Genomic DNA, 126,557 nt, shown 5'->3' on the forward strand with positions numbered 1-126,557 from the left:
TGAACTAGATTATTATATATATATATACACATTATAAGTAAATAACAACAACAATATCACGTAAAGGAATATAAATAATGACTTACGAGTATAATAATTTAGTTTCATACATATAGAGGCATTATAAGTAAATAACAACAACAATATCACGTAAAGGAATATAAATAATGACTTACGAGTCTATTAGAGATATACAGCTTAATCCTGGAAACGAAGGCTCCAAACTTCACAGGCAATCGACTGGGGGTTACATACGCCTAGCACTCAGCATCTGTTGGGGGGAAATATTAACGACCCCCTAACACACTGCTTAAAGAAGCAAACATGAAGGCCCAGGCCCACCAAGACGTGATCAAAACTCCGCCTCGCCCGATCAAGACGCCAGGGTCGGAAACGGCCGACCCCCCTCCGCCAGGTCTCCGCCTCGCCCGACTGCGACCCCAGGGTCAGGGGCGCCCGACCCTGTGCCACGAAAGGTCCGCCTCGTCCGACCCCGAGCGAAGGGGTCGGGCACGCTGGGGCCCACGGGGCCAGAACCCCCCTCGGATGCGATCCGCATAAGCGGGACAGTCAAAAACCAGTGGGTCCCCCCGCCGGCCTCGCCTTAAATGCGCCACAGGCCTGGTAGAGGGCAGGGCGACCGTGCCCCTCACGCAACCCGGCGCTAGTACCCGTGCACGACCGCCCTGTGCAGGCTACAGTACCGGCGGCCGGCTCCCATTCGCCGCAGGGTACTCATGACCTGCGGCGACCAGAGCAAAGGAGGGAGCGGCCCGTCCTCGGGTCCCGCACGCCCTCGGGTCCCGCACAAACAGTAGTACAGATGTGAAGCTCCCCCTCTCAACAGCCATCGCCGGAGCAGCAGTATCCACCGTCCTCCCCAACGGACGCTGGGGTAACGACGAAACCGCCTCATCATGATCTGACCTGGTACCTACGAACATCGAAGTAGCTACCTACGGGGAGCAGCAACACTTGGCATTCGGCGACCTCCCCCTCCGGCATGCACGACGGCACGCGTTTAGGGTCGGCAGGACATCGGGCGCCTAGAATCTCTCCCCTCCTTCCGGCCATACTTTTTACCATCTTACTCTTTACTCTTTACTCTTTGCAGATCTTTTTTACCCGATCCCAATTGTAACTCCGGCCGTCCCCTTGCGATATAAAAGGAGGAACCCAGAGCCGGAGAAGGGGGAGGGATCGAATCAATCAGCTTCTTCTCCCGTACACCATAGTACACTACCACTCTTCCTAAGAGCACGAAAACCGAAGAGACTTGGGACCAGTCCCTCTCTCGCCAATCTGTAACCCCCTACTACAGAACCCCCGCGCGGGCAACACGAGCGTTCTCGATACTGGACGTAGGGCTTCCCTTGCCCGAACCAGTCTAATCCGTGTCTCCCGCGCAACCATCTGAGGCTCACGCGCATAAAAGAAATTTACTAGTCTAAGTCTTGATCCGCTGATCTTGACAACGACAGCATCATCTTCAGAAAACTTCACACACTTTCCTCTTCTAAGCAGCAATAAGTAAGGGTGAGTACACTTATGGTTGGTACTCAGCAAGGCCACAAGAAATAACCAGAATAACGATTTAAGTCCATCTTCAAGTTCAATTATCATGTGAGGGTCCAGGCCACTCTTGACCGTGAGTACGACTATTATAACAGTTTTACACTCTGCAAAGATTATACACTTTCACCATAAGTCGCGTAAAAGTTTAAGAGAACTTTAGACCCAACCATGTTGTGCAAAAGTAGGCACTTATCACACTACCGAGGTGTAACTGCATAGGGACGCTACGAGGCCTTTACAAAGATTTTCTAATAAGTGATAACCCGCTAAGGTTTCCTCGTAAGAGGATGAACCCTCCCCCAAGTGGTGCGTACACCCCTTGGCTGGACAAGCTATCGCACAACCTATGAGCCCCTCTTGCCCTTTCGGTAAGACTGTCACAAACTAGAGTCTCTAATTAATTAGCAAAGATCAGAGCATGTTGGTCGTATGGTTGTACTATTTTCCTAGGTGGTCGCTCCATGTTCCAATTAATACATGGTATTCTTGTAAAATAAGCATAGATAGAAGGATGGTCAGGGACACTTACCTTTCTCTAATGAAAAGTCACTCTTACTGCTCTTCAGCTTTTGCTCTCTTGAAACTTTTAATCTTCAAATCTTTCGAATAGCGATCCTTCTACTCGAAGCAATCATCGACACTAACAAACAAGCAAACAAACAAGTACAACTAAGAACAATGCACCAAAACAAAACAAAAGCTTTAAAAGAGTACACTAAAGGATCGGGCTCGATTCTAATATCGTGAGGATGCAAGAAACGCTTAAAACGGAACTAAGGTTGAAAAGGCACAACTATCGAGATATTTGAATTATAAAAGAAAAGGTAAGGGCTACATGCTTCATTTATTTTAGTTGAGAAAAACAATGTAAAGATATTTCAGAGAAATATCGTTATTTGGAATTAATCAAGTTATATTTACCTATGAAAAGATGATGTAAAGCTTAGTCCCATTTTATTTATAAATATTTAAGTACAATTTATGTAAGTTAAACATTTAATTTGAAAATAAAGGATATGTAAACATCTAAGCGCATAGCTTTATGATTCATGTTGAATTAACCAAATTATAATTCAAAAATACATTTATATTTATAGTAGCCAAATTAACAATTAATTATGAAAACTCGAGATATAACCTAGGTAGCTTTTATTTACAAAACAAATTAAATACACATTAATCAAGTTGAGTTTAATTGATGAAAAGCCGAGGTATATCTCTAATTAGCTTTTAACTGGAAAAGTTATTTAAATAAACATTAACCAAATTTACATTAGTTATGAAATCGCAGGGTTGAACTCTAATTATATTTTAATTAGAAAAGCAAGTATATAAGTACTTAATCATATTAATATTTTGAATAAATTTTAAAATAGAGAATATGATTAACATTACTTCTAATGCGTAATTTAAGTTGATACGAATCTAACACAACAAGAACGAGGTTAAACGGTGCTAAAACGTGAAAGATATGGCCTACAAGATAAAGGGCTTAATAGCAAGAAAAACTAAAATTTTAGGGGCCTATCTGCGAAAATTGAGGGCTTAAACGCGTTCAAACTTAAAGATTGGACTGGATCACAGGATTCCAATTTTCTTTAGGGGTTAAAATGCAAAGGGGCTTTCTTCTTCCTATAGCCGGCCCTATCCACTCGGCCGGCCCTATCCACTCGCCGGCAACACCCGGGCTGAGAAGGGAGGGCACTCAGCTGCGGCCCTCGGCGGCGGCAGTGGCGCGCATGACGCAGGGCGGTGCGTGAGGCGGTGCGCAGCAGTGGCTGGCGGCGGCGCGGACCAGGGGCATACGCGGCGGGCGACGGCGCAGGCGTGGCGTCACGGGCAAGGGTACGGGGCATCAGTGGCGGCACGGGCGGTGCGCAAGGGACGCGGGGCGGCGGTGCACTACAGGGGCACAGCCATGACCATGGAGGTTCACCGGAATAAAGGTAGAGAGAAAAGGGGAAATGCCGGGAACAACCTCCAAACTTGCACCAGAGTGGCAAAATGAATGAGGACGACGAGACGAACGTGTTAGTGCGATCACCTTGGGCTGAGGATTGACGGTTTCACCGGGTTTGCTCGCTGGAGTTTAACAGATTGACATGTTTGGCGTCGAACTGCAGGAGTTAGGGTTGTCGAAACGAGGTGGGTTTGCGGCGTTGGTATGAGGATGTCAAGTAGATCACCGGAAAGTATTTATAGGCCGGGTTGGAGTCCGGATTTATTTTCCTCCTTTTTCTAGTTTTGGAAATTAATTTCGTATTCGAAAGCAATTCCAAAAAATCCTGAAATCATAATTAAATCATGAAAAATACTTGAAAATTCCTGGAGATGATTTGGGAAACGAGGAAACCAAATAAAATATTTGGAGCTCCTGGAAAGATTTGTAGAACCATCCAAAAATTGGATTAAGCTCTAGGAACATGAGAATAAATTCTCAAAAAAACCTAAAAGATGCATAAACACATTTTAAAAAAAATTTCACTCATGAAACACCAGAATGCGTCATCATGAATACAACACACACAGAAAAGTTTTATTTAATTCAGAACAAACAACCTTCCTAGACTAAATTTCTTGTCAAGAAAATAAATGTTAGAAAATTTTTAAAATTATGAGAAAATCATTATTTAATTATTCTTTCTAATCACATCCTAAAATCCAAAAATTTTGGGATGTGACAATTTTGAAAACAAAAATGGGAAGAGCTCTTTTACGGTGCATAGGCTATTTTTTGGTGTGGGTAAAATTATAATTAGCAAAAAATATATTATTCAGATGTTCTACTTTTTTCCCCGCACACCACCTCCTGTTGATTTCCTAGCGCTCGGCCACCACCACCGCCGCCTCCAGTTTTTTCAGGCCGCCGCCGCCGACTCCTCCTCCCTTTCCAGTCCGCCTCCGCCTCCTCCTTCTCCCTTTCCAGGATGTCGCAGCCGCCTCATCATCCTCCATTTCTAGTCCGCCGCCGCAGCCTCCTCCTTCATTTCCAGGATGCCGCCGCCTTCTCCTCCTCCTTTTCCAAGCCGCCACCGCCGCCTCCTCATCCCCATTGTGGCCGTGGCCGACCGCCACTCCCTAGGTCGCATCCACGCTGCATCATCCACATTGTCGCCATTACCGTCCATCGCCTCCCATTTCCAGGCCCGCCCGTGCCGCCCTACCACCGCTCTGGGGCTCCCCGTGTAGCCTCTGCATGGCTTAATTTATCAAGAACAGTCAAAATTTCATCTTTGTGCAAGTACATTATCCCATCACAGGTTGTCGTTAAGTTTGAAATTTTGATTGATGTTTCGACAGCACAGTCGCCATGTATATGATTCGTTTCAGAATTTGGTGTCGCAATTGCCTTGCCAAGAGAGATTTTTGTAGTGATTTGATTCGCTGTAAACATGGCAACATAAATTTAGGATAGGAGCATAACACCCTTGCCCTGATTACATGACAATATGGAATTATTAGGTGATTAGTGTCCTACTGTTAGTGATGTTGATTGGACCAAAAAGAAACATTTGCCAAGTGTGATTACTGTGCTAATATAAGTTAGGCAATTACAGATGTGGTAAGCTTTGTTAGTTAGGTTGGGATGAAGAACTTCAGTACTGTCCTATGTTGATACAAAGGTATGCTTTGAAATGGTTGTGATACGTTTATTTTATTTTTCTTGCAGGTTACCATAATGGAGGCAGAAGGGTATGTTAGCCTAGAGGAAATTAAGGAATATAAGAGTGTTGTAGATCATACTTTTATGAGGGAGGAAGATTTATGAGTTTTATAATGATTATGCATACCATAAAGGGTTCAGTATCAGAAAGGACAGAGTTAGGTACAAGACATGCACCAAAGAGGTGATATGGAGGAGATTTATGTGCTCATGTGAAGGATATAGATCAATTAAGTACTTTGAAAGGACAGATCAAAAAAGACAGCCGTGTGCCCTCACTCGTTGTGGATGCACGGCTAGGCTTGATGTGGAGTGGAGTGAAAGTAATGGCATCTGGTATGTGAAGCACTTTGTGAATGTCCATACACATGCTCTTGCAAAACCAGAGCATGCTTTTGTTTTGCGGTCTCATCGAGGGCTTAATGCTCCTCAGAAAGCGGAGGCAATCGAGCTGGGGCTTGGTGGGCTTCGTCCATTTCAGATCATGGACGTAATGGAGACGAGTCATGCTGGTCTAGGAGAGACTGGATTTCTTTCGCAAGACTTGTACAATTTCATTTTAAGGTACAATAAGGGTAAGGTTGAAGAAAGCAACGACATAGAATTTGTGTTGAATCATATACGTCAGATGCAAGACAAAGATCTGGAGTTCTTTTTCACATATAGTATGGATGCATAAGGTTGAAGAACCTATTTGGGTCGGATGCACAGTCGTAGATAGACTATGGTGTTTTTGGAGACGTCGTTGTATTTGACAGCACTTACCACGTGAACCGGTATGATCTTCCGTTTGTCCCTTTTATAGGACTTAACCATTATCAAAGTACAGTTGTCTTTGGCTGCGGTATATTGTCGGATGAAACTATGTTGTCATATGTGTGGCTGCTTGAGGCTTTACTGGAGGCGATGCATCAGAAGTATCCAAAATCCTTAATCACTGATGGGGATGCAGCGATGGTGAGAGCTATTGAGATTGTCATGCCTGATGCAGATCACAGATTGTGCAGTTGGCACATATAGCAGAACATGCTGAAACGATTACGTGGTTCGAAGCTCAAGGATTCCAGAAAGTTCATATAACATGCAATGAAGGAGGGTGAATTTGATAGACTTTGGAGAGAGTTTAGAGCTACCCATAATATCAAAGAAGATAACCTACGGGTAAATAGGATATACGAACTTAGAAGGAAGTGGGCTGCGACGTTCACAAGAGGGAGACATTTCTTAGGCATGCAAAGCAATCAGAGGAGCGAGAGTCTGAACTCAAGGCTTCACAGCCATTTACACTGAAAGATGTCCCTGGTTGATTTAATGGAGTATTACGAGTTCTACCTATAACGCATTCGTCGAAATGAGATTGAGCTTGATGTGAAGGTGTTGGGTTCTATCCCATTCACTAAGATTTTCTGTTGATGTTCTTGAGAAAAGTGTTGCAAAAATCTTCATACCAAATATTTTCCAGAAAGTGAGCTTCCAGATTAAAAATCAAGTAATTGGTCGGTGACAGAGGTGACATTGCAGAATGGGTGTTTGAGGTATGAGGTTTCATTGCAAGGCAAAAGTAAGCATTGTTTTCACATGACTTGTACCTTTAGGTCATCGATGGTTGATGCTTGATGCCATTGTCGGAAGCTGGAGCGGAAAGAAATTCCATGTGCGCATACTTTCTGCGTCATGAAGTATGCTTGTATAGAGAGCAGCCCTCCTTGTTGTGTTTACGTGAGGTGGATTATGAATACCAAGAGTGCTTTCCCAACAGAGATGTGTACCAACACGCATGTTTGGACAGAACAAATGGATCGTTACCATTCCCTTCACAAAAGGGCAATCGTGCTTTATTCAAAATTTCTACGAGCCAAGATGAGACGGAGAGGGTAATGAAATTACTTGATGATATTTTGAAAGAAGACACGCAGGAGCACGGGATGGAAGAAGAGACGTCATTTGGGCCATTGCCGGCTCATTTCTAGTAGCCAACCAGCCTTGTGGCACCGAAGTACTTGATCCGGTGAAGATTGTTTCGAAAGGTGCTCCGAAATCCAACAAGAGGTGGAAGGCAAGCCATGAATTTTGGGGAACTATTTGAAAATTTGCAGGTTAGATAGTTAAAATTTGTATTTATGCACTGCTTGTTTCTAAGATTTTAACTGCATGTGGCTAATGCATTTCATTTGTTTCAGACAGTACCCATATGGAGGATGCTGAAACAAAAATCAGGTATTTCAGACAGTACCTAATTTAGTACCTAGGCTTTATCATTTTTGTTTCCTTTGAAACAGCCCCAGTTTCATACAGTATTTCCATTTGAGTTTATTGTTTCTTCATTTATATTTCTTTGGTTAAAAATGTATAATGACAGAGATCTCCTGTGTGACCGTCTTGCTTCCTTGAACTGTACCAATGGTGTAAGACTTCTGTGGTTGCCCTTGTTGATGATAAGAATTGTATCATTTATTTAAATTTTCCATAGTCCTTGTGAAGTACTGTTTGAAAAATTCAACTCCTTGTAAATGTGAATTTTTTTTATCAAATAAGACAGCAGTAACATAGTAGCAAAACTAGTTCCATTCTGGTGCTAAAAACAACAGTTACCTATCCAGATGCCTGAACACACAATTGTTCTTTTAGCACATACAATAACATTTTTCAGATGAAGTATTTCATTATGAGCAGAAAATTTGCTTTTGTTAATCATGTATAAACTGGCATCTTGTTCTCCAATGCAGCTGCAGAGGCAGCAGATCCAAGGATTTTTCCCCTGTCAGCATTTTAGATCAGTTGGTCTGTCAGCTACCACTACGACTGCTATTTTCTGTGTAATCAATTTAGGAAATGTGAAATTAGTTGGAAGTTGGAGCGACGAATGTAGTGTCCTGTGAGTCAGTTTTTGCTGTTTAGATGTTCACTTACAGCAACATGTTTGCTGTCAGGAGCAAGGGAGAGGTGTTTGCTGTATTTTTTATTCAAACAAGAAACATGTTTGCTGTCTGTCACAAGCAAGGGAGAATATTTGGCGTTGCGTGCAGTTTCTGATGCCTTTGAAGGTTGATGTATTTGACGTTGTCAGGAGCGAGCTATGCAAAGAAACATTTTTAATTCAGGTGTCATGTGTCCAGGAGTTTTGGTATTTGCATGAAGCTTGGATGGTTACGTGAGATACAGCTTTGGCATTTGCATGATGCTTGGATGACGTCATGCTGAAAATAAGACGTGTGTCATATATACGTCAACATGAAGGAAATCAGCAACATATCTAATTTGGTAGGATACGTGTGCACAGTTTATATTTTTTTAGTAACAGAAATCTGAGGACGCAGACGTGCTGGTACATGACTTTTGAAGGTAAGCTTGCATGGTCAACGTAACACTCAAGGAAAAAATATGCACGTAACAGATTTAATTTGGTAGGGGATATCCGTACAATAGACTATGCAATAGTCAACAGAGTTTGAAGAGTCTGCGTGAGTAAAAATCCCTATATAAATAAATAAATAAATAGTCCCTTGAGAGATAGGTACGGCCACCAACAGAAACGCAAACTCATCTCCCTCTTCTCACGCCTCCTCCCTCCTCGACATGGACATGGACGGAGCTAATTCTTTGATGCCACCCATCAATCCTGATGCACAAGCGCTAATTCTTTGATGCCACCCATCAATCCTGATGCACAAGCTCAGGACCATACACCACCTGCGTAACAAAAGGAGCATGCACCACCTGCGCGAATTGATCCAATTAAGTTGAATCTTACCTGCAAGAATAGAGTTTGTGATCAATTTTATTAATACGACATGACATGAAAAAAATTATATTTATCCAAAACTTTTATCAGATTCATTCAGCCCAGGGCAACACTAAGGTAGAGCTCAACATTAATGATCCCTTGGAAGATAACAAAACTGAGGCACCACCAGATACATCAACAGAAGGCAGAACAGAGGCGCCAAGATCTACAAATATTCAAAGCGCATCAACAGACCTGTAAGTCAATTTGACATAGCATCACCGAGCTGAATTTGTAAGGATGTATAATATAGTTGTTTCTGACATGTGTACACCACGTGGTTGTAGCAGCATGGCCCTTCTGCACACAGCAATTTTGAGCAGCCAAGCCAGATCAAGAAGCAACCAATTTCTACAGCCCGTGTAACTCCCTGCTATCAAATCATGGTCTCTACCAAAAATAAAATATAGTTAGAAACCTATCGTGTCAATTACAAAAGATAACAAAAATAACACTTTATTTTCCTTCAGGGTACATGTAAATGCTCACATAAATTACTAGTAGAGATTATGAGCGTATTCAATCAAGAACAGAAGGATGTTGTTGAGAAAGCAGGATCTGATTCTTTACTTAAGCTTAAGGAAGTAGAGATTCGACGCAAGCTATGCAAGGAGATTGCGGACAGTTTCGACTTAGACACAAAAGAATTCAACATTCAAGGTCAAAATATGCATCAAAGATGTTGAGCATATACTAGGCCTTCCATCCCAAGGCGATCCAAAAAAACATATACCTGATTTGTTTGACAAGTACACATGGAAGGATTCTACTAAAATTAATTACTTGGAGTTGAGGGAATATTTCAGCAAGAACAAAATCTATGGTGATGACTTTATTCGCATATTTGTGCTGTACACCATTGGTTTCTACTTGTGCCCAACACTACAGCCATACGTCAAATCAGATTATATTAGGCTCGTTGAAGAAATTGATAATATCAAGAACCTAAACTGGAGCATCCTGGTTCTTAATTTCTTGATCAGAAGCATACGGGAATACAGGGAGGTAAAGGTAGCTAATCTTAAAGGGAATCTAACCCTTTTGCAGGTATGTACATTGCATATACGGAACAAAGATTCATAACACTATGTTTATATTCCTAACAAACACAATTGAATTTTTTTAACTACAGGTCTGGTACTAGGAGAAGTTGTTTATGTCTCATATGTACCCTACATTACAACAGCATGCAGGGGACAAACCACTTATGCAGTATTGGGACGAAAAAAGGAGCCAAAGAACGATGCAAACTAGCACGCAACCATCATTTTGGGAAAAGGAAGGTAAAAGTAGATCGGATATTAGTAATCATCTCATTACTTTATAGATATCCCAGCAGCTACTAACAAAATCCTTCTTTCTATTTTATATCAGATTGTATATGACATTACAAGTCCTAAATATAAGAACTCATGCTCAGTTTCCCAATGCCACACAACAACAGAACAATCTGACTAGGGACAAGCAGATAGCAATTCCAAAAATATGCAGGAACTTTAAGTGTCCATTACCAATCAGTACAGGTTACTATCAAATCAAATTGATGACAGGTTCAATGCACTTAACAAGTGGTTCGATGATGTCATAGAAGAACAACATGTAAGTTTGTTACCATATTATTTGGCATACCTTCATTCATTTCCGAGTTTGACTACCATCATTTGCAGCCCTTCTAACCTTGCAAGAATCAAGGGGAGTGATACAACCTACAAATATCATGCTCGAGACGTCGGACACACATATAGGCAAGCCTGAAATCAAGAAAAAGGAGGATAAGCACAACCAAAGCAGCAAGCTACAGCGAGGAATCCATTGAATCGTCAAAAAAAAACCCCATCCAACAAACAAACGTCGATTATGAGTACAATATTGGCACAAAACATCATCGACCCAACAAGAACAAGGAAAAAGAAGAGATCCCAGATGTTGCGATGCCTTATAACCACTATCAACTGATAGCACGTCAGGTGGTACTACTCTGTGTGAGTTTCTTTACCATTCCATAGATAATATTAGTCATCTAACTATTATCTGTAGAGTATTTGGTCAATGCAGATGACTTGTCCACTATCCAGTAGATCAATTCATCATCACTGGATAAAGTTTTGGTTAATATTGGTATTTACACAGCAACAAGAAAAGATCTAGAGTGCCTTCTCAACAATGAAATGTTCCTGAATGATTCAGTAAGTATATCTCTACATAAAAATGTTCTATTTCAACATTACAATCTAAAGATGTTTAACTTGCAAGTAAAGGTTATGAATGCTTAAATCCGAATACTAAAAGCATAACCTACTATCAAGGAAAGGGAAGATGGATATGCCTACCTAGAGACAACTTACAATGCCAACATGATATGTGGGGATATCATCGCTTCATTACGAAATAAAGATGAAGGCAACTTCCGTTTATATCAGACATTAATTTATCTCAAGCATGATATGGTACAACTTGCATCCTGTTACAGCTATGTAAGGTTGAGTTGACATAGGCAAACATCTAACGAAGCAAGTTTTTTAGGTCTTCTTTCCAATCAACATTAAAACTAGTCATTGGTATTTGGCGGTCATCAATGGTCGTAAGGGTGTCATTCAGGTACTTGACTCCAGGGGGACTGCCACTAGCCGGCCTCAAGTACATCAATTGGTGAGACACTAATAATCTAGTACCGACTACTTAATAACAAATTGTACATGATTATCTCAACCACTGATGATTATATTGAACTCAGTTGCAAGGGTTGCAGAACCGTATGAAACACCTTGCAGACCTTAAATTGATCACAGAACATAGGTGAAAGGACACCCAAGTCAAAGAATGGCCAGTCATTGAATGCGTCAATAAGAAAATCCAGATTGACAAGTACAATGCACATCAACACTTCTCAATATACTCTAGTCCCCATAATTAGTACTTCCTAGCTTGTGTAAATACCAAATAATCTCGCAGCGCATCGTGTGGACTATTCAACGTGAAATTCATGGAGCTTTGGACTGGAAACAGGTTATCTTCCTTATTCACGCAAGTAATTTGAGCAATACAGATTCAGCAACCCAATCTATACCCCATCTTACATTATAGCTAACAAGCACTTGTATTTGTTATGCACCGTATTTGTTATGCACCGAAGGATATGGCTAATTTTAGGCTCAAGCTAGCTGTCACATTGGTTAACTATGCGTGGAACAAAGTGAAAGGACTAGCGATGCCGAGGAGACCTACATGCTGGAAGATAATGAAAAATAGATTAAATTTCATTTTTTTCGTGTTTACTTCCTTATATAGGATGATCGAATATTCCAATCCAATCACGTTCTTTTCATATCTATGATCAACAAACAATGACACAGTTCTAGTTCCTAAATATCAAGGATTATACTTAACTTACTTTATTATGATCAAATAAATGGTACAAAGCTACCAGCGCACTGTGACAGTACGACAAATGGAACTAAAAGAATGGTCTTAGTTCATTCAGCAGCATGTTTTCCTTTCCGCACTCACTATGGAGATGGTAACTACAGAAACTAATCCAACACATTAATGGAATCCCTTGAGCACAAAACAAGCATCTTTTGTGCTTTCTATCATACTAAATGATATAGAGGTATTTAGAAATAATCATGTACCAATCTCCCCGGTAATAGAAAAGAATATGGTACTAATCTTTTTTGACATCATGAAATCAACCTAGGAACTATGGATCAAAATGATAAACGAAAATGAGGAGACATATGAATCTCATTTTTAAACTAACAAATCCTTGCTATGACAAGCAATATCCAACAAGCATACACAATTATAAGTCAAACATCACCGCTATGACAATCGATTCAATGTGAAGGAGCACTTACTCTTGCATCTAAGACCTTGACCGGCGCAGGCCGTTCCGTCAGTGGCTAGGTTTCCCCACCGCGTTGCCTCTATTGCCTTTCCGTCCACGGCCGATGGCACATCTAGCGAATGCATCCGGCCCACCCCGACCCAGGAATCGGACGCTTGCCACCACTTGCTGTCCTCCCTCGCCGCTCGCTGCTGCTCACGCGGACCTGCCACGGCTGGTGCCTTGACCTCGCGCTGGGGCTGCATGCCGATGTTCGCTCGCGCGACGAAGCCCTGCCCCAAACCAGTCGCACCAGCCCGGGCCGCCACCGCCGCCTGTTGCCACCTCTTACCCTGGCGTGGACCCACCCTGCTGGGACCCACCCTGGTGGCCGGTGGCTAATCCTCGCGGGGCCGCGTCGATGCGGGAGGGAGAGACAGGGCGGGGAATCGAGGGCGGCGCTGATGCGGTAGGGAGATAGGGTGGGGCCACTGCCGGCGCCAATGCAAGATGAAGACGGGGCAGGGAGTCGTGGCCAGCGTCGGCGCCGATGCGGGATGAAGACAGGGCGCGGAGTCTCTGGTGGCTCGGATAAGGGACGAGGACAGGGCGGGATCTTGCACTTGCGTCGACGAGACCGCCATCTCCCCCCACCATGGAGTTGCCGCCACCACCAGTGCGAGGGCGAGAGAAAAGATTGAGTAGAAATGAAGAGATGAGGAGTAAAAGGAATGAAGATAGGATAATTAAGTTAAACAATGCCATTTTATCCATGTACTACCTATACTACAGCTTAAGGCATTAGTAGTATACACTTAATCTCAACCGTTGGTTCCTTTCATACGAGTTCTTTTCGAACAGGTAGTATCGCTGAACAGCTTACATGTAACTTGTATGAACAAAAGGGGAGAAAACAAAATACCCTGCTGCAGCTCTCAGTGTGTACTCATCTGGTCAAAGGTCACGTTGCCATCTGATAACGTGATAAGTCATAGTACGTGTCTTCTTCTTCTTCATAAAATACGCGGTAATTTTTGTCTTCTAGAGAGAATAAAAGTCAAGCGTGCCATGGGCCGTCGTCAAGCTTCGTCGTTGAACTTCTTGCAAACCCCAATCTACTTGATGCTGAAAATGACGCCCTGTCTAATCTTACTCCTTGCAGTTTAGCTGGATGAAACGTCGATGAAACGCCGTTGTGGAAAACAGTAGCTGTTTGTTTGATCAGAAGTCTCTGCTTGGTACATCATCGACTTGACCTATCAAGTGTTTTGGTTGCTGTTCTCTGAAAGTTAGGGAGTCACGTACGCTAAAGAATACTCGCGTCAGGCACACGGATCTTGAAAAATCTTTGAGGTTCATCAAGCCCTGGTTCCATATGATTTTGTTTAATTTTCCACTGAATTTGTTTAATTTCTGTGAATATTGTTAATACAACAGTTTTGGATTTTTTTTTCTTTGCCCCGGAATCTCTACCATGCATGCTTCCTACAATAATGGAAATAAAGCTGTGCGCGGTAGTCCTTAAACCCTTTCACTCAACTTTATTGAACATTGATAGCGTGTTCAATATGGTTTTGTTTTATTTTCCACTGATTGTTGTTCCTTTTTTATGTGAACCATTGTCCTTTGATCATAATAAAGCAGACTCAGACTTTTCTTCCCGTGGAATTGCTAGCATATGCTTCCAACTATAATCGGCCTCCCGTGAAAGTGGTCAATTTGCTGACAAAACGCGAAGCTAAACTGAGATTGGACAGGGCGGGCCCACGTAGATTCAATGGTATTCAATTGAATACCCATTATTTTTGCCAAAAAATTTCATATATATATAGTGTATTTTAGGTATATGTATGAAAAAACAAAAATATAGAAGTATCACACCTATTTCTCTCAAAAAGGCCCACCGGAGGTCAATTTCCCTCTCTGGCCCAACTGGCCAACCGGCCCATCCGGCCCATTGCCCCACTTGAGTGCTTCCCCCGGCCCCCCACGCCTGAGCACGCAAGTGACGCAACACAACAGGCACTCAGGCAGCCGCCGCCGCTAGGGATTCACGGGTAGGGATTCACGGCCGGCGGACGGCGGTGGCGGCCAGGCGGCGGCGCGGCGCCCGGCGGCTGGGGGAGGGGGGGCGGAGGCGCGTCGGCGGCAGCCGGCAGGCCGCGGGCGACCGGCGCGGCGCACCTGGCCTGCACGCGCACAGGGCCAGAGCGGCGCTGCGGCGGGCCGGCGGCTCCACGGCGGCCGGCGATGGCGAGCAGGCGGCGGCTGGGGGGCGGAGGGCGGACTGCGGAGTGCGGAGGCGCGTCGGCGGGCGCGGGGCCGCGGGCGGCCGGCGCGGTGCGCGCGGCGCGCTCGGCGCCCGGCGCGGCAGCTGGCAGGTGGCGGCGTGGCGCCTGCGGCCTGCAGGCCCTGCACGCGCGCCCGCCACTGGTCCCCGGAGCGGCGGGCCGGCGGCCGGCGAGCAGGCGGCGGCGGGCCGCGGGCGTGCTATACTGGCCGCCGTCCGATTCAGTACTGCCCCCAAATTTGTGAATCTGTGATTCTATGAGCTGCTGATTTTTCTGATTGTTTGTGAAATTGAGGTAAGCATTTTCAATTGTATGTCAAATTGGAATAGCACATCAACTTGTAAAATGTGGATGCTCATGAATTTAGTTCAATGTGAAATTGTAAATATCTGATAACTTAAAATTGTGTAACTTTTAGGTTTGAACCATGAAGAGGAAGGGTAGTGCCGCTACTGATTTTAGGATTTTCATGACAAGGGCTGCTGCAAAGAAGAGACAACCTGAACCGGAGAAGTTGTCCTATAGCTTGTAAGTTGTAATCTTTGTTACCATTTTATTGTTTTAGCCTCTATTTATTTCACATGTTGCCACTTTGATATGTTGATCATTAGTAGCTGGACAATTTCAATTTCTGATAAATTTTATTAATCAATGATGCTGCTACCACTTAATTATTATGTGTTATAAAACTATAATTTAGTCTGTCATTTTTTTTCTTGCCATCTTCAATTTTGAATACCCATAGTCCAAATCCTGCGCCCGCCACTGAGATTGGACACGGAAATAAGATATGGTTAAATCTGCTTGGAATTTTGGATGCCTTCTCCGTCCTTGTACATGATGATGCCACACAGGCTGTTATGAGTTCTGACGCTCTAGGCATGACGATGATTTGACGGTTTGTCATTCTCCCTTATGCACACACAGCCATGTTTACCCTAGAATAGTCTAGCGAAAAAGTACGTCTGTATATGATTAACTCACCACGAAACCTTTGACTTAATCCAATAAGTGAGGACTCACAACATGAGTCTTGGTTCTATGAGCATCTCCTTTTCTATTTCAGACAACGGAAAACTCGCAGTAGACACTGTGATTGAGTTCTTGAACGTTCATGAGTCGAAAGATGATAGTTTACGAGTAGAATTGGTATGTCTTGGCAGACAGGATGATCTGCCGGAGTGCTCCGATCGGTGACAGGATCATCAGGATCACTCCAAGAACAATGCAGACCTGAAAACATGGAGAAATAGATGATTAAATAATGGCCAGTCAGGGACATTATGTTGCAGAAACAAAGGAAGGGGATTGGTCGATTAGTTCATGTTCCTTACCCAGTTGGTGAACCATGAGAGGCTGAACCTTTTGGGCTTGTAGATTGCAAGCCACATGATGCAGGGAAGCTGGCAGAAACAAGATAGATTTTGTCAGGTTTCAAATCATATTACTAGGACTTGATGGGTTATAGGATTTTGCATACTGCAGCCTCTGTGTTTGGAATAGACAACGCAGTTCACGTTCGATGACATTCTGAAAACAAAAATGGGAAACAGAGATCAATGTGAGCTTACGAAGTAAGTTGTCGGTGCAAAGGCGAATCCACCAAAGAAACCGAGCAATCCACCAAAGAAGGGGATGGTGATGGCTACAAACGTTGTGAATGCTGCAGAAGCCGACACACACAGTTTGATCAGTGGGACACATCTATTTGTTGAGCAGAGCTAGCTTTATAACTTAGACTGAGAAATTCAGCTCAGACTTCAGAGAGCAACATTACCAACATAGGTGGTCCGGGCAATCAAACGGAGCGCAAGGCCGGGAGGGAAACGCAGCTTTTTCACCAGGATCGTCTCCATCATGTCAAACACTGGCATCGCAAAAATCTGCAATAAAAGCATTAGATTAGAGATGGTAAAAGTTTAGTTCCATGTATGAGGTGACATGAGGAACTGATATCTACTGACGAAGAGCTGCAGAGGTGATTTTGAAGCCAATAACTCAACCACCACAATAAAAGTGCTCTACCCATCATATGGATGTCCCTACTCTCTAGTATGTATGTAATACCTGGTAGCTCCCAATGACATGGATAACGACCATCATGTTGGCGAGGGCAATGAGCCACTTTGGCTTGTTGAGGGTGATGAGGATGTTATCATCGACTTGGTTGCCAAAGGCCCAATATCCACTGAACGAGACAGGAAAGTAGCAGATGGCAACTATGATGTAGGCAACCATGACACCCTTCCACATGGGCTTCTTGGACGGATTATCTGGCGTCGATGGGATGGTGGCCTGGATCTCAAGCACCACGTTGTGTCCTGCATATGCAAACGCCACATCGCCCAATGCCCCAAAGAAGTCAAACACCTTCTCCAGTGTCGTCGTCGCCCGAACGTGGTAGTCCACGTTTGGCAATTTCCCCTTATGTACTGTCGCTCCCCAAGCTATTGTTGAATAACTGCCATGAGTACTCGTATCAGTGATCGCTCCAGCTATATGCAGTATTCAGAAAATTGTCTGATGATCTGCTACATTAAAATGGGGTAACTGAAATGGTACCTGAGTGACATGACTGCAGCAGCGAGGGAGATGCCAGAGATGGAGTTGAAGTTGGGGAGCTGAGAGAGGACGAAGTGGCAAGAGGCAAAGATCATGATGAAGTAGGTGAGCTTGATGTCCTTGCATTCGTTGCCGCAGATCACGTCGTGGAACTTCTTCAATGACTTTCCTCCGGTGACCATGAACACAATATCCCCACCCACCTCGACGATGAGCTGCTGCGGCACAACAATCCACAGCCCCAGCTTCTTACCAAACGCGTGCTGCCCAAGCTCATGATACCGGTCGAATCGCTTCCCAGGCACCATCTCGTGCATCTCCACCATCTGCCACATCGTGTACAAGGTGATGATCCACGACAACAGCAGCACCACGGTGCCAGGTCCCCTGCAAATTGTGATGGGAAAATCATAGAAAACATATTAGTCTTTCTGATGAATGTCATTGCAGTACAAGAAGACCGGTTTGATCATCATTTAAGTTATAGTGATTGCCATGGCAGGAAGATGACACACATACCAGCCGAGCTCAGACATGGCGTAAGGAAGGCTCAGCACGCCAGCACCAACCATGGCGGTGACATTGTGGAATGCAGAGTACCACCACTTGGCGTTCCTGGATGAGGTGATTGGGAGCCAGTCGTCGATCGCCTTCTCCCCAGCACTCCTCTCACCCTGCAAGTTTCCGCCATTGTTGTTGTTAGCTGGCATGGCCATTCTAGACAAGTTTTTGATTAATCGCACACAAAACACGAAGGAGCAAACAACACTGGACAAGAACAAGGTGAAGATACCACTAACAACGAGATTGCTGTTTCCCACATATAGAGCAGTAAATTTCAGTAAAATTTTACTTGGGCAGACTAAGCGACAGATGAGTAGCAGGATTAAAGTGCATCTTTGAATTTTAAATGTCAAGTGAGATGAACAAGTGTTGATTTCTTTTCTGTCTCAGAAGTTAAAAGGTTATATTTATAATATGTAAATCAAGAGTGAATTGCCAGAGATTAGAGCATGGAAATGATAATTAAGTCACTGTAAAAAATTATGGCAAGTAATAACAGTAAGGGGAATCAATATCGCATCTCGATCAAGACCAGGGTGGTAACAGCTAGTTCTTTATTCACAAAAAAAAGAGGAAAAATCCCGCAATTAAGGCAAAGTATCCCACCGATCCTATGAATCAGGTGTGTCTTCTCACATTTTACTTTAAACAAAAAAAATAGAGAGATAAAAGAAAAGGAAGATGGAAAGGATCACTTCGCCCCCCCCCCCCCCCCCCCAAAAAAAAAAAAACTTTTTAACAAAGGGTTTTGTTTTGAGAAAAAAGGTTCTAGGAAAAGTTTACCAATGCCCCCCTCCCTCCTTATTGTGGGAATCAACGTTCGACCCAGAGGGAACAACAAAAATTTCAAAAGAGAGAGAGAGAGAGAGAGAAAGAGAGAGAGATGGTACCCCTACCTTGGGACAAAAATTGGTCTCGGGTGCTTGCGTCCCCATGGCCGTCCTTGACGTCACACAATCTTCTGCAATCGGCACTGGAAGGAAGAGAGAGAGAGAGAGAGAGAGAGAGAGAGAGAGAGAGAGAGAGAGAGAGAGGCTGATGGGAGACGAAGAGGTAGAGGCCGCCGGCTCGTCTCCTTTTATAGGGCTGAAATGGAAGGGGAGCCTCGTCCCTGCACTGACAACGCGGGGTGGTTCAATTCACCGTTGACTCCAGCTAGCGCAGCAACGGTTTGTGTGGAGGTGAAATAAACCAGGGGACTGGTGCATTCTGTTGATGGGCTCACTGCATTTGGACTCGTAAGCGTTTTAGGTGAGCATGAACATGGACGTGTTTTAGGCCGGTGTGCATGAACACGGTCAGTTGGCTACTCGTTAATTTGTCTAGCGAGCGAGAATCGGCCGGGCACGTAAAAATGCATGAATTGATACATGATGAGCATTACATACAGAAGAGTGTTTGATGCAAGAGACAGCTCTCAGAACTAATTCGCACTACTCGACTTTAACATGGTGTAGCACACACATAGCAAGCCCGTCCATGCACATCAATCCCAAGTCCCCAACACAAAATATCGTGTAAAGATGCAACCCTCTAATTACGGTAATTTGAATTTCAGGTTGTTTCAGAAATGTATAACTTTTTCATACGGACTCGAAGGAAACAAACTTTATTTGAAAATTGTAGGATTCGATGAGATTTGCAACTTTTGAGTTGATTTTTTTTAGATTTGAAATGGTTTGGATGTCCGAATGGTTAACCAAAAATAAGGACATATTTTGCAGCCCAGTCATGTACAGTACAGCTAAATAAGGCAGCATGATTAATTCATGTTTGTTCTGACGTCTACAAGGCAGCATGGTTAATTCATGTTTGTTCTGACGTCTACAGATGCTGTAAGAAATTAATATTTATAAATTTATCATGGCCATAAAATCGATCACTTGCGCGATGTTATCTGATCGAGGACTCGAAGCAAAAGAAGAAATCAGTTAATTCACATTATCACCATAAAATCAGAAATGGATGTGAACACAAGAACTGAACAGGCGAACCACGCCCCTATCTGATAGCCACTACGTTTTTTCTACCACCGTATGTCTACTCTGATCTCCAGCCACTTATACCAACAAGAAGTTGCATGCAATGTAGCTCCAACTGAACTGTGCATAACTGGCCATGCATGCATGTGACCCTGTTCATGATGCCTTACTACAACAATTCTGCTACAACCTCAAGTGAACTGGACCTCACATGCCGATTATTTCCCCAGCAGCAAACAAAATTTCCTGGAATGTATATAGCTTTATAAAAAGGCAAAGAGATTAAATAAAATATTCATCTTTCGAACAAAACCCCATTGTGTACTGCGTCATTTTTTATTTTTGAACCCACTGATAGTCAAATTTCAAGAGTTTCGTCTAAATCGCCAATTATCCATGACTAGAGGGAAGTAACTAGAGAAGTAGAGATAAACAATGTATCATTGAAATATGGTGTCCGCCTATTTACATTTTATTTGGTGGCTTCCATCCATACTCTACCTCTTCTCTATATAGCTCTGAATACCCAAGAGAAGAATATGCAAACCAAGAGAGAACCACTACCACCATTTTTGACATTACCATCTATATTCTCCAACAGGTGGCGTGTATAGCTCGAATTGAACTGCATAACCAGCCCATACTGGGAACCACCATGTGACCCGCCTGTTCGTTATGTGCTGCTTCAAAAACTCTACTATCTAGAACCTCTAGGGAACTGGTTGCTCCTTAGATGTCAATTTTCCCAGCACCAAATCAAATTTTAAATGTAATTTTATTAGGAACAACAGAAATTATACCAAATTTCTAGCCATCGAACAAGGCCTCATTTTTTCTACAATGTGTCCTTTTTTTGCATTTTCATTGATTTGAGAAGTGTGATATTTTGGTAACGACAAAGCACTTCTAAAGCTATGTGAATGGATGCATTGTCATGCCTATATGCCACCATTTTGAAGCTCTGATGGAATAGTTTTTCGCGATCCTATTTGGAAGCAACCATATAGAATGGGGATGCAGAGACCTTCTGCAAGCTTTGATTTCATAATACACTCTACCACCCAAGATTTCTAACTTAGGTCCGGTTTCGCAGGGTGCACCTTGCTCCACCTCAGATGTGAAGTTTGCAGCATAAAATTGTTGGAAAAATAGCCCATGGAGAGGCCCATTTAATGAATCCCAATGCAAGAGTGCAATAGCATTCAATAGTCCTACTGCTAGTTTGAGTTGGTGGAAACCAACTTAAATAGGAGAGCTCTCTCACTTCTCTGAATACGTAACCGAAGGAGAGAATGAGGCTTGGGTTACACAACGCACGCACGCACGTATTTGCATTCTTTTCGTGTAACCAACCGCGTGAGTTGGTGTAACATCTTGCCATTTGCATGTAATCTTTTGACAACGATCATTATGGGTGTTTAATCACACGCAGAGGAAGTAACTAGAGAAGTAGAGATAAACAATGTATCATTGAAATATGGTGTCGGCCTATTTACATTCTATTTAGTGGCTTCCATCCATACTCTACCTCTTCTCTATATTGCTCTGAATACCCAAGAAAAGAATATGCAAACCAAGAGAGAATGCTACCACCATTTTGTCCATTACCATCTATACTCTCCAACAAGTGGCATGTATAGCTCGAATCGAACTGCATAACCGGCCCATACTATGCATCATCATGTGACCTGTTTGTTATGCGCTACTACAAAAGCTCTACTAGAACCTCTAGGGAACTGGTTGCTCCTTAGATGTCAATTTTCCCAGCCCAGCAGCAAATCAAATTTTAAATGCAATTTTATTAGAAACAACAGAAATTATACAAAATTTCTAGCCATAGAACAAGGCCTCGTTTTCTACAATGTGTCCTTTTTTGCATTTTCATTTATTTGAAGAAGTGTGATATTTTGGTCGCGATAAAACAAAACACTTCCAAAGCTATGTGAATGTGGATCCATTGTCATGCCTATATGCCACCATTTTGAAGCTCTGATGGTATAGCTTTTGCCGATCCTGTTTTGAAGCAACAATAGAGAATGGGGATGGAGAGATCTCCACATTTGAGGGGGGGGGGGGGGGGGAGGGACATTCTGCAAGCTTTGATTTCATAATCCACTCTACCACCCAAGATTTCTAGCTTAGGTCCGGTTTCGCAGGATAAAATAATTTTGTTTAAGTTTTCTTAATCTAAAATAGAGATACAATAGCTTGTCCATACACTTATGGTGTACCCTAGCTCCAGCTCTACGACTTCATGAAGCTAGGGATAAAGTCTTGGGGCTAGAGCTTTGCCAATGCGAACATACAATTAATCATTACTTATTCTTGTTGTATGGATACAATTTTTTGTGTCTATTAATTTTGGCCAAATTATTTTGATAGCATTTTGAAAGGGGAAAGATATGTAGTATACTAATCCCTCCAGTGATAAATATTTGATATTTTCAGGAGAAAAAGGAAGTAACACATGGATTCAACTACTTCATACTAGGAGACATTTATAAAATCCAAAATTCTGTAATATTTTTTTCAAGGCTTATCTACACAAATGGTTTTCATGTTTGTAAGACAATTTTTTAAAAACCAATTTGATAATCAAATTTTAATTGACATTTTCATTTTTTTTGCATACAATTTATATACCAAGGATTAATTTATTATTAGATGCCCTAGCCTATCAAAACAATAATAAAATTCATAATATATTTTTTAACATAAGTTATGATGTCCATTGTCACCTAGCAAAAATTTTATCTTAAACTCTACTTGTGTGTGGACAAACAAAAAAAGACGAACCTTAAAGGGGTCAATTGGACCAATGATATAATTGTGAGAGTAAATTGAACCACAATATAGTTTAGTGAGTTATCCGAACTTTAGCCATACTTGAGGGGTCAATTAGGACTTTCCCCTCATGAATTATGTTAGAAGCATGGATACAGAAAATGACATCCCAAAGAGTATTCATTCCATGGTTTTGGATTCCGAGGGACTATACTGTTTGCTATGAACCTAGCCATCATATCTATTTCCCTCCAAGATACATACACGGTATAATGCAACCATTCTCATTTGTCATTTTATAATGAGTTAAAGACACAGGTGGCCCTTAAACTTGCCCCTCTGTGCCAGTTACCTCCACTGTGTATTTCTGATATCCATAACACCCCGTTTGGATGTCAGTATTGGAGCTCGGAATTGGGAATTAGAATTGATAGCTTCGAACGCCGACTGTTTGGATGTCCTGGAATTCAGAATTGGAAATCAAACTCAATGCCAACCGGTATTCATCTCACCCTCACCCCTTCACCCTCGATACTGACCCAACGCGCTCTGTAATCACTAGAATCATCTTTCCCCCGCCCCTTCATCTCTCTCGCACCAGCTCCCTCCCTCCGATCGTCATCTAGCCACGCGCGCCGCCCTCCCAGCAAGCCACCCCTGCCTCCCCTCCCTCCACCGGCGGGCTGCCCCATCTCCCCCTCTACCGACGAGCCGTGCCGCCACCGCTCCCTCCCTCCACTAGCAGGCCACCCCCGTCTCCCCTCCCTCTGTCGGCAAGCCGCGCCGCCACCGCTCCCTCCCTCCACTAGCGGGCCGCGCCAGTCTCTCCTCACCTCCCTCCGACGGCGGGCCACTCCGGCCTCCCCTCCCTCCACCGACGAGCCGCGCCGGCCTCTCACCTACCTCCGTCGGTGGGGCAGGCCACCCCCTCCCTCCATCGGCAGGCTACGCCGCCTCTCTTCCTCTGCCTCCCTTCCTCCCTCTCTCCGTTAATGGGCCGCGCTAGCTCCCCTCCATCTACCGGCAAGCTGCGCCGCCCTCCACTCCCTCTGCCGGAGGCCCGCGTGTCTAGGTGGAGCAGCAGCCGGCAGCGGATGCCTGCCCGTTCGCTGAGATCCCCCTTCCTGTTTGATGCCTCTCTCTCTCGGACTAGGGTGAAGAGATGAAGAAGAAGATGTAAATTCTCGATTTCATATCATATACATCCAAACATGAATTGGTATTTACCACCCTAATCAATTTCAACTAAGAATTCCATATACACCCAAACAACAGATTTGGTATTGTAACTCATTTCCAATACTACTCTGATTCGGTATTGAACTCAATTCAATACCAATGTCTTCAATATCTACATCCAAACGGACCCTAAATGAAAGGAGCACAATTTATCTCCTCGTTCCTATGATTTACACACCCAGGATTGCTTTCGTCAGCTATTAGTATGTAGTTGTGATTGGAGGCACACTTGATGGGGAGTGTGTCAAAATTAATAGATAGATGTTTCGTGTAATCTCTTGTATAAGAGTCAAACTCTAGTTTATGTGATCATGGTCGATATGCGTTAGATATAGATAGAGATAGAGCTTTGCTTCCTGTACAAGTTGTAGAGCAACCGAGCCTGATACAATCACATCAACTCATGTACATCTTGCGGCATATTGCCCTATATAAACAAGCACCCATGGTGAGCTAAGATAGGCAACCACGTTTCCTCCAAAACTTTACTGAGTGATTGTATGTATATATGTGTGCCATCCTGATAATCAAGAAAGAAGAGTATAATTAGCTTCTTGAGAAAGAAAGAAAGCCAAGGGCGTGGGACTAAGAATGAAAAGCGAACTGTTCAACTTCCAAATATCATACTTTTCAGATTCATAGTTCACCAGGTATCATAGTCTAGCCACTTTCAAAGTCCTAACTACAAATCGCATTAAACCTTCAACATCTAGAACAAACACCAGCATTAATTCCCCCTTATGCGCCACTGCCGCCATAGAGCCGCTGCCGCTCTGATCTCCCAGCTCTGGGCTCCTCCACCTCAACAGGCTATAGATCGGAACTCTCCTCCACACGTGCTCTCCATTCATCCCATCAGCAGCCCCTCAGGGTACGTGTGAAGGGGGAGATCAAGGAGCACCTCACCATTGCCGTCATCAACCGATTCAGCGTCGGATTCAGCTCGCCCCTCTGCTCCCTCTCAAATCCCAGCCCAAAAGCTCCTTCACGATGTGAGCGCAAGTGGTGCCCACCTCCTAGCAGGCTCTCCGGGAGTCTTGCTATGGGAGCCAACAGGAAGTTGCCCATGAGGTTGGTGTTGCCATCTTCATGGCCGCAGCCTCTCTCCTGCACGGCCCCTTGCCGGTGATCCCGCAGGGCAGCAAAAAGAGACGATGAGGGTCACGGAGCGCCGCTGCCGTCATCGACCCTGTAGAAGTTGAGCTGCCCACAGTTTCAGTCAGCCGTCGCCCATTCGTCTGCCTTCATCTCCGATTTCATATTGCTGGCTGCAACCACTGCGTTGTCACCACTCGTCTTGTCCTCTGCCGCAGTTCCACCTCCAGTCGTCACCACCAGTGCGAGCCTCAACCCAGGAGTGAGTCTAGATCACCAACACCACCTGCCTCCAGAGCTTCGGCAGCCTGCACTGCAAGCAATCGTCTCGTCCGTTCACCTCCACCCTGTTTGCGTTGCATCAACCTTCATTTGTTGTGACTCTTCTACTTTGACATCATTGAACCTACAGTCGATGGTTGCACCTCTGGTGGAGTTGTTGTGATTAGAGCTTCAACACATGATTGCAGTTTGTTTGGAGGAAGTAGTGCGCCCACTGAGGGAGGAGGCTTCTACCATCAAACTGTGGCTAGCACGTGTGGCCAACCATTTGGAGTGTGTCGTGACATCCGACATGGCTAAGCTCTTCGGCCCTTGTTCTCCAGTTTATCGCTCTCCGACACCATCAATTCTCACTTCTCTTGCAGCCGTTTGCACTTCTGCTGACTCCTTGGTGTGCGAAGATGCATGTTGCATTTGTGGACATCGCAAACTCCACCATTGATGAGATACTGACAAGGATCTTTGCCATAGGACCCTATCACAAATGAGGTGGCCACGAGGATGTCTGACAGAGAGTTTCACCAAAAGACATATGCAGAGCATGCCATCCAGGTGCCTCTTGGGACTTCCACTACAGAGATGCACCAAGACTCGCCCACAGAACAAACCTTGCTACAAACCATGACATCAGTTGAGGATGTTGTTCTAGTAGAGGATGCATCTAATGATGAGGAAGCTATCTTAGACGCACATGGGACAATTGATGACCCCATCTTTCTCATCACCATCAAAGACAACCCTTCCTATTCTATGGTTGAGGTCAAGGTAGAAGAGGCTCAGATGATAATGGAGGATCCACCGATAGAGGTCATCTCTTCTCCGTCCACCAAAGTTAGGAATGGCGAGGAGCTTGGATGTCCTCCTACGCGCACCCCTTCACCACCGTCCACTATAGCAAGACGTCGATGCAAGTCCTACGATAGATCATCGCTTCGTCGAAGTGCCCGCGTCGCCCAGCGTGATGTGTTAAAGATTCGGGTATTCTTCGGAATGATGGGAAGCTCAACGAGGGTGTAATTCAAGACTATGCAGATCGCCTAAAGAAATTGTTGCCACTGGATGACCTCAAGCCACTTGTGGATTTGAAAGGTCATGCCTTCTTGGAGCTACTGGCAGAGCTTTCCTTGTCTCTGCGTTAGGTGTTGCTTTCGCTAAGGATGTTGTGTTGCCGTGGCTTATATCGTGATTGAGTAAAGTTGTTTGTTGGTGGAGTTTTTATATTCAATCGTAGTTTAGCTGTTGTAAGTTTTATGTTTCTTTTGTTGTCATCCCTACGGGTTGTTGTTTGTCCAGTCTGGATCTTCTTCTTTATTAATATAATTGATAGCTTTCCTGCTTGGTTGGTTTAAAAAAAAATTCCCCCTTATGCACAAACACACACAAGCCACGTTCACCCTGGAATATTCAGAAACAATACGGATGTATAATATAACAAAACCCAACATGTGCCGGAAACATTTTCCTTTATCTAAAAAACTAACCCAACATGTGGAACAACTTCCGGTACTAGGAACTTCCTTGGACCTTTTCTTTTTGGCACGAAAAAAACTCGTAGATGCTGTTTACAAGTCGGAAGACGATGGCTGGTAGTGGTTTACGAGTAGAATTTGTATGTCTTAGAATCCATTATTATTTGCCGAAGCCCTCCAATTGGCGATAGGATCATCAGAAGCACCCCAAGAATAATGCAGATCTGGTGAAAATGGAGAACGGATGTTTATTTATCATAGGATGGAAGGTTAAGCAGAGAGGCACTATATTGCAGAAAGAATGAAGATGTTGGATGAATGGATATTGTTAGTGCTTACCCAATTGGTGAACCATGAGAGACTGAACCTTCTGGGCTTGTAGATTGCGAGCCACATGATGCAGGGAAGCTGGCAGAAATAAGCAAAAGTCTTGTCAGCTCTCATTTTAGATTACTAGGACTACATTAATGTACAGCAGCGTTTGTTTTTGGAACACTGAATGTAGTTGCAAGTTAAGGTGTTGCAATGTGCAAGAACTAAAAGATGGAAATAAAATTGATAGATGGATCAATGGGAGCTTACGAAATATGTTGTCGGCGCGAAGGCAAATCCACCGAAGAAACCGAGCAACCCACCGAAGAAGGGGAAGGTGATGGCTATGAACATTGTGAAAGCTGCACAGGTTGGATTGCGTTAGTCCTTTTTGTTCAGTGTGAGGCACCAGTTTTGGTGAGAGGCGTTGATTTCAGAGAAGGGCATTACCAACATAGATGGTCCGTGCAATCAAACGCAATGTCAGGCCAGGAGGGAAATGCAGCTTCTTCACCAGCACAGTCTCCATCATGTCAAACACCGGCATTGCATAGATCTGCATCAAAAACATCCAGTTTTTGGTTTAGACCATGAGAATTTTACAAAAGTTGTAATGGTGAGATTAATGACAGTTTCGAACTTCCATTATATCCATCTTGATCAATTTTCAACATACTGATTCAAGGTTAGCAACACATTTTGATCCCCATGAATGTTAAAGCATAAGAAAAGGAACAGAGGTGGGGGTATGTACCTGGTAGCTCCCGATGACATGGATCACGACCATCATGTTGGCAAGGGCGATGAGCCACTTTGGATTGTTGAGGGTGATGAGGATGTTGTCATCCACTTTGTTGCCGAAAGCCCAATAGCCGATGAGCGCAACAGGGAAGTAGCAGAGTGCCACCACAATATAGGCGACGATAACTCCCTTCCACATAGGTTTCTTGGATGGCTGCTCTGGTGTCGATGGGATGGTGGCCTGGATCTCTAGAACAACATTGTGCCCAGCGTATGCGAATGCCACGTCGCCCAATGCGCCGAAGAAGCCAAACACCTTCCCCGGCGTCGTTGTTGCGCGCACGTGGTAGTCCACGTCTGGAAGCTTGCCCTTGTCCACCGATGCACCCCAAGCGATTGTGGAGTAACTGCCATGAGTGACCATGTCAGTGATCAATCGGGTTATACATGGGTTTTCAGAAAGTAACTGAATTTTCTACAGTGCAGTGGAGTTCCTGAGGCAACGACAGAGTGAAGTGGTACCTGAGCGACATGACGGCAGCGGCAAGGGAGACACCAGAGATGGAATTAAAGTTGGGGAGCTGGGAGAGCACAAAGTGGACAGAGGCAAATATCATGATGAAGTAGGTGGTCTTGATGTCTTTGCATTTGCCGTCGCAGATCACATCGTGGAATTTCTTCAGTGATTTGCCTCCGGTGACCATGTACACAATGTTGACGCCCACCTCAACGATGAGCTGCTGCGGCACAACAATCCACAGCCCCAGCTTCTCGCCGAATGCATGCTGACCAAGCTCATGGTACCGGTCGAACCGCTTGCCCGGCACCATCTCATGCATCTCCACCATTTGCCAAAGCGTGTACAGAGTAATGACCCATGATATGATCAGCACTGCAATGCCAGGGCCCCTGCAAATTGTCAAGTTGATACATTAAGAGGAGAAGTCTTTTGATTAAATCAAGAAGATTACTGAATTCATCAGCAAATAACTGATTGTGACTGCAATGGCAGCAAGATGGCACACACGTATGACGTACCAGCCAAGCTCAGACATGGCATACGGAAGGCTGAGCACGCCAGCGCCAACCATGGCGGTGACATTGTGAAAGGCAGAGTACCACCACTTGGCGTTCCTTGACGAGGTGATCGGAAGCCAGTCGTCAATCGCCTTCTCCTTTGCACTCCTCTCATCCTGCAAGTTTTTGCAGTTGTTGCTGTTAGCTGACATGGACATTGGAGATTCGACAAGCTGCAGATCTTGGTTGATCACACTCAAATAAAGCAGAAGGAAGAAACGATAGTACACAAGAATAAGGTGACAGGCAAGTAGATAGAACGATATTGCTAACAGAGATTTTTGACTATCCATACAAAGAATTTTCAATTTATTTAATACTTATTGATATATGAATAATCAATAATAGGAGCAATTTATTACATTTTCATTTTGCAGAACAGTAAGAGGTATGGATATTTTATAAGCTCTGTCTGAACAATCTGATGCGCAGGCCGGACCAATATTTCATCTCAGATAAAGCTTCCTCTATTAAAAAATTAAGTCCCCAACAGCAGACTGAGCGACAAATCAGTGCACGAATTTTCAACTCGAATAAAGTGCATCTTTGAAATTTGAACGTTGAGTGAGATCAACTACTACCGATTTTCTTTTCTTCTGAGCAGTTGACTAGTCACATGGCCTAGTTGCCGAAGTCAAGATCATCAGATGCTTATCTGGCCACCTCATGACAAGATTTTAATTTTTTTTCTATCAAGCAAGTTGCTAACTACTCCAGTACATTTGCATACAAAATCAGGTGCAAAAGTATCTTCTGAAGAAGACACGGATCAGGCAGGCTGAGATTACCAGGTTGCGTTTTAAACAAGACACCAAACCAAAGAGCTGCTTAACATCTTGCAAGTAGCACGCAATTTTTATATATAATAAACATCCTACTGACCAACTCCAAACCCGATACTTAACGCAACTTGTTCCTGGAGCTTGTGACCATCATGTAATATATTTGGGGTTATGTAGGTGTCGTGGCCATGACATGAATAATCAACATGCTTGACCCTCTCGGTAATGGCGATCATCTCTCGCCGATGCAGAGCGAGAGAGAGTTTAATACTGTACTCGAATCTGCACCCTATTGGACCCGTTAGAATTCCAAAGGAGGTGAAACACGCATCCCTGCCTCCCGAAGCTGGAATCTGAATGTGTGGTTTCCTATGAAATTCCTGCAAGAACCATACGGTTGCAACTTGCAATAACCAGGGCTGTAAACTGCAGCTTGCTTGAACGGTAAGCCAGAGAAAGGGACATATGAGTGACAAGGGATGGGCCATCTACCGTATTTGCAAACAAACTAGAAGGACAAGATATTTGGTTGGAAATTTCAAGGTGACAGCAATTGCTGGCCTTGGACGGACGCTACAGAAATGTACAGAGAGAAGCAACAGTGTACTGAAATTAGCACAAAGGGATCAAGGCCAGCGTGTGGACCATATGACAAGGACACCCAAACACTGAGACTGAAAGTCTATTGTTTACAGTTCATTCTCCGTTCAGTTTGTAAACTAAAATCGATTTCTGCGGAAACAGATAGCACAAACTGGAAAACAATTAAATTGCTGGAGAAGACACTGCAGATAATTGATACGGAGTAAAATAGGGGAATTAATATTACAGCTCAAGAACAGAGAGGAAACAGCTAGTGATGTTTTTTTATAAAAGGATAAGGAGGAAATTCTGCAATTAAGGCAAAGTATCAGAATTCACGCCCATCCTATGAATCTGGTATTTAATAGATACTCCATGCGTGTTCTTTCTCCCGTCCTTTGTTTCTTTTTACAAAAGGGAAGAAGTGAAAAGAGGATGGAAAAAAAAAGGGCAATTTCACATGCATCAGCTGAGCAAGCATGGGCAGATGCTGTTCACTAGTGGAGCTATGTGATGTGGGGGCCTTCAATTGATGCCAGCGGAGGGGATCCTCCATGCGAAAGGCGTCCAAAAAAACACTTTTTCCTCGCGTGAACTGCTGCAAAGGTATCTGAATCTAATCTGAGTGTCGCTGCCCCCCTTGATATGGCTCTTTTCCCATTTCATGGCATCCCAAACTCCCATGCTCCTCGCAACTCGACAGCTCTCGACCCTTTTTTTTTTCCTCTTTTTCTCTTTCTTGCTTCTCCGATCAAATTCAGAGACAACTCTAAAGTTTGAAAATGAAACTCCAAAAATATGAAATAAAGGTTCTACGCATAGCAAAAGGCTTCTAAGAAATGCTGTAAATTCAGGTCGTTGTTGTTATTTCGACAGATAAAGAAGGGTCGACGGAAATGAAAGTGAAACGCCATGACCGGCATGGCGAGGTCAGGTTCACTGGTTCAGGAAACGAAGAGAGAGATATTTAGGGAGGGAGAGACGGTGCCGGCTGGTGGGAGTGGATGCAGGGTACCTTTGCAGGGGAGTAGCTCTCCGGCGCGTCCTTCGCCATGGCAGGCGTCAGGGCTGCCTCCTCGCCGTCAACAATGGAGGAATTCAGAGAGGTCGATAGGAGACCAGCAGAGGTGCAGGGGTCAGGGGAGACGAAACTGCCGGCCGGCTCGGCCTCCTTTATATCGCTGCGCCTCCAAAACTGTGAACGCCCCCGTGGGGGATGACCGTTGACTCCAGCGAGGCAACAGGTGTGGCCTGTGGGTGTGGGGAGCCGGGCGTTTGGGTGCGCCGCAACTGGTTGGGGATTTCCAGGAAACTCTATTTGACAACGTCCGATCACGATCGGATGGTAAGGATGGGCCCCGGTCGGCGAGTCAACGTTAGGAGGAGCTAGTTTGGCCAGCTCAAAAAAAAAAAGAAAACCTTGGAAAACGGGGTACGGACAGCGTTAATGATTGAGAAATGTACTGGGGCTTGCACTCCATAAAAGCATCACGTAGAATTCAAGAACCGTTTCCAATAAAACAGGTTGTACTACGTTTATTCTGATTCTCCATGGAGTAGAATTCAAGAGCTCTGAAAGTGACGCCTTGTACTTTTAGTCCTATACCCAGCCTAGCTTGCCGCGTCGTCCTCGACTGATGAGTATATGGCCGGCCGCTTCGATGGAGAGAACTGAGATATGGACAGATGGTTTCTTAGAAAAAGAAACATTGGGCAGCTGGATTTGTTCCCAGGCCTGCTTGCCCGGCCGGTCGTGTGCACAACTAAGGACAGAATTAGTCGCTGATGAGATGGCAAATATAACACGATTAATTTGTGCCCAACGACAGCAAGTGCTGCAGGAAACATTAGGAAATTGGGCAATGATGTTTATTGACGGGGAATTCGGGGTAGATTCCGGTGGTTGAATGTCCAGCATTTCCCAGGCTTGTCCTAATCAATTCAGGCAAAATTGTACAATGGGATCTTGGTTCATTTTTACCCGTTCTTGTGCAAATTCAAGTCTGCTTTTTGTCAATTAATTTACGCTAAATTCTGACAATGCTTAGAAAGGTAAGTAGGAAAGACTAATTAGTGAAAAATCAGTTCTTATCTTTCTTTTTCAGAACAAAATAAAAAAAAATGGGTAGTAGCCCTTATAGATTCCATCCATACTCTGCCTCTCCTGTGTCTAGATGTGACATGTGACCACAAGGAAAGAACATTTCAAGCCACATGTTTTATCTGATAGCTGTAGTTTACCATCACGTTCCAACACTATATATGCAAACCATTTCTCAGCGGCTTGCACAAAAATGCAAAGGACAAAAATGTACTACCGTTAGTAGTTACTAGACAGCGATCTTGGGCTAGCGAAGTGAGAACGTTGAGAACCTCTTTATTTCAGCATGTCGAACCTTGAAGATGGCAGCCTTACGTTTCTTTGAACTAGTTCAAATAGATGGTCTTTTAGTTTACAATTGGTTTTTGAGTCGTTTTTGTGTCTTTTTTTCTCAAACTTGTGGGTGTAGCAACATGCTACTACTTATTATAATAGTGGACCGATCCTCTTCTTTGAGGAGGTTGAAGCCGGAATATTATCCATTATCTTAAAAAATAGATATTAGACACATGTGGCCATGTTCACTGAATCATCCTACTACAATAATTGTGTTAGAGCCTCGAATTGATAAGTGTCAGAGAACATTTACCATGTGATCTAACTACAAAGGGTGCGACCGGTTACATATCCCAATGTACATGTCCCTTCGCGGCGCCCCTTCACCATGTATATATATGTACAGACAGACAATCATTCACTCTTGTCATTTGTCTCTACTTTGCAATAATAAGTAACTGATCATACGACCGGAATCTTCCAATAGCGAAATCCAATTATATATGGTAATATAGGGATTTTACAAGAAAAAATATTACAGGAGATACAAGTAGCTGAGGATCTAACTTTTTGCAAACAGAACTTCCAATGCTATGGGAATGCATGCCAGTCATCTAACTTTTTGAATTGATAGGGTAGCCTTGGCCATTGTGCTTGACTGGATGCATCCATTACATGCACAAAAGAGGCCTAGGGAAGCTGAGATTCTTAGTGGGGTGATGTAGAGATCCGCTCTGATGGTGGAGCACTGGAGCCCATTTGCTGGCTATATGATTCCCCATCATGATCTAAGCAACTACGAGAACTGAAAAGGTGATCGAGTGGATCTATTAGGCGTTCTGCATTCCGTACGTGTGAAAGTAATAATTAGAAGCCTTAGTCCTTTTTTGTCTCTTTTTTTTGTGAATCCTTTTGTTTTTGTTTGGTCTTTATAGACTTTGATTATTATTTCTAACAAAATATATCACTTATAGCGACAAAATTTTGAAATATAAATATAGCTGTGTGATATTTATACACTAATTGTACTCATATATAATTTTGCTAGCTACCGATCAAACTATATAAAGTTTGTCTTTATATTTAGATAAAATATGCCTTGCTTTTGCTAACGGATGAAGTAGTACATGCTTAGCATGTAGATGAATCTTCTTGGAAACAATTAGCCATTTTCATTTAGGCTTTTATATTGAATACTGGAGATAGATCTGGTGCACGTGACAACTTTATATGTTCCATGCATGTCCTATATTATGCTTTATGATTACTGACTGTGTCAGGATAGATTTTGGCTCACAACTTTTCTACAGCCACAAATGATAAACATGTCAGGTACTTGACAATCCATAACCACTATAATGTTACAGGAAAGTACCATTTAATTTGTCTAATTAACCAGCCAAAGGATCCACAGCTCATTCATCCAAATTATTATGACTAGTTATCCTCCAAAAGAAGAGAAATTTTAGAATGATTGCAAAAAAAATGAGAGCCATCCATCCCGAGAAATCTAACGGTGGAAACAAAGGAAGTAGTTTGAAGAACCTAAAGAGAAGTACCAAAAATAGTAGGATCAAGTACCAAAAATATTCCATAAATTTAATTTTTTTAATTATTTTTTCCGATCAGACGGTGGAAACAAACAAAGGAAGTACCTTGAAGTACCAACAATTACCGATGGGTACTTTTAAACCACTATAAAAGAGCCCAGGAAAGAAAAGGACGATTCCTTAAAGATCTCTTTTTTGGGCGACTTTTTATGTGCACTTAGTATACATGCATTAGGAGCATCGACAGCTAAGAAGAAGAAAAATGAAAATAGATTGAGGAGCATTGGAATAATGGCATGTGGTGATCATGGAGGCTATGCATAGAGAAAGAAAGTTGAATTTAGTTAGAAATTTCGTGTGAAAGCTATGGCAATATACACTACTACCAAACAAAAAAATTGGGGCACGCTAGTTTTTTTAGGCGTGGATGAGGAGTTCCCCAGGCTCCAAAAAGATAGCGACACACTAAAGCAGCCAGTCTGGTATAACATCCTTATCTAATAGCTATAGTTTACCATTACCATTTCAACACTACATACGCAACCTTTTGGCAGCAAGGTTGCCCTGAAATGCAGAGAGAAAAAAAGTACTATCGTTACTAGACACTAGACAGCATGTGGCCATGTTCACTGAATCATCCTACTACAATAATGCGCTGTTAGATCCTCCAATTGATAAGTAACTGATCATGCAACCGGAACCTTCCAGCGGAGAAGTCCAATTATGGAACTATATGGATCGTAGGAATTTTACAAGAAACAAATATATTACAAGAGTTATAAGTAGTATAGGATCTTGTTACACAGGTCTCCGAGTACGAGGCCAAGTCTAAAACCTATGTTCAATGTGAACGACAGAATTCCATGGTTTGTCCTCCTCTGCTTTTTGGGTGAATCGGAGACTTGGGAGTAGTTTGATTTAGATGGTCACTTCATCAGTAGTGGCAAACAAAACTTCCAAGGCTATGGGAATACATGCCAGTCATCTACCTTTTTTGTGTTGATGGAGTAGCTTTTGGCCATTGTGCTTGACCGTATGCATCCATTCCTTGCACAAAAGAGGCCTAGTCAAGCTGAGATGAGATTCCTAGTGGGGTAATGCAGAGATCCCTTCTGATGGTGGAGCCCATCTGCTGGCTCTCAGCCTGTTCGCTTCAGCTTATTCAGCCGGCTTATCAGCCACCAAACAGTGTTTTCCTCTCACAACAAATCAGCCGTTTCAGCTTTTCAGCCGGCTTATAAGCTGAAGCGAACAGGCCCTCTGATTCCATCTTCCATCCATGATCCACTCAACTACCAGAACTGAAAAGGTGAGTGAATCTATTAGACATTCTGTATCCCGTGTGAAAGGAATAATTAGAAGCCATAGTCCCATTCTTTCTGTTTCTTTTTCTATTTTGAGAATCCTTTTTGGTTTTCTCACTTTCTTGGCATGTTGCGCTGCTGTTTACGTCACTCAAACATCATGGGTTAATCATCATATCCAGTAGACCATTACATGGATACATGCTTAGCACGTCGATGGAATTTCTTGGAAATTTGCCATTATCATTTAAGGTCATTTATTCATTGCGGAAGACGGATCATGGGTGCAGCAAAAAATTTGTTTAGGCTAATCTGCTGGTGCGTGCTATGATCTATCATAATGTGTTGATCATCACGTATAGTACTCTCTCCATTCAAAAATGCTTTAAAACAAAATATATCATTTATAGCCATAAATTTTGTAAAATTTAGCTGTGTCATTTTTATACACTAGTTGTACTTATAATTTGGCTAATTACTGATCAGAATATATGAAGTTTGACTTTTCTTCACATAAAATACGTCATGCTTTTTCTAATAGATGAAATGGTATATGCTTAGAGCAACTCCATCAATGACCCTCAAATTAAAGCCCCAAAGGTTAAATGGGGTTCTCTCTATGTTTTAAGATTATAAAAATATCTCTAATAACTCCAGCAATAGTCCCCATGACTAGAAGGCTCCCTAGAGACCCCCTAGAAATGGAGGCTAGAGGGGGTAATTTGGAGGCCTCCTAAAATGGGGAGACTAATAGAGGGCTTGTTGGAGTACGTTTTTTTAACTTGACTCTCTAAACTTGAGGTAACGGGCTGTTAGTATCTTAGTACGAAGATGAAACTTGTTGGAAATAATTAGCCATTTTACTTTAGATTTTTATATTGAGTCGTGGAGATAGATTTGGTTAACAACTGTTCTAGAGCCACAAAAGATATACATTGCCGTATCATCTGGCTTCGAAAATTCTAAGACTTCTAGACTTGCCATCAAATTCAAACAAAAGCGGATAAATCATTGCCAGCTAGTAATTGAAAATGCATAATTATTATAATGTCATAGCAAAGTACCATTTAATTTGTCTAACTATCTAGCCAAAGGATCCACAGCTCATTCCTCCAAATTATTATGACTAGCCATATCCTCTAAAAAAAGAGGATTCCTTAAAGATCTTATATTTGGACGACTTTTCATGTGCACTTAATATACATGCATTAGGAGCATTGACAGCCCTAGGAAGGAAAAAAATTGCAATAGATTGAGGAGCATTGGAAGAGAGAAATTTTGTGTGAAAGCTATGGCAAATATATGTGGCAACTGGCAGGCCCCACTATCCCCACTACTAAAGAACTCACTTTCCATCCAACGTTTTTTATCCCTGTAATCTTGGTTGTAATGGGAAGTGGTACAAGGGGGCTTTTTATCCTGGTTGGTGATTCCTCCTCGGGGTCTTTAGTCTCCTTCCTTCCTCTCTCCACCTTATCTCCTCCTCTCCCCTCCCTTGTCTTCTCTCCTCCTCTCCCCTCCTTATCTCGTGCAGGGCCCTGAGTCGCACATCCTCCAGCAACGGGTGGTGGCCAGACGGGCAGATGGAGGGCCAGCAGCACAGGCGGGCGGCCAGGCGGTGCGGGTGAGCGGCTGGTGCGGACGAAGCGGCGCCGCCGCTACACTAGCGTTTTTTTTATTTTTTTTAACTTTTTAATCTCGGTGGATAATACCAACCGAGACTAAATGGGAGCTTTAGTCCAAGATGAATGACTCGGGACTAAAGAGGGGGACCTTTTATCCCAAATGATTAGTCCCGGTTGATCTTTGGAGACATATGTGGCTTACCAACCGGGACTAATGGTGGGATTTCTAGTAGTGCCATGTTCAGAATGTTTACTAGCAACTGGGCCATTTGGTCCATTGATATATGATCATGCAGGCGACTAACGGATGCAGTACAAGAACACTTTGTTGGATACTGTTATTTCTAAAGACTGTAGAAATAACCCTTGAAATATGGACTTGTGGTCAACCGCAGAACACCCAAAGTCAAGCAGGAGATGGAACAGAATTGTCTGCAAACAGATGCCTGATTGCAATAGGTGCAGCCACTTTTTTGACCTTGAAGACGTCCCTATATCTATGCAAGATGAAGAAAATCCGTCTCAAGGACCCCTTCGTATATAACATTCAGTGCCTTGGATTTTTGCGCAGTAACTCGGCAGAAGTTCCAAATCCATGAACAAGCACGTCGTTGTTTCACGAATTTCTTTTTCAGCATGCAGGGGGGGGGGGGGGGGGGTCTGCAATTTGTGTTCCCTGAGCTGGAGTAGATAACAAGCTCCAAATTTGCGTCCATGTCACTGTTTCACAAATTCCATCGAATTTTCAGCGCACAACATAAAAAAAGAAAGAACAACTTGTGTTCACTGAGCTGGAGTAAATAGTAAACTGAAATGGGAACGAGGAAATAAATTTTTGGTCGCTTTCAGAGCCAGCAAGTTGACTGACTGACTGAGATTGAGAGCTGCATGCAACTTGACTGGCTATGAATCCCCCCAGATCGCGCGTGGCACACAGTTGCTGACTTTTCAGGGATGCATGAATCCCTCGCTAGCTCTGACCGATTCAGCATGCGCATTCTTCCCTCGTGCGCACTGAAACTGCAGCTTTCTCCTTGCTCAGCCTCTGATGATTGATGAACGCTCCTGCTTGCGTGAAATGGGAAAAGACGTTTCAAAATAAAAGAAAAATTAGGATTGAGAATGTTTTTAAGAATTAAAAATAGAAAACTAGGCAAAGGATGTAGATAGGAGTGTTGCCAAGCTTCTCGCGGTGAATCGGTTAGAATGTTGAACTCCGGGAGTTGTTGAAACTCCTGTTCCGACCCGGGTTCGAAACACAGCACCTTCTTGGACTAAAACTCGGTGGGTCTTCTCCCGTGGTCTGGTTTTTTTTTTAAAGTAGAGAGGAGGGTTGCATAAGCTTTTGCAGTTTGCATGATTGCATAATATGCTGAACAATGGCATTGCTGGTAAATGTGCAGAGGGGTATGTGCTTTAGGTTCATGCATCTGAGAGCATGCATTTCCACCGGCTAAAATAAGGAATCACTTTGATTTCCTGGAATGTAGGGGAGAAAATCCATCAACATTTCCCACCAAGTGGATGCATGCATTTGCATTTCTTTTTCCCTGTCCGCACATGCACGTCTGACCAAACGGCTGCAGTTCTTCGCGCAATTTGCAGTCGGCAGCATGATGCTGGACCTAGCTCATACATGCCTTGTTGATCGCCGTGCAGTGAAGGCTGCATCCCTGCTCTGCCATTTGAATATTTTTCTTTTGTGAGCAGCGTATCATGTCGTTGCATGCACACTGATAGTTGCTTTCACACAAGATAGTTTCAAGAGATATTGTAAACAAGGATCGCTAGCTCTTTCTAACCACTGATCTCAGCAGCAGACGCAACTGGGGGGTAGGATATGCGTCCCAGTCCTCTGACCTAATTCCCTTCACATTTGTTCTTGTTCAGTTACGAAATGGACAAATCTTTTGTATAAACCTCCCTGTCAATTCAGGTAGTCATCCGTACGTAACTTGAGCCGCAAAAGAAGAGCTACACACTAGCAGCATAGCAGCAGGACAAATGGACAACCGCTGTTCTTCTGCACTCGTGTTCTCATGTACGTTGCCATCAGTTCATCTGGTTCTGGTCAACTCATCCTGCAATTTTCTATGCTTTCAGCAGAGTACAGAGGTTGCAAGGCATCCATCAGTTGGCTTGTTAATTAGTGCTGACATTGGCCCAATCGGGAGGCGGTGTAGTAGCATATATCTTGCCGTGTTGACCTGTCACAGATTGGTGCAGGGGATGGTATATAGAATAGGGCCTGGTTTGGTTCCTCTAACTTATTTTTAGCACCCGTCACATCGAATGTTTAGATACTAATTAGGAGTATTAAATGTAGACTATTTACAAAACTCATTACATAAGTGGAGGCTAAACGGCGAGACGAATCTATTAAACCTAATTAGTCCATGATTTGACAATGTGTTGCTACTAAACATTTGCTAATGATGGATTAACTAGACTTAATAGATTCGTCTCGCCGTTTAGCCTCCACTTATGTAATGGGTTTTGTAAATAGTCTACGTTTAATACTTCTAATTAGTATCTAAACATTTGATGTGACACATGCTAAAAATAATCAAAGGAACCAAATAAACTGCCAAAGAAAGGGGATCTTGCGCCTTGCTAGTATGAGAAATTGGACAATTGGTGGCAAGTGATGATGTCGCCGGGCGCGGACTCTGAGGAAGACCATCACGCACGCTATCCAATCGAATACAGACACTTCACAAGTCAGCGAATCGGCAAATGCATTTTCATTGTGTCTGACCTTGTGTCCAAAGGTATCGTATCGCCCATTTGAATACAAGATGATGAGCTCATTTTCTTGGACGCTGAAGAAGAAATTCGGGCAGAAATTTCAAACACCCGCGAAGAAACTTGGAACAATATCCATAGTAAAATAAAAGGAGCGTAGTAAGCTGTCGTGGATATACATAATAAGCCGTCGTTATCTGATGATGTTGGGAAGGAAGAATCGACGAACTCGGAGGCGCATGCCTGGGAAGAAGTTTCAGCCGACTTGCGCCGTTGCCACACGGGCACAGCCTCCCTGCATGAAAAACGAAACGAAGTGAATTGATTGATTTCACGCGGCATGGTCGTCGCTTGCCCCGCATGGATCGCCTCCTGCTGCCCTGTCGTCACGGACGGAGCTGTGGCATGTGGGTGCCGCTGCCGCATCGATTTGTTGCTTTCGGGGATCAAGTTCGTGGAAGAGGGGTGCGTCGTTAGTCAAGGACCCGATCGAGATGCATGGACGGATGATCTGCCCATCTTGTGCTTCAACGATGTTCTTGTGTTGTGCAGAGTCCAGACTAGAGCTAGTCAAGGTTCAAGGAGCTAGCCTACCTGCTGCCAATAATTGTCAGTCCATCTCCAGAAACAGTGTACTGTACCTGTACTTTCGTGTATATGACGCGTTGACCTATGTGTTGCTGAAGGATCGGGACGAGCGACCAGAGAGCAGAGGAGGGTGAATGGGAGCCTTTAAAAATTTTCTCCGAGGATAAGATCTATGTCCCAAAACATCAAGAAGCCTCTCTTCTTTCAATTGTCAAAATCACGTAATTGTAGAAGACCTAGTGACCCTAGGAATGATGCTAGGATAGCCTAGAAGCAATGCGGAAGCAAAGGCAAAAGATCCAAGGCAAAATGAGACTTAAGCACCTGGTCTGCCAGGATTTGTCGGATATTCCGGCACCCTATCATACTCCGGTACTGGGTCTATCGAATACTTCGACACCGTATCGGATACTCCGGTACTTGGTCTATCAGATATTCTGGCACCTTATCGGATACTCTGATACTAGGACCATCGGATACTCCGACACCTTGTCGGATACTCCAGCAAAGGGTTGACAACCTCCCAGGATTGAATTTATCGGAATTTCTAGCACCCTACCGGAAATTCTAGCACCTTCCAGTAGAACATAAAACCTAGCCCGAAACTCAAGTCAACGCTCCAAAATCCATCCAAACAATCTCCAAATCACACAAAATTTTAACAATAGCTTCACACACATAAGAAGAGCCTTTGCTCAAAAGATCTCCTCAAAAAGATCAAGAATTTATCATAGATTTTGTGGATTCGGGGGGAAACTAGAAAAGGGATGAAGAACTCAAGAAGAACCTCAAAGATCCAATCTTGGAAGACCAATCAAACGCGATCCAAATCCTACAAGATCATAGCTATAGCTGCACATACATGTGGGGAATCTTTGCACAAAAGATCTTCACAAGAGGAGTTTTTCACCCTCGATTTCATTGATTTGGCCAAGAACACTTTGTATGGATTTGCTAGGATCATTCTAGATGTTCTTGCACATGTCCCATCACCAAGTTCCCCAAGAATTCCTCCCAAAAACACAGCCAAACTCAAGATCGAAAAAATCCTCCAAAAATAGCTCCGAAAATAAGGAAAAAAAGGGTAAATTTCATATCTTGATAGGATGGAACAAGCGAGCACGAATTTGATCTTTGGATTACTTCACCAAATCCAGTTACAAGCTACTTCTAGCAAAATCAAAGCTTTGGATGGCAAAAAGATCAAATCAAAGATCCCTCATCTCTCTCCTCTTTCCCTACCAAAGGCTCTCACACCACGAATAAGAAGCTCACCCCAAAGAGATCCAAGATATGGCTGTTCCAAATATATATATATATATATATATATATATATATATATATATATAGAGAGAGAGAGAGAGAGAGAGAGAGGGGTAGCAAAACCGTCCAACTTTTTATCGATACATCGGACGGATCCGATGCTTTCACGACTTCAGTTTGTCTCGATGCAAGCTTCGCGCTGGTGTCACACATCCTCCAACTCGATGCCGTCCAGCCGCCCCGGACTCACCCCCGGTTTTGAGGCCAAACCAGTCAAACCCTCTTGCACACCCCGCCAGGTGTGACTCACTCCCGTTTTGAGGCTAAACTGGTCAAACCCTTTTGCACACTCTGCAAGCGTGACTCACCCCTAGTTTTGAGGTCAAATCAGTCAAACCCTCTTGCACACCCCGTATGCATGACTCACCCTCGGTTTTGAGGCCAAACCGGTCAAACCCTCCTGCACGCTGCACACAACGTGACTCACCGAAGTCGACGCTTGTCCGACCTCCGCGAAGCCTTTGACGCATCCAAATCTTTTGCTCCTGCTCCCGGACCGTCTACTTGACTCGCCTCTATCCCACTTGACTCGACCGACACCGTCTTCATCCCAGTGTACTCTTGCTCTTCCGTGCACCATGTGGATCACTTATGATTCCACCCGGACTCCTCGGATCCCTCAGTCCAAGCCTACTCGTATCCACCCTTCATAGCTTCGGCATGAACCTTTCGCTTCACCTTCACCTCGTGACGTCGACTGTCGTGTCGCATTCAACACTTGCACATCACAAGCTAAGAGACACAATGTAAAACATATGTCTTACACACACCACAACACAACGCACACGACACAACACATCCGGTTAGCCATTAGTATAATCAAACACATATGAAATATTGACTCAACCGGAAAAGCCTCGAATCATCCGATGAATCACTCATCATAAATAGACCAAGGCACATCTCAACTTGATCTCTCACTCACATATTGATGATGCAGGCCGGGGATAAAATAGATGGTGGATTAAAGAGAAGTGTTTCGATCGGTTGGAGAAACTGGAGGCAAGTGATGTCGCCTGCATGGACTCTGATGAGGACGAAGATCACGTACGCTATCCAATCGAGTGCAGACAGTGCAGTACAAGTCAACGAATCTGGAAGAGAGTTGTTTTTATTTATTTAGCCCTTGTCTAGTTCACCCCCAACTCCCAACTTTGACACTATGCAAAAGGAAGATTCCCCATCACATCAAACTTGCGGTACATGCATGGAGTACTAAATGTAGACAAAATTAAAAACTAATTACACAGTTTTGTTGTACTTTGCGAGATGAATCTTTTGAGCCTAATTAGTCAATGTTTGGATAATAATTTATAAATACAAAGGAAACGCTACAGTGTACTATAGTGCTGTAACAGTAATTTGGCACCTCCAAACTTTGGCAACTAAACAAGGCCTTATTTTTAAATGATGGAAGAGGCTTTGGGCCCTCGTGTCCAAAGACCCGTATCGCTCATCTGAATGCGCGCAGGATCATCGGCTCGGTTCCTTTTACGCTGAAGAAGAAGAAATTCAGGCAAGTTAACAATGCACCCGGCCGGAAGAGACTTCATACGATATTCAGATGAGAGCAGAGTAAAACAGTGACGTCCTTTCAGCAACACTCATGGAGTCATGGGTATAACAATAAGTTGTAGTAGTACATCCTTATCAGTTCATGATCGGAAGGAAGAAACACCATGTCAGCATCCGTCGCCGGCGCCGGCATAGTGGTCGTGGGTGGGCAAGGGACGGCGACTACTGCAGCAGGGAGTGATGGACTGGATGGTCTCCGGGGTTATCATATCCGTCCGATCGATCTCCCATCTCCCGAGTCAAGGGCTGGAGCGAGATGCATGGATGGAGGTGGAATGAGATCTTCTAACTTTACCTCCTCTAACTTTGAGTCATTAGATCCAAATGCAACGAGTTCTGTATGACGTGACAGGTTAAAAGTTAGAGGATCTGTTTCCGATAGGGTGATTTGCCCATCTGGCCGGTGCGTCAGCGATAGTTCTTCTTGATCTAAAGCTAGTCAAGGTTCGAGGAGCCTACCATCAGCAGGAGGGAGGAGGGCCAGGTAGCTGGTGACAATTACTGAGACAGGACTGGGGGTCTCCTGGCCGGCCTCAGGGTCGTCGTCGGGCCGGTGACTTCGACGCCCATGGCGAGTCAAAGGTCGCCTCCTCCATCGGTGCAGTGACGTAGCATGGCCATCCACTCCCCATTGCCGCAGCTTCCGGATCAGGATTCTTCCTCGAAACTCCCTGCACGCACCGGTCGGTTTCCGTTCTGGGTACGCGTAGCTTTGACAGTCATGAATGAGCACCAACTGATGATGATGATGATAATGATGGGGGGAGGTGCATATATAATTATTATGTACGTGGGCTAGGCCTCTTTCGGCCTCCATGGCCTTGGGCTGGGCTGCTGCTACGCTTCTGCCCGCTCCCCCATCCCATCCATATGATGATGGCTTCCCGGCCCGTATCCAAACAGCCCATGTCTTCCCCTCCCATCAACAATAGGCCTCGGAAGTGGAAGGCCAGAGGAGGCCGAACTTTCCACCTCCGCTTCCGACTCCACCTCCGCTTCCGACTCGAAGTCAGCCAACACGATGACACGATCGACTATAAAATAAAATGCATCTATCCCTACAACCCCACATCTCCCAGCAGGGCTCTCCGCCGGAAGCAAGAACGTACGCCCCCTACAGATTCTAGCAGCGAGCATCTTCGACTTCAGGTACGTCCAACTGTTCGATTTTTTTGCCTGCCTTCTACAACTTCTAGCAGTCTCGTTCGTATTCATGGTGTCGGTTGATGATCTCTATAGCGTATATATCGGTGTTGTTCCGGTAGGGTTACGGGATTATTTTGGATGGAATTTGTGGCTCATCTCATATGATTTGGTTAGATCTTATGATCTGTTGGCCAGCCTTTAGTTTGTGACTGTAGATTTTTCCTTCTTCCTTCTGCTACCTGCTTGAATTGTTGGCCTTTTTGGGTAGCTATTGATGATTGCTCTATAGCCTAATAAACAAAAGCAAGACGAAAACATCGGCTATTAATCTTTTTCTTAAGGAAAGGCTGCTATTAATTTTAGTTGCTGCTGGTTGATATTAACGGCTGCATATTCTGTTTTCCGATTAGATCGATTCATTATATTCTAGCAGTGTTAGGTTCTTCATGGCTGGTTTGGCATTCGCCTGCCCTGATGCATGGTTCTACTCCAGTATTTCGGCAAGTTGAGAACTGCACACTCACTTATCTCGTCAATGTACAGAACTGAGTGAACCATGTTATTTTAATGATTGCTCAAGACTTAACTTTGTATCCTAGGCTTGATGTTTTCTATAAGCAACGAAATTACATTGTAGATTTCTACTCTTGCTTCTACTGTTTTTTAGATAGCTGGTTCTTGCTTCTGCCACATGTTGGAATCGTTGTATAGCCTAAATAATTAAAAGCTGGATTAAAGTATTTTTGTCTACAGTAAAAAATAATTGTTGGTGATGTTTGGTGTGCTAGTTCAGAATGCAGATCTTTGTGAGGACCCCCACCGGGACGACGATTTGCCTCAGTGTCCAACCATCAGATACCTTGTATGCCGTTAAGCAAAAGATATTGGAACGCCACCACCTTGCCTTTGATGGAGTGCTGCTGGAGGATAACCTTACATTGGCTGATTATAACATCGAACATCAATCCACGCTCGACCTCCAAGAAAAGATGCAAATCTATGTAAGGGAGACACTAAATGGCATGACTTTCATTCTTGAGGTTGATAGCTTAGATACTATCGATAGCATAAAGGACAAGATTGAAGATACCGAGGGGTTTCCCAAGAGCCTGCAGTGCCTCATCTTTGCCAACAAACAGCTGGAGGGCAAGCGCACCCTGGCGGACCACAACATCTGCAAGGACTCCACCCTTCTCCTCGTCCTCCACCCATGCCCGAGAGGCACGATGCAGATTTTTGTGAAGATGCTAGATGGAAAGACCCCCACTTTTCAGGTCGAGAGATCGTATACCGTCAGCTATGTCAAGATGAAGATCTATGAGATGGAGGGCATCCGCCCCATACAGCAACGCCTCATCTTTGCCGGCCAGCAACTGCAGGGCAGGCGCACCCTGGCGGACTATAACATTCAGAAGGAGTGTACCCTCCATCTGGTACTCTGCCTTTGTGGTTGTTGACGAGACTGATGCCATGCAAGGTCATCCAACAACGAGAGTTCTTTTGCTGAAGTACGTCATGTTTCTTTCTTTCTACTAGCGGCGTGTTATCAGTAAAACGATCATCAATTATAGGCCATCAGTTTGCTAAGGTCTTTTTCATTTGCAAGTAGCGTTTTGTGTTATCATCAGTAAAATTTTCGTTTGTGGTAACGTTAATGTCTGAGATCTTAGCATAGTTGATTCAGAAATACAGTCAACAGCTTCAACTTGTGATTACGTGTTCGCAAGCATCACGTCACGCGTCACTTCAATACCCGGTTGGCTTCTTGTCTCTGTCACGGCAGCCTCTCGGTTGATTTTAAGAGTGCGTTTGGTTCGAGGCTTGAGGTGGGTTGGAACAGGTTGAATTTAGATGGATCCATATTTGGTTCAGAAATAAAGTGTGTTGGGTTCATCCCCACAAGGAATATACCCCTCAGATCCAGATTGAGACGGTCCGTCCAAATTGAACGAACCATCTCGACCTACTTCCCTATTTCAACAGTGTCGCTCTCCGGCTGGACAAGCTCGAGCCCCGCTCCTGCGGACGGATGAGCTCGAGCCCCGCCGCCGCCGGCCACCGCGGGCTGATGCTCGGCCTGGACGGCGGCCGCGACGGCCGGGGATACAACCCATACGACGACGCATCATCTTTGCCGCTCAGATACCGTCTGGGATCTTATTAGCATCAGTTGATTCAGAAATACATTCAGCAGCTTCAACTTGTGACTACGTGTTTGCAAGCATCCAGCGGCCATTGCGTGCGCTTGTGAAAGAGAGATAGGGCCTAGGGGATCAGATCAGCAGGAGAGGGACGGGCCAGGTAGATGGTGACAATGAGACAGGACTGGGGGTCTCATGATCTCGGGTCGTCGGCCGTCCACTCCCCAATGCTGCCGCTTCAGATCAGTGTTCAAGCTACCGCTTCTTCCATGAAAATCCCTGCACGCACCGATTTCCTCCGTTCGGGTTACGCGTAGCTCGGACAGTCATGAATGAGCACCAACTAATGGGGGCAGATGCATATATATAACTTATAACTACTCAGGTTGACGCACGCCTATACAAAAGATGTTAATCTGAAATAATGATGAGAAACCATTTTATTATCTTATTGTGCTCAATCAAAAAAAAACATAATATAGAATCAAATCGATCGCATCTAATATTAAATTCAAACAAGTTTTTATCATAATAGTCATTCGAGCACCGTGTAATTTTTTTCTTAGGAAGTCATGAGCCTTAGTAGATATAGCTAACGGATTGACGTGCTATGTTACCCTGATACTTGGTTTTGATAGAAATAAAACAAATTAAATTAGCAATGAATGAATAATTCACTCATATTTTGCAATTTAATTTGAAGGCAAGGTCAAAAAATAGTAGGGCTACCAGAGGTGAAGCTATTATGCAAAGTTTAATTATTATTTTACACATAGAAAAAAATTAAATATATTTATACTTTCCCTAAAATGTAATTGCAAATAATAGAAAAATTGTCATCGATATTTTTTAAAAAAAATTCATGAGACCCACTCGATAGTATCGTGGATCCCACTGAAGAGTACGTGGATCCCATACAGATTACTTGAATAGTTTGTGGATCCCACATGGATTCTTTTAAACAATACGTGGATCCCACGTGGTACATGAGGAGGCACGAAACCTAGGAGCGTACATGGGCTAGGCCTCCTTCGGCTTCCATGGCCTTCCCATCCATATTATGGCTTCCCGGCCCGTATCTAAACAGCCCATGTCTCTTCCTCCCGTCAATAATGGGCCTCCGAAGTGGAGGCTCAAGTCCGGCCTGCTATCGCTCGCCGCCGTCCGGACGGAATCGTCGTCGATCGAGGAGACCAAAACTTTCCACTTCCGCCCCAAGTCGTCCGTCCACGCTTCCAATCGATCTCCCAGCAGGGCGCTCCGCCGGCGGAAGCAACAACGTACGCCCCTGCAGATTCTAGCAACAAGCATCTTCGTCGGCTTCAGGTAAGTCGAGCTGTTCAATTTTTTGCCTCTCTCTCTCTCTCTCTCTACTACTTCTAGCAGTCTCATTCGTATTCATGGCGTCGGTGATGATCTCTATAGCGTATATGTCAGTTTTCGTGTAGGGTTACGGGAGTATCTTGGCTGGAGTTTGTGGCTCATCACCTCATATGATTGTTGTTGGATCTTGGGATCTGTTGGCCAGCCTTTGTGACTGCAGATTTATCTTCTTTCTTCTATTCTGCTACCTGTTTGGATTGTTGACATTTTTTGGCTGTTAATTGCTCTGTAGTAGCCTACACAAAAGCAAGAAGAAAAGCGTATGCTACTAATTTTAGTTGCTCGTTGAAACAAGGGCTGCATATCCTGTTCTCCAATCGGGTCGATGCATTCTAGCAAATCTGAAGTGTGAGCTAGCTAGCTTCAGTAATGCTAGATTCTTCTTTGCTGATTCGGCATTCGCCTGTCCTCGCCGTTGTATTCCAGTACAAAGTACTCGGCAAATTGAGAACTACGTATTCACGCTATCTCTTCGGTTCGATGCACAGAACTGAGTGAACCATGTTATTCCAATGATTGCTCAAGACTTAAACTTTGTATCCTAGGCTTGGTATTTTCTATAAGCGATGTACATTACGCAGTAGATATCTGCTCTTGCTTCTACTGTTTTTTAGATAGCTGGTTCTTGGCTTCTTGCTTCTGCCACCTGTTGGAATTGTTGTATATAGCCTAAATAATTAAAATCTGTACTAAAGCATTCTTTTTGTCTACATTCAGAATGCAGATATTTGTGAGGAGCCCCACCGGCAGGATGATTTGCCTCAGGGTCCAACCATCACATACCTTGTATGCCGTTAAGCAAAAGATATTGGAACACCACCACCTTGCATTTGATGGAGTGTAGCTGGAGGATAACCTCACATTGGCTGATTATAACATCCAGCATCAATCCACGCTTGACCTCCAAGAAAAGATGCAAATCTATGTAGCTCATGGAGACGACTCCTGTGTAGCTGACGCTGGAGTAGAAGATTTGAGACTTTGGTGATTTGTAAATATATCACATGACTCTCCATAAAGATAATACCTCCAAATCTTTAGAGAAAAATAATTGCAGCTAACTCCAAATCATGTGTAGAGTAATTCTGCTCATGCTTCTTCAATTGCCTTGATGCATAAGCAATCACTTTACCTTCTTGCATAAGCACACAACCAAGCCTGATTCAAGAAGCATCTGTATACAAAGTGAAGCGTCTGCCACTCTCAGGTAATGTCAATATAGAAGCATTCACTAACTTACTCTTCAGAGTTTGGAAACTGGCCTCACACTCTTTAGTCCATATGAATGGAACACCCTTCTTAGTGAGATTAGTCATTGGCTTAGCAATAATTGAGAAACCTTGCACGAAACGTCGATAATAACATGCAAGCCCAAGGAAGCTCCGAACCTCTGTTACATTGGTTGGTCTTTGCCATTCCACCACTGAGGCAACATATCTAATGCCATGCTGATTAATGACATGACCAAGGAAGCTCACTTAAGAAAGCCAAAATGCACATTTCTTCAATTTTGCATAGAACTTGTTCTTCTGAAGTGCATGCAAGACAAGACTGAGATGAACCTTATGCTTCTCCTTTGACTTGGAGTAGACTAAGATATCATTGATGAATACCACAACAAAAACATCCAAGTACTCATGCAACATCCTTTCATGGCCTCCATAAAAACGGCATGGACATTTATTAGTCCAAAAGACATAACCACATAATCATAATGCCCATACCTTATATTAAAAGCCATCTTCTCAATATCCTCTTCCTTGATACATAGTTGATGGTAACCACATTGCAAGTCAATCTTAGAGAATACCTTGGCACCTCTCAATTGATCAAAGAGAGCATCAATACGAGGCAAAGGTTACTTGTTCTTGATTGTCACTTGATTATGTGCTTGATAATCAACAAAAAATCTTTTAGTGCTATCCTTCTTTTCTACAAACAAGACTGGGGCAACCCAAGGTGACGTGCTTGGTTGGTTAAACCCTTTAGTAAGAAGTTCATCCAATTGTTTCTTCAACTCCACCTGCTCCAAAGGAGCCATCTTGTATGGTGTCTTATATATAGGTTGCGTTCCAGGAACTAACTCACTACTAGAAACCTTGGCTTTAGTCCCGGTTGGTAGGGGCCAAATCTCTCTAAAACCATTCAGGATATAATTTTCGAGACAAAAGGTGGGGGTCCTTTAGTCCCGGGTCATCCACCCGGGACTAAAGGCCCCGTTTAGTCCCTGTTGGTGCTACCAACCGGGACTAAAAATTTCAAAATAAAAATAAAAAAGCAGCCCACGCCCGTCGGCCGCTGGCCGCACGCCGCCCTGACACTGCTCCGCTCCGGCCTCCGCCCCGGCCCCAGCCTTCGCTCTGCCTCCACTGCTCCGAGCCTGTGCCACCTCTCCGCCCTGGCCTCCGCTCCGAGCCCTCGCCGCTGCCCGCCCTCGTCCCGCTGCCGCTCCTCACTACCAGTAAGGGGCAAGCAGAGGGGGAAGGGGAGGGGCAGCAGGGGGAGGGGGTTGGCACCCGTGCTGGAGGGAGAGGAGGAGGAGGAAGAAGAAAGGGGAAGATAAGGAGCTGTGCACCGGAGGGAGTCCTGGTCTTCTAAGGAAGATGAAGAGGATGCACTGTAGCGCAACCAATCCGGGGTCCTCCCCGACGGGCCCTCCATCCATCGCTCGTAGGGAGTGGCCAAGGGGTTAATGGGGGAGGATAAGAATGCGCCGCCGGGGTGTCGAAGGAGCTTGGTGCCGGAGAAGGATCTTTTTCTTCATTGAGCTCGTTCTCAGATCTGGATGCACCAGCGGCCGGCCGGGGGGGGGGGGGGGATGGGGGTGGGAGGTGGGACATGGCCGGCGCAGGCCTAGAGGGGTTGGGAGGGGAGTGGATGCTAAGGCCGGAGTGGCCGCCGGCGGGTGGCGTGGTGGGCGCGAGGTCTAGAGAGAGAAACTAGAGAAATGCCTGTTACTTTCCACTTCCAGTAAGCTCTATAGAGTAAGTAACATACATGGAGTATTGTACTGTTAGTTTCTTTGTAGTTTATTCTAAGATGTTCCATCCTTCATTTGAGTAACTATTTGTCCATTTGACAAATTAACCACATTCAAAAGCTATACAAGCAGAGGGAGCCGCATGACAGGCCATTTGTGATGTTGCATTGTTGGGCGTTACTCAAACACCACAGAAGTGGATCAATCGGGATAATGATTGTCATCTACTTAAGAAGAAAGCACAAAAGTCTTTTTCAGAATTTGAGAATGAGGGTGATGACAATGATGATGATGTGGAGGAGAGTGGCATTCCAAGATCGGCAGTGAACCACAAAGAGAGACCTTCAGGGAGGAAGCAAGAGAAGGAGAGGGTAAAGAAAGGAGGAGATGGTATTGTGTTCCAGTCCGCAGTTCAAGAGATGATTGAAACAAAGGAGAAGATATCAGTTACTGGGAAAGGATTATTGGAAGACTGCTGGAGATGCTCTTAATTGTATAGCCTAAATAAAAGCATTTGTTGCTGTTAATTTTAGTTGATACTGGAAAATAAGGGCTGCATATTCTGTTTTTTTCCAATTAATTCGATACGTTGTAGCAACTCTAAAGTGTGCGCTAGCTTCTGTAACATTAGAGTGTTGTTGGCTGATTTGGCATTTGCCTTTCGTCGGTTCTATTCCACTAGAAAGTGTTCAGCAATTGAGAACTTTCTCGCTTAATCTATTCAGATAAATGCACAGAATTGAGTGAACCATGTAATTTTTAATGGTTGCTCAACACTACTTTATATGCTAGCTAGCTAGGCTTGCTCTGTACAAACATTGTATTTACACAGTAGAATTGTTGGCTTTTTCTTGTATAACCTAAAACCGAAAGCTTGATTGAGCCACTTTTGTCTAAAAATGTTAATGTTGAAGTGCTCATTCAGAATATATTATCTTTGTGAGGAGGCCCACCGGCAGGATAATCCACCTCAGTGTCCAACCATCACATACCTTGTATACTGTGAGAGAAAAAATTCTGGAACAACACTGCCTTGTCTTTGATGGAGAGCAGCTAGAGGACAACTTTACACTAGCTGACGCTTGACCTCCTAGAAAAGATGCAAATCTATGTAATGGAGACGCTAGCAGGCAAGTCCATCACCCTTGAGGTTGAATACTATTGACAACGTGAAGGGCAAAATTGAAGATCCTCATCTTTTCCAACAAACAGCTGCACGACAACAGCACCTTGGCGACAACAACATTTGGAAGGAGGCCATCGTTCTTCTTGTCCTCCACCCATTTCCAAGAGGCACGATGCGGATCTTCGTGGTGAAGATGACTAGAAGGACCATGCATCCCTCTTTTGGTTGAGAGTTGAGATACCATCGACGCTGTGAAGCTGAAGATCTATGAGAAGGATGGCAGTCGCCCCAGACGGCAACGCCTCATTTTGCTGGCAAACAGTTGGAGGACAGCCAGACCTGGCTGACTATATCATTCAAAATGAGTCTACCATCGACGTCGACGTGGTGCTCTGCCAATATGTGGTCGCTGAGATGCATGACCATCAACACGGAGATACGTGATGTATGGCCATTCAACAAGGAGATACTTTTGATGCAGTCTTCTTTCTTTCCTTCCAGTAGTGGTGTGTCATCAGTAAAACTACTATCATTGTAGGACGTTAGTATTGCTGCATTCTTCTTTCTTTATTATCAAACTGAGATTAACTTATCTGGCCAACCAATCGTGCGTTGTGATGTACTACAGTACAGCAGATGGTTCGTTCTCACAACAGAATCAAACAGGAAAATCACGGCAATTACAAATGGGGATGTCGGCCGGATAAACAATTACTATTTTATTTGGCAACAATTCAAGTACTGTTTTGGCAGCAGTAAAGGAAAACTAGTAAGTTCCGACTGAGTTTTTCTGGATAAAAACATAAAACGCTGCCGCTGTTACGGCGCACAAAATCCCTGCGTTCTCCATTGAGTTCGCATGTGTGTTTCCACAGCTCACCGGACGGCCGCCGTCGAGTTGATCTCCGGCGAACCTCTGACAGAGATGTGCGTGGCACTATGGTGGATGTGGACCCACCACTCGTTACACGGTCAAAAGGGGCCCAACCAGGTCGAAGGGCAAGGAAGAAACTCTGGGCCGCCTCTGGCTGCCGGGAATTATTGGCTGATTGCTTTTTGGAAAATAAAAATCAGCTCCGGTTGGAAGTCCTAATTCTCTTCCACTTCCGATTCCAACCTTCAAGTCCCTGCCGAGTCGAGTATAAATTAAAACACATACATCTATCCCCAAACCTTTCATCGTGGAAAATGCAAAATCACATGTACATGTGACCACATGACTTATCTTAACCGTTGATTTCTTTTTATCCAACTGTTGATCCACTACCTACCCCTTATACTTCTTACCTACCAATGATCTATCTCATCATTGATTCAAAAATAAATGGCTTGGATATATAACTCATGTGGTCACATGTATATCCTTTCGTTATAGTATGTTAATGTGTGAGATCTTGTATCAAGAGTCCCTGGGTTTGTCTTGGCATCATTTTATTGAGAAAAACAGTTGGTGGCTTCAACTTTAGTAAGGTGTGTTGCAAGCATGCAGCGGCAATTGCAGAGGTCACAAGCATGCATCAGCTCAATACCCTATCTGCTAATTGTCTCTGTCACGCAGTCTCTCGGTTGATTGTAATCTTAACAAGACGTGCACAAGCACAACCATTGTTCCCACGGAAATCCTAAAGAGAAACATAAAAATCGTACTAACCTTTGCTCAGAAAAAAATGGACTGAAATATAGGGTGTGTAAAAAATATTACAAGCTTTTAGTAGTAATATATGTTTCCATAATAACCCAGGTAACGCACAAAAGTATAGATGACATTATCGTGGAGACTGAATTCCCAAGTATGCTGAATCAGTCATGCTGACATACCCGTTGCTAAGCTCGATTTCGAAGCAAGCGTTTGGTGATCCAACGAGCATAGCTCCCTCGTCGGAAGTCTCCTGCCCCCATGGATGCTGCGACAGGTTCCTAAACCTCTCAAGCTCATCTGCAACCTCCCGCATCGGCGGTCTCTGCTCGCTAGCTATCTCCAAGCATCGCCTCGCCAGCTCGGCCACCTGCTCGATCAGCTCGATGCTCTCTTCGCCTTTGATCTGTTCGTCCAGTATCTCGCCAAGCCTGTTCTCGCTCATGGCCAGGAGGAAATGTGCCGAGAGGTTTATTTCCTCATCGATTGCCTGAAGGTTCGTCGCCTTCCTGCACGTCAGCAGCTCCAGGATGACGACGCCGAAGCTGTACACGTCGCTCTTGCTCGTCAGCTTGGAGGTCTGCATGTACTCTGGGTCCAGGTAGCCGTAGGTCCCCTGGACAAATGTCACAAACTGGGCCTCGTCCGTCGGAGCCAAAGTCGAGGCTCCAAAATCTGAGACTCTGACGGTGTAGTTGTCGTCGATGAGTATGTTTGCCGATTTCACGTCGCCGTGGATGATCGGCGGCGAGGCCCAGGAGTGCAGGTAGGCGAGTGCTTCCGCGGCCTCGTGCGCGATCTTCAGGCGCGTCGCGAAGGAGACGCGCGGCCCGTGGTGATGCCGGCCATGGATGAGCTGGTACAGGGTGCCGTTGGGGATGAACTCGTAGACGAGCATGGGCACCTCCACCTCAAGGCAGCAGCCATAGAACTTGACGACGTTCCTGTGGTTGATCTGGGACAGGATGAGCATCTCCTTCCCGAACTCCTTCTCCTGCCTCTCGCTGATCATCTTGCACTTCTTTATCGCTGCCGATCTGTTATCTTTTAGAGTTCCTCTGTACACGGTGCCATTCCCTCTCTTGCCGAGCACAACTGGTTGGGGAATCGGCACATGTTGGTGGATCGGCGACAGGATGACCGGGTGATGAATCAAAGCGTGCGGCGGATTCTGCGGTAACATGACCGGCTGAGTGGTTGACAGTTGGTGGCATAGCGAATCGGCTGCCCCATCGTATAGCATCATCGGCGCTGCACTTCGAAGTGTTTCAGTAGCATCTATCCCCCTGCCGATTTCTGACATGGCCGGCTGATACTATGGGACCATCGGCCGGATAGCCGGTTGGAGCGGTGCCTGGATCGGAGAGCCTCCATAACCGACCGATTGGTCCAGGACAGCTGCCGCTGTTGGTGCCCCCCAAGGCATTGAGTTTGAGGGCAATGACTGCACGGAAGAAATCTGGGCAAGCTGAGGCGGTGCTTGTGACTGAAAGCATGGTGCACCGCTGTATCCCGGAGGCATTGAAGGCAGTGAAGTGTTGTGTCCTTCGTGTTGCGTCGGCGTCAGCTGAGGAGCCGAGCTAGATGTGCTTGGTAAGCTCCTGACTGGAGTTGTAATGGGTGGGGCGTACGCTGGCCCCTGATATCCTTGAGCTACCCCGTTGGCCAGGGAACTGATGACGGCATTGTACACCGTGTTGGTCATCACCGGTGATTGGTCGATGAAAGCCTGATAAACGGACTGTTGAATCATGTTGGACATCTTGCTCGAGTCCTCAGCGATGGTGATCTGGCGGGGAGTTGGAAGAGGAGCTTTCTTGATGGCCTCCCCGCTCCCTCCTAGTACGACTGAAAGATTGCAGATATACCTTCTTGTAGTCTTCTAGGTGTTTTGCCGATTCTTCTTTCTAGTCGTCCTTGAGATCTGCCTCCGTAACCTCAATGACATTGTCTTCGGAGACTTCGGTGGCCTTTGACATGTTGGATATTGAGGTGGTCTCACTGGGCGTGCCAAAAGTGTGTTGGCGCTAAAAGTCAGCCAATTGATCCTCAGCGTCGGACACACGACCCGGGAGAATCTGCTTAGCTCCTGTTCGGATAATCGCCCTGGTTCGGTTCGCGCGGCGTGCCATCTAATCTGACCCGTTGATTGGCAAGGAAGAAAACATGTCAAATTCCAGGGGTTCCGATCGGCTAAGGTTCCAATCTCGAAAAGCGTATCAGCGAATCGGCCGATTTGCTATATAAAGATAATCGGCTATGATACAGCCGACAATCACGTAGCGATTGCGAAGAAAACTACTAGAGTAAACTAGACAAAGCTACGAAAGCAACACTTGAAATAGACCTAATTGGCTATGCGATAATGATGAATGAAAATAACAGCAACAAAGCCGATAGTTCAAATCTCAAGCTGGATAACTGGTGATAAAACTAGAACAGTAGATAAAACCTATAATTCTAGTAAATATCGATAACTTGTGAATAAATCTAAACGAAACGATAGCGATGCGTCCGAAGTTAAAGCTTAGATATTACTCGATAAACAGAACTTACAGAATCGGCCGAAGATCGTGTCGATGCAGCCCTGCCAACCCGTACGAACTCGTGAAAGAAAAAGATGTATTGGCGAAGTCGCCGACTTGAAAGTAAAGTACGAGGAAACAGTAGATTGTTGTATTGATTGATGTGTTGTTTACAAATCTCTGAAGATGGCTATTTATAGCCTGTTACAACCGATTTCCTAACCGACTAGGATCTATCTCTAATTTTAAACGAAAACAAATATTTACGAACACAACTCGTATTGGAGTTGGTTATTGTACTCCCACGGGCCAATCTTTCTCTATCTTCTTTCTCTGACCCACTTTAAGCCCATATTGGCCCAATCGCTCCAGCCTTCCAATCGGCCGATCTCCACCAACTCCCTCTGCCAAAACACTTGCAGTGCCAATTGGCTGATTCCCAACTGTAGCACCAATCAGCCGATTCCCAATCGTAACCTTTTAATCCACCGTATCGGCCAATCCTTTTCTCCCTTGACGTCGATCCCATACGTGTCAAAATCTTGCGTCAACACATTCTCTTAAAGTGATGCACTGGATCGTGAACGTGCCATTAAGAGACTACACAAGATAAGCTTGAAAATAAGTTAGTCTCAAAATCACAAAAGCTCCCCCTAAATGTGTGCATTTAGTGTCTGAATCACCAACCAAGAGTATGCACATTTTTTTTGACAGCAAAAGGGAAGCTAACCCTATAGAATGTGCTCATGATACAAAAGATAATAAATGAAAGAGCATGTATCATGAAAGAACCACACATATCAAACCATGTAGGTTGCTCGTGGGTTAGAGAGATACACAAGCAACCTACCATATAAAAACAACTAAGCATTACAACATATATCATATGAGAACACAATGCAATCCTAGACATGGCAATGGAGCTACAATGATGCTTGAGTTGGGTTCTAACTACCATTACCTTTGGATGGGGGACTTAGGCATATATGTCTAACGTTGTGAGCTTGGCATATATCTTCATCTTCTTGTGAGCCAAGCCTTCAAATCCCCCGTAGCTGATCATGGACTTCACGTGTCTTTTGGAACCCAAACCATTTGAGGCCCTTTCATGTTGGTGATCACTTCCTTGGGCACCCAAATGGGTCGATTCCAACCCCACTCCTTCTTCATCTTCCCAACCTTATATGCAATCACCTTTCCACTGGTCTTTTTCTTGATGACGTAGGTGTTGCTCTTGGCCTTGTTATTGCGGTTGGGCTTGGTGTAGATGAGGGAGCTCTTGATGGTAAAGTTCATCTTCTTCACTTGAGGGCATTGGTAGGACTTGTGGCCTTCTTCATGACACTTGAAGCAAGTCACGGTTGCTCCCTTCTCAAGCTTCTTCACCATGTGATCACGATTATTTTGAGAAGGTTGGACGTTGCTCTTCTTATCTTGAGAAGCTTGTACATTGTCTGCCTTGTCCATGCCCTTCAACTTAGCCAATTTGCCCATGAGCCATTTCACTTCTTGCTTGAGCTCATCATTCTCCTTGGCAATGAGATCATCACATGATTATACAACAATATTCTCAAAGGATTTGTCATTGCAAGATGGTGAGCAAGATTCATGAATTAAGTCAAAGCAAGAAGTTGAAACATCTATCTTAGATATAGGAATTGCACAAAGGATAGATGATTCATCTAGCTCCAAGGAATTCTTAGTTTCAATTCCAATGCTCTCAATTTTAGATTTGAGCTCTTCATGCTCCTTGCTAAGTAAGTTGAACTTGCACAACAAATTTTCATAATTTGTAGCAAGAGTAGCATTAAGGTCATTGATAGCATTGAGTTCTTTTATTTGCTTAGATTGTTTCTTAATGATTCCTTTTTGCTCATGAATTAGCTCAAGAAGATCATCAATAGAAGAAGAATCAGATTCATCATCACTTACATTGCTTTCTATACCTCGGGCCATAAGGCAAAAATGTGATGATGATGAAGGACCTTGCATGAAGCGAGTGGTGAAGTTCTTGCTTGATTCATCACTTGAGCTACAAGAACTTGATTCTCCACCGCTTATCCATTCACAGACGACGGTGAGTGCTTCTTGCTTGGGCTTCATCTCCTTCTTCTTTTTCTTGTGCTTGATCCTCATGATCTTCACTTGTTGATGATGAAGTCATTCTCTCAATGAACATTGTAGCCATACATGTTGTTCTTTTTCACGTACTTTAAGACCTTCTTGGCGTACACATTTACCAAGGATTTGGTTTCTTCATCACTTGAGAAGCTTTTGTCATCATCATCTTCTTCTTCTTCTTCTTCTTCTTCTTCTTCTTCTTCTTCTTCTTCACTTGAGCTTCTATGAGTTGCCTTCTTCCTCAACTTATTCTCTTGTTGACTTGAAAGAGCAAGACTTTGAGTTGGAGAAGATGGTTCCTTGAGCTTATCCTGGAGTTGCACCTTGGGCTTGTCCATTAGCTGGAGCTCAAATGCTATGATCTTGTTTAAGATATGATTTGGAGTTAATTCATAGAGCTTCTTTTCAAAGAGAACTGCCTTCACCAAATCATAATCTGGCTTCCAGAAGCTGTGAAGGATCTTGCGATTGAGTTCCGCATTCTTGATGTTCTTCACACCTAAAGCATTGATATCATTCACAAGAACATTCAAGCGTGCATACATAGCCTCGAGATTCTCATTATCAAGTTGCTTAAAGCTATTTAGCTTATCAATGGGAATATCGTATCTTTCATTAGTTACGTCCTTTGATCCCTCATTGTTCTGTTTGATAGTCATCCATAGCTCGTTAGCATTTTCACAAGTAAAAACACGATTGAAAACACTTTCACTAAGTGAGGACAAAATGATGCTCTTGACAATCACATCATATTGTTTTTCTTGTTGTCCTTTATTTTTCATGCCCTCGCTACTGACTCTCCAAATATTTAGGCCCTTAGCTTGGAGAAATGCTTCCTTGAGAACTTTTCAACGTGGATAGCCTGTGTCATCGAAATATGGAGCCAAACCTATTATATCCATCCCTTTCCCTTATCAAGCTAACTCACAAGGCGGTGAAGGCTAACCATTTTCAATGAGCCGGTTTCACAATTTGCCAATAAAATTGGTGATTCTGTGTGAAATATGTGAGTCTCAGCTTTGATACCACGTGTAAGGAATTGGTGCTCGTAGCCTAAGAGGGGGAGGGGGTGAATCAGGCAACCTAAAAACTTAACCTATGGCATCCACTAATTTGCATGTAAGTAAACTAGACCATTTTATCCTAGAAGTGCATTGTAGTGTGAAACCCTCATCCCAAAACAAGTTTTGCAACCTAGAGCCAATCCTATCAAGGTAAGGTACTACACTAAGAAAGTAAAGGCACCCAAGTTGTAAGTATTAAAATACGGAAATGTAAGAGGTTAGGATGAAGGGAAGTAAACTCTTGACACAATGATTTATCCCGTGGTATCAGTAGTCACTAAGCCACCACTAGTCCACGTTGTTGAAGCACTCACATAAGAGTATTGCTTCCTGGTCACCAAGTCTGTCCCAAGGCACCCCTTGACTTGCCACAGAGGCTCGGCCACTAAGTCACACGCTAAGTTCCTCGGTCACCTTGATGCCATTTCCACTAAGGAGCTTCTCCATGAAGTGAAGGGGGTCTCCACGTCCCCCGCACAAGGTCATAAATGCTGCTCCACACCAAGCCGGAGGGTCGAAGACTTGCCGGCGAGCCACCAAGGCTCCAAGGTGCCGGCACACCTCTTGTACAGCGGTGGTTCACTCTAGAACCTGGTCACAAGGTTGGCACACCTTGCACTCACTCCTCTCTAAGGCTATCCTAGCACTAATCACTCTCCTAACCTTGTGCTAAGCCTTTGATGAATCACTGAAGCACTTTTGGTGGCTTGGATGTGTTCTTGATGAGTCTTGGTTTTCAATGCATCCCAAGACACTCCAGCAACTCCAAATGGGCGAGTAGTGGGGGTATAAATAGCCCCAAAGGCTGAAAGAGCCGTTGCTCTAACGGCTAGTTAAAAAGTATATCATTGGATGTTCCGATGGTCTATTTCTGACCTGCATCGGAATATCCTGTGCAACTAGCCGTTGGCTCCCCACGCTCAACTTTTTCACTGACATATCCAAAATTCATCCGACGCTTCATCCAATGCACCCATCGGATGATCCGGTGTTGAAGAGCTTTCTAGCCGAAACCTTTTGTCTGATTTCAAAGTAATATGTTTTGTCCGACGTTCCTTTTGTGCCTTCCATCGGATCATCCGGTGCTGCTTGATTTTCTTCGTCTTCCAAGCCTGTCCCTCAGAATTTGTCCGACACTACTAGAAAAGGGACCATCAGATCATCCGATGGTTGACTTTAGCTTGACTTCATTTCAGCGTACCAATTGCTCCGACGCTCATCTGGGGGCTATCGGAACATCTGATGGTGTGTTTTCCTAGATGTCTTCGTTTCTTCGCTTGTCTTTGGTTGTGGTTGCTTCCTTGGGACCTAGAATACCTTCAAGACATGTTCTAACCAATTTGTTAGTCCCAATGACCATGTTATCATTGAATCAGCAAAATCATGAACAAATGGCTTAATAAGGCCATGTTCGCTACAAACAACTTCTCTGGCGAGATATCGGTGACCTTTGCAAGCTACAAGACACTCATGAGGTTCCGGGTCGGCAATAACTCGCTCTCCGGCGATGTGCCCGAGGGGCTGTGGGCCCTACCAAATGTCATCGTCTTTGACCTAGCAGAGAACCATTTCAACGGCAGCATCAACTCTAGCATCGGGAATTCATGGGCATTAAATTTTATGCCACATCAGCAATTTTGCTGGCTTGGCAAGATCATTTATGAGGACAGTTTCATTAGATGTGAGAGAAATTTCATCCCCATGACACTCCGCTGGCACAGTTACCTAGTTCTTAGTCTTGGTAACTGTGCACTGAGACTGGCCTTACCGGTCTTCTACTAGCCGGCAACCGTTCTCCGGCGCAATACCGTCAACGATTGGGAACGCGACTAATATTCACTTGGTAGATATGTCATCTAACGCAATCTCTAGCACGATACCATCTTCGATAGGGAACATAACCTATCTTTGGACCATAGACATGTCCTCTAACGAAATCTCCGACAAGATACCGGAGAGCATCGGTAATCTGGCCTACCTCACAAAGCTTTCCCTTGCAGCGAATTAGATAAACGGCGCTATGCCATAGCTCCTTTGTTACCCTGTAGGCCAGGGCACCACGAGACCGGCTAATAACGAGGACATCACCCTCATCTGTTCCTGTGCTACTTTCGCCTCTCCCAGTGACACAAACGGCATTAATTAGGGTAAATTGAGAATGTTGTCGATGGCTCTCTCACAAGAAAATTTTCACACCGTGTGTTTGCATCGACCCCCATCTTGGCCGAAACCTCGTTCTCAGTTGGGGTCAGTGGTCAAGTTAACGGATCAAGAGAAAAATATCAGGGATGGCCGGTAAGATCGGTACACTGATTTTCGGCTGAAATTTCGACCGGAATTTTTGAAATCGAGCCAAATTTTGACTGAAATTTGAAAGATCAGCCCAAATGCTGGCCGGAAAGTGATCAGTATGTACTGGTATGACTATTTACCGATGTTCGACGAAATTCAGCCGAAATTATGAACCCTGGTTGGGGTTCTAGCAATCAATGTCCTCGTTTGGAAAATCCTCAAGAGTGGGGTTGGACAGGGTCTGAGCTATCAGGATCATTGAGCTTGATTTGGAGTTTGAATTGGACGGTTGGACGGTTTATATATGTATTTCGATCGTCTTGAGTAGGGATCTGCAATGCTAATGTCCAGATTGTAATATAAGACCTCTACAAAATCGGAAGTTCAACCGGCCGTGCCAATTTTGGTTATCAACATATACCCCCTATTTCTTTTTTGGAAAAGCTTGTGTACCAATAAAAATTATCATGACTAAAATTGCGAAGACGATGAACACACATCGGCCATGTATTTTCCTAAGGGCGATACAATTCCATCGGCCATAACATTTGTATGTGATGTTGCATTTCATGTTGCCTTGCATGGTGTTTTGTCTGGAAAATACATTTTCAAAATGCGAATAAGATCAAATAGGTTTTGCTCTTTTTTTTAAAAAAAAAGTTTTGAATTCAATTTTTTTAAATCAAGTTTTAGAGCTGGAAAACTTGCACCAAATTTTCATCCCAGTCTCCTTTGTTTCTTTTTCTTCTATCTATTTTCGGCCAAATTCCACGGCCACAGCACAACCAGCTCCCTCTTTCCTTCTCACTTCCTGGAGGACCCACCCGTCAGGGTCATCTTCTAGCTCCAGCACCCTTTTCCCCTCTGTTCCGTGCCCACCGAGCCGAGCTCATTCCACCTCCCATGGCCACCCTCTCCTTTTCTCGTCAGTGCGTCCCAAGTGCGCCACCAGTACCAGCTCGCCTCCCCTCCACTATGGTGTCAACGGTGTCTCCATCTGCAGTGACGCAACATGGCCGTCGACTCGCCACCCAAAAGTCATACAATCCAAATGCCTATCCTTATCCCAAAAGAAAAAAAAGACAGACAAACAAATGCCTATCAAGATGTACTCTTAAGTCCAAGGACAAAGAAAGAGGCCATTCGACATGACTTGGACTGCTACATGTGTTTTGACTGAAAGAGTGTTCTGCTAATTTGGTTACTTTCCACTTACAAAAGAAAAAAGTGGCGCCACTATTTGTTGTTTTGCTGCTGTGCTGCACCAGCGAGCGAGGACTCTGCATTTGACAGACTGCGCCTCAAAGCATGAGTACTCTGCATGTGCTCGTCCTCGTGCTCCTGCTCCATTCTATGTGCAGTCATGCATCTTCCTCCTTGGAGCAGCAAGTGGCTGATGGTGATCGAAGAGCCCTGCTGGCAATCAAGCTGGAGCTCTCCGACCCCATGGGCTGGCTGAGCTCGTGGAACAGAACAAGCTCCGATGTCTGCCAGTGGGCCGGCGTGACATGCAGCCGCCAGCACCCTGGCAGGGTGGCGTCGCTGGACTTGTCATCGAGACAGCTCTCGGGCATCGTCTCTCCAGCGATCGGCAACCTCACGTTCCTGCGGAAGCTCAACCTGGAATCCAACATGCTGGCCGGCGAGGTGCCACTCACCGTCGGCCGGCTACGCCGCCTGCGTTTCCTTTCTCTGTTCAACAACTCCTTCCGTGGTGAGATCCCTCGAGAAATATGCAACTGCTCCAACCTAGTCCGACTTTCCCTCGGAGTCAACCAAATGGAAGGTGAAATTCCTGCTGGGCTTGGATTGCTGTCTCAGCTTCACATCCTCTACATCCACTACAATAATTTGGTAGGAAGCATCCCACCATCACTTGGTAATCTTACCTTGCTTGAGACTCTTGATGTCCTTGAGAACAGACTGGTAGGGAGCATACCTGCAAGTCTTTCCCATTTAGACCATCTCAGATCCTTTGAGGTGGGTAGAAATAATCTCTCCGGCACAATTCCACCACTGCTCTTCAACAAATCATCGCTTCAATATTTCGGAGTTGCATCGAACAAGCTGCATGGAAGCTTGCCAGCTGATGCAGGCGCCAACCTGCCGACTCTCAGAAAGTTCTTTTTGGGTAACAACCGGCTGTCTGGAACAATTCCTAGTTCACTTGGTAACGCCACCATGGTACAAGTGTTAGGTCTTGCACAGAACAGATTCCAAGGGAGGGTGGCACCTGAGATAGGGAAGCTCTGCCCATTCGAAGTCCAGATGGGTGTAAATCAGCTGCAGGCAGAAGATGAACAGGGTTGGGAGTTCTTCACTCTGTTTACAAACTGCACTCGTCTTCAACTGATAGATCTACCCCTCAACAGGCTAGGAGGCGTGCTTCCTACTTCCATCGCAAATTTTTCGACACAGATCCAATGGCTCAGCATTGCGGCCAATGGCATCTCTGGAGTGGTCCCTTCAGGCCTGGGGAATCTTGTCAACCTTAGCAACCTAGACATGACTGAAAACAACCTGCATGGTGTAATTCCTGAAGATATCGCAAAACTTACAAGTCTGCAAGTATTGTTGGTTGGAGATAACCAATTGTCAGGAAATATACCATCTTCCTTCGGCAACCTCACACAACTTCAAATGTTTTCCTTGTCAAACAATAGGCTTGATGGCCCCATTCCTAGAAGCCTTGGTAACTTGACAAACTTACCTAACCTGGATTTGTCCTCCAATCTGCTCACTGGTTTTATCCCTACTGAGATCTTTGGCCTTCCGTTACTGACAGATTACCTATTGCTATCTGATAATTACTTATCCGGAGCTATTCCTCCACAAGTTGGCAGCCTTAAACATATCCAAACTCTCAATCTTTCGAAAAACAATTTTTCCGGAGAAATACCAACTATAATTGGTGATTGTGCATCTCTGGTCTACCTTGGCTTGGCTGACAACTATTTCACGGGTAGGATTCCCAAGTCGCTTGGTAATCTGAGAGGCCTCAACACACTGAACCTCACAAGGAATGCTTTGTCAGGCAGAATACCGCAAGAGTTGGGTAACATCAACGGCTTACAGGAATTATATCTGGCACATAATAATTTTTCCGGAATCATTCCAAAAGTTTTTGAGAACATAAGTACCTTGGTTCAACTAGACCTCTCCTTTAATAATCTTGATGGTGAGGTTCCATCCTACGGGGTGTTTGCTAACATGACTGGATTCTCAATGGTTGGAAATGATGGGCTCTGTGGTGGCATTCGAGAGCTAGAATTGCCTCCATGTCAGGATATGCCTCATAAGAAGCGCCATCACACATTGCTTAGGGTTGTGCTTCCCATTGCTGGTGCTATTATATGCATCTCTCTTCTATTGTTTCTGCTCTTTCTGTTAAAGTGGAAAATAACACCTGAGAAGATGAAAACTGATAACCGTATTGGGTTGACGGACAAGTATCCCAGAGTTTCCTACCTTGAATTGTTTGAAGCTACTGATGGATTTACACCCGCGAATCTGGTAGGCGCAGGAAAATATGGTTCTGTATAAAGGAAGTCTGTCTCTTCCGGCAGTCAGAAATGCTGCCGTAGCTGTGAAAGTGTTCACTCTTCAGCAATCTGGTTCTTCAAAAAGTTTCTTGGCAGAATGTGGGGCTCTGAGACGGGTGAAACATCGGAATTTGATCAATATTATTACCTGCTGCTCTAGTGTTGACACTAGAGGCAACGACTTCCAGGCACTAGTATTTGAGTTCATGCCCAACTACAGCCTGGATAGATGGCTGCATCCGCGAACAGATGAGCAGCTGCACAAGTTAAATCTAATCCAACTCTTGAATATTGCAGTTGATGTTGCAGATGCAATAGATTATCTTCACAACAATAGTCGGCCATCAGTCATCCATTGTGATTTGAAGCCCAACAACATCCTCCTTGATAGTGACTGGACTGCTTACGTCGCTGACTTCGGACTCTCAAAACTGATTGGTGAATCTGTGAACATATCTGGCTCATATACTGGAAGCTCCATAGGGATAAGAGGAACCGTTGGGTACGTTGCTCCAGGTAATTGTAATGTCCACCGTACGCAATTCTTAACCAACTTAGTTTGTGCACAAATCAGAACTGAGAATTTAATCATCAACATACTTGTTGTCGCAGAATATGGAGCAGGTGGGCCTGTATCCAGTGCCGGTGATGCTTACAGCTTCGGGATTACCCTTCTGGAGATGTTCACAGGGAGAGCACCAACTGACGATATGTTCAGAGAAGGCTTGAGCTTGCACTTGTTTGCTGAGATGGCATTACCTGACAAGTTGACAGAAATAGTGGATACAGTGCTATTAGAGGTGCAACCATGTGAAAACGCTGCAAAGGATGACAAAATACTGGCTTGCTTAGCTTCGGTTGTCAGAGTCGGCATCTCGTGCTCAAAGCAAATCCCGTCAGAAAGAATGAGCATGAAAGATGCAGCCATTGAGCTGCATAGAATCAGATACGTGGTAATGGAGCCCTCTATATAGGATCGGAATTTTGATTCCCTAGTGTTCTCCTGGTCCTGCTGTACTTTTCAGGCCGCAACTGAAAACAATAGAAATTTCCTTGGGGAAATGTGGTACAGTGCCTCCACATACATAACGAAAGTCTGAGGCAGTCATACATGATAGAGAAGCATGAATCTGTCAAGCAAAATGGCACCATCAGACTGCATGTATGTATTTATTTGGTACTTAATAAAGCATGCCGTGCAAAATGTAAGTTTTCCCCCCTATTTTATAAACATGCCAAAGCAATGTTGGAGTGCAGTGAAGGAGAGTATATTCATAACGGCTCACAACCACGTTCTATCAGTATTTTAGAACGATTGATCAGAGTAGGAGCCGGCAGGCATGCTCATGCACATTCCTGAGCATTGGTCCCTCGCAGGCAAAGCAGCGAACACCTTGTGCACAGCCGCCGGCGACATGCCTAACGAGGAAGCAAACGAGCAGAGACGATGATGGTATTGCGGTCAGGCGTGCGTACCTTGCAAAGTAGCCTGTGTGGACGACACGCACGCGTTGCGGCATGGAACCATGGAGGCGAGAGCGTGGCGAAGACGAAGGCGACCGTGGTCCCGGCGTGGGCGCGCCTGGATCACGTGGCGTCGCGCCGTCGCCGTCGCCGGCGCACGCGAGCAGGGTGCGACGCCCCTGCGTACGTTCCCGTGGCTGGGCGCGCGAACCACGTCGAGGCCGGTGGATACTGGCAAGAAGAACAGCTGAACAAGGTCAGCGTCGCCGGCGATGTCATGTCGCGCCCGGCGAGCACGAAGCTGCTAGTGACCACGCCACCGGAGGTTCTCGTCGCTCGCGGTCGCGGCGAAACGTGACCAGGACACTGGGTGTGGTCCCAGACTGGAAGACCGGCGGGGCGGCGCTCCGGCGAGCAACAAGCCGACGACAAGGGGGTGGACGGTAAACGAAATGACGACCGGGGGTGGATACCTGACAGCCGTTGGATCTAGCAGTGCGGTCCAGATCGGGCGAGATTTGCATAGGCAGCCCTCTCGCGGGCGCGGGCGCGCGGGAGCTTGGTGTCGCCATGCTAGAGGCCAGACGGCGGGAGCACGATGCCGCGCGGAGGCGCTCTGCGCCGAGGGCCTGCCGGTCGCGCTGCCCGCGCTCGCGGCGTTGTCCCTGCCGTCTCCGTGCGAGGCCTGGGTATTGCCGCCGCGTCGGTCCCGTTCGCCGGCATCTGCGGCGCTGTCCCTGCCCGTGCCCGAGAACGCGCTCGCCGGCGTCATCGGCGAGGTGACCGCGTGGCGTGCACGGGGCTCCAGGACCTGACGCTCGCGTTCAAACGGCTTCGGTGGCGCCGTGCCAAATGGCCCAAACCTCTCGCCGCCGACGAAGCTCCGTACTCTCAAGAATCTCCTCGAACAGCGCTTCGCCGGCGCGTTCCCGATGACTTCCCGTGGGCATCCCTCGCCGCCGCGCCGATGTGTTCTACGTAGTAGCAATGCACGAGGAAATTTTCACGCGGTGTGTTCGCATCAGTCCCTGTTCTTGATCAGTTGGGGTACTATCAAATATCAATCAAATGTCCTCGTTTGGAAAATCTTCGGAGTTGGGTTGGACAGGGACCGAGCTAAGCTAGCGCCCAAATGCTGTACTGCCTGAAGAGTGAAGATTCCGTGCGTGGCAGCTCATTTCGTGGTAGAGAGACAGATTGCTTTTAGTTGTGAATTTCTAAAAAAAAAAGCACTCGCAAGAAACAGAGGGTCTGTTTATGAGAGAGAAATATTGTTCGGTGGCTGATAAACCGGCTGATAAGCTGAAGCGAACGGGCTGAGAGAAACGAGAGCAGGTGCTGCCAGCATTTCCTCGATCGGATTACGAAATTGTAGTAGCTCTTTGCCCTTCGACGTATACGCTTCCGCTCCTTTTCTTCGAAGGGGTGGGTGAAGATGAAGCCCAGCAAATGGAAATGGAAGGACGGATGCCGGCTTGATTGCTTCGTTCCCACGATCGAGGAGACTAACCGTCCGACCTTGACTGAAGTCCAAACGATGCCACGATCTCGGCTTATAAAAATGCCTAAAAATTGTGATGCTTGGCGTGCTCACTCAGGATGTCTATCTTTGTGAGGAGCCCCACCGGCAGGACAATCCGCCTCCGGGTCCAACCATCAGATACATTGTATAATGTTAAGGAAAAGATTTTGGAACAACACCGCCTTGCCTTTGATGGAGAGCAGCTAGACGACAACCTTACACTAGCTGATTGCGACATCCAGCATGAACAACACCGCCCAGCTATTCGGCATGCGGCCCAGTTCGCTTCAGCTATTCGGCATGCGGCCCAGTTCGCTTCAGGGTTGCAGCTGTTGCTGTACAGCCCAGCCGTTCGGCAGGGCCCAAAACAGCAACAAGCCAGCAGGCCAGCCCAACGGCTGCAAGGCCCAGGCTGTTCCGGTCTCCTACCCGTCAGCGCCAGGCCTGCCCCCGTCGTCTCCACTCTCCTCCTCGGTCCGTTCTTCCGCCTCCCGTCTCCCGTCGCCTCCCACCGAAGGCCGATCCGCCGCCCCGCACTCCGCCCGGCCCTGCCGCCCACTCCGCCTCCGGCCGGCCCCTCCCCCGCCGCCGGCCAGCCCCGCCCCCGCCGCCCTCCGCCCCGCCGTCGCCGCCCCGCCTCACCAGCGACGGGACCTCGCCGGAGCCGGCGTCGACGCACTGCCGCGTCTCCGCCCGCCAACGTGAGTATCCCTCCAATCTCCAATCCTCTCCATTCTCGATCTGCACGTTTGAATGCTGCTAGATTAGGCAGTAAGATCTCGTGTGCCTTCACTTTTGTTATCTACACTATTGTGAACCATTATTCTGCTCTGTAGTATAATTTTGTAGTAGGCAAACAATCCATTGCACCAATTTTACTTACTGCTCATCTTTAGCAAGAGGCAAATTGTTCCAAATCTGAAACTCAAGTGATCACCTCTGAACTTGCATACTACTGGTGTGCTTTTGTCAGCTGCACTGACCAATACCTCTAATTGAAAGGGCTGCATTGTTGGCAATCTCTGCCCATTGTTGCATTGCCTGCTTGCTCTGCCTTGCCCTCGGAAATCAACTGACGCTGATCTATCTGACTGAACTGGACGGTGCACCTTCTAATTGACAACGGCTGCATCATACTCACAGCCGCTACTCTGGACTGCCACAAATGCAGCCATCACCACCACGGGCATTGCTATTTTGCATCTGCACTGCTGCTGCTTTCATCTTGTTAGTGGCTAGTTTTAGTGATATAAACCACTGAATCCACTCAGTAACATTCAGTGGGTGCGAACTGGGAAGTGGCAACTAATCATTGCTATTTGCTTCCTGCTAAAATTAGCTGCCTTTAAATTCTCTCCTCCCTTTTGACAGTAAATATTATTATTATTCTTTTTTTTGCTCATTACTATTTACTTCCTGCATTAAAATATGACAATGTTTTGACTGCCTTTTAAATTTTTAAAACAAACGCGCCAAGACAACTGCTAAGGCAAGTGACATGTTCATTACGTACATCATGGACCAAGAATTTGAAAAGAGGGTATGCCTAGCCAAAAATTCCAATAGAAAATATGGTGCAATCCAATAAATGATTCTCTAACAAAGAATCATGTGTGCACGATAGTTTACAAACTGTGTTCTCATATTTTGATAAAGAAATCAGGGAAGCGTTATCTCCAGCATAATTTGAGTAGCAGCAGCAGGAGCATGGAACGAGCGAAATAATAGATCGCATACTGTCAACGCTTCCTTGATTTCTTTATCAAAATATGAGAACACAGTTTGTAAACTATCGTGCACACATGATTCCTTGATATTGTAATTTTTGCATGACCTGATATATGTTCGTTATAATTTATGCAAGTTTTGAACTCACTTGTCGACTTTAAGGTATTATATGAGACTTTTTAAATGTATTATCATACTTATGGTTACTTTATACTAGTAAAATGATTTCTGGAGAATTTTGTTAACGAATCATTTATTGGATTACACCATATTTTCTATTGGAAATTTTGGCTAGGCATACCCTCTTTTCAAATTCTTGGTCCACGACGCGGCTTATTTGGTGTTTTGGTTTGTGCGTGCAGACTGGGTGCTGAAGAGGAGAAGCTATAGGCGCTGTCGATGACGGCCATGGAGTAGCATCCCAAAGCTAGCACCTTTGTTTCCGCTCCTGCGCCATTGCCTGCACTTCCCGCTTAGTTTCCCGATGATCCTCTGCAACGCATTGAGGACCGTTCGCAGACTCCGGTGGGTTCCTCGGGTTCAGCTCATTGTGGAGCACAGTGAGCCATACCGAGCGGCACATTTGTGTGCAACTGCTACCCGTTATTGGGATGTTCAAGAATCATCAGCTACCTCAATTTGTGGGTTCACACCAATTGGTCATGAGTATCAGTTGCGGCCTTACTCAGCTGCTCCCGCACGCCGTGGGGAGGAGAAACCCTTGGATGAGGATGAGGATGAGGAGGAGGTGGTGGTCGATAAGGAGCTCAAGCGAATGGAGAGGAGCCGGGTTTTCTGGACTGCACAGCAGACTTTCATGGAGTACCTCCATTTCACACGGGGGCTGCCCTTTGCCGATGCTGAGCATATAAGCAAGCACTCGCCTGCCTTTGTGAGCAAGCTGCTGGACCAGGTGAAGGATGCTATCAAGGACCCTGTGGAGGGGGGTGAGGAGGTGGTGTTCATGTCAAAGGTGAAGAAGACTGAGGTGAGGGATCAGAGGGCCACTAAGGCATTGGTGCGGCTGTTCCGGTACCACCCTGTCAACGAGTTCGAGCCGTTCTTCGAGAGCATGGGCCTCAAGCCAGGCAAGTATGATTCCTTTCTACCTCGGGATCTCATGTTTCTTGCCGATGATGAGACATTGCTGGAGAACTACCACTTTCTTTGTAATTATGGGTTTGCGCGTACTAAGATAGGGAGGATATACATGGCTGCTGTGGAGTTTTTTAGATCTGGTGACAATGTGCTTCCATCTAAGCTAAGTGCTCTTGAGGATCTAGGGTTCAGTAAAACAACTGTGATAAAACTTGTGACCTCTTGCCCTGTCATATTGGCACGTGACCTAAATGCTGAATTCAAGATCATGCAGTGGCTAGATGATTGTGGCATTAAGAGAGACTGGATCGGTCAATTCTTATCTGTGCAGAAGTCATATGATTGGAAAAAGATGGTTGAAATTCCTCAATTTTTCACTGAATTGGGATTTGATAAGGAGGGTATTGGTAAATTGATCAGCCAAAACCCAGATTTCCTGTTGGATGGTTCTGGAAAGGTACTGTTTAGAGTGGTTACCATCATGCTGAAAGCAGGTTCTGAAAAAAAGGATCTATTTAATCTTTTCCTGGACTTCCCAGATGTACCAGCCAGCGATTTCGCGAGGAACATACAGAGTGTTATACTATTGTTAGCTGATATTGATGTATGTGATGAGGATATTAAGCAGTTTGTAGTAGCAAATGCGTCAATCCTTGGTTCTGCTCGAGTGAAGGCGGCCAACAGCATTCTTACAAATCTCAGTGTGGGAAAGAGGCGTTTGTGGAAGATTATAAAGGAGGATCCACGGCAATTGATGAAATACAAATTAGGGACAAAGCTCAGCCGCCTGCCATCTTGTGACAGGAGTACTGACCAATCATTGGAGGAGAAGGTAAAATTTTTGAAAGGCATAGGATTTGTGGAAGGCTCTGAGGATATGAAGAAGGCACTCAAATCTTTCCGTGGTAAGGGTGATGAACTCCAAGATCGGTTTGACTTTTTGGTTAGGACTGGACTTTCGCCAAAGGATGTAGTGAACATGATCAAGATAGCTCCACATGTTTTGAATCAGAAGATACATGTCCTTGAGTCCAAGATATCTTTCCTTTTAAATGAGACAGCTTATCCCCTAAGTGCTCTAGTTACGTTCCCCTCATTCTTGTCATTCACTGTCGAGAGAACCAAAGTTAGGTTTTTAATGTACAATTGGCTGCAAGAAAGGGGGGTGGTTGCTCCCAATTTTGCGCTAGCCACTTTCCTAGCTTGTTCGGAGAAAGATTTTATTAAGCATTATGTAAGAAAACATGAATTGGGTCCAGAGGTCTTTGAGAAGTTCAAGAGGGAGGTGGCTGAAACCAAAAACATGCATTGTACTTCAGATGATTAGTACGATATTAATTGGTATTTTGAATTAGTTCCCTGAATATTGGCAGTTTTTCCTTTTGTTTTATTTTACTTTTGTCTGTGCCTACAGGTTTGCTTGTTGGTTTGGTGCAGACCAATAGACGCCCTACTTTGTGTAGACCTAACTCTTTCATAAGCTGTCCAATTAGCCCATGTCATTTGACAATATCTGTGCTTTTAAAGGCATTTGATGGCACTACTTCTAGCTGTTAACCCACAAAAATGTTTGCGTGAGGTTCTCAAGGCTTTGAATTAAATAGTTTGTTAAATTGTTTGGCGCTGAGTCTTATGTCAACATGTTTTCGAGAACAAGGATACTGACATAGGAGATCATAGTTTGGAAAGGTCTGTCAGGAAGGACTTGATCGACAGGGCATTGTTAGCTCAAAAACTTTCAATGAACAAGAAGGATCAGATCTCAATCTACAAAATTGTGCAAATGATCCTTCACGTGTGGATGACTTTCATGTCCAAATTTCTGAGTCTGCCAATGATTACTATCCATTTTTGTGAAATTCTGAGTCCATTTCTGTAATCTATACATTGTCTGTACTGTAATACTTCAAACATGATTAGCTCATTAGCGTATCTCTGAACATTGTTTCTTGAATGATGAATGGGGTCTGTTGTTAATTACACAGTACTGCTTTGTTTGGTGAACTAATTTGCTACATGCTTGCCTTTATTGGCAAGACAGTTCAGTGATTATGTGTTCATGATAGATCTCCATTCTACATTAGATATGGTGTCCTTTAAAATGCAGTATACGCACTTCAATTTCAAATGCTCTGCTCATATCAGTTTCAGTATATTGTCCTGTTTTCAACAGAGTAGTTTGATAAACTGATGAACGATCAGGTGAAGGCATTTGCTGCTGAGGCATCATTAACATTCTGCCCTCAGAAGCTACCTGTGTCCTAGTTTTTTTCTAAAAAAAAATAAAGTGAGTATATAGTGGCATGTACTCCCTTAGTTCCGCAAAGACTCTAAAATATGTCCTCCCTTCCTTCCGCAAAGACTCTAACATTTGTCCCACAAAGGGTATCATTTTACCTCCTAGTAAACCTCACTAATTAAAGCAACACTCACACTAATAAAAAAAGCATATGAAGAAGCGCGTAGAGCCAATCAAATGATCAATTGATGTTATTTTCCTAGTTTCAATGCAGGTGCATTTATTTAGGATCCAGAAGATAGAACAATTTTCAATCACGATTAGTATTAGTTATTAGGTCAGTCTCAGTGCATGGTTTCATCACATTGTTACCAAGACTACCATGTCATCTTTTCAATGAAACGAAACTGTCACTCTTAATGTGCAATTTCATCATGCAACAATTAATTTTTGTATAGAGTTATGATCAATTGTATCATGCGATGAAACTACAATATTCTCAGCGCAAGTTTCATTAGGTTTCATAGAACTAGGTAACTGTGACAGCTGGGTTTAAATTTCATTGTGTTTCATGGGACTAGGTGACTGTGCTAGCTGGGTTTCAAGGCGTGAAACTCCCTTGTTCTTTCTCCTCATAATTAGGTTGCCAAGTCAGCAAAACTGCTGATGTGACATAGGATTTAATGTCCATGAAACTCCACTGAGAATGACGGGGCAACATAGAACAAAACCTGCGTACAAAGCCTGATGAACATATGCATCTTGTTTCTTCAGTTTGCAGAACAAAACCTCTTGTAGTCTTAGCTGATTGCCTTATAGTACTAGAATTATATATGTTAGAATTATAAGTTACCTTCAGGTTTTAAATTGTTGGTCTTTGTGAATGGTTTTGGACATGCAGGTAGGTCTTTGATGTTGCAAAAAGGAGGTCAAGGATGAAAACTCTATTGTCAAAAATTGTGTAGTAAACTCTATTGTCAAAAGGACACGTGACTCCGAAATAAATTCGTGGCGTTTCACATTATTTCTTCCAAACCCCACTCCCTGTCACTCTGGCGGATCAACACCACACGCGACGCCTCGTGATCCTCGCGGCACGAATCTCGGAGCAAAATCGACGTCGTTGAAATCTCCGGCCATTCGTATCCCTCCTGATTCACCGGGCCCACCATCCCGTCGCCGTTTAAATGTTTCGTGCACATTCATTGATCGACTCGACTCCACCACCACACCGTCTCTCTCCGCAGTTCGCACTCAGCATTGTTGTTGGCGCTCTCACCGGCGAGCAGCGAACAGAGAGGTGCGATCTCTTGCTCCAGCTCCCCACTTCTTCCCCGCCTCCGACTCGCCGGCAACCGCGGCCTCGCCGCGTTTGATCTTTGCCTTCAATGGGCGCCGCCAACTTTAGGTTGCCCTTTTGGTGTCGGCGATTCTGTTGCAGAGTTGCAGGCCGTCCCCGAGCGAAAGGGTTTTTTTTTTTGTGTTGTGTGGTTGGTTGGTTCAAGTTGGGGTATCTCAGTTGCGAGAGTTGCTAATAATAGATGTGATGTTCCTCGAAAGAAAATAGATGTGATGACCTTTCTTCTGTAGAATTTTGCATTTTATTTTTAGAAATAAAAGGTGGAGAAGTTGGCGTGATGCAGACATGTCCGATGATGATAGACGATCGTTTTATTTGGGGGAGAGTTTTTATTGCCTTTGACTAGAACCATCGTGTGCTATATATGCAAAACAAAGTCTTTAGGAAGTGATTTGTATCACGGATTTGAATTGTATGCCCAATACTATGTTGTGTAGCCTTCCCTTGTCATTTCGTTTATAAGCAAAATAATATATCACACTCTGCATTTGTTGGTTTCCGCTTTAAAAACAAGGGCAATTCAAAAATGGCAGAACGGTTCGTAGAGCACACAACAGGTTTATTTATAAAAAATGCATTGATAGATGAGAGGTTCCTATTGCGTATCTAACAACCTGTTGGTGCCAACTAATTAGATGCTTTACTTTTAAAATTATACGAAAGCTCATACATAAAGGAGCAGCATGTCGATCGACCTTTGTGACTGTTACATTCATCTTATTTATCCTGCCACCTGTTTGAGTCGTTGACATTTTTGGCTACTTTTCTATAGCCCAAACAAAAGTCAGATGAAAGCATCTGCTGTTTATTTAGTTGCTGGTGGAAATTAATGGCTGCATGCTCTGTTCATTCAATTAGATAGATCGATGCAATATTGTAGATTCTCTGAAGTCTGCTCTAGCTTCTTTAACATGCATTACAGTCTTCTTTGCTGATTTGGAGTTAGCCTGTTGGTGGTTCAATATATTCCAATAGAAAGTGCTCAGGAAAAGGAGAACTGCATATTCACTTTATCTCTTCAATGTACAGAACTGAGTGAACCATGTAAATTTTTAATGATTGCTCAAAAACTTGGTATGCTAGGCTTAATGCGACACCGGCCTTGTTCTGTCATTCTGTACAAATTGTATTTAAGCAGTAGATTTCTTTTCTTGCTTCTACTGTTTTTAAGATAACAAGTTCCTGCTTCTACTACCTGCTGGATGAGTTGGCTTTTTTTCTTTTGTTGATGCATAGCCTAAATAAAAGATGGATTAAGGCATTTTTGTCTAAGAAATTGTGATGCTTACCATGCTCATTCAGAATGCATATCTTCGTGAGGAGCCCCACCGGCAGAACAATCCGCCTCCGGGTCCAACCATCAGATACCTTGCGTACCGTTAAGGCGAAGATTCTCGAACAGCACCGCCTTGTCTTTGATGGAGAGCAGCTAGATGAAAACCTTACATTGGCTGATTATGACATCCAGCATCAATCCACGCTTGACCTCCAAGAAAAGATGCAAATCTATGTAATGGAGACGCTAAAAGGCAAGACCATCACACTTGAGGTTGACAACTTAGATACTATTGACAACGTGAAGAGCAGGATTGAATATACCGAGGGATTTCCCAAGGGTCAGCAGTGCCTCATCTTCGACAACAAACAGTTGGACGACAGCAGCACCTTGGCGGACCACAACATTTGGAAGGAGTCCACCGTTCTCCTTGTCCTCCACCCATTTCCAAGAGGTAGGATGCAGATCTTTGCGAAGACGCTGTACGGAACAACCATCCCTCTTGAGGTTGAGAGCTCAGATACCATTGATGCTGTCAAGCTGAAGATCTACGAGAAGGATGGCACTCGCCCCAAACAGCAACGCCTCATCTTTTTTGGCAGAAAAATGGAGGGCAGCCGCACCCTGGCAGACTATAACATCCAGCACCAATCTACCATCCATGTGGTGCTCTGCCTTTGCGGTTGTTGAGATATTTATAATGATCGCTGAAAAGTACACGATCTTGTGCTTAATCGTTTTTCTTTCTTCCTGGCGCTTCGTCGCTCATAAAGACTTCCTCTTTATCATGGCACAATCTCATGCGGGTTTGTTAAAAAAAAATCGCTGAAGACAGATCTGGTTCTGGTGCAGCCTTGCAGGCCATAAAACTTATTTGGTTTCATCTGCTGATGCTTGCTATGATCCTGTAATAATGTGTTTATCATAATGCAGTGTTCCCTGCATTACAAATTTGTATTTAATTTTCTTGCTTTGTCCTTAAAATTACTCTTTTCCTTTATTTTCTGCAAGATGTGTAATTTATATCTACAAGATTTTGAAATAGATGAAACTTCTCGGAAATAATTTGTAATTTTCATTTATATTTTCATTGATTACTGGAGATGGATCTGGTGCACACGATAAAAATTTATATGTTCCATATGCTGATGGCTGATGCGGGTTGTAATATCCTTTATCCTGCTTCCTTTTTTTAACCATGCCAGGATAGATTTTGGCTCACAACTGTTGTACACCCACAAAACATAAGCAAAATGCATCATTTGCTTCAAAATTTCTAGGACTTCTGGACCTACCATCACAATTCAAGTTAGCGAATGAATCGGCACCGAGTTCTTCCGGACGACTTTTCATGCGTAATTAGTCTGTATAGTACATTAGGAGAAAAAAAGGATGGACATTGGAATAATAACACGTGGCTGTCATGGAGACTACGCAGAGAGAGAGAGAAAGTAGAATTTAATTGGAAATTTCTTGTGAAAGCTATGGCAATAACCTGTATAGCAACTGACAGGCGTTCAACTAAGAGGGCTGGATCGAAATGCATGGACGATGATGGTTTAGTTTACTCATTGTTGGATCCATGAGCTGAAGTTCGGGTCACATCAGATATTGGATTGCTAATTAGGAGTATTAAATGTAGACTAATAATAAAAATAATTGCATAAATGAGGGCTAATTCACAAGACGAATCTATTAAGCCTAATTAATCCATAATTAACATAGCTTCCTTGCCATCCCACCTACACACCACATCTATCTATATAGGGGATGCTATCCTTTTGTATTAACTCATGGAAGACCCTTTAATCCGGGTTGGTAATTCCAACCGGGATTAAAGACCTCATTTAATCCCGGTTGGTAATACCAACCGGGATAAAAAGTTTCGATGGATTTAGTCTTTTCCCAGCCACACATGGGGATCCTTTTTATCCCGGTTGGAAACACCAACGAGGATAAAAAGGGTCCGAGGACTTTATTCTTTTTTCAGCCACCCGTAGGGGATCCTTTTATCCCGGTTAGAGTTTCCAACCGGGATTAAAGGACCCCCTTTTATCCCGATTGCTTTAGTCCCAGGTGGTAATACCAACCGGGACTAAAGGGTGACCTTTTAGTCCCGGTTGATCTTACCAACCCGGACTAAACAATCCCCCACGTGTGCCTGGATTTTTCAACCGGGACTAAAGGATTCCCACGGATGGCTGATTTTTGAACCGGGACTAAAAGATCCTTTTAGTCCCGATTGCAAATACCAACCGAGAGTAACTTGTAGCGCACCCCTTTTCTCCCGAGCTGAAATTAAACCGAAACTAAAGAGGTGGTATCTAAAGTCAGTTCTAACATTATAACACTTTGACGGTGGTGTAGCGTACGACGCCGCGCTAGAGCCGCTGGAAGCAATCATGCGAGCTGACTGAGGACGTCATAGTCGGTGTCGAGTTAAGGATGAAGTTTATCGCAGACGCTGGACCCGCGCAGGACCTCGCAGATCAACAGTCATCTGTCAGGGCACGATCAACAGTCTAAACAACTGTCATCTGTAAGTGTTTTGAAAATCACACATAGAGTGTTTTAACAGACATCTTTATACAATGACTTGTCTATTATCTGTAGATCATTTAATTCGTAAAGGGCACATAGTTTATGGTGATGAAGTTCATCTTTGTAGCTATTTTGTTGCTTGTTTTGATCTTAAATTTCTTGTTGAGATACAAATATAATATAATTTTTGTTAATAGATAGAATGATATTATGATTCACTAAAGTACAAAATACATAATATAAATCGTATGTTTTTACATAAAATGATGGATTCGAAGACTAACATTCAAAAACATTTGACATTCAGAACTCTGGCCTGCAGGCCACGCGTGCTCTTGCTTATACCAGTTATCATGCCGTTCAGCCAGCAAAGCATGTTCATTGTATACCTTTTCCTCTCTCACCTTATCCTTTCACATGAGCCCAAGCCCACCCGTCTTCTATGTTTCTAATCTCTCTCTCTACCTCGTGTGCTTGGCTCGCTGTGCATCGTGATCTTGCTTGTGAACAAACTTTGCGCTGCTTCCCCTCACACATATATATGAGCCACAGGCTCTCGCTCGACGGACAGGTGGCTCTCGCTCACACATATGCTTCCCCTGTATCTCCCGCTCTTTCACAGTCGCCCTTTGCACTCGAGTCAGCGTGATGTGGATGACAGAGCGGCCCGACGAGGTTGCCTAGGTGGGGTGCGGCGGGGTGCTGCCGGCGAAGGTCGGCTCAGCTCGATGCATCTATCGGTGCATGGCAGCGCGGCGTGGTGCGGGAGGAAGGGTGCGGCGGGTTGTTACCGGCGAGGCAAGGCTCAATGCTTCCATCGGTGGTAGCGCAGCACGGGAGACGGATTTGTCTAATTTCACAGTGGATTCGGAGCCGTCGGCCACCGCTCATACAACAAGAATGAGGTTGTCCGCAGCACGTCGGAGCACGAGTCGCTGCCGTCGTCTTGCGTCCCTCTCTCTCCTTTACCACTGATCCGCGTCAACAAAACAAGCCTACGTGGCATCATATAAAAATGGAATTAATTGCCTTTGTACGTGCCTTAGGCCTCCTCTGGCATGTGTGCGAGATTCAGAGGCGCTCGCAAATGACAGTTCCTTTATTGTAATAGAACAGAGATGTATCAGCTTTTGATGCTTTAAAGCCCAGCTGACACAACTTATTACTCAGCCGTGAATACCATGCTCTTGGTGCTTGTTTAAGCCCATATAAGGTCTTGTCAAGTTTGCAGATATACCCATTCTTTGACTTGTCCTCATAACCAGGTGGTTGTTTCATATACACATCTTCTTCTAGATACCCATGAAGAAAAGCATTTTGTACATCGAGCTGACGTAGGCTCCACCCTCTAGAGACAGCAACGGACAAAATAGTTCTGATAGTAGCTGGTTTCACAACTGGGCTGAAAGTATCCTCATAATCAATACCATAGCGTTGTCTAAATCCCTTTGCTACTAGCCTGGCTTTGTATCTATCCAAACTCCCATCAGATTTACGTTTCACTTTATATACCTATATACCCATTTACAGTCAATGACATTAATACCTTTCTTTGGTGGAACTAAGTGCCAAGTTTTATTATTAATCAAAGCATCATATTCTGCATCCATGGCTAGCTTCCAATCTCTACTGTTCAGTGCTTCATCAAGGGACTGTGGTTCACCAGATGCGGTGAAACATCCATACCTGACGGTACCGTCTGTGTAGACTTTCGGCTTGCGAATACCATCACGAAGTCGAGTTCGTGGTCGCGGTGGAGTCTGAGTCTCTGTTGCAACTGTAGAGGGTCCAGCCACAGGGGGTCCAGCTTCTGGTGCCGGCACAAGGGTTCCATCCGCAGCAGCAGAGCTGTTGATGTCGGCATCTGTGCCCCCCGTGCCTGCGGCAGGATGGGACATCGGTGCCGGCCCGGGCGAAGCGGCAGGAGGCACCACGTCATCGGCAGTACGCGTGACCCCGCTCGGTTGGCGCACAGGGGATGGCGTACCGGTGCGCGTAGCAGCCACTGGGACGGAAGTTGAAACTGCAGGGGCAGTACTGGCATCAGCAGGATCAGCATGATGGAATGCCGAATCTGCTTTAGGTTCCGTGTTGGGAGGCAAAGAGCTCCCCCTGTTATCACACGCTGCATGTGCACCATCATTAGTGGGGTTAGTGGAATCAAATACGTGATCAACTAGCTGTTCCGTTTCAAGAGAGGGTACAAGGCCGGGTGGGAGGAGTGCAATTTCTGCACGGAGGCGGGCACCTGCGTTGGAGTGTAGAGTAGAAAAGGGAAAAACTTCCTCGTCAAAGATTACATCTCTAGAAATATATACCCGGCCGGATTGAATATCAAGGCACTTATAGCCTTTGTGAAGATTGCTATAACCCAAAAAGGCACACTGCTTAGAACGAAGTTCAAGTTTATGGCGATTGTAGGGTCGGAGATTGGGCCAACATGCGCAACCAAAGGTGCGAAGGGAAAAATACTCTGGTTTTTGTTTGAGTGAACGCTCAAAAGGTGTTTGATTATCAATGACTTTGCTAGGCAAACGATTGATAAGAAATGTGGCAGCCATAAAGGCCTCATCCCAAAATTTTAGGGGCATTGAAGCATGAGCTAGGAGGGATAACCCAACCTCAACTATGTGACGATGCTTACGTTCAATGACCCCATTTTGTTGATGAGCATGGGGACATGATACATGATGAATGATGCCAACTTGGGAGAAGAAACTATTTAATTTTTTATATTCCCCGCCCCAATCAGTTTGCATAGCAAGAATTTTTCGATCAAATTGTCGCTCAACCATTTTTTGAAATTCATGAAACTTTTGGAAAACTTCAGATTTATACTTGAGAAAGTAAATCCACGTAAAACGACTGAAGTCATCAACAAAGCTAACATAGTAGCGTTTTCTGCCCACAGATTCAACTGCAGGACCCCAAACATCGGAATGAACAAGTTCCAAAGGAAAACTAGTTGAGCTAACAGATCTTTTATAAGGTAGCTGATGACTCTTTGCTTGCTGACAAGCATCACAAACTGATTTCTTATTGGACACGGAGGAACAAGAAAGATTATTACTGTCTATGACCTTGGTAACAATAGGAAACGAAGGATGGCCTAGGCGATTATGCCATCTAGACACGGTTGGCTTGTCAACTGCATTTGCCTGCTTGACTGAAGAATTGACAGGAAGGGGATACAATCCACGACGACATGGCCCCTTAAGAATCGTGTTCCTCGTAGCCTGATCCTTGATAAGAAAAAAATCAGGATGAAACTCAATAAAGGCAGAATTATCTTTGGCAAGACGATGAACGGAGACTAGATTCTTTGCAGCTTTAGGAACATGAAGGACATTGTTTAGATGCAAACTACGGGATTGAGTTGGAACAGTAGTATGACCAACGTATTTAATTTCCATACCTGAACCAGATGCAGTGTGAATCTGGTCATTTCCATGGTACTTCTCCCTCATCGTCAGCTTGTTTAGATCACTTGTAACGTGATCCGTTGCTCCCGTGTCGGTGTACCAGTTGGTGTCGACATTGTAGGCGTTCATGGCGATGGCGGCGTTGACGTGGCGTTCTTCTGGGACATAATTTTCATCAAACCGATGCCAGCACCGGCTCGCCCTGTGGCCTGTCTTGAAGCAGATCTGACAGAGCGATGGATCATCAGACCCACTCGCCCCATCAGGTCGTGGCTGCCGCCCGCCGTTACGCTGCTTCGATGCACCGTTTCCTCGGCCACGCGCCTGGCCGCGCCCACGCTGACCACGGCCACGGGCAGTGCCCGAGCCACGGTTGCCATGGCCACGCCCACGGTTTGCCATGTGAGCATAGGAGCCGCCATCTTGCAGTTCCAGCCGGGTCTCAAAACTGAGCAGCTGAGCATACAGGTCAGGAATCGAGATGGGATCCAATCTAGTAGTGACTGATGTCACCACTGGATTGTAATCGGCATCAAGACCATTGCAGATGTGCGCCACTAGTTCTTCATCATCTAGAGCCTTGCCGACGGCAGCCATTTCGTCTGCAAAACCTTTCATCTTGGAAACATATTCTGTGATCGACATGGTACCTTTCTTCGTAGTGGTGAGGGCAAGCCTCACATTCATCGTCTTGGCGCGGGTCTGCGCGGAGAACATCTTCTCCACTGCTGACCAGGCTTGTCCTGCCGTCTCGGCAGTGTTGATCTGCGCCTGAACATCCTTCCCCGCACTGGACAGGAGGAACCAAAGGATCTGCTGATCCCGAGCATACCATGCCTCAAACGCAGGGTTGGGGTTGGTGACGGTCGTGCCGTCTGCCTTCTTCTCGACGATCTCAGCATCAGGGGCCTTGGTCTTGCCATTGATGTGCCCCTCGTAGCAAGCACCGCGGATGGCGGCGAGGACCTGCGCTTTCCATAGCGTATGGTTGGTCTTGGACAACTTCTCGGTCACTTGGAAACCGAAGAAGGGATTGGTGGTGGTGCTTGAACTCGACGCCATGGAACCCTAGGCTCTGATTACCATGTGCGAGATTCAGAGGCGCTCGGAAGATGAGAGAAACGCCGGGACGAGCGTGTTGCGTGTTAATAGATCAATAGCTGAAAAAGCCCCAGCCGTGGCTTACATAGGAGGCGTAGCACCTAGATAAATGGCCAGGAGATAATTGAGGAGATAAATTAGCAACTACCTATCTCTTTCCTTTACAAGTGCTAACTACCATATCTCCTGGCCTACTCAATCTTTGGTGTACACGGTTCACATTACAATCATGCCACGATACGTATATATTTGGTATTCTATCAGCATGGACCTCCGGCCGCAGGGGCAGGTCCACTTGTATTCAATGGTATTCAGTTGAATATCCAATAATGAAAAAAAAAGTTCATATATATAGTGTATTCTAGTTATATGTATGGAAAAAGCAAAAATAAAGAAGCTAACACAGTGAAACAAAATAAAAAGGCCTACCAGCGGACATCTTCCCTCTCGGGCTCTCCCTTGCCCAATTTGCCACTCGGCCTCTCTAATCAGCCAGGCCACGCACAGCAGAGGGCATAGGCACCAGGGCACAGCACGCACAAACCACACATCCTGACATCCACATCCAGGCGCCTCTGCTTCAACCCTAGCCGGCGGCGGCCGGCGGGGAGGGCGGAGCTCGGCGACGGGGAGGGGGAGGGTGGAGCGCCGGAGCTCGGAGGCCTGCGCCGCTGCGCGGAGCTGTGGCGGCGGCACCGCGGCAGCCGCGCCACCTACTGGACGTGGACGGCCGGGCGCCGGGCGGCCGGCGCTACTGGACGGCCGGCGGGCGGCGCGCTCCGCCGCGACCCCGGTGGCCTCCGTGTGGCATGTGACCGCATCCCCGACTCCCCGTGACCCGTCCCCGACCGCGTGGCCTGCTTGATTAGAGAGACCTGATTCCTCTAATTGTTTGTGAAATTGTCAAATTGAGGTGAGCATGTAGCATATAATTTTTCTCTGTTGTGAGCGGAGCAACATCATGTGCACTTTTGTGATCATTCATGTCTACTAGCAAACATGTTGACCATTTAGGCCTATCTTTTCCATTATCGTTGTGACTAGGCAGCTAGTAGCACATTGATGTTTCTTGCAGGCTAAAAACTGTTATCAAATACCAATCTTCGAGAATCTGTTGTCATTAATAATTCCCCAACTGAAACCAATGGGTCGCCTAACATTTTGAAAGGGCTGGGCAGCTGGCAATCGGGTGTTCTATGCAGAACTGCAGCTAATGTATGCCCTGTTTTCTATATTGTATATCATTAGCTGTGAGATCTAATTAAAAAAATTGAAAAGCTACAATTGAAAGGTTAAGAAGATTAGTTGTGTGATATATAATCATAGAAAATATGGGTTTACACCAACACATTTTGATTTAGATCTGCCAGATATGTTTCATATTGTGTGCCTAATGTTCTGCTAATGTTGATAGCAAAGCACTCTCATTTTGATTACCATTTTGTTGTTTTATCCTCTATTTATTTCACATGTTGCCATTTTGATATGTTGACTATTAGTAGCTGGACAATTTCAAGTTGTGATCAATTTGTTAATCAATGATGTTACCACTTAATTCTGTGTTATAAAACTATAATTTAGGCTGTTAATTTTTTTTCTTGCCATCTGCAATTTTGAATACCCATGATCCAAATCCTTAGCCCGCCTCTGCCTTGCACAAACGTCACAAACTGCGCCTCGTCCGTCGGAGCCAATGTCGAGGCTCCAAAATCTGAGACTTTGACGGTGTAGTCGTCGTCGATGAGTATGTTTGCCGATTTCACGTCGCCGTGGATGATCGGCGGCGAGGCCCAGGAGTGCAGGTAAGCGAGGGCTTCCGCGGCCTCGTGCGCGATCTTCAGGCGCGTCGCGAAAGAGCCGCGTGGCCCGTGGTTGTGACGGCCGTGGAGAGCGTGCCGTTGGGGATGAACTCGTAGACGAGCATGGGCACCTCCACCTCGAGGCAGCAGCCGTAGAGCTTGACGACGTTCCTGTGGTTGATCTGGGAAAGTATGAGCATCTCCTTCCCGAACTCCTCCTCCTGCCTCTCGCTGATCTGCCTTGTAGACGGTGCCATTCCCTCCCTTGCCCAGCACATTTCGCTCGTTGAAATTATCAGTTGCCTCTTCAAGCTCTGCTTTGGTGAACAAAGTGAAGGAAATCCCCTGTTTTGATTTCATTTCCTCCAACAGCAAGAGGCCTCCGTGCTGCTTGAAGTACCTCTTCTTCACAGCGGCAAGGCTCCTCTTCTGGTGGAACAGGTAGGCTCCAGACAGGTAATTACCAGCTAGCCTGCTAATTTGATTGTAATCCAGCTCTAATCCACACCAATCCACATCAAGTTAATTTATTTTTTCAACCCAACTCATCCTATATTTATATTATCTAAACTTAAGTCAATTCATCCTACTAGTTGATAGAACCATAGGTTTGCTATAAAAAAAATCATGGTTTGCTATATAAATCTATGGGCTCATATAAAAAACTTGTATATATTTGAAATAAATGTGAGTCCGACATGTGGGTCCTACGTCAAGAGCTGAACTCTAAAACTAAAACATCATGTTCACACCTTAAAATTTTAACGAAATTGATCGAAATTTATTGGAGTTGACAGAGTTTGACTGCCCGCTACTTTGTGCTAAATAGTATGGCTAAACATACATTTAGGCCCCATATTAAGAGCCGGACCCTAGAATTAAAACGTCACGTTCACACCTTAAAATTTTAACGAAATTCATCAAAATTTATTGGAGATGACTCAATTTGACTGTCCACTACTTTGTGTAAAATAGTATGACTAAATATACATGTGGGTCCCGCGTCAAGAGCCGGATCATAGAATTAAAATCTTGTGTTCACACTTTAAAATTTTAGCGAAATTGATCGAAATTTATTGGAGATGACTTAGTTTAAGTGTCCGCTACTTTGTGCAAAATAGTATAGCTGGGCATATTTATGGGCCCCACGTCAAGAGTCGGACCAAACTACAACCTCCCTTTCACACTTTAAAATTTTAACGAAATTGATTGAAATTTGTTGAAGATGATTTAGTTTAATAATTAGCTACTCCATACGAAAAAGCATAGTTAGACTTATATGTGGGCCCACATTAAGAATCGGATCCTTAAATTGTTTTGTGAATCAAATCAATGCAACCCACTCTAAACCACTCCCAAACTATTTCCTCTTAGGAGGAATCCAAACCAAACCAAACCATTTGATGAATTAGCATATTAATAACCAATCTAAATATTCAAAAGAAATCCAATCCATTAAAATCATTAAACCCAGTTCAATTAGCAGGGCCCATGCTAGCATAACTATGGCCATGCTAACAGCCGTAGCAAGGTCGCAGGATCAGATGTTGTCGAGCAGATGAGATGGTAATTGAGGTAACGGAGATGACGACTTACCAGGCAAAAAATCATATTTTTTTTTTGTCGGGGTGCATTTCATTTCAAAAGGATCATAATGTGTTTTATTGGGTCATCTGGTGCAATAGTATGATCCTATAGTATTATGGCATACTCCTCCGCAGATGCCTGGTTTTAGGCACTCATCAATATCTGCAGCAACATCATACTTTAGTGATACAGAAATTAACAAAATGAAGACGATACCAACTGTCGAGACTTCAATGTTTCTTCAGATAACTAGAAATCTCCATGTTTAGGTGCCGTTCCAGCTCTCAGTAGTTTTTTTCTCCTTTGCGATGAGCCTAGTTTGGTTTGTAAGTTTGATAGTTTGTTTCTCACTAGCCCTTTCAGTTTTTTTCCCCTTTTCCATGGTTGTAAGACTCTGTATTTTTTCCCACTCTCTCTTAATGAGACGTGCTATGCACATTCTCGAAAAAAAGAGAAATCTCCATGTTAATTGGAGAGGAGAGCAATAAAATAAAGGAAATTTTATGCAAACTAGTTTATGGAAAGTTTTTGTTTTCATCAGTAATCCACAGTGAATTTCAGTTTGTCACTGTTCTTCCTAAAACGCGGACCCAAGCCCAGATTTGTCAGTGAGAAAACCTATTGCACGGCTGGAAAAGAACACCATGTAGTGGCAAAAACATAAATTGCATGTAAATAATTAAAGACAGAAAACAGTTCTATTCTCGCATCCATTGTCTTATTCCCGTACGTTAGTGATAGTAGAAACGCGTCATGTTTCAGGCATTGTTCAGTGAAGTATGACAAAAGTCAAAATAAGGAAGAAAAAAAAAGATTCTACCTCTGCGGAAAGCCTAATAGTTTAAGAGATCTGACATGCAAGAGTTAGTACTGAGTTGTGAGTATTTTCTCTTCAGTAGCTTAATGATTTTTCAGGCATGGACTTGATTCATGCATCATATAACACTATCTCCGAAGAATGTTATAAACTTGAAAATGTCAGAAAAATTACGACCTAGAGCATAATATGAATCTCCAAGACCAAACGATAAAGATCTCTATTGTTGAGAATGGTTAGGATAAATAATGATCTCCAAGACCAAACGATAAAGATCACTATTGTCGAGAATGCGCGCGCGCACAGACACACACGCAGAGAGGGAGGGAGGGAGGGAGCGAACCTTGACAGCCATTCGATGTATATGGATTCCCATTAAAGCCTGGCATACATTTGCCTCCTGACAGGTCAGATTGGCAGCAGCCCATTGCACAGAGGATGGTTCCCCCGAACCGATATAGCCCTTGTTTACTTGAGGTCCGAATTGGCCTTTGTACAGTAATTGGGCCACCTTTTGGGAGTTTTCAAGTAAACGGGCTGCTAAAGTTGGGTCCAAATTCGGCCTATGGATGTCCCGATTTCGGCCCAAACTTCGACACCTATTACCACCGGCCGCGCGCAGAACCCTAGCACCGCCCCCAGTCCCTCTCCCTCTCCCCCTGCGCCGCTTTCCGATCCCCTGCTGCTCTCCCTCTCCCCCGCCGCTCGCCCTAACCCCGCCGCTCTCCCCCTCCCCCGCGGCGGTCGCCCCCTCCCCCGCCACTCTCCGTCTCCCCCGCCGCTCACCTCGCCGCCTGCGCTCGAATAGAGCACTGCAGCACCAGATCTAGGACGTTCTCCGTCGGATCCACCGCGGCCTGTCCCGGATCCACCGTTCTTGACCCCGTCCGCGGCGATGGACGACTTCAACGGCGACGGGAACGGCTCGGAGTTCCTCCCGGGCGGGTCCGGGTACCCCGGGGCCTTCAACGCCAGTGGATCCAGAGTCCCCGCGGCCTTCCTCTCCGGTGGATCCGGCCCGCCCGCGGGCTTCACAGCGGGCGGATCCAGAGTCCCCGCGGGCTTCGTCGCCGGCGGATCCGGGAACCCCCCAGCCTTCACCGCCGGCGAATCCGGCAACCCCGCCGCCTCCAACAGCGGGGGATACGGCGATTCTTCGGGGGTGGACTTCGGCAGTGCCCCCGAGCACGATGGCGGCCACCGCACAAGGACCTTCTTCTCCCTGGCGCCGCCGGGCGCAGGGACCGGATCCTACAACCCCTACTCCTCCGGGCCGCATCACATGTCGTCGTCCACCGTGCCCACCCCAAGCCACCTGGGCATGTCGGGCCTGAACCTCAACGCCTCCTCCGGGTGGGCGCACATGGACGACTACGAAGGCATCCTTCGCTCCGGCCACCAAGGCGCAACAGGCGGCAGCAGCCGGGCCCCCCGTCCCCGCTGAGAGGCTTCCGGCAGCGGTGGTCAGGCCGCGGCTCCCGGGCGTCGGCAACGGCGACCTACAGCCACGGGCCGCGGTTCCCTGCGTCGAGGCGCGGCTGAAGCAGTTGACGGCGACAACACTTCGGTACTTGCTACCTGTCCCCCTCTTTCCTTCCATGATCTGGTCAACTGGTTTGCATGAAATGTGTAGGATAGTCATGTGTGTAGGATAGTCATGGTTAATGTCAATAGGAGTTCATGCATTCCTGTTTTAATTACATTGTGCACAGATTGCATTGTTGTTTCATGCATTGCTGTTTCAATTACATTGTGCACAGACTGAGCCAACCAGGGCCAAGTGGACCAAAGAGGACACTCAGTTGTTTTGTGAGCTTTACTGCCAGCAGATTGACTTGGGTAACTGCAAGAACGGGAACATGAGCAAGTGGGGCTGGATAGATGTTAGGGATAAGTTCCTAGAGGCCACTGGGAAGTTTAGAAACAGCGAGCAGTTTGGTTACAAGTACAGGCAGTTGAAGTCGATGTGGACATTCATCGACCATCTTCGCACCAAGTGCACAGGCTTGGGGCACAGAGAAGATGGCTCTGTTGTTGCTTCTGACAAGTGGTGGGAGGAGAAGACAAGGGTAACTAATCTGTCAAGCCTCATTGTGTAATTACAATAGATGTGTACTACCTTCTGAAGTTTATGTGTGGGTTGTATTTGCATTGCAGGGGCACGCCGACTGGTATGAGTTGAAGGATGGATGGCCAGAATACATTGACCAGATGGACTGGATGTTCAGTGGGGTTGCAGTGACTGGAGAGACCTCCTTTGTTCCAGGGGTCAACCGGCAGATTAGCTTCATCTCTAGTGGCGAGGAAGATGACGCTGAAGCTGACGGTGGCACCCCTCTAAGCTGTGCGACCCCAGTCAGCACTGGGAGCAAGAGGAGCACCAGCAGCTTGCGCAGCACAGCTACAAGCCCCACCAAGAAGAACAAGGGCAGCACACCTCGCAACCAGACAAATGTGAAGTCGTCTTATGATACAATGATAGCTGTATTGGAAAGGGCGGTGGTCGATAACAAAAAGGGCATTGATGAGGTACTAGAGAAGAGGAAAGAAGAAAGGGAGGCTAGGCAGGCACAGCAGGAACAATCAAGGGAGGCTATGCTGGCCCAGCTGCAACAAGCAAGGGAAGTTAGGATGGCACAGCAGGTTCATGGAATGGATGGTAAGAAAGAAGAGAAAGAAGAAAGGCGTGCTAGGAAAGAAGAACAGAAACAAGTTACAGATGCAGCAAAAGAGCTTGGAGTGCACCTCATGGACGGACATCTATGGAATGGTGTGGTCAAGATCTGCATGCATGACGATCTACGCAACATCTTCCTGTGCACACCTGATGAAGCAAGGCTATCCATGATCAAGCAATATGCTGCTACGGTCTAATACCAGACCCTAACATCCATGCATTGTTTAGTTATTGTCCCTTTAGTACTGTTGGCATGATGGCCTGTCTTTTGTGTGTGATGGTCATGGCGTGTAGGTCATTTCAGTTGTTGTGGTCATTATTTAAGCTGTGATGATGAACTATGAGGAACTATGTCAGCACATGTTTAATTACAAGAATGGTTCTTTCCTTTAGTAATGTTTATTATTATTTCTGAAAATGATTGCCTCTGTGTGAGATGAATGAGTGTTTGAATGGAGGTAGCAGGCTTTAGTAATGTTGCTACAAACTGAATTGAACTGACTGTGCCTGTCTTGTTTCCAATACCCAGGATGTTGAACCTTCTGATGCTACAGAAGATGATGGGTCAGAAGGTCAAGCTGCACAAGATGAAGCCGTCGAAGATGATGCTGCACAACCTGCTGCTGCAGAAGAAGAAGCCGCAGAAGATGAAGCCTTACTACATCTTGCCTTCCTAGATGAAGACTTCGAAGATGAATGTTCAGAAGATGAATTTGACGAAGTGCTAGAACTTTACAACAGCTGGTGGGACGACTGGTTGTCCATGGCTTGTCAACACGGTATGTATGCCTATGATATTCATGTGGACAAGTATTGCAATAGGCGGTCGTATAGGAATCCAGTCTTGACTGGGGAGCAATGGGTACTGAACAAGCTTGACAATGATTCAGCCTGCTACAATATGTTTAGGATGACCCCACACATGTTTCATAGGCTACATGATTTGTTGACATCTCAGTATGGTCTTAGAACATCTAACAAAACCAGCACTATTGAGGCTCTAGGATTGTTCCTTTGGATATGTGGGGCACCGCAATCAGTTAGGCAAGCAGAGGATAGATTCGAGAGATCACTAGCCACTGTCCATAGACTATTTTACAAAGTCCTCAATAGTCTAGTAGACTTATCTGCCGACATAATTAAACCTCGTGACCCACACTTTAGATCAATGCATCCTAGGCTGCAAAACAATCGGTTCTACCCTGAATTCAAGGGTTGCATAGGAGCAATAGATGGCACTCACATCCCTGTTGTTGTGCCTAGTGGAAAGTTTATGCAGCACATGTGTAGGAAGGGCAAGATAACCCAGAATGTCATGGCTGCCTGTGACTTTGATATGGTCTTTACTTTTGTCCTTGCTGGGTGGCCGGGTTCAGTTCATGACATGAGGGTGTTTGACGATGCAATGACAACTTACAGAGACCACTTCCCAATGCCACCTAGAGGTACACAGCCCTGTTTCCCACTCATTACTGTTTTCTAATTGCACTATCGTAAACTTACAGGTATGTACTCTTCATATAGACAAATACTACTTGGTGGACTCGGGGTATGCAAACCGAACCGGCTTCCTGGCTCCGTACCGGCAGGCCAAGTATCACATCCAAGACTTCCAAAACGCGCCCGAACCTCATACGGTATGAAGGAGATATTCAACTTCGCACATTCATCTCTTAGAAATGTGATTGAAAGGGTGTTTGGAGTGTTGAAAATGAAGTGGCGCATATTGTTGGACATCCCGGCCTATCCACCTAAAACACAGACAATGATAATATGTGCATGCATGGCGTTGCACAACTTTATTAGGATTAATGGTGACTTTGATAGTCACTTTGGTATAGTAGACAACAACATAAATTATGTGCCTGTTGAAGGCACTCAGGATTAGCCACATACAATTCCTGCGCCACAGAGCGCGGACATGGCAAGCATGAATGCATTCCGAGACATGCTTGCTGAACATTTGTTTGCTAGGTCTTGAATAATTTGTGATTGAGGACATGTCATTGTTGATGTACTTTGTCATTCCATGTAACAGTTTTCGATCTTGTTACTGTACCGGGTTGTGACTGTAATAATTTGGAACGGTGTTGTGACTGTAATAATTTGTTGATGTACTTGAGATATTTTCGTTGAAGGTTTGCTGTTGAAAATGCGATTGTGTTCTCCCCCTGAGCTGTTCATGCGTTTTTTGCATGTGTGCATGCATGGGCCATGCATAGATGTGCTGGGTTTAAATGCTCAAACAGTGAACTCCAAAGTTTCTGAAATTGGGAGCAACAAAATTCTGTACAAAGGCACAAATTCAGGCCAAACAGTAACTCCCAAGTTGGGAGGTCCCAACTTGAGCAAGTAAACAAGGGCATAGAGGGGGTTCCTTTGGTCCAGATCGGGCGTGGGCTGAAGATTCATGGACTCTGTCGTCCTCATCAGTCGTCAGGCGGGTGCGGGTGGCCGTCATGCTGGAGGCCGGACGGCGAGTGTTCGCCGGTCGACGGCGCGGGATACCTCACCGCTTCATCGTTGCAAGACATGCTCGCCCGAAAAGTAGGCCCGGGCAGGGAGATTGGCCGGCCGGCTGGCTTCGGCAGCTGCGCGAGGTGGCCGGCCGTCGGCAAGCACTTCAAATATGAGCTCAGCAGCAGGGCGAACCATGAAGCTAGAAAAAGGCCAAGCAGACGAGCGTCTCCAAAGATCTCAAATCACGAATCACGGCCGGGTTAGGGGATGCGATCGAGAAAAAATGCGTTGGATTAGGGAGAAATTAAAGGCCGAGTTCGATTTTATTTTGGGAAGAGGGAGGACTCCAATCGGACCGAATGGAGAATCGGACATGTGTCATCACCAAGGAACGTGCAAAGAGTCATTGGCAGTTGGCACTGCCGGCGCGGCGGCGGTGGCTACACACTGACCGGAGAAGTCGACTCCGGTACGGGCGCGCGGCCACCACCTCGAGGAGAGCCGAATTCCTCGGGTGCTGGGGCGCCCTTACTTTCAGTTGCGCTCGGCAAGCCACGTGCCTTGGAGTGCGGTGGCGCCGGTGCCGTCGCCGCTCCATCGCCGTCCGCACGCGCGGCCCGTGGCTACATCTTCAATCGGCGGCGAACAGCATCCCCGAACGAACTATGGCCACGGGCGCCAAGTGTGGGGCGGTGCGTGAACCTGGCGGAAGCAATGCCCGGACGCGACCTCGCCGGTCCCGATGCCGCCGCTGGCGAAATATTTTCAGGAAGACCCCTGGATCGCGATTAAAATTTACGCATAACCCCCTAATTTGGATCGCGATCAATACTTGTGATCCGATTATTTGCAATTAGAACCCTAGATTTTGCATATAGCTCCCTGGTTGCGTTCCTCTGCTTACGGCTTACCACCGTCTTCCCCGGCGGAATCGAGCAGCCCCGTCGCCCCGTCCCGGCTACCAGTCCCTCGCTCAATCAAGGCCGCACCGGAGCTGCAGCCATGCGGGCAGGCCGAAAAAGCGGCGGCGAGCGTCCGCCGGCCGACGGCGCGGGAGACCTCCGCTGCATCGTTCAAGCTCGCCCGATCAGTAGGCTCGGGCAGGGAGACTGGCCGGCCAGCTGTCTTCGGCAGCTGTGCGCGGTGGCTGCCGGCTCGAGCCACGTCGCCGTCTTCGCCGCCGGCGCCCACCTGCCTCCTGCTCCAGGTTTGCAACTAATAGCGCAGGTCCCAGCGAACGATGGATCGGAGAGCATGTTTTGCCGCATGTTCATGGTTCAGAGTTGAGAGACTGCAGTAGCATTGCAGCATCAGACAACTCCTAATTTCAGTGGAAATTAATTTAAAAATCAAACCTCCTCTGCGTATGGAAGTTCATCGTTACTCTGTTTCAGAGTTGAGATTAGCCATGCATTCAAGCATCAGGCGCTCCTATTTTCAGTAGTAGAAGTTAAATTAGATTCAAACCATGTTTATTGCTGCCGTTTGTGTTGAGATCGATGATGGATCTTTGTGCCTGAATCTACAGACTTATGCTGGAAGGAACAGACTGTTACTTTGCAACTTCCTCTGCCTATATGAAAGTTACTGAACCGAATGCGATTAACAGCTTGCGAAAACGAAGTGAATTCATGCACAATCTACGTATCTATTGTTTGGAGAGACAAGTATTGCACTGATCTTTTTACCTGCCGATGTTTACTGCTAAAGGCCATTCAGTGGATGTTCTTGCCCATCAAGTACTCCTGACACTGCAGCTGAACAGCGAGCACTGCAGCAAACTCCGTGTTCGACGACGCGATGCCACGCTGTGCGGGGGAACTCCGGGTCTCCGGCGCCTACGCCACGCTCGCACGGCAGCCGCGCCACGTTCTGCTCTCTCGGGGGAAAGGCCGGCCTGCCCGGGAGTGCACCGGCGGCGGAGCCGTCGCCGCGCCACCGCCGCCTCCATGGCCGCGCGCAGCGCGGGCGCGGCCGAGCGTGGGGCCGGGGGCTACATCAGATGATCACTGCCGTTTGCGTTGAGGCTGGTGATGGATCTTGTGCCTGAATCTACAGATGTAGTGCTGCGAGTACATCAGACCAGGAACCTTCAGATTTCAGGGATCGGTAAGACAAATTGCAGAAACTGACAGCGGGTAGTAAGACAAATTGCAGAAACAGATTTGTTATACCTCTAAAGTTTTTGTTTTTTCATTTTGGGTACACGCACTCTGCGCAGTTCAGTTAAACGGCAACTACATATGCAGAGCACTAGAGCTACGCTAGTGTTAGTTGGAGTGTCATTCAAGAAGGCACTTGGCCGCAAATTGAGGTGAGCATGGCTCGGCCTTTTTTTTCCATTCCAAAGTGATGTCATCAAAACAATAACGTGTGATGTTCTTTGGCAAAAAAAAAAGGAAAGGATTCACGTGACAGTTTGAAAAAGGCAGCGATTCGGCATAATCCGGTATGCAAATTCAAATTGCCAATTGGTTTGAAGCGCGGGGACCAGTACGGACTTTTAAATAGTGAAAACAAAGAGCAAATTTGAATATGAACCTAGACTTCAAGGCTGAGGCCGGCCGGCCGCCGGCAGGCGTGCTCATGCACATTCCTGATCGTTGGTCCTTCGCCAGGCAAAGCAGCGAACACGGAACACCTGGTGCCCGACCGCCGGCGACAAGCCTAACGAGGCAGCAAGCGAGCGAAGACGATGCCATTGGGGTCAGCCGTGTGTCGCGTGTGTACCTTCCCTGTGCGGACGCGCTGCGCGCGGCCATGGAGGCGAGTGCGTGGCGAAGACGAAGGCGAACGTTATCCCGGCGTGCGCGCGCCACCTGAGTCACGTGGCGTCACGGCGGCGCACGCGAGCAGGGTTAGGTGATGGCGCGTGGCACCACAGCGCGCACAGGTTAGATGCGCGCGTCGACGGGCGACACCGGGTACAGCCGCATGGACTCTGCGATGGCGTCGTGGAGGTCGTAGCGCATGTCGCGCATCGGCGTATGCGATGCATGCAGCCGGTCCAATCTGAACGGAGACGCGTCCTCTCGTCGCTCGCGGCGAAGCTCGACAGGACGCAGGAAGTCGACGCTTACTGGCAGGCCGGCGCGGCTGTGCTCCGGCGAGCCACGGCATGCAGCGGAGGTGGCGTTGCTGCGACGACCAGGGTCCAGGGGACGGGTGGACGGTATTTCAAATACCGTCCGCCCCCTGGGTCACTTTATGCCGTTGGATCGAGCACGTGCGGTCCGGATCGGGCGAGGTCTGCACAGGCAGGGGCACGGTCGTCCTGGTTAGTCGTCAGGCAGGCGCGATGCTGGAGGCCGGACGGGGACGGCGGCGGCACGGCGGGTGTGCTCGGGCTCGGCGGCGAGTGACCGCCGGTCGACGACGCGGCGAGACCTTGCCGGCCGCTTCATCGTTTGAGAGAAGCTGGCCCGATCAGGTCTGGGCAAAGCGTGTCCATGGCCCCGGGCACGGAGATGGCCAGCCAGCCGGCTCCGCCAGATTGCCGCACGCGGCCGCCGTCTCGAACCACGTCGCCGTTTTCGCCGGCGGCGACCTGCCTCCTTGTCCAAGCTTGCAACGCAGGGTCCAGGGCGATGGATCAGAGAATGTGGCAGCCTGACAGACAGCAGCAAAGACAGAGTGTTTTGCATGTACGTAGTTCAGAGTTTGGGATTGGCTGCACTGCAGCATCAGACACTTCAAATTTCAGTAAAAGCTATATTAAGCCATACTTATCGCTACCTTTTTGCGTTGAGGCCGATGATGGATCATCTTTGTGCCTGAATCCACAGTTGTAGTACCAGGGCAGGATGTCAAAACTTGCTGCGAGAAATGCAGTCCAGGAACACAGAGCCTTCAGATTTGAGATCATAGACTGTTAACACAAATCAGAGCAACTGACAGTGGGTGGTAACATCTCAAGAAAAGACAGTAAAATACATTGTGCTCGCAGCCTCGCACTAGTGCAGCAGGAGATGGCGGAATTTGTGAATTTGCAGGACTTGGTCCAAACTGTCCAGCTAAATGATCAGGAAGATGACAGGATATTTTGGAAATGGACGACAAATGGAAAATACACGTCCAAATCAGCGTATCAAGCACAGCTGAAAGGAATGTACTGTTCATTTTCCAGCAATAGCATTTGGACTGCACATGTGGAAAATAAACACAGGAGAAAGGGTATTAACAGCGGACAAGATGATGCAAAAAACTGGGAGTGTGAACCAACATGCAAGCTTTGTGACCAAGAAAACGAAACGGCTCTGCACTTGTGCCTCACCTGCTCCTATGGATGTTGGTGTCCAACTGGACGGGAAGGAAGGTTCCCATTCCTGGAGATGGGTATGAATCAACCGAGCAATGGTGGACACAAACAATGGCCAATATCAGTAGGAAGCAGCGGAGATCATTGGCGGCCTACTGCATCATAACGGCATGGAATATATGGAATGAGCGCAACAGGAGGATCTTTGAAAATAAATTCCTATCGCCTATGCAGCTGCTTCTTCGCATTCAGGAGGACATAAACATCAGGAAGCAAGCGTGCGGGAAGCCTGGGTTGGAATAGAGTCTCTTTAGTTTTTTTTCATGAATGAGTCATTTGAGCCTGTATCTTTTTATATATCATCGACTTAACTGTAACCGCAAACTTCTACCTCCTTATATGAATTAGCAGCACTCCTGCTCCTTTTCAAAAAAAAATTCGTTTTCCATTTTGTGTACAGTCATGAGTTAAACGGCAACTGCAACTGTGTGCAAACAATGTTGTTGTCACGAGGATACAAATGCGAGCGGTTGTTTGGTTTCCCGGAAATTTGCGACAGCGGATTTATATTTGTTGATGCGCATATGCATGCCATCCTGAGATCACGAGGAAGGATGACAGGGCCGGCGACACTCTCTTCTCTCCAGAACTTGTGAGGTGAGCAAGCAGATCCGTTGGTAGACCCGATGCCGGCCGACCAAAGTGGCCTCCCGCTGCACGAAGGGCTGACGTCAAGTACATGCCGCCCCTGGCCTTCCCGCTGTACCAAAGGGCTGACGACCCCAGGCCTGGTCCTTGCTTGCTCTGGCCGATGAATCCGCTGCCGATCTTGTTTGTCTGAATCTTGACAGCGATGCACCGGCGAGAGTGGTCAGTGGTCACAGCGTGAGCAGCCAACCCTCGTCTCAGCCATACGAATTCCTGCCCCACCTATCCATCCATCAAGTTATCAGGATCGGCCTGAATGTTGCTACAGTCCCGGTGGCTTTTCTCCTTTTTTGATTCTCTAGTGATGGAGCCTCAGATTTGCGCGTGCTACCCTGTATCACTTTGTCTGAATGGACAGGCGGCAACCTCCGCGACACTACAGTTTACAGCACGTGTCGTATTTTTTTTTTTTGGAACTAGCTTCTTCATTCATTCAGAATCCAGATTACAATCCTCTTGTTCTTGTAGAGGTCGCAACAAGAAGCTAGGGGGTTCTCTATCCAAACTTCAGTACTACTAGAACTAGCATGCTTAGCACAAACATGGGCGACAACATTAGACGATGAACCATATTAAAAGAGGTAAAAGACGTCACGACTTCCTGAATCTCACGCAAAATCGTTGCAATCTCCGATCTGTGGTTGTGTTCGGCCAGTCCTCCAGCTCTGAAGAAAACTGAGGGCAACAACCACGGAATGCTGGAACTGCAGGTAAATATTTGACACGACGAGCACAGTCACGGCTTCATATCATAACAGTCACGCCGTCCAACCACCTGGCGAGAATCAGAACCACAATGCCACACAGCAAATCACAACCAACCAGATCAGGCATCTCATTCTTTCCAACTAAACCACCTGTAGGGAACTATCAAAACGATGAGCCGCCAAGATGCTTTGCTCTCTGCCAGCAATCTGTCGACCGCTGAAGGGCCAGAAGAGCTAGCTGAAGCACGTAAAAGGACCGACAAAAAATGCAGGAAAAAAAAGTCAGTGACTCAGTTCGCAAAGAATGAGAATTGCAGTAGACTGCAGCAAGGAACACAGAAGCGGGACAAAACATGAAACTATTATTTCCAAAGACGCAAAGCTCATCTATGCAACCAAACCGACTAAACACAGCAAAATTACAACCGAACCGTTCATATTCTTCACAACCAGAAACTAAACTCAGGTCCCATATTAGCAACTTCGTTACATGAAGGTAGCAAGCAGGTAGGAAAAGCAAAAGGCAACTCATGTCCCAACTTAGCATGAATCCTGGCGTCCGGAGGCACACCATTTCACATTTTATTCTCTGCATAGACAAGCAGCGGGGCCGTTCCACGACCGCAAAGGCCACGGGAAGGAACCATGGAGCGGAGATGACGCTCTACTGGGTCTTGAACATGTGGCGGATCAGGTCAACAACGCGGTTGCTGTAGCCCCACTCGTTGTCGTACCAGGAGACGAGCTTGACGAAGTTGTCGTTCAGAGCGATTCCAGCCTTGGCGTCGAAGATGCTCGACCTAAGTGGAAACAATGAAACAGGAAAAAAAATGAATAACACAGCACAGGAACAAAACAACATTCACTAGAATTCATCGTAGCACTATAGTGGTGTGCCCTAGAATATCCGCTGGTTCCTAGAACTTGGAGGACCCAAAGCAAATTTCGTGTACCTGCTGTCACCAGTGAAGTCAGTGGAAACCAAATCCTCGTCCGTGTAACCCATGATACCCTTGAGTGGCCCCTCAGACGCAGCCCTGTAAAACAATAACAATCAAATTAACAACATTTCACAAATCCCCAACCAAGAAGAATGCAAGATACATGGACTCCATGTCAAACATGGCAACAGATTATCATTCCAGACAAGAAATGTAAATACATTGATAAATTAATTTAAAACAATAAACAAGAGACTTACTTGATAGCCTTCTTAATGTCCTCATAGGAGGCACCCTTCTGGAGTCTAACGGTGAGGTCAACAACTGACACATCCACGGTGGGAACACGGAAGGACATACCAGTGAGCTTGCCGTTCAATTCAGGAAGAACCTTACCAACAGCCTGCAGTAAATTAATATACAAGTTAGATGCAGAATCACAATTAAACTTATAAGAATATAGAATGGTTGCCAACTTTACACTAAGCAGAACCAAAGTTAATAATGAAGCCTTTTAACACATGATTCCAAGGTATTTGCATGCTCATTGATGTGATTTAGGCTCAGATACATAAATTAGTTCACAAAGCTATGTATAAACCCAAAACAGAGAAATAAGCTATCAAGTTTCTATCACAAATTATCAGCTAGCCTAGCAGGTCAAAACAGTTTGCACAAACAAAAGACTACAGAAGAACTAGGAAATACAGGCTCACTGTATACAACATTGTGAGTTTGTCATATACCTTGGCAGCACCAGTGCTGCTGGGAATGATGTTAAAGCTGGCAGCCCTTCCACCTCTCCAGTCCTTGGCTGAGGGTCCATCAACAGTCTTCTGGGTGGCTGAGAGACAAGCATCATTCTGTCATTTAAGCCAACTACAAGTATCTTCTCAATCCTAGGAGGAAAGACGGCTCAACAGACAACTCACCAGTGATGGCATGAACAGTGGTCATCAAACCCTCAACAATACCAAAGTTGTCATTAATAACCTGTTTTATGAAGTTAGACATCATTAATAACCCATCTACATCAGAAGAGCAGAAACAACTAAAAAATGGCTCAAAGAAGAGACAACACACCTTAGCGAGGGGAGCAAGGCAATTTGTGGTGCAGCTAGCATTGGAGACAATGTTAATATCTGAGGTGTACTTGTCCTCATTGACACCAACAACAAACATAGGTGCATCTTTGCTTGGGGCAGAGATAATAACCTTCTTGGCACCACCCTATTATTCAAAAGCAAAATGCATGTGTTAGAATCATCCAGTTGAAACTTCGAGAAGAATGCTGCGCTTATGTGGAACAGGGTAAGTTACACAGCTCACAATAACAAAAAGCGCAGATACGGTGTAGACAGTACATGCATGTATTAGATCCTAATCATGACGACACTACCTTGTTTAGCTTCCCAGATGTATAGAAGAGTCCAATAACTCTGCTTATAACAAAACTAATGGACATTAAACAAACTGGTAACACTGGACAGTCTTTATAGAATAGAAGAGTGTATTTCAAATCTGTCAGGTTATTAAAGCATATCAGAATCAAATGACCAATTCAATTGGAAGGAAGAAGCTACCACTAAACACAGCTGCGAAGAAAATTTACTACTGAAAATTAAGACACCATTTTTTAAGCCCAACAACTAAGTGGACCATCACTTAATTTGTTCCCCGCATGTATACAATCATACCAAATTCATGCATTCAGGAACTAGGGAGAACAAAATACATTAACTGCATGCATTCTAACCAGCAATAGGATTATGTGGCAGCAATTATACCTTCAAGTGAGCCGCAGCCTTGTCCTTGTCAGTGAAGACACCAGTGGACTCCACGACATACTCGGCGCCAGCCTCAGCCCATGGGATCTCCTCAGGGTTCCTTTTATATTACAGCGGTTTAAACATTAGTTCACAACGTGAACACAGAAGCTCAATCCATCACTGAAAGCAGTAACAGGGGATGTACCTGATGCCAAAGACAGTGACCGGCTTCTCGCTGAAGAGAAGGGTCTTGGTGTCCTTGATCTTGATGTCGCTGTGCTTCCACTGGCCGTGCACGGTGTCGTACTTGAACATGTAGGTCTGCACGAGACAGGAAGCGCATAAATCATGAGCACAGCACTCAAAATTCACAATTCAGTACACTAGCAAAAACTAAACACAGAGCTAAGCACTAAATCTCAAGGTGTACATGCCCACAAAACTAAGCACCAAGCGAAGCACTAAATCTGAAGCTGTAGACACCCACTGACAGGATAAATAAAATATTATAATTAAGCAACATGACCAACAAATCCCCCCAGATCCATGGAACCTCAGTAAAGAATTGTAGTCAAACAACTCCGGAAGCCCACGATTAACAGCATCAAGCACGCTTCCTCACGAATCGGCGCTGAACCCACCACAAAACCCCCCATAAACCACCAGATCTACGCACGACAGCGAACGAAACCAACAGATCGAGGCGTGTACCATGTATTCGGTGGTGATGAAGGGGTCGTTGACGGCGACGAGCTCGACATCCTCGCTCTGGAGGGCGACCCTGGCAACAAGCCTGCCGATTCTTCCGAAACCTGAGCCAAATCACACAAACAAAAACCAACTCAGATCAGTCCAGATTCAACCACGCAGAGACCAAACAAGCACGTAGAGTTAGGCTGGCGGGTACAAACTCACCGTTGATTCCGATCTTAATCTTGCCTGCGCATCCGCAAATCCACCCAGCAAAAACGAGAAAAGAAAACAAGTCAGCAAAGCCCGTCCAGGCTAGATCCGAGTACGAAGCATAAGAGAACAGCAATTAGACGGGGAGATCCGGGTCAGGAGCGAGCAATTACCCATGGCGAGAGGGGGTGCTGCGAGGCCGACGACGACGAGACGGGGAGGAGGGTGTGAGGAGATGCGAGAGGAGGAGAAGGGAAGTGTCTAGAAGCGGATAGGGTGAGGTGGGGAGGGGTTTAAGCGGCCGCGCCATTATAAAGGCTAGAGAGCGAGGGGAAGAGAAAAGGCAAATTAATTTTTTATATACATTTATTAATCAAAGGAAAGGAGAGAGCGAAATGCAACTTGGGAAAGTGCCGTCGGGGGAAATTCTAAAAAAATGGGCGCCAATAATTCTTGGATGGAATGAGGTGCGTGAGGTGGTGACCTGTCCAACCCGCCCGACTTTCTCCAGAAGGCTTCGGGAAGGTGGAAGGCCAGATGACGTGCAGGCCCGGTCACCGAAGAGGCCCACGTGTCATTGGTAAGGACGGGGGCGGGGAGGGGTGGACGCGCGTGGATAGTGGCGCAAGCAGAAGAGGAGGAGGAAAGGCATGTTTCCTCTTTATTCTTTTCTTGGGGAACAATAATGGCGGTAAAGAAACCCCAACTTGAGAAAACAAAAATGGTTCGGAGGAAAAGAAAAGGAGCAATAGTGGTGGCCCTGCTTCGGCCGCCGTGAACGTGTCGGTAAGCGGCTAGGCCTACGTGGCGGCGATCGGTCGATCGGGGCTCGGTCTGGCCGGACGGAAAGCGGCCGGCGGCGCACGGGGAGTGTTTGGCCGGGACGGCGACCGGCGACGGCGAAGGAGCCGCCCGTCTGGTCGTGTTTGTCCGACGCCAACGGCATCGAATCCACGAGTCCGCTTTGGTACGTGGAATCCCACTTTTTTAGTTTTGGTGGCCTTTCGATGCTTCCATTTGCTTTGCCGCACCAATTTAAAATTCATCTTTCTAATGATAAGGTTTTGCATAATCGTAGTGTTCGTTTCAAAAATTTTTTTCTTTTTTGCAGTACTGCAGGCTTACTCAGCATGGCCGTATCGGTGCTCACTCCATTCGACGTGTACACGTATCCTTACACGTATACGAATTACGTGTAGAGCACACGTGTTCCACCCTTGCCAGTTGCCAAGGGCATTTTGTTTTGGGGTGGAGACAGCTAGGAGCGGTGACAGTCCACGTGAAAGCGACGGCCAGGTGCGGTGCCCACGGCGGATCTCCGCCGCGCCGGGCGTCCCGTGCCCTGACGGCGAGCGGCGGCGTGGGGTCCCCGGCGGGCACCCTGCATGCGCGGCAGGCGGATATGCCACCCCTGGCTGTAGAGATAATCTCGAGACTGCCACGGCGAATATGCTCCACACATTCTTTCCCACCCCTTCCAGACGCTTCGGTCACTCGAGTCCCCGGCTGCCAGAGCGGGAGCGGGAGCAGCCGCTCGCGTGGTGGTCATCGTCATCGAGCACGACGCGGACCCGAGTTTGGAAGACGTCGGCGTCAGGGCGCGTCAGGTTCCGGACGCAGCCGACGGCCGCGGGTTTCAAATCCCACCGGCGGCGGTCAGTTCCGGTACCGCCGGCCGGTCGGCCGTCTTTGCGTCCGCCGCCGCGTACGGCACCCTCTTTTCGTTTCTACAACCAAGTTTGTCAAGCTTCTGCACCGGCGCTTTGGAAATTCGCGTGCGACCAGAAGCGTTCGGGCGTGTCAAGAACGAAAGGGGAAAGAGGAGGTTGCATGGTCTGGTCAGCTTGTTCTAGGTGCATCGCATGAACGGAAAGGCAGAAATCGGAATCTTTTCATCTTTTTTCCGCAATCTGTGCAGTGCAGCAGCTTCGACGTTTTCTTTTTCGCTGTCAGTCAGTGTCTCGCTACGATGCATTTTTTTTTCCAACGAGTGTTTTCGTTAAACTACTACCAATAATTTCTTGATCAATGTAGCTTGATGTCATGCCGGCGTAAGAAGTCACGAGCGACGACAGTGGAAGGTGCCGCTGTTTGACAAAAAATAAAGTACTTAAAAGTGTTTGCTAGCGTTTGTTGCAGACTTCAAGGCTGATTACGTATGCAAATACCGGTATTACCCCTTACTACTATTAAACCTCAGTAGTTGTTGTTGTTGTTGTTGTTTGAGAGGATTAAACCTCATTAGTTTAGGCCGAAGGAAGCTCCGAGTCTTCTGGTGTCCCCTTAAAAAAGGCGCATCATGGTGCCATCTGAGGATGAAAAGCTTGATCCAGATAGATTTCAGGCCCACTCCGGATGAACGCTGAAATTTGCTGGGCTATGGCCTATGGGCCTCACACATTAGCAAAGCCCAAGAAAACCAGTCATCTGTATATTTTATATAATGGAAAACTCTTACGAAACCTAACCAATTCGGAAAGACGGAGCAAATTAGCATTTTGCTTAGCGCTTGATGCGTTTGCACTTTAACTTATTTGATTTGACTTAGGCCACGTTCATACCCACATTCTGTGTATACGTGCTCCACCATGGGTTGTAACACTATTAGGTCTACTCAGGAAATTTAAAATAGATGTTATTAAGTTCTGAAGGAAACTCAAGTGCATGGTTTACGAAATTTGGTGCGCCATGGCCCTGATACATTAGCAAAGCCATTAAGTACATATTGAAATGCGCAGGCCTCAGATCTCTTTCAAACAAAATTTCAGACTTCAGCTGTAATGAAAGCTCCAGAACAACTTAAACCACCGATGAGTCTAAGGAAACCTAAGAATTTATGCATGCAAATAGTTTGGATTTCTGATTTATAAATCTCTAAAAGCTTGAAACAATAAATTACCCGGCCTAAAGAAACATTAGCTTTTCACCAGATTATTGCTGCTAGCTGCTGTCCTTCTGATCAACCTCTCGTATGCGGATATGCCATTGGTCATTACAGAATACCAGGCACAAGCGCTAAAGGAATTAGCATTTGCTTAGCGCCTTAGTGGTAGGAGCCCGCCGACGCACTGCGCGAACGCGTCCTGGGTCGCCGCGTGGTTCTCGATGAAGGAGAATGTGCCACCCGTGACCTCCGAGATGCCGTGCATGGCCGCCGCGTCGTGGTCGGTGCCGAACCCGAACGCGTGCATCGGCTCGCACCGGTCGCCGCCGGCGGCCGTCGAGCACCTTGGCGGCCTCGTCGAGGCCGCCGCGGATGTTGGTGCATCCGTCCGCGACGAGGGTCTCCACGGCGCGCGTCGGAGTCGAAGGCGACGACGCTGAGGCGGTCGCCGGCGCCGAGGTTGTCGATGACGAACCCCATGGCGCGTTTCACCAGCGCCAGCTTCTCGCCCGACATGCTGGTGCTGACGTCGAGCACCGTGACGAGGTCCAGCGGCGCTCTCGCCGACGCGGCCTCGGCGGCGGCGGCCACCGCCGCGGGCGCTTTGGCGTGCACCAGCACCGCGAACCCGTCGCGCCCCGCCGCCATGGAGAGCGCCGGGTACTCGCAGTACGTCTTGAGCACCAGCAGCCCTCCGCCCGTCGCGGCGTTGCGGTTGCCGCCGCCACTGATCTCGGCGTGCGCGGGCGGCGGCTCCACCGGCTCGTCGTCGTCGTACGATGAGCCGCCGCCGCCGGCGGCGGCGGGCGTGTCGCTCCAGCGCGCGCCGCAGACGGGGCAGACGGCGCTACCCGGGGCGCAGCGGAGGTGGAAGGTGTGGGAGCACTCGGCCGTGAAGATGGCCTGGCCGTGGCCCATACCACCGAAGCAGACGGGGCGGCAGCGGCTGCAGGGCATGCCCATCCCCGTTCCCATCACCGTGGCCGCCATGGCTGAAAGCGTGCAAGCTACGCGCTGAAACCGCAGTGGATTGATCTGTTCGCCGACCCAGCAGATAAAGCTTATATACGAGATACAGCCGCGCACATGTACGTCCTGCGATCGGCAGACAGAAATAAGGGAAGGCAGCTGGGACGCAGGAGCATCCGAGGGGAGAGACGAGAGAAACGTAGCTAAGTTTGCACGCGGTTACACAGTGACAACTACTGATCTGACTACATGCTTATGTGCCTTACAGTACACAAAGTGACGCAAATAAAGAAGCCAACTAGTTACTGCTTTGATCCCGTCGCGGTGGTGCAGACGGCGAGGCAGGCGAGGTAGAAGATGGCCGAGTCCGCGGCGTCGCCCCGGCCGTCGCCGCCGGAGCAGAGGTAGCCGCGCTTGAAGCGGCGGCGGCCCTGCTGCTCGCTGCACCGCAGCACCTGCGCCTTGATCGCCATGATCGCGTCGCGCCTCCCCTTGTCCTTCCTCGCCGTCTCCGTGGCTGCTTGCTCGCTCGCGGCAGAGCCGCCATGCCTGACGACCCTCTGCACCATTTCCCCGCGTGGCCTCTGGATATGGATTTGGACACCGTTGGTATATTCTTTACCTGAGCCTGATGGTTGTGTGGGGGGTCGACGTCTTTTATAGCAGAAGCAGAACACAAGGTAGGCAGTCCTCAAGAATGAAGGACGACCAGCAAGGAGTAGGGCCGTGGCAACCGTTATGGCATCAGTGCTATATTTAATGATCGTATTGTCCATAGATCTCAATTTGAGAGGACGACAACAAGTAGGACGATGCGATTTAAAAATATGAAAAGTTATTCCATCCTAAATTACATGTCGTTTTAGATTTTTTAATTTATAAATATTATTATACATTTAGATACATAGCATGGTAGGTGTATAATAATATCAATAAAATTTCAAAAGTCAAAACAGGAAGAGAGTATTAATCTATTGGTTGCGTGTAAAATTCTTGCAGAGACAGGAATAAAATTTATTTTTCTCAGAAAAAAAGTGCTTCGCGATCTGATCGACCCTGATCTTCATGCATAGCCAGGATGGTCGGTGCAGGCGGTAACAGTATATTTTGCCGATTGCAGCCGTGTCACTCCACATGCACGTGCAATCCCATCTGATTAAGCTTGAGTGACTGACACACCCGTTAATGACACCCCACATTACGTGTCAGCGTCACGTTGCTGCGGCGGCGGCGCGGCGCGGCCACGGCGAACGATACGCGCGGTTCACTCCCCCTTGACTGAGATCTCAAGATCGCTCGAGACGCGTGCTCCGAGGATCCGGTGCCATGAATCTAGCTAGCTACACGTAGATCGAGATGGAGGTAGAGAATGCTTGTGCGTGTCGTGGCTTGACCTTGTGAGTGCTGCTGCGGGCACGGAACGGAAGCATGGTGCTCCATGCGTTTTTGGATCGCTGTTACTCATGATGATTCCATAATCCATGCGTGTACCTGTGCTCCATGATTCGTGCATTGTACATCAAATCATCAATTGGATCTCGATCGAGATCTTGCTTTGTCCGTATATAAGAACATGTGCATGCATGCTTGATGCCACGCCGGCCAAGCGTAGCAGCCAAGCACTGCTTGTGCAGGAACACTGCGCCTGCTGTTGTTTGCAGTGATCCACGACTAAAAATAGACGAGTGGCTAAAAACTCTTGTTTTATCAAAAGAAAAACTAGTAACTTTTGTTCGATTCTCATTGCCGATTAAGATTTAAATATAATGGAGCTGAAGACTGGCATGCTAGCAGTAAGTAGCGCGAGGTGGAGGCCGTACGTACTACGCTCACTCACGCGGCATGCATGAAGAATCAAAATAATTGAAATCGATCGATTGCCATTAAAAGGTCCTGCAGCGGCAGCCTCTGTCCGTGCCAATGTGCCATCATTCATGGATCGATCGGGCTGTCTCCTGCCAACCTGTGATGTTACGGTGTATTTGGATACGAGATAGTTTAGGAGTGTCACGTTGGATGTTCGGATGCTAATTAGAAAGACTAAATATAAGCTAATTATAAAACTAATTGCAGAACCCTTATACTAATTCACGAGACGAATCTATTGAGCCTAATTAATTCATGATTAGCACATGTTTACTGTAGCAACATATTGTCAAATCATGGACTAATTAGGGCTTAATAGATTCGTCTCACGAATTAGACTCCATTTGTGCAATAGGTTTTATAAATAGTCTATGTTTAATATTTCTAATTAGTATCCAAACATCCGATGTGACGGATACTAAATTTTAGAAGGTGTATACAAACACCCTCTATATATGCTTGCTCCATCTTCTGCTTCGGCCACCGGGCGCTGCCGCCAGCAAGCTGCAGCGCTAGCCGTGATTATTTCCCTTCTACGCCTGGATCTGTTCGCTTCAGCTTATTTTGCTGGCTTATCAGCCATCAAATAGTGTTTTCCTCTCACAACAAATCAGCCGTTTCAGCTTTTCAGCCGGAAGCGAACAGGCCCTTTGTTCCAATGACTAGCTCGATAAGGTATCGATTTCTTCACCACATATTTAGCTTCTACATACGCTACTAGTGTTTTCGAGGTGAGGGTGCAAAAACAGAGGAGGTTGAGGGGAACCATCGCCTTGACTCTCCGCTAGGCCAAAGGGACATGTCTGAGGAAAAAAAAATACAGAAGTACGAAAACACTAGTAGCGTATGTAGGGGACAAAAAAAATACAGAATTATTAGTGCTTTATTTAATTATTACTACGAGCTGAACCCTGAGCTCGGTGTTCGTTGGCGATTTGCTTGCAGCCGTGTCACTCCACATGCACGTGCAATACCATCAGAGCTTAAGCTTTTTTTTTTTTGCTGGTACATCCGACCTTAATAAGCTTGAGCGATGCACCAGTTAATAATGACTCCTCCCATTGCATATTACGTGTCAGCATCGCGTTGCTGCAGCGACGCAGCCACGAAGATGGTGTGTGCGGTGCAGGTCGCGGCCCCTTGGCTCCGCGGATCACTCGATCGATGCTTGATCTCCGGAGCGAGGATTCACAAGTTAGACGATAATTTTTTTCTCGAATACGCAGGAGAACTACGTATCATTGTATTATCATTGTATTAAGATGTATCATTAGATTAAGATATAAAGAAATTCGAGAAAGTTGTGTTACAACGATATGATGCTCACGACATTAACATTAGGCACTACTAAGTGCAACTAAGAAAAGACCGACGACTTTGTATTAGAACCCTACTATTCTCTACTGAGTTCACCCAACTTAGTTGCTCTTGCCTCGATCCATAGTAGTGCTTCACAGCTCCTGCACCGTGACTTCGCCACGGCCGTCAAAGAAACGCGCATTACGTTCATTCCATAAGCTCCAGATGATTAGCATGAAGAGTGCATCAATTCCTCTTCTCTTCTCCCTTAGCTGCGATGCTCTGACATGTGCCCACCAGTCTTGCAGGGAGCAATTAGCATCTTGGAATGTGCAGACGCACCCCAACCAAGTCAAATCCCCCCACATGTCTGCTTCGCGTAGGAGTAGTTAACAAGGATATGATCATCAGTTTCCGGCTCCTGGTCGCAAAGCCAACAAGATGCATGAGCTTCCAGGTTATGGCGCCGTATTCTGTCAGCTGTCCAGAGGCATCCTTTGGTTGCCAGCCATGCGAAGAATTTGATCTTTGACGGTGCCCAACTCTTCAAAATGCGGCTGCTACCATGTAGCTTGACGCCGCCCTCCTGCATCTTCTGGTAGGCCGATGCTGCAACGGTCCACTTCTAGAGGAATACATCCTCCTGATCTTCTGACAGCTCCTCCTCCGAGAGGTGATGCCAGAGGTCGACGTATTCAACGAGCGCCTGAAATGGACAATCCTCCATGAATGTCGCGAATCCAGCACCTATCAGTCAATCCTTGCTCCACTATTCTGATCATGGTGATTCTCTTAGGAATTGTGGTGAACAGTGTTGGGGGAAATATTAATGACCTTCTAATGCTCCTTAAACAAACAATCATAAAGGCCCGAGCCCACCTGTGACGACAGTGATCTCCATCGACCCGGCATGGGCAAGGAGCTTTCCACTCCGCCTCGCCTGACCCATGGTCCCGGGGTCGGACACGCCCGACCCCACGATGCGAGGCTCCGCCTCGCCCGACCTATGGTCTTGGGGTCGGATACGCCCGACCCCTCGCCGCAAGGCTCCGCCTCGCCTGACCCAGGGCGCGGGGGGTCGGGCTCATCTAGGCCTACAGGACAAAGATCCGCCTTGGGCGCAAACCAGCAGACGAGGGCGCAGATCTCGTGGGCCCCCACCAATCTCGCTATAAATGCACCTCGGCTCTGGCACGTAGAAAGGCGCCCGCGCTCCTCGACGTGACCCTCCACAGTACCCAGGCAGAACACTATAGCCACGACCGCACAGGCTACAGCGGTCGCGGCCTCCCCTGTTCACCGTAGGGCACTCATTACACGCGCCCCCCGGCACAGGAGGGAGCGCCGCCCGTTTTTGTGCTCAGTCCGGCGATAGAGACACGACGGCCGTGCTCCCGGTCAGCATGCAGGGCTACAGAGGTCAGCCGTCTCCCACGACATGCACAGTTGCGGCGACTGGACATCATCATCCTGCTTGGCCACGACGGTCGGACGATGCGTGCATCATGCACACACGGCGACAGTGGGCGACCAGAGGATCCTCGACAGGATCCAACGACAGCCGCCCTCCTCCGGCGGCCACGCTGGCGGGAGATGAAGACCGGAAGGGAAGGCGGCAACCCCGGGGACTCGGTCCTTCGACCAGTACCTTGCGTTACCTTACACGCTTATCTCTTTTACTTCTCCTTATGCCTGCCTCATCTGTAACTCCTGTGTCCTCCTTGCGCTATAAAAAGAGGCCTAGGGGGCCCGAGACAGGGAGGACTCGGAAGCCAACCGAACTCACACCCTCTCTTCACGAGCATCAGTGCACACCCAAGAGACTTGGGACCAGTTCCCTATCTCGCCTGTTTGTAACCCCTACAGACTCCGCGTGAGTAACACGAGCAGCACCCCATACTGGACGTAGAGTTATTCCTGCCCGAACCAGTCTAACCCCGTGTCCTCTCACGCAACCATCCGAGCCGTACGTGCATAAAACAAATTTACTTGCCGTAGTCTTGATCCGCTAATCTCGACAATGACAGTTGGCACGCCAGGTAGGGGACCTTTGCGCGTACATCACCGACTTCGGATGGCCAACCGCGACACTGGCTTTGCTCTCGGCTCCCTCGTCCGCTTCGGGAGCTTGGACTTTCTCGCCACGGGGGAGGGAATCGAGCTGATCCCTCTCCTTGTCCTACCTGCTCGCCCCGTCATCTCCGGCTTCGCCGCCGGAATGGTGGTGAGCGGTCGGGCGCGCGCCACGGGGCCTCCTGCGAAGGAGTGGCCCTTCGGGCTGCGCAATGCCGCGGCGATCTATGGTTGTCTCCTGGCGCGGTCCATGACCGTGCCACCCGCGAACAACGAGTTCGTGGGCGTGGCGAGGGCAGCCTACGACGCCAGCTCCGACAACGGGAGCCACCACCCCTCGCGATAATGGATCGCCTTGCTGTAGGCCGCGGCGGTACTCAATGCGGCTGACCCGGCTGCCTGTTAATCAACACTCTCATGGATGTCGTGGACAATAGGATAGAGATCTAGTTGCACCGTGCGTTGAAATCCCAAGCTTGTAACACCTCTAACAGGAATTGCCAAGAGGCAGTGTCAAAGGCCTTCGACATGTTCAGCTTGAGCAGCAGTTTCGGCACCTTATGTTTCCTGAGCATAACCGCTGATCGTTGCACATATTTGAAGTTGTCAAGGATAGACCGGTCACGAATGAAGATGCTCTAGTTGCAAAGGACAAGGTCTCCAATGAACCTGTTGAGACGGTTCGCCAGGAGTTTGGACAATAGTTTTGGGAAACTATGAATTAGGCTGATTGGCCAGTAGTCCCTGGGTAGGCGCGTGTCGATCTTCTTGGGGATGAGTGTCAGGAGAGCACCATTAACACAGGCGAAACCATGTCAGTCCGCCACGAAGAAGGCATTGACCGCCCTGATAGACGATAATTGAATTTCATGCTTAATGAATGATGCAGCAAACATACTAGATGTTGCAATCTAATTATTGGACAATACCAATGGGGCTTTGGGAGAAATTAAGCAAGAGGAACAAGCTACAACCTATGCAGCGCAGCTAGCTGGCCATCTACCTTTACCGATCGATCCCTGCTTGGACTCCACCTGATGTCTCAGCATCTAGAAGGCAACAAAATAGAGAAATTATTCATATACTCTTCTTGAGTAGCTATAATATTACTCCAAGACAAGATATAATTGTTACTTCTAAAGTACATGCATCATGTTGACGGCAGTTAGCACGTTAATTTATGAAGCGCAAGCGTACGAATTAGTTGTAACTCTTCCCTTAGAGTAATCCCCCAAGGTTTATCAATCCATGGAACCAGTGGATTTGCACGCTTAACTAAGCACTAATCTATGTAACCGAAGGTTCTTTGTATATGATAAGCTTGATCTAACAAAAGAACTAGTAACTTAGATTAAAGCAGATAGAGAGTATGAATGTAAACAAGATAGATAAAACGTTTGTCCTAGGGATCTAGGATCACTTGTAGATGTAATCACTATGCATGAAAGAATTGGATCTAAGTGTTATTGTGAGTGGATGTGAACCATGCCCAACATTTTCCCTCTCGCATGTTGTCACTACACGGAGGTACTCAAATATTGAACGATAAGAATATAGCTTAATGATCATTCTAGGTAAGCAGCAACCCAAAGTAGCGCTGACCAGCCATTACATCAAAGAGCATCATCAAAATATGATAAATAACAAATAGATCTTAAACAAGAGGTTCAACGATTACAAATTAAGATCTCCATACAAGCTCGAGGACAAATAGAGACTTTACCCTAAGATCTTACACATGTTGACAGAATTTTAGGTAAAGATCACGCTATAGATTAACTGGATCGAAGACAATGATGAACAGGGGTAGAAAAGCCCCAGGCCGAGGGGCTTGGGAGGTTCCTTCCTCCTCTGGTGCTCCGCTTCACGTGGCTTGTCATAGATCCAATCTTCTCTCCGTTTTTCCTCCTTGTGGCGGTCATGGATGGTGTTTACGTTTGTTTTCTCCTCTCTTTCTCTCTCCAACTCTTTCTTCCTTGAAGTTCATAAGGGGGTATTTGTAGTCTTCCGTAGACGGCGGCTTTGGGTCAATGTCGGTGAAAAAACCGTAGACATCATCGTAGACTTCACGCTGAAGAAACGAAGGTCGATCGGACCCTGGAATGGGCTAAGCTGACCGGCCTAGAGGGTCCCAAGCCGATCGGCCTCCTGGCCCTTCTGATCCTCTCCTTCCTTGTGCTGGCTTCCCTCAACGACCCATGTCCAAATATCCATTAAGCTCTTTATACAAACCCCCTTGATTATGTCGTATTTCCTGTCATAATACAATATACTCCAAAATACAAATACATATGCAACAATGGGTTTATTTTAGGTGCCAAGTGGCGGATTAGTATAAGATTAAGCATGAAAACACTAATTAAATAGCACTAAAAGTGTGTCAATGACGAGCATCAACACATCACCACATGTCAGTAGCCCCTCCAGTCCTCCATCCGATCTAAGAGAAGCTCCAAGACAAGATATAATTGTTACTTCTGAAGAACATGCATCACCACAGGTGTGTAGTCCCTCTAGTCCTCCATTTGATCTAAGAGAAGCCAAGGATCAACGTGTACTCCATCTGATCTAAGAGAAGCCAAGGATCAATGTGTACAGAGATGCATAAAGTTTAATCTTTCAAAATTTTAGTGACAGGAATCACAATCACATTAGTACAAATGAAAGTAATGGTAAGTGATATTCTTACCTAGTTGTGTGATCGGTGTCTTTCTCTCTGCTCGCTGCTCCCATCGGTACTGTCTCGGAAGCAGCACCGATATATGAGGACGACGAGTGTCAGCCCGGCATGGAGGCTTATGAAAATCATCCAGGCTTGTTAACATCAAGAAAACATAGAATACATATGGTGGCAACAACGGGACTGGTGATTGATGGAAAAGCTACATTTCAATTGATTGGCATGGAGGTAAGTCTTATTATTTTAATTTACACACGATAGGGGTGTATGCCCCCCCCCCGCCCCCGAACCCGCTTCCAATTTGTTGAATTATTAGTAAAATACCTGTTGGCAACGGACTCTACTTGGCATCAAACCCAATTCCATGCGTGCATGCTTGGTGATCCGAGTACCTTACTCTTTTCACTCGACTATTGACTCAAAATCCTAGCTGGTAGTATAGCCATTTGCAAAAAATTAGGCTTGTCGTTTTGGATTAGATCTCAAACGATTTCCACGTGTAGAGTAAAATGTACATTGCGCCCACATACGTCATGCACGCATAGTATAGATATTTTGATTTGAAACAAAGTAGCAGGCACACATCTATAGAATGATCCAGCACATCATGTAATCATGCATATCCAACCAAAGCCACATTACACACACGTACTAGCATATCACCATCTATCAGTTGCGTGCAACCAAAGCCAAAGACGAAGCAAGTGAACTAGCTAGCTACAAATCGAGACGACGAATGAAGGTGTCCTTGATCTCGGAGAGCAATGGAAGAGGCACCATACGTTCCCGCGAGCTGTGTGTCTTGGAAGCAGTTGGTTGCAAGTAGGGATAAGCGCATCCCGGCGCTACCTGATCCACAACGAGTGGAAGCCCGGCCAGAGCTCACCATCTGCGCCGCCGAACAGTACCAGGCGACGAGTGGAACCTGAGTAGAGCACGGGGCTGCTGGGGTGTGGTCTGCTTGACGAAATCCACTGTCCATCCGCGTCGCCTCTGCCGGCGTGTAGCATCCGCGGCACACCTCCCTACCGGTGAACGCCGTCGGCTCGCGCGCGGGGGGGGGGCACATCACCCCATCGTCACTCCCAGAGCCTTGAAGATGGAGTTGAAGTCTGGGCACCGGCACGATCATTATGCACGAGCTTGAAGGCAGCATGGCACTAATGAGCTTGTCCGTGGCCGAGAGCTTGATCCACACCGTACACTCCTCGCCACCGCTGTCCTTGTTCATCTTCACAAAGACCTCGGAGAAGGTGAAGTTCGTCCACAACCTCAGATTCACAACTGTCTCACTGCCCCCTGGCTGGGCGTAGATGAGAAGGTCCCGAGGGCTGGCATGGGCAAGCTTCACCGTGTCCTAGTCGGGGAGAGCAATTGTACCGGACTTGCGTGTGGGTAGCGATCTGCATGTAGGACAATTAATGTTACGCGCACCATCAAACATAATTGAACATCTGATGAGTGTATCAGCACTTTAGCAGTAATTGAACATCCGATGACATGTACATAACAGTAAGTAGCTAGAGGCCAATCTGCTCATGCCATGCTCTCCCTGCCACTATCTAGGATGGAATGCATTGCAATCAACACCAACGAGCATTGATTTGTTTCTAGGATGCAATGCATTGCAGTCAACAATACAGAGCATTATTGCAACAATCAACAACACCGAGCATTGGTACGCTTGGAATGCAATGAATTGCAATAAACAACACCGAGCATTGGCTTTAGGGGCTAGTTTAAGGTTTAACTCTTATTTATTTGGGGTTTGTAGATAGTTTAGGTAAATTAATTTGAGTTTAGTTCAAATTACTCACACAATTAATAAAGACAACAGGGGCATATGCCCCCCTCCAACCCCCTTCCAATTGTATCTTTGGAACAAGATATTGTACAGGAGATATATCCTTTTGATGTAAACCATAATAACTTGTCCTATGGTGGGATGGATTGACACTAAGGTTTAAGTTTTATGCATCTATTGTGATATGTTTTTTGACTCTGTAATTAATATAGATGTATGTTCTATTGGTTCCAAAATATAATATGTTCAAGTTTTATCCAAAGTTAAAATTTAATATATTTAAATTTCATCCTAAGTCAAAATTTATACGTTTAAGTTTTCTCCTAAGTCAAACTTCACTAATTTAGTCCAAACTTATAAAAAAATTATTTACATGTAAAATACTAGATAAATACATTACCATGACAAATTTAAAGAAATTAATTTGACGTTGCAGAATTTAGGTGTCTTTTTTTATAAACTTGGTCAAAATTAATTTGATTTAGGATAAAAGTAAAACTTTGTTGGGAACTGAGTGTAACTCAGCTGGCAAAGGTTCCATGTGGTGGAACCTGACCACCAAGGTTAGAGACTCGGCACTGATGTTCACATTTTCATGTACTTATTTTAGGATTTAATCGGCGTCATTCTTTCTATGACAGGCGATGTGCTTATCGATAGCGAGACGCTAGTGGTTACTTCGTCAATCTAGAGGATCTGCGGACCCGGTCTCTTGGAAATGGTTATATGGGTAGAGTTGCGTGCATATTTATAGGGTTGAGTCTCCGTATGGGTCCATTCATGTGAGCATTTGTGTATCGAAAAAAGGTAAAATTTTGTCGGTGTCCGTTAGTGATGATTGTATGTATTGTATAAAAAAACAAGTAAAATTTTGTTGGTGTCTGTTAGCGACGATTACATCGTGCACATGATTTTGGTGCATGAATTGTTTGAGCAATGAGCTAATTGTCCTTGTCAGAATCAGAAAATTGGGATCGGATGATCTCTGTACATGTGCACACTCGATAATCTGTCCATGTATATTTGATCTCGATAGTGATCTTATCCCTATATGTACCAAGCTCACGTGGCACGTATGAAGAATCTCACCATTAAAATGCTGCGCCCTACCAGGCGGGCACATCCTGCGACCGTCCATCGGAAATAACAAAAATGTCTTTGGATGCGACCGTCCTGTTTCTGTTGTGCTTTTTTCAGCAAACAGTAGCCAGCCACACAGACTCGTCGGATTACTACAGCAATTAAAAAACACATAACAGAGAGATTTGATAGAAATGAGGAGTTAAAGTTTGCATGTAACGTAGGCAGCCGAACGGCTGGGTTGCAGCTACAATTGCCTGGGCCTGCAGCTGCAGCCGAAGCGAATTGTGATGGAACTCGCTCGCGCGTCCTGCGTTGTTCGGGGAATGGGCTTTACTTCTTTGTTTGCCGGGAAGCGGTAACGGGCCCAACGAACGGGACCGAAAGGACACTGGGCTGACCGACCATGAACTGTTAACAGTGGGCCTGCTACTGTTTATGCATTCTGAAGTTCTAACGGTTAATTATAGGGTGACTAATCAGCGCGCGCAAGCAGCCATCTCAACCAACGATTTCCGACCAACCATCCTCCCCTCCTGAACTTTCCATTTTGGAATGTTCTGATCCTGCAACATTCTAGAATATCATAACTTATATACATAAATTCGACACGTAACTTCTTACGGGTAAATTTATTAATATAATTTTGATGATATGGATAAATCATATGCATAACTTATATGTACAAATTCTAAATTTTGCCCACAACTTTTGCGGAAGTGTTTGAAAACCTATGCACATAACTTGTGTACAAGTGATATCCACTTGAGTGATATCCACGGCGGCGAGTAGCCCAGCGACCAAGCCCGGGTGGACGGGATCTCACTTACCGTCCACCTGGACGGGATTTCATTTACCATCCGGGGTCGAGGTCCCTGGGCCGCCGGATATGTTGAGCGTTTCCTGGGCCGAGTGACGACCCAAACACTTCAGCCTGCGCACGTTGCTGAGGCCTGCTAGGAGCCCACACTTTGCAGGCTCTTCGATCGGCCTCCTCCGGCGGCGTTCGTCGGCTCGTCGCCGTCGCCGTCGCCGGCAACGCGGCCATCAAAGCATGTCCAGCTCGTTGAGGACCTCACGAACGCACGCGTTGGAAAGTGAAAGCTCTTCTTATTCATCCGTGTAGAAACGGACTCCGATTCCGTTTCCTGAACAGCTTGGGACCGACACTGACTATACAAAGAAGAAGAAGCATGAGGCATCTTTCATTTGATCTTCAGACACCACACCACTTGATTCAGCTCACTTCATCCCTTCATTGGTTGCGAGGAAATTTACATTCTGGGGAGACGGGCACTTGCTCGGATCGTCAGCTGCTGGGCAAGAAGATCTGTCCAGCTTCAAGGTTCTTCTGCTTGGAGAAAGATTTGTGCTAGGCTTCAGCACAGAGTCGCGTGCTTTCTTCATATCTTTCTGAGGTTCTTTCTCTGCTTGAGGCAAGGTGCTTAGCAAGATCGTGGCATGCTCTTGCATCTTGACAGCGTTGCAGGCTCTGACAAAGCTTATGTAATGCCTGAAAGACTCAGCTCTGAAGAGACTAGATTCTCGAACTGCTGATGATCGCTTTGTGTTCAGCGCATTCTCGAGTCTAAAGTGACCAATTTTTATGGGAACTTACAGCAATAGCATAGAGTCAGTCAGCTCTTTTTTAAAATCTACGATTATCGAGTTGATGATTGCACTGAACTAGGCATCAGACCGCCCCCTAGCCTGATTCATAAAGACTTCAGCAAAATTGAATTTGAGAAAGTTGCAGACCGTGACACTACCAGTCAGTCCATCACAAGAGTGTCCATCGACGACCACTATGCTCACATTTCCAGGTGATGCCGCGGTTGGCCGCGCGCCCCTGCTAGTTGTGCTGGTGTCGGCCACCGGCGCGGTCACCATGGTCAAGGCCGTTCGCGGAGCACCAGCCACCCAGTGCGAGTGTCAGCCACGGACGCGGTCACCGTCGTCAAGGCCGGTTTGCGGACCCCCAGCCGGCCGCGGCGGTGAGCATGAAGCTTGCGGCGGGGAGGGAAAGGCGAGGGTGGGAAACTTTCAGCCAACAAAGTAGCTATTAGTATAGTATAGCTATTTTGATTTGAAACAAAGTAGCAGGCACACATATGTAGAATGATCCGGCACATCATGTAATCATGCATATCCAACCAAAGCCACATTACACACACGTACTAGCATATCACCATCTATCAGCTGCGTGCAAACCAAAGCCAAAGATGAAGCAATAGTGAACTAGCAAGCTACAGATCGAGACGACGAGTGAAGGTGTCCTTGATCTCGGAGAGCAACGGAAGAGGCACCATACGGACCGCGGCTCGGACATCTCTCACGAGCCATTCCCGCGAGTTCCGTGTGTCCTGGAAGCGGACGTCGCAGGTTGGGACAAGCGCATCCGGGTGCTGCCTGATCCGCAGCGATTGGAAGATCGGCCAGGAGCTCACCATCTGCGCGTAGAACGAGTACCAGTCCGGCGAGTGGAACCTGAGCAGGAGCACAGGGCCGCTGGGTGTGGTCTGCTCGACGAAATCCATTGTCCATGCGCCGTCGCCGCTGCCGGTGTAGCGTCCGCGGTACACCTTCCTGCCGGTGAACGCCGTCGGCTCACGAGGGGCCTTCCTCACCACCCCATCGTCACTCCTAGAGCCTTGAAGATGCAGTTGAAGTCCGGCACTGGCACGGTCATCATGCACGAGCTTGAAGGCAACACGGCGCTGAAGATGCAGTTGAAGTCCGGCACTGGCACGGTCATCATGCACGAGCTTGAAGGCAACACGGCGCTAATGAGCTTGTCTGTGGCCGAGAGCTTGATCCGCACCATGCACTCCTCACCGCCGCTGTCCTCGTTCATCTTCACAAAGAGCTCATAGAAGATGAAGTCGGTCCACAATCTCAGATTCAGCACTGTCTCGCTGCCCGCTGGCTGGGCGGAGATGAGAATGTCCCGAGGGCCGGCATGGCCAAGCTTCACCATGTCCCAGCCGGGGAGAGCAATCATACCAGAATTGCGTGGGTAGCGATCTGCATGCAGGACAATTAATGTTACAGGCGCCATCAAACATAATTGAACATCTGATGAATGTATCAGCACTTCAGCAGCAATTGTACATCTGATGACATGTTATTAGTAGCTGAGGCCGATCTGCTCATGCCATGCTCTCTCTGCCACTGCCTAGGATGGAATGCCTTGCAATCAAGAACAATGAGCATTGATCTGTTCCTACGCCTAGAATGCAATGGATTGCAATAAACAACAAGCATTGGTCATATCATCAAGAACCTCACGGTCACCACAGGCATGCAAAGCAAGGGGAAGCAGAAGCGCAAAAGAATTCTTCGCTCACCAGGCGATGCGAACGCCGGCAACTCCCAGAGAATGACGTCGACGACGTGCACGGCGATTTCTCGATCTCGAGCAGCCTGTTGCTCGGCACGTCAACAACGAGGATGTGGCCCTCCAGGAACAGGTAGACGACGCCGGGAACGCGCGGGTCATCGAGCACAACGTCGGGGACTCTCTGGTCGTCGATGTCCGTCGTGGCCCACAGCTCCGACAGGGCAAGGCGTGGCCCCATCCTCCAGCTGCCGTCGTCACGGGTCCACAGAGCCAACGCCGCAGCTCCGCCCACGCCATCTCGGTGCACCTCCGCGAACGTCAAGTGCCCGTTGCTGGCGTTCACGCACCGGGTGGCTCGGACTGCTTCGCCCGCGGCCGTGTCGCTGGTGTCGACGATGGTGCTACTGCCTGCCGGTAGACCGTGGAAGACGAGGGCGGGCTGCTCCGCCAATGAATCGCAGCACAGAATCCCACAGCGCAGGTCCACCCAGCACATGGCGCCGTCGTGAGTGAACACCCCGTCGCCACCCCACCCTCCAGCATTGCCCACCAGCGCGGCCTTGGGCATCAGCAACTCCTTCTCGGTCCAGCGGCGGTCGTTGTCGTCGGAGCGAAAGGTGATCAGCACGGCGCTAGCGCTGCCAGCGGCATGCTGGAGCTCCGCCACCAGGCAGCCGCCGCGCCTGGGGAGCCCCACCATGAGCCCTACGTCGCCGAGGCTCCCGAGCAGGCGGGGGAATCGAGTGACGGGGATGACGCTCGAATCCTCCCACAGAACCAGGGCCGGTCCTAAGATTTGGGAGGTCCGGGGCGAAAGTAAAATTTGGGCCTTTTAATATAAATATTATACAAATATATATAAAATATTACCAATACATAATTAAATGTATCTAAAAGCAATATTCATATCAAATTATTTATACGTATTAACTTAAAAGTTTCTTCAAACATTCCTCGATGCAAAGTCACTTATGATAGAGTTTATGTCAATCTCATCCAATAATTTCTTCTCGATGCATAATGTTGCCAAACCATTTAACCTCTCCTGAGTCATTGTTGACCTCAAATAGTTCCTCAATAACTTCAACTTTGAAAAGCTTCTTTCAGCCGATGCGACAGTCACAGGCACAGTAAATAAGAGTCGGTAAGCAATGGAGACATTAGGATAACAATCCACATCTCTGACATGCTCAAAAATCTCCATAGCAGACATTACGTCATCTGGCAAAGTGAATTTCATAATCTTCAATTCAGAAATAAGATCATATACCTCAACATCAGATGAACCATCAAAAGAAAAGGTTTCTGCAAATTTAATGCAACATTCTTCAAGTTCATTATCATTTAATGACTTCAAAGTGCTTGAGCTCATCAAAAATCCAAATATATCTTTAAACATCATGAGTTCTTCAAATCTGTTCTTCAAAGAAGCGATTGCCATATCAACCAAAACAAAAAAATATTCAACTTCAAAAGCCTTCTTAGCTTCAAGAATTTCTTCTTGGCAATTACTTTCATCAAATTGTTTCTTCCTCGTAGCACGACGTTTTTCAGGAAATGATGCCTCCACACCCATGTCTGTTGCAATACCTTTGGCGATGATCAGACTAGAAGAAAACCCCTCATTTCTGTAATTCTCAAAGTATTGCATTATACCTTGTATTTGCTTCAAAGTAGAGTCAATGCACATGGCTGGTGATTGCAACTTCTTGCTCACTTTATTTACAGCAAATAAAATATCATGCCAGATAACCATACCAATTAGAAACTCAAAGCTGCCAAGTGCATCAAATAAATTTTTTGCATCACTTCTATCCTCAGGTTCAACGTCAGAATCATGATGTAACTCAGACAAAGCAAATCAGTAGCTTGATATCTTATTGCTGTAACACTTTTGATTCGACTCTCCCAACGAGTATTGGATAATGATTTCACAGTTAGACTAGGAACATGTTTAAGCAAAACATTCCATCTTTTCGTAGAACCAGCAAATAACACATATATGCGTTGAACAATTCCAAAAAATGAAACAGCTTTCCCACTAGATTTTGTCATATCACAAAGAGTAAGATTTAGACTATGGCACGCACATGGCATATACAATGCTCTTGGATTGATATCAAGTAACCGTGTTTTTACCCCTTTGTATTTTCCTTTCATATTAGAACCAGTGTCATATCCTTGACCCCTTATGTCACTAATATTTAGGCCAAAAGACTCCATAGATTCAAGCAATACATTAAAAAGCCCCATACCAGATGTGTCATCCACCTTCAAGAACCCCAAAAAGTACTCCTCAATTTTTATCTTACCATCAGACAAATTAACACATCGAACTAATAAAGTCATTTGTTCTTGATGACTGACATCAGGGGTACAATCTAGGATAACAGAGAAATACTTGGCCTCTTTAACAACCTTTATGATATAACTTGTGATATCAGAAGCCAAAAGAGAGATCAACTCATTCTGAATTTTGTGACTAAGATAATGATAATGAATTTCTTTGTTCTGAATACGTCTAAGGTGGTCTTGCATTACCAAGTCAAATTCTGCAATCATCTCAACACAAGCTAAGAAATTACCATTACTATCATTATAAAGCTGCTCACTGCTTCCTCTGAAAGCCAAATTGCGTTTACCAAGAAATTTCACAATGGCTATTATTCTTAACAAAACTTGCCTCAACCGTTCTTTCTCCTTTGTGATTTGCTGCTGCAATTCTTTGTCAATTGTTTCCTTTTTCCGCAGTCTAGCTCTTAATTCATTCCAACTATTCATGTTACTAATATGCTCAACACTATTTTCATGTTCTTTAAGCTTCTCACCGATATGCTTCCAATTTCTTAACCCATCACCTGCTAAGGAACTAGGACTCTTGCTAGTGCTAGACTTGAAGATCTTACAGTAGAAACAAAAAACTTTGTCAACATGCTTTGAATAAACTAACCATTTTCTATCATGTACCTCTCCATTGCTTAATTTTCTAGAATATAGAGCATATGAAAAATGTCTTGAGGCAGCATCTAGAGGAAATTTGATATTTTCTTCTCTTATAGGCCCTTTCTCGACTAATATGTCTCTTGCTTTATTATCAAGATTATCCCAATTTCTTGGATCATAAATATCTGAAGTGTAAATTGGTTCCTCATCAATATTAGCAGACTGTGCATGTGCACCTGATGCATTTACTGTGGTCTGAGAGTCACTTACATTGTTATCATCGACGTTGATGTTAACATTTTCTTCTTGATTCCCATTAGTTGGTTCATCCGCAATAACTATTGCCAACTCATCTGGGTTCGTCGAGGCGCCCGTATTACTCTTAGAGCCATGATAACTCTTGCAAAATTTATCCATAGCTCCTCTCTGTGATTCTATCAACTCATTCACACGTCTTTTCTTTTTTCCTTTTCTCGCAGCCTGATTCATATTTTCTAGACGACATGATATCCCAATTCCCACGGTGCTGAAATTATTATAAATATACAATAGTTATAAATCAGTTGAGATTAAATAACTTGTGAATTAATAATTAATGATATGGAGAATTGGGGAATTAGTAATCGAGCAGCGTACCTGTGTGCTAACGCAGTCGAACAGGAACAACACGCGCACGACGGCACGAGTCATGACGAGGATCGCGCGTGCATGCGCTGGGAGCGCGGGCGCAGGCGCGCAGCACGCGTGCAACACGCGTGCGGTGGCGTCCCTGGCCGGCGCTGCGGTAGTGCGGCGTGCCGCGTGCGGCGGCGGCGCTGCGGTACCAGAAGGCTCTAATTGCGTGCGATCTGCTGCGTGCGATCTGCTGCGCACAGCGTACGCTAATTACGTCGCCCGGCCGGCCCAAAGGCCAAAACACTCGAGTACCTCCTGCAGTCCTGTACGTGTACGTGACACCTGGGCAGGCCTGCACCTGGGGTGGGGCCCCTGGGATTTGGGGGCCCAGGGCAGCCGCCCCCTTGCCCCCCCAAGGGTCGGCCCTGCACAGAACGTAGAGAGCCGTGCCCAGCGGAGCGAGGCTGAGCGGCGCCAGGTCAGGGTTGGAGGAGGACGCGAGGAGCAGCCCCGCGTTCCCGTCGGCCGCGATGACGACGAAGCGCCTACCCTTCTCCAGCGTGGGGTCGATGCGGCCAAGGCCTCGCAAGTAGCTGCCGTCGAGAGGCTTGGGGAGGTTGAGGAAGGAGATCCCCGGAGTGCGAGCGAGCTCGATGCGGATGCCTCCACGTCGGGGCAACACATACTCGTCGTCGGTGCGACGAGCGACGCGGGACAGGATCACCCACGTCAGCGGCACCGCTGCCATCGGGAGGTCCAGTCGAGGAGTAGGCCGACCGAGAGGAGGCGGAAGCGGAGACAGCGGTGGCGCTCGGTGTTGATGTTTGCTTCCTGTTCCGGGCGAGTTGGCCGGGGAGGGAAGGGCGGAAGGGAATTTTTTTTATTTTTAACCTTTTTTTAAATAACCTCAGTGGGACTTTATTTGCGGTAGCTGACCCTTTTGGCCACGCCAGACCGCCCGGCGCGGCAGGCAGCCTCTACCGCGCCACATGCACTGGCGCAGCGACTTGCCGCGCCAGGTAGGCACTGATGTGGGTGGGCGCTCGCCGTGCCAGCCCGCCTGGCGTGGCAGCGCCTGCACTACATGCGCGCGCCGGCTCCTTCCTCCTCCCTCCCTCCTTTCTTCTTCCTTCAGAACAACCGTGCCCGAGCTCTTTGCCGCTGCTGCCCGCCGCCCCACCCCTAAATCCACCCAAAATCCGATGATTTCGGTGGGGGAAAGTTGTGGAAATCGATCCTTGCTTCGTGTGGAAGGTATCCCCCTACTTTTTCTCATGTTTTACCGTTGTGGAGATCGGAGGATGTTTAGGTGACTTAGGGTTAGGTTGATGATTTCAATTTTGAATGAAATGCAATGGTGTTTTGTGTTAGATGATACGTAGTTCAGACACAATTGAATCCCTGCCAGCGATATTGACGTGTAGAACTTGTCGATTTAGGTATATATTCATTGAATTGTGTAGTTTACATGACTTGTATATTTTTTTATTTGCAATTTGTCCAATATGTGTAATGTGTCTAGTTGATTTGTCGAATATGTGCAATGTGTAGTGTATATGACATGGTGAAATATTTGTATTTTGTAGATGGATCATTTAGTTCGATTTTTTGATGGTGGTATTGTGAAACAAAATGGGGAGTTAGATAATATGAATGAGTCAATTGAATTCTTCGAGGGTCCTCCAAGTTTTACTGATTTAGTTGACCGTGTAATGAGGAAGTATGGATGTAGAGTGGATGAGATGAGTTTGAGAGGTCGTTTTGATTGTGGGAAAGCTAGAGCTCATTATGTTCTCATGAAGTTAGCATCCGATGCGAATTGGAAGCACTATAAGGATGTAGTTCACGAAGCTAATGTTGCATGTTTGGAGGTTATAGTTGAAATTGTTCGTATGCCTGGCCCAAATGTTGTCTTGAGGGAGGAAGTGGTGGTAGTGAATCATAATGGTACCCAGGAGTCAGAAATGTTGCATCATGTGTTAGGTGAAACAGAATGTGGTTTTGACTTGGCTATTGCCAATGATGATTTTCCCAATAACATTTTTGAGAGGGATGAAGCAAATATTGATGATGATAATGTCACTATGGGTTCCGAAGATTGTGAATTCGAGGAAGATGGGGTAGTAGGTGTGGAGGCAGAGGAGGAGTCACTATCTCAGAGTGGTGGGCATGAATATGAGGACGACGGGGTAGAAAATGAAGAGGATGGACCGCAGTTTGACACCGCAACCGTGCATGATGTAGAAGACATTCGTCGTATGGACGATTGTTTTTCTTACACCCAGAACTAGTTGCAGTTGTTAAAAGAACGTGATGTCGAACTGCCATCCGTCCCCAATGATAAGGACATCAGTATGGTCCACAAAGCAATATGTGAATCTAGTATGGTGAATTCCGAAGGGACGTCCGTTGGTGAGAGTCCAGTGATTAAGAAGGGGATGAAGTTCAATAGTCTTGAGGAGCTGAAGTTTTTCTTGGCTGACTACGCAGTGAGGTTATATAGACCTTTTAGCGTAGTTCACTCTGACAAGAACTTAAGATACAATGTGATGTGCAAGCAAGGATGCCATTGGCGTGTATGGTCTCGGCTAATATAAAGCACCGGACAATGGAGAATTTCAAATGTTGTGCAAACGCATACTTGTCGTTCGTCACAGCCGAAGCGAGTGCACGTACAGTGCAAAGTAAAGTACCTTGGGTGGCGTATCCTAGGTATTATCCGTAAAGACAGTGAGATATCGGTGCCATCCCTCATGGAGTCCATCTTCGCCTTTAGTGGGTACCGTGTGAAGTATTCAAAGGCTTGGCGGGTGAAGCAACATGCCGTTGCCCTGCTTTGGGGGGACTGGAAGGAGTCGTATGGCATGGTTCCTAGGGTACCCACAGCTATAGCCTACTACAATCGTAGGGTTAACTGGTTCATCTACTCATGTGGCTTGATGCCTCTTGACAATGGAGTTGTGAAGCATATAC

The 126,557-nt window shown here is 46.1% G+C and overlaps 8 protein-coding genes and 1 long non-coding RNA gene across 11 annotated transcripts; 3 read left to right on the top strand and 6 right to left on the bottom strand.

The window, feature by feature from the left end:
* Positions 1 to 16,274: 16,274 nt before the first annotated feature.
* Positions 16,275 to 19,201, bottom strand: LOC101767097 (lysine histidine transporter 2). Its single transcript, XM_004972911.1, has 8 exons — positions 19,157 to 19,201; positions 18,222 to 18,370; positions 17,703 to 18,089; positions 17,208 to 17,601; positions 16,918 to 17,023; positions 16,712 to 16,803; positions 16,475 to 16,543; positions 16,275 to 16,373 (listed from the first exon to the last, which is right to left on the bottom strand). Exons 1-8 carry the CDS (start codon positions 19,199 to 19,201, stop codon positions 16,275 to 16,277), a joined length of 1,341 nt encoding a protein of 446 aa, XP_004972968.1.
* Positions 19,202 to 27,011: 7,810 nt separating this feature from the next.
* LOC101767501 (lysine histidine transporter 2) lies at positions 27,012 to 31,781 on the bottom strand. Its single transcript, XM_004972914.3, has 8 exons — positions 31,627 to 31,781; positions 29,209 to 29,363; positions 28,693 to 29,079; positions 28,184 to 28,577; positions 27,880 to 27,985; positions 27,700 to 27,791; positions 27,457 to 27,525; positions 27,012 to 27,341 (listed from the first exon to the last, which is right to left on the bottom strand). The coding sequence occupies exons 1-8, from the start codon at positions 31,663 to 31,665 to the stop codon at positions 27,243 to 27,245; spliced, it is 1,341 nt and encodes a 446-aa protein (XP_004972971.1). The 5' UTR covers positions 31,666 to 31,781; the 3' UTR covers positions 27,012 to 27,242.
* A 13,855-nt stretch (positions 31,782 to 45,636) lies between these two features.
* On the top strand, positions 45,637 to 46,352 carry LOC101779400 (polyubiquitin). The gene has a single exon (XM_022827639.1). It carries the CDS (start codon positions 45,639 to 45,641, stop codon positions 46,299 to 46,301), a length of 663 nt encoding a protein of 220 aa, XP_022683374.1. The 5' UTR covers positions 45,637 to 45,638; the 3' UTR covers positions 46,302 to 46,352.
* Positions 46,353 to 54,240: 7,888 nt separating this feature from the next.
* LOC105914550 (wall-associated receptor kinase 3-like) lies at positions 54,241 to 87,173 on the bottom strand. Its single transcript, XM_012846776.1, has 3 exons — positions 87,143 to 87,173; positions 85,454 to 85,701; positions 54,241 to 55,191 (listed from the first exon to the last, which is right to left on the bottom strand). The coding sequence occupies exons 1-3, from the start codon at positions 87,171 to 87,173 to the stop codon at positions 54,241 to 54,243; spliced, it is 1,230 nt and encodes a 409-aa protein (XP_012702230.1).
* On the top strand, positions 69,155 to 72,830 carry LOC105914674 (transcription termination factor MTEF18, mitochondrial). The gene is made up of 2 exons (XM_012847080.2): positions 69,155 to 69,341; positions 70,731 to 72,830. The coding sequence occupies exon 2, from the start codon at positions 70,853 to 70,855 to the stop codon at positions 72,791 to 72,793; it is 1,941 nt and encodes a 646-aa protein (XP_012702534.1). The 5' UTR covers positions 69,155 to 69,341; positions 70,731 to 70,852; the 3' UTR covers positions 72,794 to 72,830.
* Positions 76,156 to 77,198, top strand: LOC105913533 (polyubiquitin). Its single transcript, XM_022827638.1, has one exon. It carries the CDS (start codon positions 76,369 to 76,371, stop codon positions 77,029 to 77,031), a length of 663 nt encoding a protein of 220 aa, XP_022683373.1. The 5' UTR covers positions 76,156 to 76,368; the 3' UTR covers positions 77,032 to 77,198.
* Positions 87,174 to 94,262: 7,089 nt separating the features above from the next.
* LOC111257575 lies at positions 94,263 to 97,411 on the bottom strand. Of its 3 annotated transcripts, none has more exons than XR_002678078.1 (3): positions 96,481 to 97,411; positions 94,920 to 96,354; positions 94,263 to 94,811 (listed from the first exon to the last, which is right to left on the bottom strand). It is a non-coding gene; the product is annotated as an uncharacterized LOC111257575 (long non-coding RNA). The 3 variants fall into 3 exon arrangements; XR_002678079.1 differs by lacking the exon at positions 94,263 to 94,811 and having other exon boundaries at positions 96,008 to 96,354; positions 96,481 to 96,885; positions 97,019 to 97,411; XR_002678080.1 differs by lacking the exon at positions 94,920 to 96,354.
* A 1,351-nt stretch (positions 97,412 to 98,762) lies between these two features.
* Positions 98,763 to 102,352, bottom strand: LOC101768835 (glyceraldehyde-3-phosphate dehydrogenase 2, cytosolic). Its single transcript, XM_004972916.4, has 11 exons — positions 102,205 to 102,352; positions 102,044 to 102,067; positions 101,840 to 101,940; positions 101,334 to 101,449; positions 101,147 to 101,246; positions 100,443 to 100,589; positions 100,292 to 100,352; positions 100,106 to 100,203; positions 99,620 to 99,762; positions 99,372 to 99,455; positions 98,763 to 99,218 (listed from the first exon to the last, which is right to left on the bottom strand). The coding sequence occupies exons 1-11, from the start codon at positions 102,206 to 102,208 to the stop codon at positions 99,083 to 99,085; spliced, it is 1,014 nt and encodes a 337-aa protein (XP_004972973.1). The 5' UTR covers positions 102,209 to 102,352; the 3' UTR covers positions 98,763 to 99,082.
* A 2,356-nt stretch (positions 102,353 to 104,708) lies between these two features.
* Positions 104,709 to 106,487, bottom strand: LOC111257587. Its single transcript, XM_022827431.1, has 2 exons — positions 106,191 to 106,487; positions 104,709 to 106,010 (listed from the first exon to the last, which is right to left on the bottom strand). Exon 2 carries the CDS (start codon positions 105,903 to 105,905, stop codon positions 105,075 to 105,077), a length of 831 nt encoding a protein of 276 aa, XP_022683166.1. The 5' UTR covers positions 105,906 to 106,010; positions 106,191 to 106,487; the 3' UTR covers positions 104,709 to 105,074.
* Between the last annotated feature and the right edge of the window lie 20,070 nt (positions 106,488 to 126,557).

Source organism: Setaria italica, chromosome VI (genome assembly GCF_000263155.2).
Source record: "Setaria italica strain Yugu1 chromosome VI, Setaria_italica_v2.0, whole genome shotgun sequence".
Classification (NCBI taxonomy): domain Eukaryota; kingdom Viridiplantae; phylum Streptophyta; class Magnoliopsida; order Poales; family Poaceae; genus Setaria; species Setaria italica.

What these genes read in the sequence shown, in the direction of transcription:
- LOC101767097 (XM_004972911.1), bottom strand. Translation starts at nt 19,201, where the DNA reads ATGGGGACGCAAGCACCCGAGACCAATTTTTGTCCCAAGGTAGGG. An exon ending in GCCATGTCTGAGCTCGGCTG is followed by an intron (nt 18,090 to 18,221) that starts GTATGTGTGTCA and finishes CACAATTTGCAG; the next exon opens with GGGACCTGGCACCGTGGTGC. An exon ending in ATGTCATTGGGAGCTACCAG is followed by an intron (nt 17,024 to 17,207) that starts GTATTACATACA and finishes CTTTTATTGCAG; the next exon opens with ATTTTTGCGATGCCAGTGTT.
- LOC101767501 (XM_004972914.3), bottom strand. Translation starts at nt 31,665, where the DNA reads ATGGCGAAGGACGCGCCGGAGAGCTACTCCCCTGCAAAG. An exon ending in GCTGCCGTCATGTCGCTCAG is followed by an intron (nt 28,578 to 28,692) that starts GTACCACTTCAC and finishes CACTCATGGCAG; the next exon opens with TTACTCCACAATCGCTTGGG. An exon ending in TCGCGCCGACAACATATTTC is followed by an intron (nt 27,526 to 27,699) that starts GTAAGCTCCCAT and finishes TATTTCTGCCAG; the next exon opens with CTTCCCTGCATCATGTGGCT.
- LOC101779400 (XM_022827639.1), top strand. Translation starts at nt 45,639, where the DNA reads ATGCAGATCTTTGTGAGGACCCCCACCGGGACGACGATTTGCCTCAGT.
- LOC105914674 (XM_012847080.2), top strand. Translation starts at nt 70,853, where the DNA reads ATGATCCTCTGCAACGCATTGAGGACCGTTCGCAGACTCCGGTGGGTT.
- LOC105913533 (XM_022827638.1), top strand. Translation starts at nt 76,369, where the DNA reads ATGCATATCTTCGTGAGGAGCCCCACCGGCAGAACAATCCGCCTCCGG.
- LOC105914550 (XM_012846776.1), bottom strand. Translation starts at nt 87,173, where the DNA reads ATGGAAAAGGGGAAAAAAACTGAAAGGGCTA. An exon ending in GAAAAAAACTGAAAGGGCTA is followed by an intron (nt 85,702 to 87,142) that starts GTGAGAAACAAA and finishes GGTGTGGATTAG; the next exon opens with AGCTGGATTACAATCAAATT. An exon ending in GCAAGGGAGGGAATGGCACC is followed by an intron (nt 55,192 to 85,453) that starts GTCTACAAGGCA and finishes GTGCTCGGCAAG; the next exon opens with AGAGGGAATGGCACCGTGTA.
- LOC101768835 (XM_004972916.4), bottom strand. An exon ending in GATTAAGATCGGAATCAACG is followed by an intron (nt 101,941 to 102,043) that starts GTGAGTTTGTAC and finishes GATTTGGCTCAG; the next exon opens with GTTTCGGAAGAATCGGCAGG. An exon ending in GACATTAAGAAGGCTATCAA is followed by an intron (nt 99,456 to 99,619) that starts GTAAGTCTCTTG and finishes ATTGTTTTACAG; the next exon opens with GGCTGCGTCTGAGGGGCCAC.
- LOC111257587 (XM_022827431.1), bottom strand. Translation starts at nt 105,905, where the DNA reads ATGGCGGCCACGGTGATGGGAACGGGGATGGGCATGCCCTGCAGCCGC.